Genomic DNA, 131,197 nt, shown 5'->3' on the forward strand with positions numbered 1-131,197 from the left:
ATTTATTTAGTGTTCATGCGAAGTAAATTAGTTATGATAACATGTAAACTAGTTTTGACTTTCAGCTATTCACTCACTGTAACCTTTGGATAGGCATAATGTCACTTTAATCAAATCGAGTCTATTATTTTTTAATTTTGTCGTTTTCGGCGTTCTATAGGAATTCCGCTTTTCTTTATATTACCAGGGATGTACGCAAATATTTATACAATTGTAAATGATTACGCTTATGGTTTTACTTTGTTAAGAAAATGAACATACAATAAAGAAACAACTTTTATGCTGAATAATTATATTTTGCTTTTTTAGATGCTAGCCCTCTTTCATTGCATTTAATTACCGCAACCTATGCGCGGCTAATGTAAGAAAGTATTTTGCCTAAAAGAAGCATTTTAACAACAACAACATCAACTGTAAGGGAAATGGCAAAACTAAAAAGACACATAATAATACTTAGTAAGCATGATGAACCTACGACATGGAAATTAAAGATTATTTTATCGTGACATTCCATGACGTTTTTAAATTCTATGCTAGTAGGCCAGTGATAGTAATAACGTGATGTAAAAAAGCTATGTGTTCAACGATAGGGAGAAAAATCTTTCCACTTTAATCATCTTATTTGTCAAAAATATATTTTTTTCTGTTAATGTTTACGAATGCTTCACACATACCCTGTCGTCATAGAAATAGTTTTTTATTACACTCGTTATATGGCTTGGCATTTTCTCAAAAGTCTACAGTTATAAAAAACTATATTTGATATGATGTTTCATTCAATTCAATTTAATTCAAGCTTATTAGAACTATTAGCCTATTTACAACAGTTTTACACAATAATACAAACAACATGTGAGTATCTTAAATCAGAAATATATGCTTCTGAATTTTCACTATCGTACAACACTAAAAGATGTGTAGAGAGGATTATTTTTAGGTTTCAATGATATACCCACTATCTTAAATTAGAAATGACATGCTTCAGAATACAGCACGATGCACCGTGCTTTTCATATTTCAGAATAAGTTTCATATTTCCACTCTTACTTTACCTAACATATGATTCCGATCTTCAATTACACTCTCCGTATATAAATAATTTTCAAAGCTATCCGAGAAGGTTGCTCGTTGCATCGTAACGTGTAACCTAGTAACAGAAATGATATAGTTATATACAGATTCATAATTATCTGTCGTTTATAAGTTATGACCGATGCTTGTCTCTAAAAAAGCTTGATGCTGATCTAGAAATGTAATTGCAATTGATACAAAACCTACGCAATATCAATGCTTTATTTTTTAATGGATCTTCTCCGGCATAATGTGGAATGTCAAGCCGACGTCCACATGATGCCTTAACGTACACACTATTTGTATAAGTGCCCACAAAGTCGGCACCGAAATCATCCAGGTTATATTAAATAAGCCATTTTAAATAAAACATGAGAAAAACACGCTTTAAAAAATTTCGTTATCTATTTAGTTCATATGTGTCAAAACTTGCTGATAATTTTTTTATCAGTCGAAAAGGAAATTATAGCAAACACTGTTGGTCTTAAGGATGAGTACGTATTGCTTTAATATATCTTCAAAATGTTTTTCAAAAAGAAAATGCATGTATTTTCAGACTTTAATGCAAATTATATTCAGAAAATAGTTTTCGTCTAATTGGATGAGACTAGCAAAATGTATCTCTCGAGCATGCTGCACCAGTTATGTAAAAATTTCTGGACAAAATGACGGAAGCATTAAAGATCCTGTATGTTTTGTGATTAATATTGTTACTGTGTGTATACCACACTTGCAAAAGTTATATATGTATATAATTATGCAAATAAAATAATTTTTAAACATCGAAGAATATGTAAAATGTGTACTGCAAATATTTTGTGTACATTATATTTAATCAATAAATTATATGCATTCATTTCTTATTGGAAAATTTGACTTAGAATTTATAGAAAATGAATTTCTAATTACCTCTCTTTATTTACACGAAATGTTAAATTCGGCAATATCTTTATAAATAATGCTTGTTGGAACTTACAATATTGACAAAACTTAATTTGAGCATCATATTTATGAAATAAAACCATGAAAAAAATGTGTTACAGGATCTTTAATCACAATAAATTTACATGAAAATCGGATTGATTGATTCTGTACATGAGGAATAATAAAAAAGTGCAATGTCCCTCATGCCTCTTAGCACCGGCTTCAGCGGTACTGAATTTTCATCACTTAAAAGTGTTGGAATCAATGATTCCAAAAGACAAGACAAAATTTACAACACTGAAGTGATGTTAACCTTGTTAAAATTGTGTAATTGATTTGGCCAGCTTTGTATTTGGTCCTTAGTCCGTCCAGACTTTGATATCAAATTACAACAAAAACACCACAAAGGCTGAATGCAAATTTGTTTGAGTAGTCAAAATACACGTACTCTTTCAAATTAAGAAGAGACAAATTCGTGAAACTTATCCAAAACATATTTTATATAATTTTGTTCATGATTATGGACGGGCTAGGATATTTTTAGGTGCTTTTGTAGAGTACTGAGATCTTAGCTCTGAGCATGGCAATTAAGGAGTACAAAAATTGAATAGAAATAGCAAGATGTGTTTACTATGTAAGTCTCATAAGTTTACTGATATACAGCATATGATATGGCCATTCTTTATAGATTTTGTATCTTGTGTAAATATCCACAATGTAGTGCAATATACCAAATATCTAAACTCTGGACTAGTTGCACATAATATGACTGAAATGTGTTTTTATAGGAAGTGAATATATGTATATAGAGGTCAACTAGGCAGTGTTACCTGTCATTTATCTTAGCTTTGGGCATTAAAGTACACATAATAAGACTTACGTGTCTTTTTCTATATATCTTTCTTAAGTCTATATAATCTAAGTGATCTCCAAGTAGGATCAAAATTGACAAATGCAATAGAAAAATGTATCTGAAAGATGAGGAATAAATTGTTATATTAATTGGTACACATATAAAACATCATAGTTCAGACCACTTTTTTCAAAAGGTGTAAAGTTGCTTTTGGGTTATAAATAACCTTTAGTGATCAAGTTAAACATCCTGTAACACATTTTTTTCATGGTTTTATTTCATGGTTGTAACCAACGCTGAAAAGCCTTTGTGATAAGTTTGATAGAGAGAAGACGTAAATTTTAAATATTTAAGATAGTTCTCTGTTTTCCATTTCTATTACATTGTTACTCGTCCTGTCAATTGTACATCTATTTGTTCAAAAGACCGGTATGTATTTATACTTTCCTATCGTTAGCTAAATCATTTACAGGATCTTTGTAGCCAAATATAGCCAAGTGTTCTTAAATCATTTACATTCATTAATTCGTAAAGAAATCAAACTTTAATTGAAAATTTCCAAATTTATTTCCAATTGATATTCAATCCTAATGCTACTACGTACGAGGGATGTTCCAGATAAAGAAATCATACATAAGAAAGTTGATTTCAGAAAACAAAATACAGATAATAATCACAGATTTTATTGAGTCTGTTCCTGGGAAGTAATTAAATGCAATGTGCAAGCCAAATAAGACCTAAGATTTATTAAGAAATGAAAGTGTTTTTTTTGTATATTTTGATGCAGCTGCACTAGAATGTTTCAGCTGTCAGGCTATAAACGATGTTAATATTTGCAACAATACACTGGAATGTAAGGATGGACAGGTGCGTACAGTAGAAACTGAAATCTTAGTGATCTTTTGAGCAAGAATAAGCAAGTCCCGTCTATAATCTGTATTTTAACCTTTCATTTTTCAAAGTACAGTTCTTTATTTGCCTTGTATTTCCTTTACGAGGAAACATAATGTGCTTGACTTGTTTCGCCACAAACATATCAGATCATGTTTATTTTAATGTTTTAAACCCCCTCCCAAAAAGCAAAAAACAAAAAAACAAACCCAAAACAACCATACTATGAACACAGATGGGCTTTGAAGAAAATTAAACACTTTTGTCACATATCTACTCAATGTCTTATGTTCTGAAAAGCTAACTAAGCTAACTAATGATCTAAACATCTAAACTTGATAACCCTTGCAAGTGCCACAGAACTAGGCTTCGTTATTGTTTTGTTTTTGTCATTTGCCAAAGTGACAATTTGTTGTCGTTTTACAAATGAATTCCTTTTCAGGCTTGCTTTCTAAATACTTCGTCGACAAATAAACATCACATGAACGTACTGGGTTGTATCGACAATCAGGTATAATATTATGATAAATCTTTCTTTATATAAAATCGTGGTTTTCGAGTAACAAATATTGATAATAAACACCCATCGTAAGTAAGCTTGTAAAGTTTTGACGTTCTTCGCCTCGTCGTGTCTTGTGTTCAGTTTTATCAGATTCACACACATTTGATGACCTTTTTTGATAAGAAAGTAATGAACCATATCCGATTTTATCTTGCTTGTGTTGCCTTTATACTAATCAGCATAATGTAGTTGTTATTATTAATTCTTCTTCAACATCCTTTTATACGTAACAGCAATGCACAGTCCATGGAGATATTCCAGCCACTATAGTAGGCAGGGATCTTTATACGAGACAAAGAACTGGCTGTCTTGAATGTTGTTCCAGTGATCATTGCAATAAAAATTTATGTGAACATCTGAAACGTACGTATTTTTCATTGAGTGACTTTTCTGATGTTATTCAGTCTATTAATGATGTAGTTTTGAATATTAAGTTCATTTAATTTTAAGTCAAGGTTTTAAAATTTTTCAATATTTTTTTTGTGCGTTTGGTTAACTCTAAATTACATTTTTGTTCTAACACATACAAGCATCTTGAAAATAACCGATATGTCAATTACAATTATTATCTCAGCCCCAATCAATTTCAGCTCAATTATGTATTGATGACGATTCCATTGACTGTGCAAGACTTAACTCCTTGTTCAACATATGCAATGATATCTCTCATGCTAAGAAATTATGCCCTCAGTTTTGTAATTTGTGCAACGTTGGTACGTAACCTATCTCTGACTATATAGTTACTTTTGATAAAATTTATAATTGAAGAAAACGTAACGATGATAACAAATACAAATTGCGTAAAACATATTTTCGAATGGTTTTTACAAGGGATAAAACACACAGCTTTATCTTAGCATGAAGTCAAACAAACTATGTTCTCCAACTTTGAAAAAAATAAATAATCTATTTTTAAAATCCCGAAATGTTTTAAAACTAGTTTAAGCCGATATTTAAAGTCTTACAGCAACTTATCAGCGATGCTTAACTATTTAAAATCTATTTATAATTTATTAATATATCTCGATTAAAGTTTGTTTATATTCAAATTCGAATTTGTGCTAATTCCGTATAGTTGACGGAACACCGTGGTCTGCATGGTCCTCGTGTGACGTTACATGCGAAAAAGGTTTACAGACAAGAACAAGGTCCTGCACAAATCCTGCACCACAATACGGTGGTTAGATGTGTCTAGGAAATATGACAGACAATAAAGTTTGTGAACTGTATCTTTGTCCCAGTATGTTATGAAGGATAAATAATAATTTCGTTTTTCAATCTACAAAATTTGCTTATCGTACATTTTGTCTTTTTGTTTCCAAATAAGATATGTTCAACAAAAATCAGTAAATAAAAATAGTAAAAAAAAATTAAACAAAGACAGAACGCACAAAACAGCAAAATTTGCAGGCTCGAATTGATTGAGCATTATCGTATATTAGTTGATAAAGTGCTGCGACGTTGTGTCCTCATTTTACTACAAGTTAATGACAATCACAATGAAAACAACAATAATGACGCCAAAGACGTCGACATATAAGAACGCGCCATGTACGTACAAATATGCGCAGCATAATGTAAATATACGACAAGCATGTTCAAAGACAGTAGGAGTTAATACAAGCTACCGGGAAAGTCCCTAAAACCACCCAAGTAGATTAAATTAAAAGATCATATTTCACGAGCTTGAAATTCCGTAAACATGTACATACAACAATATATTTATGCTGAACGATATATAAGGATCGAAAATACAACATCTTTGATTAAATGTACGGTTTACGCACATTTAAATGCTAAGTACTTGTAATTATCTTTAGCTCGTAACTTATAGTATTTTGTTCTCTTATTGATTATAGACTACAGATGATTTGCTTTGATGTGAGTAGGGGGTTATATTAACTGCACCATACTGTATAGATTGTGTTTGCTCCGATATTCCTATTACATAAGTATTTTAATCTTTAATGACATTAATTAAATAATCCTAATTCAGTACATGGTGGTTGGGGTCAGTGGCAGGAATGGGGATCGTGTTCTGTAACATGTGACATGGGAATGAAGAGTCGCAGCAGAGATTGTTCGAATCCTCCTCCTAGTCGATTTGGTGATCACTGTTTCGGGCACAATCAAGAGTCACAACTGTGTATGCCTAAAATCTGTTCAAGTACGTGAAATGGAAATAAGAACATAAATTAACAGAAAATATTATGTAATTTATTTTATTTCAGTGATCTTGACCTAGCGAAAATATACACTATCTTTAGAAATTAAATATACTTGTTTTTAAACATACTTATTTCACTAGTATCAACCCCATTTGCATATGATATGTACTTATCGTTTGCATAATATTTTACAGGCATGTGTTGTAATAAAATATGTTTAAACTAAACTCGTATCAAACACTGTACTAACTATTGATGTAAATTGAATATTCTTCAAAACATCAACTAGTTCAACCGTTTGCCTAATGGATTGCAATAAAAAAGTAGAGAAAACCTGTTCAAAGATTGCTAAAACACCCTTTTCAGATGGTGGCTGGAGTGCGTGGGAGACGTGGGGATCTTGTAGTGTAACTTGTGGAAGCGGGATAAAGTCAAGGTTCAGAGCATGTGCAAACCCCAAACCATCCCCATATGGACAGTATTGCGAAGGGGATAACAGTGAAATTGATATATGTTCACATATAACTTGTGGTAAATCAATCAAATGTTTTAATGATAAAACAGCGACAACAACAAAATCCAAAAAAATATTCATTGTAAAATATATTATTTAAATTCATAGCCCGTTTATCTGTTATTTTCAATGCATTTTAGATATTTGTTACATTTGAAGATTTAATGAATTACGAAAATTATATATACACTCTGCTACTGCAAAACTAAAAACGAACTTACTATAGCGATATAGTGGTAATTGCATAGGAATGAAACACATGCGAACTTATTTTCGACAAAATCAACAGAAAAGTATACATTTTTTTCATACACTAGACTGCAGCTAAATTTCACTTTCCATCTGTACCGTAAATTCACCGTTTGATGCAAACTTGCCTGATTTATTTAATTGAGACTTTTTTCAGATTTGAGCCATTGCCAACCAAATCCCTGTGTCCATGGATCGTGTATTGACCTTAGAAATGATTTCTTATCTACATGTGACCAAGGCTTTGAGGGAAGAAATTGCAATATTTGTAAGGACAAAACATGTTTTTGACTTTATATGACAATATATTACTACACTCGATAACAAAATTTTGCTAATTGACATTTACCAAATAATCGTAGTAACTTATTGCATTTTATAACATATCATTGCATGATCGTGCATATATTTTAACAATAATTTAGCAAAACAAAATGTTAGCGTTGTACTTTGTACTTTGAACACAATACAAAACCTCACCAAAAATTTTTAAATAAATAGAAAATGTTTCCCGCAAATGAATTAAAATTATGTTATGTTGATACTGCCTTACACTAATCCAACCAACATGCTTAAAAAGTACTCTTTTACCAATTTATATCTCACAATCATTTTTCAAACTTTCAGCGAATTCGATGTGTAAATCTAGCCCTTGTGTTCACGGAACATGTTTCGAGAACAAGGATGGTTTTGTGTGCTCTTGTACCGCTGGATTTAGGGGAAAATGCTGCAACACAAGTAAATATCTACCAAAATAGAACATTTATTATATATGACGAATGATACAACATGCGAATGTTTGATTCGCTACTACTTCAAACTGAAATTACTGATAAAATACGAGCTTACGAAAAATAAGTTAAACACAATTTGTAGAAGTATAGAAATATATGGATATCCATCTGAAATCAGTTTCTATTGCATACTTTTATTTACATTATCGGTTGCAAAAGAACCATGTCAAAACTATTATCAAACATGTGGAACACAGGCAAGTTCATTATGTCAAACCAAAATAAGACATATTTCTGGAAATCTTTTCGAATGTGCCTAATATAAGAATTAATCATTAAAGAGCTGAACATTCATCATACTAGTTGATATATACAATTAAGGTTTATAGTATATATATTCATATTCATAATTTGATATATGCTCCAAACATGAAACAGTGAATGTACTTTAAAAATATAACTTGTAATTTTACTTTTATCAAAGGTATCGACTTTTGCTCTTCAAATCCGTGTATTCGAGGAAATTGTGTAAACGGTGTAACAAATTACACTTGCAACTGTCCCCCGGGTGTTACAGGCAACATCTGTGAAACAGGTAACGATCTATGCAACCTGTCTAAAATGCGATAACCGCATTCATCATACTGAAATAAAGATAAGAAGAAAAAGAATAGAAAGGTGCGTAATTAAAGAAGAACACTGAGCTAGAAAAATCTTCTTTGTGAAGCCATTTGTATTCGCGTATGACCGCTGACATGACCTTAAAAGAACAACAATGTGAAGATTAACTAATATCCGTGGTAAAATGTTCCCGTTTTTTTTAAACAAAAACGGATGAGTACGGAATATATTTGTCAAATTGTTCTTTGTAGTTCTAAATTATTCTAATCTCATACTCTAAATCATAAGATTCACCTTAGAATATAAATGTTTGATTACAGTCATGAGGTTGATGCTCTTCATTTGTAAAAGTTTTTATGGAGAACTGTCCTTCGCATCTCGGCCTCGGCGTCCCGCATTCAGCTGATTTGTTCAATTTTTGTGCAGTAAAATATTTTTACTAAAACGTCCATTTTCTTTAGGGATTAACTTTAACCTGCAAATATATGTTCCTTACCGTCACCTATAGCATATGTGAGAGGGTTCACAACTCTTGTATCTTTTCAGAATAATCCCCGCCCTGAACAAGGTTTCTTTACTGCGTCCGGAATTAAGTCAGTCTAGCGTGTTGCCTTCTCTGAAAACTCTGGTACATACATTTTATATATACGATCCTTATGATTATAGTGCGTGCTTTCTTTCAGTTGTAGCATCTGATTGCTTTGACATTCAGAAAATGTCTCTTGGTCAAAGAAATGGTATATATGGAATCCGGTTGTGGAAATCTAAAATATATAAAGAAATATACTGCGATTTAGAGACTGCAGGCGGCGGATGGTCGGTGGGTTTACTTATATGTAGTTATCACATTGCAAAATTGAAGAAACTCAGTGAAACCAAATAATTATTTCAAGCAGTGTTGTTTTGTACTTTGACAATAATAATCAAGCAGTAATGATGATTCAAAGTTTATGTACGAGCACAACACCCTGTGCAAATATAGTCTAAAATTGGCTTGTGATATGATTCTTGTATGTAACTGGTTTAAGAGCTGGTCATTTAATCAAATCTTTGTCCAAATCTGAGCAAGGACATAGTTTCTCCTATACAAAAAGTCCAAATCTTACAAAATTTTACTTTGTTAAATTGATATTTACAGCAACTGCGTATATAATAGACATAAAATCCACTATTAGCCGATCAAAATCGGCGTTACAAACGTGCCTTATTATCAAGTTCAATATTATTCACATATCTACGCTAATAATACCATTGTCAGACTCTGAAAATGGAAAGGCTGTTTCTGTTCACAGGTGTTCCAAAGACGGTTTAATGGTTCAGTGGACTTCTACCGGAATCATGTCAATTACTCCGTTGGTTTTGGAGATTTTAACGGCGAATTTTGGCTAGGTATGAACTTGTATTAAAAATAATTAATTAATGAAATATTATCAATGATAATTTTAAGTCTAGAATTTCATTTTGCTTCAGTTGAAACATGTTGTGTTTTTCACCCTGTCATGATAAAAAGTACAAATGGCATAAAGGTACCACCAAGTCCTGTTTAACTGGCAGTTTCTCTATAGCTATAAACAATCGTTTTCAAAACAAAGTAAAAAAGAATTTAAATAAAAACTGTTCAAAAACGAAAATCAATGATTTCTTTTGTTCGTTACACCGACATAAAACATATGTTGTATATGGGTTTCATAAATAATGTCAGATTAAAAGATTGGTTTAACTTTAATAAAATTGGTTGAAACAATCATCAAAATTTATTTGAGAATTGGACAATTATATAAGATAATAATAAAAAGTGAAAAACAATATTACTGTACAGCTGTTTTTTGTTTGTTTTTTTTGTCAAGGGCTTCATTATATATTTGAATTATCATCACAAAACATTACGGAATTGCGAATTGATGTAGAAGCGGCAGATGGTACCAAAGCATTTGAAGTATACAGGAACTTTAGTTTAGACGAAGACGATTATAGGCTCCACATTGATAGAGGATATGGCACTGCAGGTGCAATGTTTACTTGTATACAATTTTGTATGATATTGATATAATTTTTAATATAATCATCGTAATATAATTTCCAATTTTAAAACAAGTCAATCCTCTGACAATAATGAAACGATTCCCTCGCTTATAACTCTGAATTGTACCTTTTAAGGAGATGTAAATGGTTTGTACTACAGTATTGGCCGGCGTTTCTCGACCTTTGATCACGATGTCGATGATTATGATCCAATCAACAACGCACAAATGTGTCACGGAGGATGGTGGTACTGGTATAGTGCCTGCACACAAGTTAATCTTAACGGCGATTATATTACACCAGGAACAGTCCATTCGAGTGATTCAGGGTATACAGGAATAATCTATTATTCTTTCGAAGGAGTGCAGTCACTGAAATCGTCGAGAATGATGATAAGGCGCGTGTAGGCGATGAAATGTTTCATGTTGCATTGTATTAAATAAAGTCTCAATTTACTTTTGGCTTAATTGTCTATCTTATACATGTTTATTATTCAATCGCCACCAATAAAAAGTTTTTGGTAATAAGTCTATATAAAATAAATTTGTCTGATAAGAATTTCGATTAACAGTGCAAAAAAATAAAACTTTCATAAAATGAAGCATTTTGATTTTTTTTTGTATGCTCACCGGCGTCGTCTATTATGGAATACTTTTTATTTTTGCCTATGGAAGGAGCTGTTATTATTAGCAGTTAATTTCATGTTGTGTTAATTAGTTTTATTTTGATTCGTAAAAATCAAGTAAACAAATGCGTTGTTATATTTGTATTTAATAACTTTATGTAAAAAGCATGTGCATTGTGATTTATTTTCACGAAATTGCAGGTTAAGTTTAACAGCTTGTCCCTTAGTTTTAATGACAATACTAAAACCCGGATTTCGAATACCGTTGTGGTCTAGATTGAGGCCGTATCAGTTCATTCATTCATTTATACATTTTCAAAATTTTCCTACAAGAAGAAAGTTCACCTGCAATTGAGTATAAGGATAGGTAATGGAACTGTTGTAAACGATAATCCTATTGATTTTATCCTTATTACATTAATCTGTTGCGCAGAATGGTTGTTTTTACAAAGTGTACCAGTATCCGGATGTTGAAAGCTATCCGATTTTCTGCAATTACTGCTGACACATGGCCATCTATTTTTTATGAATACTTTACCATTAATTTGCATGGCTTGATAAAACTGAACCTGCAGCATTTCATAATTTTGCTGTTTATGGTGTTCTTTTGGGTTTCAGGTTTTCTTTATTGTAAGGGGAAGTAACTCATGTTTACTAAATTATTTGTTCTTTTCTGTCTATCTTAGGTATTACTTATAATACTATGTTTGTTGTATATAATTCACCAGTTGTAAGGTCATCAAAAGCATGTTAATGTTAATGTTAGGATTTCATATTTATTTAATATAAACTGGGAATTATTAATGTTATGTGCATACATGTATATCTTAGACAGTAGTATATTGATATGTTGAGACTTATAATTTTTCTGCATTAAAAGAGATACAGTTATGTCATTATTATTAAAGGGATGAGACTTTCATTTAAAGTTATAAATGATAAAACATGTATTGATTGAAAATGTCCTTAAAACTTGGATCAAGCAATATAATTAATAAAGTCTCAAAAAAATCATATTCTGAATAGTTATTCTATTTTTTTTTCTAACATGTGCATAGTTTGAAAAGGACAGCTTCTGTCTTATCTATTTGTAATGAAGGGACACCGGTCTCAACCTCCAGGTCTCCTGAGTCAACCCGACAACAGACTGTACATAGAGTAGATTGTTACTTGCCCTTGAATAAATTTGTGCACTAAATTTATAGTTGGTGATTTGTGCCACATGAAAACCAACATAGTACAAAAAGTAACTGGGCGCCAGATGAAAACATGAAAATACAATCTACCACAAAGTGGTTTGTTTGTTGCATTTTCATGTTTTTGCCCGGTGCCCTTGATGCAAAATACAAATAAGCCTTCATAAAATTTCTTATGTTGGTCACAGGTTTGAGTTCTGGTCAAGCTCAAAGTTTTTCTCATCCTGTGACTGCATATAAGCATGAGTTCGATTTCCTATGCTCTGTAACATAAGAAATTCACGAACACAAATCGATATAGTGGGGAAATATGTTGTGGTTTAGAACTGTTTCATTATTAAAGAGAAAATGTGTTGCAGGCCGGATAGCTCAGTTGGTCTTCTGAAAGTCATGGGTTCGAGTCATGGTCAGGCAGTTTCAGTCAGGGTTTAGAAGTGGTTTTTCAATTGACACATGTTTGATTCATTTAACAGATTGCATTATTTGAAATGGACAAAGGCAGTATTGCATGATACTTTTAGATCTACAAAGGGCATTTGATACAGTTGAACACACTATACTGCACATGAAGAAGTTGTTTTTCTTCTTCTTCATGAAACTTCAAGCATAGATCTGCCATATATAATGACATTCTTACATGGTTTAAGTATTATCTCTGATAGTAGCTGGTTGATGTGGCTGGTACTCATTCTACTACTGCTCTGAGTACCTATGCTGTCCCCCTGATGTTCATTTTAGGTCCTCTTTTATGTCTAATATATGTCAATTACATGTCTTCAACCCTAAGCAGTAAGCTTTTATTATAATCCACAGGCACGAGTATCAGACCTTGGAAGAAAAAATATGGCCAGATTGATAAAAAACCTGTGTTCATCTTAAAACTGTCAACAACCAAAATAAAATGTAAATAATGACCCCCTTTAAAAATATACTTCAAGTTGATAGTATATTTTTAAAGGGGATCATTATTTACATTTTTTTTTTGGTTTTTATAAACACAGTTTTTTTTATCAATCTGGTCATCTGGTCATATTTTTTCTTCCCAGGTCCGATACTCGTGCCTGTGATTATATGCTGATGACTCAGGAATCCTTGTGTCTCATAAAATAAATCTGAAGAAATTCTTTCTTATAGCATGAGTCTTATAAGATTGCTTAATTGACTATAAATTGTCTTTGCATCTTGGCAAGACAGAGTCTATTCTTTTTTGGTTTAAGTTTCAACTAAAACTGGCCCTAGCCTCCAGGTCACATGTAATGGATCTGCTATAAAGTACACATCTTTTGTTAAGTATTTAGGTGCAAATCTGGATCAAATTCTTTTGGCGTCGCCCTTTGATGCTTTGCATCAATGATTTTCTTGTTATATAATGAAACTAATGTATTGCGGTTGTAACAGGTATTTTAACCAAACATAGGCGCGTTTGAGCGTTAATAAAATAGACTACCAAAGATTTAATTTGTTCCTATAAGTAAAGTATGTACAACTATTTAAATACCGAAAATAAATTTCCGCTATAAACATTGAAAAATGTCTATAACATTTCTGTCTTTTAATTTGTTTCTGTAAATGTTTCATTTGTTTGTGAATTTAAACCACGGTCATATCTCTCTTGGTAAATATCACTACTAGGATACGTTAGATATGGTTTATATCATCACTTAGATACGCTGTTATAGCTTATCTTAAGTTTACTGATAATTCTGTGATATCAATTAAACATAAGTAGATAGTGTACATGCGTGCACGTGTTATGTTATTCTGTGAGGGTAACAATCGTTTGCGTTTGGAGGTCAAAATGTTACTTTCCATAGTCATTGTATGTATGTATTATTAGGGAGTCAATAAGTTTTAAAATATAATGACAGGTTGTCAATATATTTATTATTCTATGACAGTCACTGTACTTCTTAAGACTTTATCAAAGTTCAACTTTAAATAACTGTTTTTATGTTGAAATACACGATTTCCGTAATTATATTGCCCAATACAAAACATGAAATATTGAATTATAACTAAATCAATAAAAATGTTGCAGTGATCTTTGAATATTCAATCCAATCGTTCCAGGTTATTTAAATTTTGAAATAAAAAGAAAAAAAAGAAATATGACTGCAAACAGACGAACAAAGAATACATCACAGGTAAATACAACTAGGATTGTGCCTACGTGCTCATTTGCTTAGAATCAAATATAAATGCATTACATTACTTGTGATCCTGAAAGAAAATAGAAATTGATTGAATTGAATGCAATTTCATCTTAATATGAAATGCGTGTCTTGTTTTGTTATTCATAATCGAGTGTCACAGTAAGACAAATGTATAAAAAACGACACGAAATGTAATTGAAATTATGTTTGCACGAGTAAGGCGAACTTGCAACATCTGACGCGAAATATTTGATTAGCCAATCCGAAACCTTGTTTTTATGAAATAAACATAAATGATTAACGAGTTAAAAAATACAAAAAAACACAAATATAGGATACAGCATAAAATTTATTTGTCGAAGCGTATCTGTTAACAAATTGACCTGACTAGTTACTTCCATAGTCATTTGATCTTTTTAAGTTTAATTCTAGAACAGGCGCTGATCCAGAATGGCTTTGTCATCATCATCACCGTCATCAACATCATCATTATCGTCATTATCATCATCATCATCATCATCATCATCATCATCATCATCATCATTATCGTCATTATTATCATCATCATCATTGTCATCATCATTGTCATCATCATTATCATATCATCATCATTGTCATATCATCATCATTCTCATATCATCATCATCGTCATAATTGTCATCTTTAACCCATTATCAAATTCATTATTATCATCAGTATTATTGTCATATCACTGTGTCCAACATATGAATTAACATTTTTATCATCATGATCATCATAATCATCGTTATTTTTATAATCATGGTATCATCATCTTCAAGATAACTAACATCGTCATTATCACCATCATCATCGTAATCATCAATTTATTTAAGTATATTGATTATCATCATCTTCCGTATTATGATGATCATCATTATGATCATCATTATATTGGATATTCACAATCATCCCTTTTAATTTAATTTCTATCAAAATTTACCATTTACAGACACTACAATTTCGCTTTATACAATTCAACCGTTTGCGTTGTTTACCCCTGATTCACACATGGACGATTCTCTTTACCTGCAATTTCAGAACAAGTATCTGCGATCTTTCTGTAGTTCGTTTCTCATATTCTCGATGGACAGTTCTGCTCTTAAAACCTTAAGCTGCTGGAACAAAAAGTGATTAACTTTTGCAACTGGTATAGAACCAGTTCAGGCAGGACAATGGAGGTTTACCTGGCTCTATACTGTTGGCTTATCAAGGATCAATCTTAATGCAATCAAAATTGACAATGGATAGTTGCAACATTTGAAAGTGGACAAATATCTGGAAAAATGTGATCCCTCGGAAGTATCAAAAGTCTATAAAATTCATCGGAGAAAAAGGTTAAAGTTATTTTTGTTAACGTGATGTCAAACATGATTTGAAATCACTGCAGTACAATTGAAAAAGTATTAATCTTTATGAAATTTGAGTTAACAAGACAATCATATGATATTACAGCTGTTGTATAAATTTATACTTCTTAAAATTGTTTACGGATCGTATTCGAATTTAGATTCCCTACGATCTATGCCACCATTTATTTCCTCGTGTATGTAATAGCCACTGTGAACCTAAAAATATCTTGTTATACCCTTCGGGAAATTTTCGAAGATGTTCAATTTAAAAAAGAAGTAGGGCTGTCTTTTTTTTTACTTTGGCTGTTTTCATATTTTATCCTAAACATTTGTCATTGTTAATCATTGTTAAATCGTGTTTTAATACCATACCAAAGAAGGAGAAAGCGATCGCTCATCTATATGTCCGCTAATTAAAATTTGTTGAAGACTGTAACAAAATACCAAACATAAAAGGCTTTGAGAAATAAAATGATAGCATTTCGGAGGCTTAGTTAGCCATTAAGAAAATCTCAGTATTCTCACGTATAGAACAACATGATCCCTTTATAACGTTCAGAATTGTATCTCTTTCTTATTTAAAGCATTTTTTTCACTGAAAATATTTGTTTTTCTGTCAAAGATTAATACAGTTGTCATCTTGAGGAACAGCTGTTTGCATGTTTCGTTTTTGAAATACTCGTATATCTAAAATCCCAGATGAATTTTATTTATTGTGAGCATTTGAAGCTACTGTGAATAGTTGGAGTATTTGAAGGATGGCTACTTTTACATACATTTACATCTTCACATTTGTCTTTCTTTTAAGGTCAGTATTTTTATGTATTCTCAGTTGATATAGGATAAGGCTGATAGATAGGGAATATTTAAGTTTATTTTTTCTATAAATTCATCAAGTGGTAGAAAAGTATGATATTTCATTCATGGCGGTAACTTGAATTTTCTGTTTATTATAAATTCATCAAGTGGTAGAAAGTATACTACTTCACTCGTGCCGGTTTCTTGAATTTTCTGTTTATTATATATATGTTTCTCTTTTTTGACATTAGAATTTGAAAGGCTTCCTCTTAAATTTTGTTAATTGGCTGAATTTAGAGGAAAGTAGCCTTGCAAGACATCAGTGAAAATACGGAAAATATGTTTTACCTCAATCAAAATATTTTTACAGTGAAAATACGGAAAAGGAAAACACGCATTTTATTTAATCAATTTTTCTCAATTTTCAATGAATATGTATTTATTGAAAGATATATATTATAACATTCTGTTTTGAAATGTTTTGCCAGATAGCATGTTTTACAGTGAAGCAGCTTAACTGTAATTCTTTGCGAAAGCTACTGCTTTATTTCACTTCTATTGAAATAAAAGTTTGAAATAATAAAATAATTATGGACAAGAGTAGCCAAATTGTATAAGAATGCTCAAGATAAGCTTGTCTGAGACTGTACGGGTACAAGTTAATTAAAAACGAGCAGTCACTTGCACAATGCAATAAAACTAAAAGAATGTAAATAATAATGATTTATAAAATTCCTAATCATACAAAAAGTGCATGTATTAAATAATTTCATCGTGTTATTTTCAATTATTGCACAATGTGCTCAGTGAGTGAAATATATTTAGAACGTTCAATGAAACATACAAATATCTTTTACGAATTCTGCGGAAAAGAAGCATTACAATGAAATGAAATTTATACATTTTCATAAATAATCTTTATTTTTTATGTTTCAGTATAAAAGGACAAACAAGACCCGATGGTATGTGTTAATTTTGTAATTAAACTCCTTAATCAAGTAAACCAACAGTTATTAAATAAATAAGGAACATTATATTCTCAGCCGTTCTGTTCCGGTACTAAATGTCGAAATTTAAACACTTTATATATGTAAACAATTATATGAATATTTTTACGTCCTTGTGAATTGGCTTATTAAAACAAAATGAGTACTATTTGAATTCAACCACGCTACGTCATCGGAAAGGTGGCATAGATTTTAAGAAAGAGATGGATATGTCCATTAGAAACATGAAGCATGATAAAGGCCCCGGTCAAAAAGATCGGTTCAGCTTAATAAAAAAGAAAAACTAAAAACACACAAACAGAAGAAGAAGAATAAAAACATATTCGACGTTTCTTATCAAATTCAACATAGTCTGTTTTGTTATAAAATTATATCATGAATTATTGCTCGTGAAAAGACATTAAATCGTGGTTTTGTGTTGTTTATTGATTGATAAAGAGAAAAACAGATGAAGATTTAAGCATGAGATTTTAGCATGACAATTAGTTTTTTTTCCAATATTTTAATTTTTGATACATTTTGATATCCTATATTGTCTCATTTCCCTTTCTATTTGAAATAAAATCAGCAGCATAAACACGTAAAAGACTTGACAGTTACCAGTCATTTAGGCTTTTTGTTACTCTCACTTATTTAAGTAATAATTAGGGGCTAATAAGAAACCATTAAACGACGAAAACAGCTGAAAGGGCATTGGAGCTGTTCTAGACGTTTAATCCTTTCTTCTTAGCATCTAATAAACTTTTGTCGTTGACCTACTTTCCAAAGGCACACGTAGTGTTTATCCAGATAGAAGTGAGGTTCAAAGGTTGAAAAGAATGGTCTAATAAATTTAAATTGATTGGTGACTGTCGATGCAAACTAGTCTCAGACGGTCAGAAGACTTTAAATTAAAGTTTCTAATTGGACGCAAAGATGAACATAGTCAAAGCTGCAAATAGTTTCGTTGAAAATAAAATATAACCGAAACATCCCAAAAATAGATATATCTTCACATCCGTTTCTTAAATTTGCTTTCAGATAGTAATTGTGCTAAAATAGTTCAACCATCTGAGGATAGTCCTAGCAGCTATAGTTCGGATGCGTCTAGCTCTAATAGCTCGAGTTCGGATGGGTCTAGCTCCAGTAACTCAAGTTCGGATGGGTCTAGCTCTAGTAGCTCAAGTTCGGATGGATCTAGCTCAAGTAGCTCAAGTTCAGATGGGTCATCCTCTAGTAACTCAAGTTCGGATGGGTCTAGCTCAAGTAGCTCAAGTTCGAATGGGTCTAGCTCTAGTAGCTCCAGTTCGAGCGACTCAAGTTCAAGTTCAGATTCAGGCGATGAAGATATGTCTACACAGACGGAACACGAAGAAAATGAAGGAACAGAAGCAGACGATAATGAAGGAACAGAAACAGGCGATAATGAAGGAACAGATGCAGGCAATAATGAAGCAACAGGAGCAGGATTTAACGGATAGGATAGACCGTCAAAAGAGCCATTTGTATCTGACTTTGTCGAACAAGCTACATAATTATTTATTAATTAAAAGAATGGTTTGATAATTAAAAATATTAAAATTTGCAAGGTCGAATTTGAGTTTTTATTTTTTTCTGGCTTTATGCATTTCTTTGTTGTACTTTCCATGTGACACGATATAATACGAGACCATCTACTTCTTATGTTGCGACAAGAGGGAATTCGATCACGCACAAGTGGTTATGGTCGTTGAATTTAAACTACTTCTTTCATGTGAAAAATATTTCTACCTACCTTACGAAACGTCGGTGGCGCGGCTCAGGTGCTCGTTTGCGCCTGAAATCTTGCACAAAGCGGCACCTCAATTCTTTGTCATCATTACCATCTTCGTCGTCATCATCCGCGTTATTGACATCTTCTTTGTCTTCACAATTTCAATAATCACTGCCATCATCATTATTGTCGTCATTATAATAATCATCAACATCACTTTTGTCATCATTTTTATCATCGTTATCATCATGAACAACATCGATGTCAGCATTTTCATCGTTATCGACGACGTCGTCATCATCGTTTTCATCATTGTCGTTTGTATCATTCTTGTGACATGCGTGTGCTTTTTCTAAGACAAGGCGCGTGCTTTAAACAACGTCATTTCCGCACGTCCTATGAATGATGCTCAATAAACTAATAACATTAACAATACATGTATAGAACGCATATTTATTTGTTCTTTATTAAAGGAACTTTAATCTGCCTTTATAACGCCGCTTTGCTATTTGTCTTTATTACCTGATCATGTACACAAATTTTCATTTTCATGATATACGACTGTCACGCTTTGTAAATTACATCAGCAATTTTATATATCTTAGTGCTTGAAATTATGTTATGTACCAACGTTATGCAGTATTTCAAATAAAAAGTAACACATTTACTTTCGTAAATCGACTTTGCCTTTGCCTAAAATATGCGCCAAAGGATCTTGTTAAACAGTCGATATTTACTACTAGTATCTGATTAAAAGTTTGGGACTTTTAAAGGGGTTTGTAAGAGGATTGGCCTGCGTACTTAATGCTTACGAACGTATGAAAACATGAAGATAAAGTCACGAATAGATTAGAAATGGTTTTTAAATTGAGTACTGACGAAGCGAAACATACATGACACGCAGCTATGAAATAAACATTAGAAATGAAGGACCAACGCAAATGAAAATTGCCTTTAAAGGTAAAAATGCCTCAGAAATCCATATTTGTTATTCTTTACAAATGTCAAACAACAACACATGTCAGACAAACATGTTTAATGAATAATGTATTGTTATGGTAGCAAAATGTAAACTAAGTAGTATTTTGACTTCCATACACAAGACTCATTTACTATGAATATATTTATTGCCAGCAGAGCAAACATGTTTAATGAATAATGTATTGTTATGGTAGCAAAATGTAAACTAAGTAGTATTTTGACTTCCATACAAAATACTCATTTACTATAAAAATACCCATTGCCAGCAGACAAAATAAATAAAAGATAGTTCACCTATTTGGCAAATGAGTATTTTTTGAAACTGTTATAAGATACCCAAAATAAAAAAAGGTTTTGTATTGAAGTAATTATATTATATTGAAAGAGTATACGTTCAATACTAAATTTATTGAATGCGTTGAATAAAAAAACATATCAAGTATTTTTGAAAATATCACAGTGAAATTATGAATGTGAAAATGGAATAACGTTAAACTGCATTAGAAGAAGCAAAAATACCATTGGCCACGAAATCATGGAAATTGTATATCAAAGATTTGGTCTGTTTTTTTTTTTTTGACGGATAAGCATACCCATTTGTTTAGGAAATAAATATCAATTTTGAGTGCATTGTTGTAAAGAAGCACTGTTTAAGTTCAAATACATATGAATATTATATATAATAACGAATCTCGATAGTTCGACAATGCAAGGGAAGATATTGCCAACTTTTGAATTTTTAAAATTTGATCACTTCATTTGGGAAGTGCATTTTGTTTTGCAACATGAATCGGAAAACGCAATTTATACACAATAAAAGCATCTCAAACAAATCTCTTTTTTTTACATGTTAGGCCAAATTACATTTCACTTGTCAACACCAGCTGTTGTCATTTTCGTTATACTTGCGATCTACGCACGTTGGACAAATTGTTTTGATTCGATTTTTTACACCATTTTTCCTTGATATTCACTGAATAACATGAAACACAATTTTTCCGAAATAATTATGTTTTAATGTTTTCAGTATTAAAAGGAATAACACGACATTACAGTATGTATAACTTAGAAAATGTCAAATTATATGTACAACTGTAATATTCTTCCTCTCCCCGACGAATATTAAAGATCAAAATATTGCAAAAACATTTACAATAAATTAAACTCTTTTGAGCAAGACATCTTGGCAAAAATCATAATTATTGTAACAAGGAGCCGATTAACATGAGCCAAGTCACAAGGATATCTGAAGAAGTATAAGTGACCGCGTGGACTGTTAAATGGCGTTTTTGTACGAACATAGAGTTTATACAGAGAGAAAACGTACAAGTTTTAGGAAATACACAATCATCTACCCTGTGGTTTGATTCCGTTGTGGGAGTATTCTTCTAACGGCATTACAGAACAACTGGTGCTGGCTCAAGAAACAATACAGCAATATCACGAGTGTAGTATACGGATTAAACTGATTACAATTTTGTAACAATACATCATGTTTTGATAAGATTTTTAAACCATTCTGGTTGTTCACAAGGAAAGGAATTTTCCTCGTAAGATAATGAACAATGACCAATATAACAACTGCTACATCGTATATATCGTTTTTTTGTCGCCTATTCTTGTTCGTTCATTATCATATATAAATCGATGTGAAAAGATGAATTCAACATTTTAAAAGGAGTGAAAAGCATTTATACAATCAAGCGCCTGTCCGGTTTATATCGGAAAACGGTTTTTATTGTGGTGCTCCAATAATTGTTTTAGTCTCACTCATATCGTTAAATATGTGATAAGAATATCTTGGAAAGGTCGACAATTCCGTTCTTAAAAATGATGGATTTTAAGAAAACAAAAAGGCAACTTATACACTGATACCACCTACGAAAGAATTACTGGAAAACTGCAAATACAATTTTTTCGAAAATCAGATGCGTTTACAAGGCGGCAATCTTGAATGTCACAACGAACATCATATTAACTAAAGAAAACATCCAAGCAGTGTGGTCATAAAGAAAAAAAAATATAATCGGATGAGGAGTCCAGCAGGACATGGCGTAAAAGTCACTTAGTCGCGACATCTGCACTGATCTAAGAAAATAAAAAACAAAGGAGGTCAAGGCCAGGTTTGATACAATCAGAAAGGACAGGAAACCAGTCTCATAAAAAGAACCTTCAAGACTGAATTGACCTTATAAATCAAGAATCCTTGAGATAATCAAATTGTTTCACCATGGTCCGTTAACGTTTGACAGCTGTTAATAAAGGGTGACAACAAATGTTAAATTTGAATCTAATAACAAGAGAGGTTCAAGTACGAGATCGGGCAGGTCGAGAAAACTCAAAATAAAGTTAGAAAATCGGAAGTTTTCAGAGCTAATTTTTTTTGTTTTAAATAAATCTGAAAAAATTTTTCCCGGAAAATTCAATTTTAAAAAACATTTTCCCTGACTACGAAACGGGTTTTTTGGGGAACATAAATTTTTTCCAGAATTTTGTGGTTCGGGATTTTGAAAAAAATTTTTTACAAAAAGATTTTTTATTTAATTTTTCTTTGTAAAAAGAATGTGCAGAAATTTTTAAATTGAAGTTTCGAAATTGCTGTTACATAAAATTTTGGCAAAATTATGGTGGGATTAAAAGGAAAAAATATGTTTTAAAAATGTTTTATCCAATGTTTTTTCCCAAAGAGGCTTCCCGCGTTTGACTTGAACCCGTTGTTCGACAGGTACGGGGTTTTTTGGGGAATGAAAACTTGTTTTCCCTAGCGAAAAGGGAACCCCCGGGGGAACTTTAAATGTAAAAATATTTTTTTTTTCAATTCCAGTTTTTTTTAAAAAAATTTAAAAATTTTTTAAAAAAGAAAAAAAATTAAGAAATTTTCATTAAAAAAAGAAAAAAACAAAAAAATTTTTATTTTTGCCCTTTGTTGGGCAAAAATTTAGGAAAACCCCTGTTTGATTAAATTTTGTTGGAAAAAAAGGGAACAGGAAAAAATTTTTTTTCAAAAATTTTGAATATTAAATTTACAATATCTTTCAAAAATGTACAAGGTTTGTGTAAACATGTCATTTTGTCCCTTTAGGGAAATTTAAAAAATTTCCCCCAATTCATTTTTAGCTTTAATTTTTTGGGGAGTACTTTCTTTTCCCCCAAAAATTTATGCATTTCCCAAAAATAGCAAAATTTTTCCCAAAAAAAGAAAAAAGACCCACAGCTTCAAAAATGTTTTTAGAATAATTCATTGGTTTTTGACCCTTTCCATAATTTATTTTTTTGTTGTTTCTAATGTGTTTTTAAGGGGGAAAGCGCGTAACAAAAAAATTTTCCTTTTTGGCCAAAACTCTTTTTCCGTAAGGGGGGTTAAAAATTTTTAATCTTTAAAAGGTCTTGCAGATGATTTAATGTTCTTGCAAAAGTCAAGCGCGGGATGTGTAAGTCTTTTGTTATGCTTATGAACAATTGTTAAATAAAATAAAATAAAATCAAAGAAACATAAAAGTTCGGATGTTAAAATTTTCCGCTACCGTTCCCAGTAATTTTTAAACTTTCTATGGGGCTATTTTTTGGGACACCTCTTGAAATCTAAAAACGTAAAGGGAGGGGATTTTTAAATTAAAGCCAAAAAAACGGAAAAATTTCCATAATGACAAAAAGGCTAATATACCGGAAGAATCAAGCCCCCTTTTAAGCCTGAGCCATCGAAGACCCAAATTTATACAGAAAAATTTTAAAAATAAAAATGACAAAATACCCAACACATTGATTTGAAAATCAGATTTAAAAATTTTAAAACCTTTTTAAATTTGATAAAAAACGTTTAAAACGTGCCGTGATTTAGCGAAAAAAAAAAACCCCCAATTTGGCAAAACAAAAAAATTTATAAGAACTCCGGGACATTTTGAAAAATCGGGTATAAATTTTTTTGTCGGGGCTTTATGTTGGCAATTTTTGCATTATAATTAGATACTTATGTATGGCAAGGATGAAGACTTGAAGTAAACAGGTCAATACTTTCGAATTGGCAAATAATTTGAAAAATTTTACCCAAAACTACAAGATTTTAAGCAAGAGGCGATGAAAAAATCGACTTTGAACTAGTTTTTTTGACATATAATAACAATATGTAAGGCAAGCTTAATCATCAAAGTTTATTTAAGCACCTAAAATCTCACTTTTTAACGATGAAAATTACCATTTTTGACGAGTGTTTTGCAGTTTATACAATAGTTTTCCGACAAACTCCGTGACAGTTATCACAAGAACACCTTGACAAGTTATCATAAGAACTCCATTCTCGTGTAACACTTCCTCCCCCGTGTATGATACAAAAGAGAAAAACACCCCGGCAATCTGATTTTTTTTTTTTTTAAAATTTCTCTTTCTTTAAACCATACCTTTTGGGACCATTTTGTTAATATTTGTATGAAAAAAATTTTTTTGGGGGTTTTCAAAAAATTTTTTACCTTGGGTTTTCAAGGGTTAAATTTTTTCCTAAATGAACCGAAACCCCTTTTTAAGGGTTTTAAAACCAAAAAAATTTAATTTATTTCCGGCCCCCAATCCCCGGGTTTTGGCACGGTCTTTTGAACACTTTTTTAAAAAATTTAAAAAAAAATTTAAGAATTATCAAAAAATGAATCAAGTCATCTTTATGAATAACAACATCATTTTTTCCTTCTTTAAATTTTTTTTTTTATAAATAATGAAAATAAAGTATATTTACTTATATAATTTATACCCGTCTATTAAGTATTTCATTACGTAATATCATGTTTAATTAGGTAAATCAAAATACCATATTCTTTGTTTAATGAGGTAATCAAACGTCATATCACGTGTATTAAGTAAGGCAAATTTTTCTTAATCCTGTTTTGTTGTCTTGTATCAAAAAAAAAAACGGCGTAAAAGTACATTTGTGCTACTACTTATATTTAAAAAGATAATAAAAGTTTTGAAAGCTTTCGGAAGTAACATAAGAAAAAATATTCCGCCACTTTCAGTGTACATGTTAGTAAGTAAAAACAGGTGTTGGCCAACTACCCAGTTATTGCGTAAAATGCCTTAGTTTGCCTTTACAACACATTGTGGGATACCCGATTACCATGTGACATTTCGAGGATACTGACCATGCGCTATATTGTCCGGTTTTCAGGTATAATTTTGTAATGAATTTTTCTATAAAAAAAAGACAAGGACATTGTTCTGTTTTTGTTACATTTGATTGTTTGAAGTTTGTTTTTTCCTTTGCATTTAATGACATTTATTTTTCTTTCCCGTTTATTGGGAATGTCTGTAGTGGTCAAAATTTTTTGTTTTTCGAGGTTAAAATTAAAATTTAAGACAACGAATTGATTTGCCCTTTCCATTTTTTTTGGGGGGCCCAAAATCGGAAATGTCTTTTTAAAATTGGAAAAGAAAATTTAAAAAATAAATAAAATAAATAAAAAAAATTAAATAAAATAAATTTAAATATATTAAAAAGATAAAAAGGAACATAAACAAGAATTGAAATCTAAATAAATAACATATAAATAAATAAATATCTGATATAATCATCTGGCTGTCTGAGTGACGAACGAACGAACGAACCGACCAACTAACTGAAAAAAACTAAGTTACTAAGCAGAAAAATAAATAAACAGGTGAAGACATAGGAAAATGAACGTATAAAGTAATTAATAGATACAATAGGTAGATAGCCAAGTAGCTCGGTAAGAAGGAAAGTAGATAGGTAGGTAGGAAGGTTTGTATGTAGGCAGGAATAAAGAGATAATAAATATTAAATTCGTTGCGTTCTAGCTATTTAAGCTTTCTATGATGTTGTTATCTAATTTGATCCTATTACAGCACTGCAACGAAAAAATGAACAAGTATAAACGCCTCTTTTTATCAATAGTCGGTTGTAAGGTATAAATTATCAAACTTATTTATTCTATGGCCAGTTTGAAATGACACACTCATTTAACCAACCAACATAAAGATATTGTATTTGAACAATTTGGAGATTAAAAAAAATATATCAAAAAGTAAGTACCAATGTTTCTAAATATTTCAATATAGATATACTATTTATACTAAAATAATATAATAATGATAGATTTTATATAACATTCTGCTACGTTCTCATTTATTGTTCATAAAATTGTCAGATGTCGCTTGAGAAACAACATTTAGAGGACTGTTTTGCTTGTTTGATTGTTTGTTTCTTTGTTTGTAGTTTGTAATAAATTATATTTTTTTCCTGAACGAGAGATGTATAATAAACTCAAAATAATCTATATTTTAGAGCGAAAGCTATTTTAAAAGTACGCTCGAAATAATCAATATTTCATAACGAGATTTTTATGCACTCGAAATAATCAATATTTCAGAACGTGAGATATTGAATGCACTCGAAATAATCAATATTTTTGAAAAAGGACAGTCTAATGCAATCCACGTTATGAATATTTAAGAAACAGTGACAGTATTTACGCTAATAATACAAATACTCAAAAGAAAGGACACACATGAAACCGTTGATATTTCAGAAAAAAGGATAGTTTGATTAATTAGAAATATTTGAATACATGTATTACAAATGAGATATGGTTGTATACACTCGGAATAATCAGAACAGACCAGATAACCTTATTACATTATGTATTTAATCACCGTTAAACTCGAAATAATCACTATTTCAGAAAAAGGAACACTCAAAAAGATGGCCCTAATACAGGTTGCATTACTGTTAATATCTGCAGTTTGTGGAGGTAAGCTTGTAGGTTTGTTTTACATAAATACATACTTTAATGACGTCACAATTGTATTTACTACTTATTAAAGTATTAACATTCAAATGATTAATAATATTTATTCTAGAGTAGTTTATGATCTGCTGTATATGCAATATCGGAGGATATATCGCACACTTACAAACAGCACTTATATTAACTTTTATATAATAATATCATGGTTTGTTGTAACGAATGATGTTATAAAAAGAATCTTTCATTATGGATCAAAATTTCAGGTCAAAGTTTAACATGCCTTCAATGTGACGGAGTTCCGCAGCCTAGATTTTGTAGAAGAGTTGTAGATTGCTACGACGGCGAGGTAGTGAGTTTAAAAATAGTCTTTTGTAAAAATAAAATAGTTTTGGTCATCTATCGGTTACAAAAAAATAAGCGACAGAAATGAAGTTCATAGTGGCAAATAATTACTTTCATTTTATCCAATATTTGAAGAGCTGAGCAAACAAATTTTATTTTTTATTATAAACAATTTAAATTACATGTGTAGAAGTTTATATCATATGAAAACCTCATTATATACACATTTATATAATAATTATGAAGTTTGCTATTGAGTGATATTTAAACAAGATAATTAATATTAAGATATCTTATGATATCTTAAGATAATATCGATTTATTAATTCAATTCCGAGTACATTTTTCTCATATACATATTACATATTTTCCGTTTTAAGCGCCCTAGTTGCTCTATGTAAGATGCCTATATATATATCAAATATTATTTTTAGGATTTTGCACGTCAGTGGAACTCCTTTAACACCATTAACACTATATAAGATGTTTTCTCAGCAAGATTGTTTTCTTAGTTGTCAATCTTAATTATTAAACTCCGATATATTCAATCAAATCTTTCCTTACATTCTTCCTTTTTTCTAAAAATTTTACCCTAAATTTACATTTTTGTTTTTTCTATAGTAAAAATTTAAAATAAAATTTTTTCTTTTAATTTTTTTTTGTTGTACATTCAAAAAAGGGTTAAAATCTAACGCAAATTTTTTTTATCTTTTTTCTTTTAAAAATTCTTTTACTTGGGGGGAATTGATTTTAATTATTTTTACTTTTTTCTTTTAAACCCCGTCTGAATTACATTGTTGTGGCCCAAAGTTTGTAAAAGTCATTTTTTGTACAATTTATTTAATAAAAAAGTTTCCCAAAATTGTTTTCATTTTTGTTATGCGGGCTTAAAAAGAAATTTTTTAATGAATTTTGGGGGAAAATTTTTTTAACCCCGGTTGCCATAAACAGAAGGTAAAGTGATCTTTTTGGGAAAATCTTTAAATAATTTTTTAAAATTGTTTTAATTTTCCCTTAAAAAACATAATAAAATTTAAGAGACCCCAATTTTTTAAAACATTTTAATTTTAAATTTTTATTTAAAATTTTTTAAAAAATTGTAGAGGGTTTTATTTTTTTTGTCAAAATCTTTTTTAAAATTTGTGGTTTTAAAAATTTTTTGAGGGTTTTTTATATTTTTTGATTACGAAGCTTTTCAAATCTTTCTCCCACATCCCTTCGGGCTGTGGGAGTTTCCCTTGTAAATGAAAAAAGGGCACACCAGGACGGGTGATTATTTTGTTCTTTTTTTTGGGGTGCCCAACTAACGGCCAAAAATGTGGGGTCTAAAAGATGGGGTTCTGCCTCCCGGAAAAATGCCCTTTAAAATATTTGTTTCCCTTTGTTCTCCTACGGGAATTTTGGTTTCCCCGGGGGGGAAGATCTCTATTTACCCAAAAAAGGGGTTTAAAAAAACCCCCTTTTTGGCTCTACAATTTAAACGTATTGAAGCCCTTTAAAAAAGTCTCCTGCGGCTGTCGACTTAGCTTGGGGGGATGTTTTTGCGGGGAAAATTTGGGAAAGCCTCGCCCCTAAAAAAAACGTAAAACACAAAAAACTGTAAAATCTTTTTTGGGAAAAGCCTAACCCAATTTTTTGAATTTGGTTTAGCAGTGTTTTATTAAAAAACACAAGAATTTAGTATTGTCTCTCAATTTAAAAAGGGAAAGACCTCTTTTTTTTTTTTTTTTGACAATTCTTTGCCCCAAAAGTGTTTTCTTTTTTACTTTAAAAGGAAATTGTTTTATTTTTTTACCCTTTGGGGGAACTTGGTTTAAATTTTTGGGCTAAGAAAACCTTGAAAAACGGAAAAATTTGGGTTTTTTAATTTTTAAAAATTAAAGAAATAAATTTAGGTTTTTGTTTAAAAGATTTTTTTAAAAAAATTTTTATTTTATTTAAAAAGAAACCAAATTTTGCCTTTTGTTTTAATTTCCCCAAAAATTTAAAAAAAAATATCCCCCTGCAAAATGATTTTTCCAATATTCATTATTTTTAAAATAATTCCAAAATTTTTTCCCCCCCTTAAATTTTTTTAAAAATTTAAGCCCCAGAAAAACCCCTTTTTTTGCTTTAAAATTCAAAAAAAAATGGTCAGGTTAAAAATAAAATTTAAAATTTTAAAAAAAAAAGAATTTAAAATTTAAAGTTTTGAGGGAAAATTTAAAAAAATTTGGGGTTTTAAAACCCCCCGGGGGAACCTTTCCCCCTTTTTCCCCAATGCCTTTTCCGTTGGAAATTGTTAAACCAACAAGCCATTTTTATAAACAAAAACTTTTGTTCTTTTTTTTTACCGACCCCGTTTAAAAATTCCTTTTTCAAGAAAGGTAAAAGGGGGAAAATTTCCCAATTTCCCCTTTTAATTTAAGAAATTTGACCAAAAAATTTTTATTGCTTACCTTTTTTAACAAAATTTTTTTTTTAATCGTGAGTTAAAAATTTTTAATTTAAAAAAAGGGCGAACCCAAAAAAAAATGACAAAAAATTTCATTACGAAAAAAAAAAGTTTTCCTTAAAAATGTTCATTGGGAAAAAAAAATAAAGGGGTATTTTTTTTAAAAATTTCTTAAAATTTTCCCAAGTGATTTTTTAAAAAATTTTTTAAATTTTACCTTTCTTTTCCCTAAAAAGAAACGAAAATAAAAAAGTAAAAATGGAAAAAAAACTTTTGGAAAGATTGTTTTTTTAATAAATTTATTGCCCAATTTTTTTTTTTTTGCTGTTAGGTACGAAAGGACCTCACTAGTATCTAGTTCATAATAAAAAATTGAAAAAGGCGAATAACGGCGAAATGATGTTGTAGTAACCGAAACAGATTTTGCAAAATAAAAGACATAGTTACGCGTAATTTAAAAGGTTAATTAACGCGAAAAAAGGCATAGAAACGAACAAAATATGGCGGAAAATTATTTTAATTTATTTTATTAATTGATCTGTTAGGCTTTCGTAAGAGATGATTCTTAATGGTTAAATAATTTTGGGAAACATTTTGTGGAAAAAAAAAAAAAAAAAAAAAAATTTGATGCTTCTAGTTGAACAATGCACAGAATGCTGTGGAACCAACCTATGTAATGCAGATGCATGTGGAGAACCAGGTACAGATATTTTTATTGTATATTTCTTTATAAGTTTATCCATGTTTTCGTTATTTTGTACATCTTTTCTTTACGTACCCGCGCATGTGTACATATTCAAAGGGTTGTTGCAGAAGTAAAGAGACAACCGTTGTAAATGTAGTAATAATACGTATATTCAAAAAGTAAAAACACATGACTTAAAGATCATATTTTATAACATTATACCAGTAATTTAGGTAGAAAAACATAGAACTTTGAATGATCAACATACAAAATTACATACATCACTGCACGAAACCTGGCGCACACAAAATGTCATAATTGACGTTGTCATGGCCTTCTCTACGCAATCCACATCAGAGCATTTGTTTAATGTGACAATCTTAAAGTCATTACCAAACGTAGACACGATTTTGTGTTTACGCTATCAGCCCATCCCCATTGCTAACCTAAAATAGAGAAAATAAGAATCCCTAAAGAAAGCCCACAGGGGAAAAAATGAAAATTTTGCGGGGCTTAGTTTTTAAACCCTTTGTTTTAAGTTTTTTTTTTTTCCTTGTAATTTTTTAACAATAGTAATATATATTTTTTAAAACGCAAATTTTTTGTTTGAAAGAAAAACCCAATGTAAAGATTTTTTAAAAAAAAATCAATATTGATGGTACGTTACTCGGTAATCCGGCGAATCAGTATCATCACCTGTCAGTCCATAAAGGAGACACACATGTGCTTGCTACCGGAGCGCGATGCCCTGACTTTTTTCGGCGGTGGTGTTAGTGGTGTTTTCCAAATGGACGAGCCGAGTTTTTTTGGTCCTATAATGCCAGAGCCAAGAGCCAAGTTTATCCCGGGTGACTATCCTGTATAGAAATGCATTCGCTTGCTTTTTCTTTTCGTTAATTACAAGTCGGGGTACCCATTTAGCGCTCACCTGGCTTATGTTCAGATATTTCAGTATCCCCAAAGCTGTAAACCTGTGGTCTATTGCAATTTATTCTGTAATCTGCTTGAATGACAATCACAGACTGGAAGTGACCTGTGCGTCTTCTATAAACTGAGGACCTTTTCCAAACTCTTTTTGCCATATAAACACAAATGAACAGTAGCATTTACATTTACCGGCCTCCTGAAACATGTCATAGGAATGTGTTGGTGTTTTCCAAAGCGCATTTCAGACCTAAATTACTGCCCATAGCTTGACTCCGTCGGTTGACGTCATGACTGTATCCTCTCCGTAGACAGTGACGTGTTAATAGCGCTGTTTCTCAGTTATTTATAATGTTATTGAGTCCATACGAATTGATAATGTCGTTGTTATGTCACACGTTATGCTAAAAATTTGCGCGAAATTACCTTTGTTAAAATTTTTTTTTAAAGGTTTAAAGGGGGGCAGTTTTTATTTTTTGGTTATATGTATTGCAGAGCCCCCTGTAAATTTGTTAAAATTGGGAAAAACGTTTTGCTTTTTTTTTTGAAGATAGTATACATTTCAAGAAAAAAATAAAAAAAACAAAAAAATAAAAAACCTTTATAAATTTGATTGTTCCATTAAAAAGGGCTTATTTGTTCAACAAATTTCTTAATAAACTTTGATTAAATTAGGAATATGAGGAAATGAGGAAATAGAATCACCAATTGAATAGAGAAGACTTAACCTGGCTTCTTGTTTATAATATTTACTGATTTTAAGGATATCCTTCGAATAGAGGACCAGTTTGTTACAACTGTCCATCTCATACCAGTACTATGCCATGTCATGACATCGACTTTTGTTTGGAGGAAGAGGTAAAATTTACCTTGTTTGGCATTTAACAACAATTTGCTTTCTTATAAAACTTTTCGAGAATTTTATTTCAGTTGATGTTGGTCCATATCAATAACTTGTGTAAACAATATCAGATCATATGCTCTACCGTTTTTTCAAAAAAGCTTTTGCAGTTCAAAAATACCCAAAAAGCATAAAAAGTGCAAACGCTTTTTTAAAAAATTTAAATCCGGCTAAGAATCGGACAAAAGATCGATTTTCTACTTTAATTCCTTTCCCGTTTTAATTGCTTAATGATATGGTTTGGTTTGTTATGATTTTTCTAGTTTTAAATATAAATTTACAGCTTTTACCTCAGTACAGTGTTGTGGACCGGATGTCAGCGGTGCTAGGGAGATGATATGCACCATCATTAAAGAACAGACTCAATAAAACAATTTCTGCTATTTTCAAAGTATTTCTTAACATTGGCCTCGAAGGTTCTAAATAAAAAAAAAAGCTGACTATGTAGTGTGTACATTAAATTCATATACATAGTATTGTTGCTTAAGTGCTTATTTTTATAATATCATTCTATTAAAAATATGTAATTTAAACTGTGGTAAGTCATTACTATAAAGATAGCACCAACGATTTATATTTAGACATGCAGCATAGTTGGAAGACAGCTGTTTTCAAGTGAAGTTCGTACAAGCAAATGCATATCCAAACATGTAAGTAAGCTAATAATTATCCTTTACAAATGTAAAAAAGTATTTTTGTAAAGAAAAAGGTTTTATGACAAAAATAAGGTTATATTTTTAGCCGTTTTTAAAATATTTTAAATATAGATTCAGAAAAAAAATGTCACGATTTTCCCAAAAACAACAACGATACAAAAGTAAACATCAATTGCCCCTGAAAGTAACGATAAAAAATGTACAACACCAAATTTCACAATGAAAAACAAAGTGGGTACAAATCGATCACCCAATTTTAAAAAAAACCCTTAAAAACTCAGTTTGATTGCCCAATGAAACAAAAAATTTTTAGACGGCTTTTATTAAAGAAAAATAACATATAATCTTTGCAACATCATTTTATTTCTTTCTTTGAAAACTACCTTTTTCATGTTTCATAGATTCTTCTAAAAAGTTTTATAGTTATAGTAAAGTTAGCACATTTGGTAAAGATTCAACTTATTTTATTAGTTTAACCGAGGTAATTAGAGCTATAACATCCCGGTGAACTTTGTTATCATATCGTTTTCCAGAACGGAATTAAACAAATTTTCTTAACAAATAACACCTGAATAATCTGTTTTTTGTTGACTACCTACGTAATATGTAAAGGAATATTCAAATTAAATTCCAAATGTTTTTATTTGAATGTGCTTTTTTCATTTCAAAATTAAAATTGTTTCTCAAAATTAGAATGTAAATTTCATCTTTAAAATGATGAACACATATTTGGTTTTGCTGTTGTTTGATACAAATGTTAATTTAAATTGTCAATAGTCACTTTAAAATTTAATAATTTTAAGTTTTACATGATTTTTTTTTAAAATTGCCATTGTTAAAATCTCACATATCATTTGAAAGATTCAATTATCAATTGAAAAAAGTGTATATCATTTGATAATTGAGCTCAATTTTAAATGAAGTATACATGTAATTCATCCTTCAAAAATGATATCTGAGTTCGTGTTTTTATATTTAACTTTATCATTTTATTACTTAATATCACAGGCCTGTAGAGATCAAACGGGCAGCCATGTTTCTATAATTGGAAAACGTGACGATGCCTTTGCGAAAAGAACTCAGCAGCACACGTGCGACCTTTGTTGTCATGACGACCTATGCAACCGGAACTGCTTAACAGCGTCAAACATTCCCGGTATGATATTGTGTCTTTGTAAATCCTTTACAGATCGAAACAATTTCCCTCTCTAAATGGTTATATGCTCAAACAGATGTATGCTTTTTAGCCACGAAAAACTATTGAACATGTTTTCTAAATAGAAAAGCAAAGACAAATAAAACGAAATATGTCATGATACACAAAAACACGTGCACACGAACACGAACACGCACGCACCAACACACGCACACACACACGCACGCACACGCACATACAATTAAAAAAAGACCAAGCAAAACAAACAAGCAGAAGAAGAACCAATAACAACACATAAAAAACAACAATAAAAAAGACAAGGAAAGAAACGCATGACCTATACTTCAGTTCATATTGTCATATTATCAAGATATCTTTGATGTTTTCATGTTTATTATGTTACAGATAAAGATGAATGCACCTCAAACCCCTGCGGCTTCGGTGGAACCTGCTTTGACGCAATTAATGGGTACAATTGCGTTTGTGCACCTGGATTTTCCGGACTGAATTGTGAAATAGGTATGTATCATACAATGTGATAATTTATAAGTTGGAAGAAAAATCTTTTTGGACCGGGGCTCTTTAAAGTGTTTGGCCATAATAAGCTATTTTTCGAAATTATGCCGTAATTTTTCTCTTATGATTTTCTTTTCAAAGCAACCTGCCGAAAACCAAACAATATCAAGATATAGCAAATAGTTTCAAACGCCCTTATAATTTTTAGAATAACAGCACATTTAATATTATTTTTAAACATGTTTCATTTAAGTAAATATTTTTTGCACTTTTAAAACTATTAAATAGAAAAAATGTTGGTATTGAATATATAATGTTTTTTATTCTTAATTTTTTTTTCATGTAATATCATTTCTTGATGATAAATAATATATGTTGCATATAAAGAAAAACAAGCAATTAATTGTTTTAAGATATAGTTGATTGTTTAATTGGCTTATGTGGAACATATGGTACCTGTATTAACGGCATTAATAACTACACATGGGCATGCGAAGCAGCGGGATTAGCCAAACAACTGACATCTTATACGAAATAATCAAATCTAATTAATGATACTATATTTTAAACATATATCAGTCTTTCTGTCCTTTTTTGAAGAGCGTCACTTTCATAGTTAAAAAACAAAGACAGTTAACAAAGAAATACGTTGGCCGAAAAAAATCACCTAAATATAACATTTTGGTTAGACAAAATTAACAAGAGCCATGTTAGCATGGCCATCCCCCGCCGAATGTGTTTGCTCATTGTAAGAATGTATATGTAGGTATTTTGGTAATGAAAACTGATGGCTGAAGTGATTACAGATTTGAAACCTATGTGAATACTGATGGCTGAAAATAACAAAGGGCAATAACTGAAAAATAATGCAGGGTAGGTTATTATTCTTGTGTGCTACACTCCTCCACAATGAGATCTATCCACCTATGAAGTTTCAAGTTGATACCTCTTACACTTTTTGAGATAAGCTCCGGACAAAAAGTATGAAAAGGGCAACAGCTCAAAAATGATAAAGGGTAGAGTTATCATTCTTGTGCACAACATACCTCGTCAATAAGATCTATCCACCTATGAAGTTTCATGTTGACATCTCAAAGACTTTTTGATTTTTTATGCTCCACTGAGGTGAAAACTTAAGTATGAAAAATAACAAAGGGCAATTACCCAAATATTAAACAGGGTAGATCTATCATTCTTGTGCACTGCACACCTCCTAAGTGAGATATATCCACCCATGAAGTTTCACCTTGATATCTCAAAGGCTTTTTTAGTTATGCTCTGGATAAAAATTAAGTTTGAAAAATAACAAAGGGCAATTACTAAACAAATATGCATGGTAGAGCTTTCATTCTTGTCTGCTGCACTCCTCCTCAATATGATCCATCCACCCATGAAGTTTCGTGTTGATATCTCAAAGGTTCTTTGAGTTATGCTCTGGACAAAAGGAAAATAACTAAAAAAATATGCAAGGTAGGTTATAATTTTTGTGCGCTGCACACTTAATATGATCAAACCACCTTTTAAGTTTCAAGTTGATACCTCTAACGCTTTTTAAGATAAGCTCCCGACGAAAAGTATGAAAAATAACAAAAGGCCATAACTCAAAAATTATAATGGGTAGAGTTATCATTCTTGTGCACAGCATTCCTCGTCAATAAGAAATATCTATCCACCTATGAAGTTTCATGTTAATATCTCAAAGACTTTTTGAGTTATGCTCCACTGAGGTGAAAACGTAAGTATGAAAAATAACAAAAGGCAATAACTCAAATATTATGAAGGATAGAGTTATTAATTTTATGCAATGCACACCTCCTGAGTGAGATATATCCACCCATGAAGTTTCATGATGATATCTCAAAGGCTTTTTGAGTTATGCTCTCGACAAAATTAGGTTTTAAAAAAAGCAAACGACAATAACTCATAAATTATGCATGGTAGAGTTATCATTCTTGTGCACTGCACTCCTCCTTAATATGGTCTATCCACCTATTAAGTTTCAAGTTGATAGCTCTTACGCTTTTTGAGATAAGCTCCGACCAAAAAGTATGAAAAATAACAAAAGGGCAATAACTCAAAAATAATAAAAGGTAGAGTTATCATTCTTGTGCACAGTATTTTTCGTCAATAAGATCTATCCACCAATGAAGTTTCATGTTGACATCTCAAAGACTTTTTGAGTTATGCTCCACTCAGGTGAAAAATTAAGTATGAAAAATAACAAAAGGCAATAACTTAAAAATATGCAAGATGGAGTTTTCATTCTTGTGCACTGCACTCCTCCTCAATATCATCTATCCACCTATGAAGTTTCAAGTTGATACCTTAAATACTTTTTGAGATATGCTCCGGACAAAAAATGTCAGACGGAAGGACGGACGGACGGAAGTTCTTACCAGAGCTATATTATGGGGTTTTCTTTTGTTATTTCTTTTGTTCTTTTTAACCCCAAAATGCAGAAAATAACCCCACAAGAGAAACGGAATGAATGACATATGAGAACAATAGACCAAACCCCATAATGTAGCTCTCGTATGTACGGACGGAAGGACGGAAGGACAAACGGACGGAGACTATTTCTCTATCCCCCGCCGCCTTTCGGCAGGATAATTAGACAGTTGAGAAAGTTATGACGTTTTTAGCTTCTAAAAATCTTTTTACACTCATGATGAATGAAATTGTGAAGTACATATCTTGCAGATAAAGCCATTTTAGATAACTGTACATGATGAGTAGGTGAAAACCGTAGATATATCGGAGCCCATTACATCTTTGTAGTGCACAATATAATTAACAATGATTTTGCGAGTTGTTATCGGCCAGAATTTTATTTCCCGAAAGTTTCTAAGTTCCTTTCAGCACGGTCTTGATTTTGTTCAGCATCATCGTCACTGCGCATAAGTATGTTAGCTAAATTTGAACAAGAGAAATCACATTGAGTCAAATTTGCGATTGAATGAAGCATTAAATGATTCTAAAATCACTTTTATAAACAGACATCGATGAATGCATATCAAACCCGTGTGGCTTGGGCGGAACCTGCTTTGACGCAATTAATGGGTACAATTGCGTTTGTGCACCTGGATTTACTGGAGTTAATTGTGAAACAGGTATGTATGATAGAAGAAAAAATAATGTTTCTGGCCGGGGGCTCGTAAGCGCTTGGCGACAGATAACCAATTTTCGAAATCATGCCGTTTTTTCTTTTTTTCTCTTTTCGTTATCAAGGCAACCCGCCGGAAACCTCACATTTTGAAAAGCAGCATACCCATTGTAATATTTTTTCAGGCCCCACAGGTATCCCCATTAATTCGCTTTGTAACCTGGCAAAGTAACGGGTATACCAGATCTGAAACCAATGTAGTGAAAGAAAAGAAAAACAACAACAACACAAAAAAAATCCATTGTAAATTGTTCCAATCTATATTTACAGCGCATATAATATTCTGTTTAACCATGCTTCATTCAAGTAAATATCATTTGCGCTCTTGAAACTACATGTAAAAAAATACTTGTTTATGTTGAATGAAAAATATTTTACGCTTTTTAACAAAAACCTATTGAATTGATGATAAGTAAGAAATATTGAATATTAAGTAAAAGCAATCGATTTTTTTGTTTAAAGATATAGATGATTGTTTATTTGGGTTATGTGGAACATATGGTACCTGTATTGACGGCATTAATAGCTACACTTGCGCTTGCGAAATGGGATTTACCGGAAACTACTGTGAAATAAGTAAGTGAAATTCATTTGGGACCTTACATCATATACGAAAGAATCAAATCTAATAAACGATACAATGTTTAAAACATATATCATTTTTATTTCCTTTTGTGTTTTGACACTTTCATTAGTAAAATCAAAGACAGTCAACAAAGAAATGAGTTAGCCGAAGTAACACCAATATATAATATTTGTGATAAGAAGAAATTAATAAGACGAAATTTAGAAAGTTGTGACGCATATAACCTCTTAATAATGCTTAACACCATTGAATTGCTCTCAAAAAGGCTTGTTTGTTTTTGCTTTTTTCTGTGCCAATAAAAACATATTTTTAAGTTGTATTTCGGCGATCGATCCGTCGGCGGTCGATCCGACTTACCGGCTTTCGTAGATAGCTTAACTGTTATTACCGACTACTTATTCTACATGGTATCTGAATAAACACAAGAGGATGATCATTAGACTCATTGTCAAAGATCTATTATCATGGAGACATTTCTCCTAGCGCAAGGATCGAACCATCGAACCGCGGATAATTAATGCGATGTTTTTCTAATTGAGCTAAGCGGGCTGGGAAACAAAAGAAAGAAACGGTGAACTACATATCTAGTAGACAAAGGTTTTTACTGTTGGCCATTATAGAAAATTGTACAGGATGAGTAGGTAAAAACCAGAGATACACATGAGCCCATTATATCAGTAGTACATTAGTAAATTAACAATGATTTAGATAGTTATTTACAGGCGGAACTTTATGTCCCGAATAATTCTTATATAGATTCAACATGCCCCGATTGTGTCCGCCTCATCATCACTGCGCGTATTAAAAATAGCTTAATTTGAACAGGAAAAGTCCCATGGATTCAATGTCGCCTATTGGGAAGACCGATTGCATGCCTCAAATAATGATTCTATACTCAATTTTATTAACAGACATCGATGAGTGCGCCCCAAACCCCTGTGGCTCCGGTGGAACTTGCTTTGACGCAATAAATGGGTACAATTGCGTTTGTGCACCTGGATATTCCGGAGTTAATTGTGAAATAGGTATATCTGATGCATTTATATACTTTATTTCATAAACAATTACATTATTGTACTTTTATCACAACCAAGATTTAGCTGCAAAACACATTACACCTTTTCCTCATGTTTTGCAATAAGATATCGAAAACTTATTAGTGACACTTAAGTCATATTACACTGTTTGAAAATGAGTTACATAATTTTATTTTCTGATCAATATATTAGACAAATAAAGCTATATAATGTATTCAACGAATTCATAAATAACGTCATAAATAAGAGTCCAGTCTGATCGGATACCAATAGAATGTGGTGTAAAATAAAAAGAATTTAGTTTCTTTGTTTGGAGTGAATATTCTTTGCGCTCTTGGAAATAATAATTTACACAACACTCTTGTTGAATTAAAACAAACAAGCAAACCTTCTCTATGTACTGCTAACAGATATTGATGATTGTTTAATTGGTTTATGTGGAACGCATGGTACATGTAATGACAAACTTAATGGTTATATGTGTATGTGTGCACCGGGATTTACCGGAAACAACTGCGAAACTAGTAAGTGAAATTGATACTGTTTATACAAATATGTGACTTCATTTTTTTAATTAAACCTTTTTTCATTGTGAGAATAATCTGTCGTAAAATAAGATAGGACGAATGTTTGATATAGGTCAAGGCATCACAACAAAGTGCTCACATATATAAGAAATGAAATCATTTTTAGCCAGCGCATATTTTTAAAAGTAGACCTGAGTAATTAATTACAAATCATTTGAACTATATAACTTGTACGTAACAACCAATACTACATTTTTCTAATCTAACATGGTAATAGTCAAGAATATCGATGAAAATAAACCAACATGTCGAGCCAACACGTAATGTTTCTCCTGTCATTAAATGAAGTCACATAATTATGAAAATATATACTGTGTAAGCATTCTCTTATTTATCACGCGTATATATTGTGTAATTACAATATACTTGACTACCTGGAATTTTATTTATATAAATAATGTTATAAGTAATAATTTTTTATTTGGTTACCATTAAATATAATTGTGTAGTTAATTATTTTTTTAAAATTTCTTTTGATGTATGTTTCTGCACAAACAAAATTCTCAGACGTCCTCACGTACTAGTTTGCTTGCATTCTTTTTTTTTAGAGCTGACTGCTACAGATTGTACTGACGTATTACACCAAAGTTTTAACCCATCAAACGGTGTTTACAATGTTACAACATGGAAAACTCACCGAACAATCCAGGTTTACTGTGACATGACAACAGCCGGTGGAGGTTGGACGGTATGAATTTTACTACACCGGTTGTAAATCCTAAACACTGGTTGGCTCCTGTCCGTTCAAGGCGGTGTCCCTCGGTGTCTCTCGGTGTCTCTTTCTTTATGTCAATCAAATCACGTGAATTTAATGATTTTGCTTATATCTTAAGATTGAAAAGGGTTATGGAAGAATGGTCAATTTAAAGTATAGATTATGTATTTCGTTCATGAAGAGTAGAAAGGTGTAAATTAAAAACCATGAAAAAAACTATTCCAAAACATTATTTTTATTTTCTGATATATCAATTTATAAAGCCTTATTAAGCTTACAAATTGATTTCATAACTTCATTTGTCATGCAAAATGACTTGTAAGCACTGTTTTTATGCTGTGAATAAACTGCGAAGTAATAAATTCGTCTGCAATGTCTGCGAAATAAGGGAATATTGTAAATTTTGTTAGAACACCTTAAAAAGGTTAAAATTGGCGTTCACGCCTGGGCATATTTAAACAAATGTCTTACATATGGATAACGTAAAATTTGTGAAAAAATGCATATTTTCAGGTTTTTCAAAATCGATTTGATGGCTCTGTCACCTTTACTAGGAGCTTCTCTGAATACGTCAATGGATTTGGAGACATTCATAAAGAATTCTGGCTAGGTAATATATACAATGTAAATATATTCATTGTTAAAGTATAAGACTTTAAAAGTTATAAAGCTATTGATTTTCTGATAAACGATAATTCTTGTATTTTCATAAATTTATATACAGTAATATAAAATTGCTTCCTTAATCTTATAGTCTATTCTTTACAGTTGATAAAAAAATTCTACTTAGATATACATCTACATGGCATTCGGGATGGTTACTTTATACATATGACTACCGTTCGTGAACAGAATAAAATGTTCCGAAGTTGCTTTTTAGAATTTTTACCATTTAGCAATGATGCATTATTGATATGTTGTTAAAGCTGAATGTATATCACCAACTTTGCTTAATCGTTTTGACTACTTAAAGACGGTACTTAAAACCTGTTCATAATCCTTGCCTCTATAAGATAACTTTTGTAGTTGGTATATATATTTCAGGAGAATTCACGCATTGTATCAAAAATTTTATAAATTTTTTCCGTGTTTTGCTTTTATTTGTTCTATTAAATGCAACAAAATTCATACGTGTAATTCAACAATACAGGTCTTTCCTTTGAACTCAAAATTCCATATAAAAATGTTAACTTGTTTCTTTGTCTTTTTTTATGTCATGGATTTATGACAAAATTTTGAAATAGCTACACTTCCCTACCAATGTTTTTAAAAAGATACTAATGTAATGTAAGTAAAATTTTAAATATTGATATGTAAATGACTTATAATGTTTGCTACTTCAAATTAAAAAATAAGCTCCCTATCACAATTGGACATGTTGTCAGTATTTCACATTGACATTAATTATCATGTTTTCTTATATACAACTTTAAAGCAGCCTTAAGCATTTCTAAAGGTTAAATGTTATTTTTAGATCAATTGTTTCATATAATTGTCAAATTAATAGAATTAAAGTGGAAGATGAAATTTACTTACGATAAAATACATAAACAATAAGGAAACTGCTCGATAGCTTTACCCTACCGGTTCACTTACACCTTATAAATAGCTCTCGTAACGAATATTTGAAGATACTTAACAGTGATATGATGCACTTTACAAGATAAACTAACTGAAATGCATAGCTCGAAACATAATTGTTTTGTCCAACAGAAAATAAAAGCTGAAGACCGCTTTTATTACGTAACTGGTAAATTTCCAAACTGAATTGTTTCTCATTATCAATAACCGACCGAATATTGCAAGGGTGGTAAATATTTCATTGTTTTTATCTTAAAGCAACATGCCTCCAGATGAGCAAAAACATTTCAATAAAATTAAACTTGAAAAAAACTGCACTAAGATTGAAGAAAAACAAGAAAGATTCAGGATTAAATAATAAGATTTAATAATTTTACACGTCATGAGTGATTAATGGTGAATGTTTCATTATGTATAACTATATTCTTACTGAGTTACTAACGCAGTTAGGGGAATTTCTGCTTATTTTTACCTTTTTTAAATAATTAACTGTTGTTGCAAGTGCCTTTGATGATGTGATATTTGCTCGTTTTTGGAAACCGTACAATATGATACTTTCAATTACATTTTCAAAATTGTCATGAAAGTAAGCATTAATCTGGAGACGTGCTGCTTTACCATTAGCCGCTATTTACTTAATTTTTATAAGGAGTTTGCTTAACATTCAAGAAGTGTTCACTATCCTCGTCGTATATGTGAAGTTTCCTTACTTCAAAACCCTCGTATTTTTATGCAGAGATCTCTGTTTTGTTAGAAGAAAAAATCCTTAAACTTCTATGTAATTTATGTAATTACAAATATATTTATGATCGTGTCTTTAAAATAATATGTTTTTAAGACAGTCGAACTTTTTATCACTTCGAAATTTTGCCATTTAAACGTTTTTTAAATAATAATTTATATCGATATGTTTTCTGGAGAAGAAAGCAGCCAAATAAGGAAATACATATTCCGGTTCAACCGACTTGCCTGTGTTATATGTCACACATAATGTAAAATGTTCTGGAACATGTTTTTTCCCCTTCAAGATAGGAGACCATTTCAACTTATTCAAATGTCAGGTAGATCCACGCGACCCACGACTCAATGCGTGCCATAACTCCAAAACCTAATTGAGTGCGAATACATGTTACGTATTTACAGAAGGAAATAACAATACTTTGCTGTTAAGATGGGCTGTATCATTGGATTGGCTTGATACAGATGTATTTTACTACAACTTTTACATAACTCTAGCGATACAACACATATAATAGCATATTCATGTATTATTCCCTTAATAATATTGGTACATTATATCAACATTACGTGCAAAATGTCATGTTAAAATGTATTCAGAATACTGAAATTCAAGTATGCTGGTCTGCCATGGTGTCCTCAGATTTAGACACGTGACAAAATAGCATCGTCATTATCTTTAACAGGACTAGAAAATCTTCATGAACTTGTTAGTCAAGGTAACTACGAACTTCGAATAGATGTAACAGCCGCGAATGGATCTAAAGGATATGAGACATTTCCAAACTTTACCATATCAGCCGGCTCAAACTACACGTTGCATATTTCACCAGGTCATGGATCAATAGGTTTGAATTCAATAATTTTGTTAATTGACAGTAACAGAGGAAAGATCATAACTGGTTTGTCATTGGTCTGTTTGTAATTATAGATATGTCTTATTAATTTTGTGACTGGATATACTCTTACTATTTTTCACCGGCTGTAACTTAGGTTATAAAATGATGTGCCCAAAATGCATTTATGTTTACTTAAAGATATACTATGCTCAAATTTGATATTAGAAAATATTTATTATTGTTACGCATTCTCTATGTAAATATAAAATAAACATGTTAAATAGATATTTTATGTTTAAATTTCTACACCATCATAATAATATATATAGCGTCATTAAAAATGGCAGTTTTTGCAAGAAAAGATCAACTTTACTTGATCTGTTATAGGGAACGCAGCTTTCTGTAAATAGTTTTTTATTCATTTGTCAAGGCATATTCAGTAAGAATTTGGTTTAAACATATTTTATTCGTCACATCAGAACATATTTACATACATGACATTTACATTCAGTACAAAAAGGATTAGACTGGAAGCAACTTAATGCTTATTGAAATCGTTTCCCCGTAAGAATGTCATAGATATTTTTTTATAAATTGATGTGATAAAACATTTTACTCAAGGATGAGCATAAAATATCTGTATGCTAAACTTAAAATACTTGTAGCCATTAATCCATCCATCCATCTGTAAATCCATCCGTCTTAATTGATTATATTTATTCCGAACACTCGTCTGTAAAATATTAAGCAAACTAGTTGTACCAAAATTTGGACAAATTCATTTCTAAAATTGCTTAAAGATTGTGCACATTAAGTTTGTCGTTTGTTTATTTTTAGTAAATTATCTGATTTACAGGAGACAATGCTCAGCAGGGTATGTCGTTTCACAATGGTATGCCGTTCAGTACATTCGATCATAAAAACACTTACCAATGTGCACAAACGTATAAGTCAGGATGGTGGTATAACAGGTGTATGTTTGTGCACTTAAATGGAGTTTATTTTTCACCAGGTACGATCGACGACAGAGCAATGTTTTACAACATGTTTACCCAAGGAAACAAATCATTACAAACATCACGTATGATGTTTAGAAAAGTGTGAAGTGTATGACATACGGTTACTTATACTTTAATTTGATAGCAAGCAACATGGAACAATAGTAAGTGAATGTGCAACTTGTTTATTGCAAATACTTATGCAAATGTTTTGAAATAAATAAGATAAAGACTGAGATGGATAAATAAATTTTGGTGAATGGTCCCTTGCCTCTAAAAAGTATTGGTTTTAAACATAAAACAAATTTATCCGTATTTTTACTTAAAGTTTGAATAGGATGTATGATTTTAACTATCTTAAGAAATGAATCCACAGACGGGATTGTAAACAACTTAATAATTGCAATACTTTACAGTGATTATACATGTACCGGTCAACAACAGGAGGTAACAACAACAATTATATAATGAAACAAAACTATTGTATATAAACTAAAGTAATAAAAAGAATAATTACGTTTAGAGCCGATGGGATCGGATTTAGCTTCATACATTTTAAAATTTGTGCAAAAAAAACCTCTTTCCTGTAGCTAGTCTGGGTAGGAATCATAATTTTCTAATTTGCATACCGGCCGGTGCATAGTGCTACACTAACTACACCGCCGCTGTTACTACAGCTAAGATTCTTTCTGATAGTAACAATTAATGTCCCCCATATGGTCAATAATTATACAAAAATAACAGCTCCATATGTTTCAACATCGTGTATTCATATATATTTATTTTCTAATTATTTATATACAATACCCTCTTAAATATGCACAGTGTTCTTTCTCTCACATGGTTTAAAAGTCATTCAATCCAACATAAAAATGTTTTTCCAATTATTAAGCTGGAGGAAACATGTACATTCCTTCAAACTAAATGAATATGTATTTATGGCGAATATCTTATCCTTCCATATTTTGAGGCTACCCTAGTACTACTTGACAAATCTTAGCTTCCTATATACCGGTATATGACTGATTTACTATGCTAGAATCATACACATAATTCTTCAAATATTTATGATGGTAATCGATGATTGAGTAACCTTCCTACATCAAATGCAGGCTTCTTGCCCAGAATTTATGAGGATATCTGTTGCCAGAGTAATCATACTTAAATCATACAGACTGATACTGAATCTTTGCGACCATTTATGTCTAAATTCTAACACAAAATTTGTAACAAATCAAAACATAAAAAGTTGCATTTGACACATTGACCAGTTATAAGTGATGGTTTCTTCTAACTTTTGGAAATTTCTCTCAGATCTACTCTTCGAATTTAATTGTCTCTGTGTCTTTAATTTGTGAGTAATGCTTTGCTTGTAGTAATTGTTGATTGCCAATCTGTCATTCAACTTCAATGATATTGTTTCAAGTGATCATGATGTTTGATCTTTTTGCTAGTCTTCTACCGGTTTAACCGAAGAGGGGCTTGAGGTTTACCCTCCGTCAGTATGTCAGTCCGTACAAACACATAGTGACTTAAGAGACTAGGAGAACAATAGATAAATTTACATTTGTGTGTCTTTTTATGGCTTGTACAACTAAAAATGACTAAAAAGATCAAAAGAAAAGTCACATAAGTACCATTTCGTAAGTATGTCCGTCCGTTCACAAAACTGGATCCCATGATAATTCAAAAAGTACTGAAATATATTTTTTTACGAAACTTGAATTATTGGTATATGACAATCTGGAGATTATGTACGTCTTTTAATTTGTTCCTATGTTGAATAATTTGGTTGCTTTGGCAACAAATATACTTTAAAAATAGCAAATATAACACAAGAGCTGGATCCCGTGAAAATGCAAAAAAACACTGAAAATATTTCCATGAAACTTAAAATGTGGGTAGATGGCAGTCTGAAAATTATGCACATCAGTTTTGTTATTCATCTTATGTTTAAAAATTTGGTTGCTATGGCAACAAACAAACTTAAAATATTGCAAATGAAATGTGGATAGATAAAAGTATTGGAATGATTTTTTTGCACGTCAAGATTCACAACTCTATCACCAAAAGTATTAGATTTATACACCTTAAACTTAGAATTGTCATGAAAAATGCTGTTTGTTTATATTTTCTTTATTTCTTAATGTATCTACTTTAAACTGTAAATATATGTTTTTTTATCATCACTTACATATTATTAGGCAAGATTCCTAATTCTAGCTCATATGTTATCAGAATTATCATAATTGAATTTCATGAAAAATGATGTTTGATTCCTAAAGCTTCTTGATTTCTTAAAGATCCTGTAACACAATTATTTCATGGTTTTATATTAGATACATGTATATGATGTTAAAATTAGGATTCATCAATATTGTAAGTTCCAAAAAAGCATTATTTATTAAGATTTTTCCAAATTTAACATTTCAGGCAAATAGAGGGAGGTAATTAGAAATTCATTTTCTATAAAGTCTAAGTAAATTTTATTAGTAAGAAATGAATACATATATTTTAATGATTACATATAAATATGTACAAATATTTTACGTATTTTTAGAAGTTTGAAATTGTTAAAAAGCAATAATATTTACATATATATACATATTCACAAGATTTCACTAAAGTGTGGTAACAACCTGAATTACAACATACAGAATCATTAATGCATCTACTTCAAACTCGTTATCACTCAAATAATGTTTGAGAAGATTGAAAACTCTAGCTTGACTTTTTCCAGAACTATGCCCCCTTGAATGTTTAGAGTGTTTCTTAAAATTATTATATTCATTCATAGCGTATAGGATTTACTTTAAACTTCAAACTATCACATCACAAGGTTTATGAATCTACCGTAAAGAATAATCTCCCACGTTAATTTTGAATCTCCCTTTTCATTCTATAACTTATTTCGTCAGGGATTTACTTCAAATTATTAACACCTACACCATATGTGATTAGATCTAGAAGTCTACCACCTCGTTTTCCACGATTATTATCATTTTGATCTTGGAACTTATTTGAAAATTGTTATGTATTTTGTATTTTCTCTTTTGTCACAATAAAAGTATATATTTGAAAACTGTATTATGTTTCAATTTTCTTCTTTGTGACTATTAATGGCATCTACCTTAGACTTAAGATAATTGTTCTTTGTCACCACTCACATAATATATGACGATGTTCATAAGTCTAGCATCTTTATTTTAAGAGTTATCTCCTATCTAGTATTAGTCGGACTGGTTGACCGTCCATAAAAACTGAGATTATTTTGAAAGAACTTGGATCTTTTCTAACAAATTAACTTAAAAATAGCGAAAAAATAAACATAAGTTATACATATTTATCCAAAGAAAATTGGACTTTTTGATAATCTGTTGTATAAACATAATTTCTTCATTAGGCATGGAAACTTAACACATTATTATGATACAGATGAACTAAGAACTCAAAATATTTAATGTTTTAGATTTTACATATATTTATAAAGTAAAATGTGCTCTAACAAAATATTATTATTTATCTTATAAAGATGCATGGATTCCTTTTTTTACAAATTTAACAACATATATTCAAATAATATTTAATCAGAACATCTAAATGATATATTTCCTTTTTTTCATTAATATTTGAAATAATTATGGAAAATGTTCCCATTGTAGACCAATCCCCTTTAAAAACATTTTCAAAATTTTTAAATCTGGAGGCATGCTGCTTTAACGAGTCCTTCGAATACTATTCATTCCGGCTACATATTTTCAGTATGCTGTAAAAAAGAAAAAAAGAAAAGAAAACATATTTTTTTGAAAGAATAAAATGGGCCATTGAAGATTTTCGCGAACATTTATATTTGCTAGGAATCTTAGTATAATTTTCATTTGACAAAACTGAATGAAAAAACTTTGCAAATATTCTGGAATGTTGATTTCGCGAAAAAATTGTCTCATGAAATTATCAGGATAAATTTACAACAGAGATATAATATCATGTTTATTACGTAGGTAATTTTCATAATTTGATAAGTAAGTAACCAAAAGTCATATCATGTAATTAAATTAAGAAAGTCCATATCATGTTAATTAGGTCATCAAATGTCATATCCTGTTCATTAGGTACATGTAATCAACTGCAACATCCTCTTTATTAATACAAAAAAATTCATAAAATTATGTTGATATTGAGTATTTAAGTTTTATATGAATAAATATCACAAAGATATCCTTTCTGGACAAAACAAACGAAACATAAAAACAAAAAACAGAAAACAAGGAAAGTTTCATTTTTATGACAATCGTTAACAACGAAGATGTCAATGTTTGTTATCCGAAAGTAAGACCATGTGTCAACAATGCGGACAAAATCATCCATTTCCCGGAATAAATTTTAACGGTTAGTATTACGACGATTGTTTATTTTTCGGCAGGCTGTCGTCACTATACAGATATTGACCCACGTCAATCTGAACTGTTTATGAATTTGTCTTGTTTTCGACTCAAGGCACCTTACCTCCAGATAAGCAAAAGTTTTGAAAATCGAACTTGAGAAAATATATTAAGATTTTATGAAAAGTAAAAACATTTAAGTAATAATTTATCTGCTATATGCGATTAATGACTGATTTGTATTTTTTTCACTATAATTTTACTGCATGACTAACGTGATACGGGCTATTTTCGCATAGTTTGACCTTTCTTTGGTGCTTTAAGTGGATTGTAAGTGCCGCTTGCATTGTGTAAATAACATTTTGTTCATTTTTCAACTTAGTTTCACTTTCATTTCTAAAATGTTCATGAACATTAACATAAGTCTGGAGGCATGCTGCTTTAAAGTTTCCATTATTGCATTCTACGTGACTTAAGGAGAAATTAGGAACAAATGCTTTGAATGTCAAAATCACGCGGTAGGTCCATCTTAAATGTGACTATTAAACCGGTGAGGGGACCGACCTGTTAGTTTATAAACAATCGAACGAACAATCTATAGACACATTTCTAGTCCGTGTTTGTAGAAGCCCAAATGGCCGCTATGTAATATAAGTACAAGGAAGTTGGAAGTTGTGTGTAACGTTTGATTAGAGTAGAGTGTTGGAATGTGAATCGGACAACCCGGGTTCAAATCCCGCACGTTGCTGGTCTCATTTATTGTGATTGATTATAAAATCTTTTCTAAGGCTATTCGCCATGCTTTATACCTGCTCTGATACGTTCAGAGAGTTATCAGTTCCTTGCAAAAGTGAACGCTAAAGAAGTGTTTAAAGATATCAATTTTTTTTAAGTTTCGGAAGAAAAAACAATGAACCAACACTTCGATGCTCCTCGTAGCAGGATTTCGTATCCTATTAGTTAAACGAGTAAAACATATGTTAGCGAACTAGACAGTTATTGCATAAATGCTAACATAATGAGATATTTAGAATACGGACGCTTTTTATTGCCAGATTCAGGTATGTTTTTATCAATATTTTCACTGTTTACCATGCGAGTTTGCTTGTAACGTAATTGTTCAAGCTACCCGTGGTTTATCAAAAGCTCCTATTTTTTTTCAGATAACCGCAAAAATATCCTGTCCAAACTATACATTGTAGTTTCAAATGTAAGTTACATAGTATATTATATAAAATGACTAACCCTTGACCATTTCATATACATAGATTTTACAAACAAAAGTTAGAACAAGTAATTTTCTTAATAACATATTGATACATCTGGACCAGTTCTGATATCTTAATGATGTATAACAACGAGGTCGAATAAATAACTTTTTTTCTTATTCGGGAAACGGGTATTTATTTAAAGGAATAAGAATGGATGGATTGATGTCTGTCTAATATAAATATTCATCATTTAAAAAGAGGAACCATGACAGTTTCCCTATTGACATCAACCCTATAAAAGAGAAATTCGTGTTTAAAGACACTATTTTTTACTTGAGAAATAAGTTCAATGGGCGCCGCCATTTTGGCGTTCTGTCATTCTCGCGAGACAGACGAGACCGAGATTGTGACGTGTAATACCCACTTCCGGTATAGTTGTACACGCTGGTACAACTGAAATATATCTTGATGAAGAACTTATTAATTTAATTGCGTACATTATATATTATTTATGAAAACATCATATGGAACTGAATTGCTTTAATTAATTAATTGAAGACGCCGCGACATTAATTATCATTTGCCCGATACTCAAGCTTGCTGATGATCCCACCACATGATTTAAGCAATGACTGCTTAATTTTCAAAGATAAACCATCAATTTACTTTGGGTACTATGAGAAACTTCTTCAAATTGACGATATATCCTTTTATTTTGTACTTAATTTTCGCTAGACAAGCTGTCCAAATAGGGTACATCGCCGGTCATATATCTTTTTTTTCAAGTAAAATATCAACTAAATCCAATATGCTGAGGGCGCGATTTTCCGCCATTGACGCTAAAAAATGAGAAAGGCGCAGGAAAATCGGCAGCCAGACTTATATCGTATGAAAACAAAACTGTCCGTAAAGTTATTTAGGCACCCAGTCAAAACTGTACCAACAGCAACAGGTTGCCCATTCCCCTATAATTACGCATATTCTCGGGTTTATCCAGTTTCCCAAAGCTTTTTCCACGTTATCTACTTACCAAATTCCTTTCCCCGACAGATACGCATTTCTTCTACCGTAAATTTAATCCAAAAAAAACAAAAAATCATAAATCTACTTAATATTTAAAATGATTATTGGGAACTGAAAAAAATGTGTTGCTATTTTATGACGTGCTGTAATTTACTACAGTACAATTGACAGGTGTGGAACCGAATTCCCCCTAAGGTCATTCAGTTCACTGATGAAGCGTAAAAAAATAGATGTCTATTTCGTCATTAGAATATTTGACAAGGGTGATTAACCAATTAGGGCAACATTGTGCATGATCAATAGGTCTGTCGGCACAGAGGCATACAAGGAGCAATAAAAATCGTCAGTACACAGTGTGACAGGAGCATTTGGTGCAAATTAGGAACAATTAAAATGGACAATGCGCAGTATTAGACATAAGTAGTAAGAACCAGCAATTGTGTGAATAAATTATGCAAATTAGATTTTTGAGCAGCCAATAAAAATGATTTGCCTGCAGTTAATATTAGGCTACGATTACGATGCGCAGCATCATACGTTGACAGATATGTTAACAATTTACTTTTCAAAACAGTTGCTGATATTTTTGAAATGTGTACATCAATTATAACATATGTTCACACCTTTAAATTTGAAAGTCAGAATCAAACTGCAAAAAATTAATTATATGTACTATTAAGAACACGTTTTAGTAGAGTTTTATAATGGAAGTGGCTAGCGTACGGGCCCGTACGGCTAGCCAAAAGTTTTAGCCGTACGTGAGTCACGTACGACTAGCAAGGACACGCTGTATTGGCTAGCCGTACGGCACTTTTCAAAATTTTATGGAAGTCGAAAATGCATATGTTATTTTATGACTTTAAGCGAGGATTTTAACCAAGAAACAGCATTAATTGTCTTTGGATGTTAACTGTTAAGAGATTAATCGCCTTGATCGCTATATATATCGATCTTTGTCATCGCAAGATGTCGAGAAAAAAAAAATAGCCTTTGCTTGCATTTACACCAATTGAAATAGTTTACAAAATTTTGATAATAATCCTTTTTTGTTTCATTAAGTTAAATTTTCGACACCTTTTATATGAAAAAAAAACAACAAACACTGAAAATGATTGTTGTTAGGCTCTTGATAATTGCGACAATTACCGACGGTACTGTATAGAAGTTTGTCCATCAAGGAAAGTTTGCCTGTTCCGTGAAAGGCATTCTAAAATTCTATTGTCAGTCCCTGGATAAGTTTTAATCAAGGCTAATTAATTGATTGACTGTGCTTTTATGTTCGATATTTATCTACTGTTTTGAAAATTATATAATTATTTTTGCATTTCACCCTTTTTTTTCATTCAATGTTCTTTTTATTTATTTATTCCACTCCGATCATTTTTTATTCGATCCATGTGCTTAAAATTAACAAAAATGATTTAATAATTCATACAAATAAAACAACAAATGATAAGCATGAAAATCAACAATTTTATAACGTTTGACTTCCATATAATTTTGAAAAGTGCCGTACGGCTAGACAATACGTACTACGTACAGTGCGTCCTGGCTAGTCGTTCGTGACTCACGTACGGCTAGAACTTTTGGCTAGCCGTACGTTTCTTTATTTTTCTTTTTCTTTTTTTTTTGTTTTTGATATTGTTACGTATTTTGAACCATAAAAAATCTCCTCTACACCTCCTGTGAAAATTAAATTGTCTGGTCATTAATTAATATTTCCTTACGATTCAACTAGATTTATCATCAATCTAAAGATGTGGGGAAATGACATCACGCGCACCTGTTTTTATACGGCCAATACACAAACATGGTCGCGCTTACTGATTTGTAGAAATCGGTGATTTAGCGATTTAAATTTTGTTATCATTCGTTTAATATTATTATTTGGCGGCAGAAAATTTGCAGACTTATTATTTATAGTATTCTTTTTCTGAAATCAAGTTTTTATTCTAACCTTGTCTTTCCCTTTAAACTTATTTACATTTACATAAAAATACAATGACAATGTATCATTTCGATACATTTGATTGTTTGAAGAAGTTTTGAGGGCACTGGTTATGATACGGATATAGACGTGTCTCGTGACCGGTAAAATTTTGGGGGTTTCCCCGGTGGGAAAATTGGGAATTTTAAAAAAAAACTTTCTTTCCCTTTTTGGGGCCCACTGATCAGAAATAAATTAAAATTTTAAAATTTTAAAAAAGACGACAATTTAAAAAAAAAGTTTAAATAATAGGTTTTTAAAAATAATATAAAAAAAAAGTATTAGGTCAGTCAGTCAGTAAGTAAAAACTCAATAACTAAATAAAGACATTAATGACTAAATAAGTGAATAAATATTACTAACAAACTACCGACCGACCGACTAACTAACTATAAAAGCAATTACCATACCAGAGATAGTTTTTATTGCAAGGGAGGTAATATTCAATTAAACTAGATATTAGTTACTTACTAGATACCAATGTTTACGAGGTCACAATTGATCTTTTTTTTTATCTCACTCCATCATTGCAACGGAAAAATGTTTAAGTAAAATCCCCCGATTTTTTAAAACCGTCCGATGCTTGTTTTTTGAATTCCGCCTGACTTGCCTAACGTTTAACTTATTTATTTAATGATAAAGAGAAAAATAGCACGGAAATTGAACCAGTCTACAGAGTTATTTGAACGATAAAGGAACATTAAACACAAAAACGGTAAGTTCACATTACACAATTATTCATATACCGCACTTCTTTTATAATACACTTAAAATAATGAAATATGATGAACGTACAGATTAAGGTAAACTAACTTTTCACTTTGTCATTTTTTAAAAATTTATATTCTGCATTTTAATGTCAGTTATATACACTGTAAATAATTAATATTTCAGAAAAAATCAATTTCAACACTGAAAATATCATTTCAGATAAAGTGGGTGTTTCATATGCAGTATTCTAAAACAATCAATATAACATATGTATTTAAAGATAGTTCCCTATTCCTTATTCCTCTTTCGAATAAGGAATAAAGAATAAGTTCCTTATTCCTTTTTCGAATAAGGAATAAAGAACTAGTTCCTGATTCCTTATTCAAATCTTAATAAATAATGCACGGAAGGGCACCTGAGGTCTTCCTCCACCAGTTAAGCTGGAACGTCGCGATATGACCTATACTGTGTCGATGTGACGTAAAACCCAAAACAAACAAACAAATATAAATAAGGAACAGCAGGTAGAACTAGTATTTTTATAAAATAAAGTTATGGTTGATCAGAAAACTAGAACGTCAACAAAATCATAGAATAAAGCATCTGCATCGACATATTTTTAAACAATATTCAAGTCGAACAAGGAATAATGAACCCGTTCCTTATACCTCATTATGATAATTGTATAAAGCATCTGCATAAAAATATTTTGAAAATATGTTAAAGTCGAATGAGGAATCAGGAAACAGTTCCTTATTCCTTATTCGACTCCTGAAAGGAACATTAGAATTGCAAGGAGCAATAAATTGAATCATTGCATAAAGCATCCGCATAAAAATATTTTGTAAAAAAAATTTTACGTCCATACGACTCCGAATAAGGAACAAAAGAAAATGCGTCAAGAAAGACACCACTTGCAATTCAAAATATATTTATTCAGATGCTTTATGTTATGATTAAATTGGGTATAAGGAACGGGTTCATTAGTCCTTGTTCGAGTTGGATATTGTTTAAAAATATGTTATGCGGATGCTTTATGCTATGATTTTGATGATTGATTTTTGCAATTTTCAACAGACTTATGAAAGAAAGAACCGTTCTCATTTTCTGAACAACCATAATTTCATTTTATATAAATACTAATTCGGCTGTTCCTTATTTAGATTTGAATAAGGAATCAGCAAATAGTTCTTTATCCCTTATTCGAAAAAGGAATAAAGAATAGGGAACTAACTTAATAGAATAAGGAAAAGGGAACTAACTTCACATATATAACGGGCAGGGAGCATTTTATAAGCTTAGAATAACAAAAAAAAATCATTCAGATAAGTAAGTAGAGAACCACATTAAAAATAGGTCAGATTTGAACTTAAAGGTGGTAATTTTATGCACATGAAATAAATGATTAGTATATCAGGAAAGAATGGTAATTTTACACACACGAAATGATTAATAATATGTCGGAAAAAGTGGCAATTTTTTTGCACTTGAAATGATTTATATATCAGAAAAACGGCAATTTTATATGTAGTTACGAAATGACTTACCTATTAGAAAAAAGACCAGAAACGGATTAGGCTTGCAGTTTTAAGATATCGTTTGTCTCGTTACGAGGATGAACATGATTATATCTACCGGATCGTAACTCACGATGAAACATGGGTCCATCACTTTGATTAAGATTCCAAAAACAGAGCATGCATTGGAAGCACCCTGTGTCACCCCTTCCGAAGAAATCCAAGGTGCCATCAGCAGGAAAGATGATGGCTTCGATTTATTTGGTATAGTCAGGGGGGAATCATGATTTACTATCTTGAGCAAGGTCGTACAATAAACGGTACGTACTATGCAGACAAATTTAGACGTCTGCGTCAAGAAATCGCGCGTAAAAGAAGAGGCAAACTGACTCAAGGCGCTCTGCTCGACAAATAGCACTTGCCATGAATTTTATAAAACTAAATTCACAAGAAATGATTAATACATCAAATGGTACAGTTTTCTTTTTACACTCAAAATAATTCATATTTCAGACAAAGGGAGATTTTTGACTGAAAATGGTTCTCATCTACATTGGATTACTGTTAGTAGTGGCAGTCAGCGGGGGTAGGTATACTTAAAATTTTAACATTGATAGTGATGTGAAATTTGAAACTTATCCACTGCAAGAAGTGTTGTTTTAAGGATGGTATATCTTGCCAGACTTTACTTCAAAATCCGTACACCTTAGCTGTGAATGCATGCCCTTCCTAGGGCATTGTCAGCAAATTAAAATGGGCCGCGAGGCGCAATGGGTCGCGCACAAGCCAACTTTTATATACCATCCTAGCTGCGCAGACAAGAGGGTATATAAACTGTGTATTTTCTATATGAGATGAACTTGAGGAGTTTATTTAAGTTATTTGTTAAGTTTTTATTATTGCCTATTAGCTAACTATACAACCTTTGCTTGAATGAAGAATAAATGATGCATAAACTAAGGATTTATTCTTATCATAACAGCCTACAGAAATGATTCTGAATTGTGCTCGCGGATGCTCATGAGATTTTCTTATATTTTTCGCCATCTTGAATTTGCACTGGAAATCATTAAGAATTAATACAAAGTCTAAGTAATACACCAATGTGTATTAAAAATACAAATATACGTCGTATTTTGTTTTTGGTAAATGACGAAGATGCTAAAGATACTTGTAAAGAAATTCTTATTCTATACAGTCATGTACTTACATAATGATTCATCAAAGAGATAAACTACATTTGTTAGCAGTTTAAAATGATTGATGTAATTGACTGTAATTTTACAGACAATAATGTTTACTTATATAAATTCATATTTTAAAAATCATATGTTTTCTTACTAACAAATGTAAAAAAATCTGGAAACAAAGTGATCCCTCGGAAGCATTGATCACACCAAAATTACAAGAGAACTGCAGACTCGGTTTGATTGGGTCTGTACATGAGGGATAATGTAAAGTGTAACATCCCTCACGCCCCCTAGCACCGGCTGAGCGGTACTCAATTCTCAACACTTAATAGTCGAAGTTGTATAAAAATACTGTTTAATTATTATATTAAAATGTCATGCTTTTTCTTTCAGGTGAATGTTTAACATGTCTGCAATGTGACGGCGTTCTACAGCCTAGATTTTGTAGAAGAGTTGTAGATTGTTACGACGGAGAGGTAGTATAAGTCGGTATTTTATCATTCCCTGCGGTCTGGAGACCGCAGGGTATTGGTATGCGTTTAACTTTTGAGGCATGGAGGAGCACGTGACTTGTTTTCGGTACATGGAGGAGCACGTGATCTGTAAACCGTATATGATTGATTAATTGACCTTTTCGACAACCTAGCTAAATACCGTTTGCCGGTACATTACGGATTTACCTCTAGGGAATTAGTCCGAATTACACATAAGTAAGAACAAAAAGCTATTACGTGATATTTCTAATTTTCTATAATTATTTTACCGTTTAAGGTGGAAAAATTTGAATGATGTGTTTGAAAATTATCAATGATTCTATAATATCTATCTCAAATTTTACAAACAACTGAAAATCTACAAGATTAGAATGCACGTAGTGGCATCTGCCATAATAAATAGAGATATTTTCTGCGTAAACTTGTGTGTTTACTTATTTTTTTGCTCGGAATTATTCATAAAATGGTAGGCCTATTTGATAATTTTCTTAAAAAGAAATAATTGTTTTATGTTCGACCTTCTCAGATCTTCAATGGTCACCATGCAGTTTTCAAAGACCGTCTTCTATATTGATCGATTATTGTCAACTATATTCCTGATACAAACGTTTTTTTACCCCCCCCCCCCCCCCAAACAATGTTGAAAATAAATAATATCAATAAAAATGTTCCCCGCAGGAAACCATTTTACTTGTGTCTTAACATTGATTTATGTTGATAAAGTGCATGCCTGATACAATGTACATTAAGCTTTATCAGACACCCTCGGCTTTATCAGACAACTCATATTAAAATTAAATGCAGATAATGGAATATTTTTACCTGTTACTAGTTCGAAAAAATTAAACTGATGAACTTTGAATCAAAAATGTTTATTTTTATTATTAAAGTATCTTTTATATTTGATTTAATCACTTGGGTGTTATTCTTATAGATAATATCTTGGCATATTACTGGGCTTAGCATGAAATTAAGAAATTCTTGACCGGTTTTTGTTTGTATTTGAAATTCAAAGAACGAAACGTATTTTGAAATTGAAAACATGATAAACAGATACCAAACAAGTTTCAGTTATTGTAAAATTTATCAGGCTTGGTACAGAAATAAATAAAGAGATCGGCAGAGCCTCGCCCTCCCTTTTCGCTTAGCCTTGCCTGATGTATTTTGTTTTATATCAGACACTAGCATGATATTCTCTATATCACGTGACATTATGCCCATCAAATGGTGTATAGTTATTTAATAGGTCAAAACAAACTTGCGATTATATTTGTTTATTCTATGATTTACTTCACATTAACGATTATCAACTCGCGTGGCAACTCTGTAAATATCTTTTAGAATTTACCTATGACGTTCAATTTATGAAAAGAGAAGGGAAGTCTTTTTCATATTTTAGGCAGACTTGTATTTTATTTTAAAAATTTTACAAAATCAAGTGTTATTCCATTGTAATTATAACAGTCAATCTCTTGAAATTTTTATTCAAGTCCTCTGAAATTTACAATAAGAAAATAAGCATAATGTCACTTAAATACATTGGAATGCTACAAACGATAACGTCAGCACGACTCTTTATTATGTAACATTTTTATTTTCGTGCGACAATAACCCCCCCCCCAAAAAAAAAAAAAAGAAAAAAAAAGAAAAAAAGAAAATAAAAAAAATAAAAATATATAACCGGTTCAACGTCAGGGTCGTTTAATTGTTTTTCAAACACATTGGTTTATATAGTTTTCCTTCAAAGTATTGAAAAAAAACGTTTGTAATGATATCAATGCTTTACTGTCAATAACTTTCACTTAAATTACTTATGTTGATTATTTCCCTTTTAGTTATGCAGCGCTATGAGGGTTGTCAACGAATTTGGGGAGCAGGTATATAATCTCGGTTGCCATACACGAAAGGTATAATCTGATTTTATTGACCTGTAATGAATACAGTATAGCTCTCATTTAAATATTCGGTCCAACTTTTGCAGTGCATTTTAATTGAAATGACCGAGTGCTAAAAAATAAACACGGATATGAGACAACCTAAACATACTGTCTTGTCTTGTATTGTGCTTTATGACAATGAAATGACATGTATTGATTTTAATCCGGATGGATATTTAATAAAGATTCTTAAACCATGTTATTTAAAAACCGTATAGACTTTTCGAAATAATGCGGACCTACGCGGTCTTTATCTAAAAATATATGATCGTTTACAAGAAGCAATGATGGATTAAAATTAATGCATGTTCCTCATATAAAATTTTCGTGCATTGAATGTAAACCTCATTAAATGATTAATTTTCCATCACTCAGGTTTGTGGTAATATAACAACTTCTTCTAGCACGAAACAATGCGCAAATTGTTGTGAAACCAACCTTTGTAATTCCGAGGCTTGTGGGGAACCAGGTACTCATAATAGTGTTTATATTTTACATAACAGTGATCTCATACGAAAGTACATTGCGCATGCTCAGTGTACCATGAACGAATAGACCACTGAGCACGTTTTGTAAAGTAAATGAATTAAATTGTTTTGTTGCTACTAAAATTGAAGGGAAGCGAACTATAAGCATCAAATATAACGAACAAACAACAGCCCTCATCTTACTATAAAGTAATATGTATTACAAATGGGATTCCATTGTTACCAGTTATACTAGTTATACTAATTCACTTTAATTAACCAATGGCCAGCAGAGCAAAAGCAACAAAAGCAGTTTTTTTATGTGGTAAATGAATATTTTTTGATAGCATTTCTAAAGCATTATGGGCCTTTTAGAATTTTCTACCAAATTACAAATCAAGGGTCATTGAAAAGTAATCTAACACAGTTCATATGGTATTTTTGCAGTAAGAAACAAAGCTTGCAAATCTTACAATTAATGTCTTATATGTTGTATGGCTATATTTGTGCGACACTATAACATATCTTTAAAGAATCTACAATATCATCCTTATGAAAAATGTTTAACCTTTATTTTTTGTAAGAAACAAATAGTACTCTTCAATTCACATAAGCAAAATAATTGTTTCTACTCAAAATTGATGAAATATTTATAAAAATGTTACCCACCCCAATCATTTTTAACACGTGTTTGACAATTTGCCTTCTAAGAGAGTCCAGTCTAAGTTTCTCTATTTTTTTAATTGGTTAATCTTGTAGAATTTACGTTTAGTTTTGATTTCATTACACTTTACAAAAATATCAGGTACCATATTTGAAGTTAGAATTAGCATTATTTAACAAATTAATACATATATTAATTAAATAATTAAAATGTCACACTTTTTTGCCTTCCCAAAAGAGATATGAGAGATGCATAAATAATGGTCAAAGAAAAGAAGAAAAGGAAAAACAGTTGACCCTTTTGGTGTTTGAACCACGGCTTTAAATTTCCATGTAGTTGTCAGTAGTAAAGTAGACAGCCTGTTTTTACAGCAAAGGTAATGCATTAGGATGGTCATACCTTAAGAGAGACAAAAATATAATATGATTTAAACCAAGCTTATTCGAGTAATGTAATATCTATTATTTTAGGATATCCTTTGAACAGAGGACCAGTATGTTTCAATTGTCCATCTCATACCAGTACTGGGCTTTGTCATGATATCGATTTTTGTTTTGAGGATGAGGTAAAAATAAATACATTAATATGAGCAAATGGCTTTTTTAATCTAGTTTGCCATTTTCAACTACATTTGTGTATTTAACATACTTTGCTATTTTAAACAATACGGTAACATTTCTTTTGACCTGGTTTGCCATTTTCACTTATTTGGCTAAATGGCTTTTTATTAAGGTTGACATTATCAACTACATTTGTTGTATTTGACCAAGTTTGTTATTATTACCTGTTTAATTAAATGGCCATTGACCTAGTTTGCAATTTTCAACTACTTAGTTAAATAACCTTTCACTTAATTTGCCATTTTCAACTATTTAGTTAAATGACTTTTGACCTAGTTTGCTATTGTTAACTTTTGGTTTAATGGCTTTCGACCTAATTTGCCATTTTCATCTATTTGGTTAAATGGCCTTTGATCAAGTTTACCATTTTCAACTATTTGGTTAAATTTGACCTAGTTTGGCATTTAAAAAAAAATAGTAAAATGGCTTTTGACCTATTGTTGTGGAAGATTATTTTCCACCTGTGCTCAGTGAATACATTAGAAGTATTTCTCTTTCTCATATCTCCCATGAAAAGGGCCAAAAAAGTCTACCTTTTTACCTAATTGTACATGTTTCTGCTTTTCTCTCGGGATTAAAATAGATAAATCCTTATATTATATATTACTTTTGGCAGGTTTGGGCCTTGGTTCATATGACGTTCGTTAAATGTTTATTCATATCATTTTTTATATCAATTTGTTCTATTTTAAAAATACGTTTAAGCAATTAAATAAATATATGTTTTAAGCACCAATAGGAATTTTGTCATTTGTCAAGTGATGAACATAGCTTTCATACGATTTATTTTTTAGACATGTAACATTGTCGGAAGACAGTTATTTTCAAGTGAAGTTCTAACAAGCAAATGTGTATCGAAACATGTAAGTATTTCTTATTTAAAGTTACTTTAAATTTGTATTTGTGTGTATGTCGTAGGGTTCTTCTTGCCTTTTACAGGAGGAACTGTTTCGGCCTGTAATGGCACGGAAACAAATACAGCAAATTGAACGGCAGAATAAAAAAACGCAAAGTTCAACTACTTCGTAGCGCAAACAAAGGGAAATATTTAGGACATATACACATAATTGTGATATAACAAATTAAACCAGGGGATATGTTTAGGGGTTATATCACGATACAATACATACGACATAGGAACGAACAATACTTATTATATGTCGATATACTACCCTCGTATAGTATTGTACGAATTGTACCTGCAATAAAATTTTTGGACAGCCATGAACGGGCATATAAACACTCATCTATAAATGAAAGTGTGCACGTAATTACTTCTGTATACATGCACGTACTGTTTGTATACATGAGCAAAATATTGGCAAATTTGGTATCAAAATTTGCAGAAATGTATTAACCATGCAATGATGTAATTTGTATTGAAATTTACTCAATACCAGAAGTTTGGTGCGTTAAAGTCAACCTTCTTAACCACTAGGCAACGGACGCCCCGATATTAGGGCAAAAATACTTATTTATCTAATGCTTTATCATTTTATTTCTTAATACCACAGGCTTGTAGAGATCAAACGGGAAGCCATATCTCTATAATTGGAAAACGTGAAGTTTCAAATGTGAAAAGAACTAGGCAACAAACATGCGACCTTTGTTGTCATGACGACCTATGCAACCGGAACTGCTTAACAGCGTCAAACATTCCCGGTATGATATTTTGCCTTTGTAAATCTTTTTTAAGATCGAAAACATTTCTCTCTCTCTAAATGGTTATATGCTCAAACTGATGTATGCTCAAACTGATGTATGCTTTTTAGCAAACCAAAACTATTGAACATTTTTTTCTGAATTGAAAAACAACAGCAAAGAAAACAAAATAAGTCCTAAAACTCACACGCTTACGCACACACACGCGCACATACGTGCGAACACACACACACACACAAGTCCGCGCGCATATACACACTCAAAAAATAAACAAAGCAAAACAAACAAACAGAAAACACATAAAATCAACAATTAGTTCAATAAAAAAAGACAAAGAAAGAAAGAAACTCATGACCTATACTTCAGTTCATATAGTCATGTTAACAAGATATCTTTGATATTTTCATGTTAATTATTGTTACAGATAAAGATGAATGCACCTCAAACCCCTGCGGCTTCGGCGGAACTTGCTATGACACAATGAATGGGTACAACTGCATTTGTGCACCTGGATTTTCTGGAATTAATTGTGAAACAGGTATGTCTGATACAATATGATAATTAATCAGTTTGAAGAAAAAATAATGATTTGGACCGGGGCTCTTAAGCGCTATGCGATATATAATAAGTTTTTTTTCGAAATTATGCCGTTAATTCTCTTATCATGTTTTTTCAAAGCAATCTGTCGAAAACCTAACAATATCAAGATCTGCATACGAATTTCAAATAGTTCTAATCGCCTTTATACATTGTATTTATAGAATTGCAGCGCATTTAATATCATATTTTACCGTGTTTCAAATAAGTCAATATTATTTGCGCTTATGACACCATTTAAAAGAAAGAAAAAAAAAAACTGTTTGTATTGAATGGGTTATAGTTTTCATTTTTAAATTTTTTCAAGTAACATTATTTCTTGATGATAAATAAGATATATTGCATATTAAGTAAAAACAAGGAATTATTCATGTTTAAAGATATAGATGATTGCTTAATTGGATTATGTGGAACATATGGTACCTGTATTGACGGCATTAGTAACTACACATGTGCATGCGAAACGGGATATACCGGAAACAACTGTGAAATCAGTAAGTGAAATCCTTTTGAGGCCTTACATTATATATAAAAGAATCAAATCGAACAAATGATACTATGTTTAAAACATATATCATTTTTGTGTATGTTTTTTTTTACGATGCATCACTTTCATTAGTAAAAACAAAGACAGTCAACAAAGAAATGAGTTAGCCGAAATAACACCAATATATACAACTTTCCGCCCACGCCCCAAGCAGAATTCAACGTTTAATCATGGTGATGATTTAGAAACATCAGCAGATGTGTTCATACTTAAGGTTGTCATCATGCAACCTTCAATGTGGCACTTCCGTGTCATTGCACGAAAAGCGGCGTATCGTCCCCAAGTAAAAGAATGCGTGTGAAACAATGAGCGAAAGAAAATAAAATTTAAAAAGGCGACCAGAGGTTATGAAGCTTGCATATCATAGATAAGCTATCAAAATGTCACTTGTACTTACACAACTGCCTGCAACATTTACAATTTTGTCGCTTTGAGCGTTTTTGGATTGTGTGAAAACATCACAATAAAGTAATCAACCTGTTTTTAATTTAATTGAATAGCGTTATCGCATTCTTATACTCTACTTAATGCATAATGAGAAAAATGTTCATTAATTTTGTTTTGTATTTCACAAATATCTTTTGATGTATTTCTGCATCAAAAAGATTCTTAATCGATTTTTTTATCTGCTGTAGAGTTGCAGGCAGATTGTTCAGGCATAAAACATCACAATGTTAACGCAACAGACGGTGTTTACAGTGTTTTAACATGGAAAACTAACCGAACAATCCAGGTTTACTGTGACATGAGGACAGTCGGTGGAGGTTGGACGGTATGAATTCATCTAGACCGGTTTTAATCCTAAGCTCTGAGTTGCTCCTGCCCGTTCAAGACGGTGCCCTCGGTGTCTCTTTCTTTATGTCACTCAAACCATGTGAATAATGTGATTTGGCTTATATTTTCAGATTAATAAAAAGTAATGTTCTTAAAGGTTATCTAAGAATGAATAATTTAAAGTATAGATTATGTATTTAGTTCATGAACAGTAGAAAGGTGTGAATTAAAAACCATAAAATACCCTTTTCCAAAACATTATTTTAATTTTCTGATATATCAATTTATAAAGCCTTAAAATTTGAAGTTGATTTCATAAGTTCATTTTTTTTTCAAGCCACATGACTTGTAAGCATTGTGTTTATGCTGTGAATAAACTGCGAAGTAATAAATTCGTCTGCAATGTCTGCGAAATAAGGGAATATTGTAAATTTGGTTAGAACACCTTAAAACGGTTAAAATTGGCGTTTACGCCTGGGCATATTTAAACAAATGTCTTACATATGGCTAACATAAATTTGTGAAAAAGTACATATTTTCAGGTTTTTCAAAATCGATTTGATGGCTCTGTCAACTTTACCAGAAGCTTCTCAGAATACGTCAATGGATTTGGAGACATTCATACAGAATTCTGGCTAGGTAATATATACAATGTAAATATATTCATGTACCATGTAGCAGAGCCATTATTTTTGATCATTGTTAAAATATATTTATAAAGCTATTATTCTTCTGAAATATTTTTATAAATTTATATACAGTAAAATAATATTGCTTCCTTAATCCTATAGTCCATTCTTAACAGTTAACAAAGAAAAAGTACTGCTTCAATATACATCTACATGGGATTCGGGATGGTTATTTATTCATATTGCTACTGTTCGTGAACAGAATGAAATGTTCCGAAGTTGCTATTTAGAATTTTATTTTTTCAATGCAATGATGCATTATTGTTATGTTGTTACAGCTGAATGTATATTATCACCTTTGCTTAATCGTTTTGACTCCTTAAAGGCGGTACTTAAAAATTAAAACCTGTTCATAATCTTTGCCTCTATAAGAAATAACTTTTGTAGTTGGTATATATATATTTCAGGAGAATTCACGCATTGTATCAAAAAATTTTATAAATTTTTTCCGTGTTTGCTTTAATTTGTTTCTATTAAATGCGCAACAAAATTCATATACGTGTAATTCAACAATACAGGTCTTTCCTTTGAACTCAAAATTCCATATGAAAAATGTGAATTTGTTTCTTTGTCTTTTTTTTATGTCATGGATTTATGACAAAATTTTGAAATAGCTACACTTCCCTACCAATGTTTTTTAAAAAGATACTAATGTAATGTAAGTAAATTTTTTAAATATTGATATGTAAATGACTTATAAAATTACTTCAAATTAAAAAATAAGCTTCCTATCGCAATTGGACATGTTGTTCAGTATTCACATTGACATTAATAACTAATGTTTTCTTATATACAATTTTTAAAGCAGCCCTTTAAACATTTTTTAAAAGGGTTAAAAAGGGTTTTTTTTAGATAATTGTTTCATATAAATTTTTAAATTAATTTTGAATTAAAAAAGGGGAAAAATGAAATTTTCTTAGATAAAAATTTTCATAAAACATTTAAAGGAAAATGCTCGATACTTGACCCCACCGGGCGACTTTTCACCTTAAAATAGCCCCGGAACAAAAATTCGAAAAGGCTTTAAAAGTGGGTTTTAAGAACCTTTTTCCAAAAAAACTTAATGAAATGGAAAAATTTGAAAATAATTGGTTTTGGGCCAAACCCGAAAAAAAAACCCGAAGACCGTTTTTTTTTTCGTTAACTGGTAAATTTCCAAAAATGAATTTTTTTTCTTTTTTCAAAAACCCACCGAATATTTCAAGGGTGGGAAATATTTGATTGTTTTTATCTTAAAGCAGCATACCTCCAGATGAGCAAAAATATTTCAATAAAATTAAACTTGAAAAAACTGCACTAAGACTGAAGAAAAACAAGGAAGATTCAGGATTTAAGTAATAATTTTACACGTCATGAGTGATTAGTGGTGAATGTTTCATTATGTCACTATATTTGTACTGAGTAACTAAGGGCAATTTCTGCTTATTTTTACCTTTTATAATTAACGGTGGTTGCAAGTGCCTTTTATGATGTGAGAATTGCTTCCTTTTGGAAACCGTACACTATAAACAATTATCCGCTTTTTCTTAATCTTTTGATAAGGATTTTCCTTTACATTCAGGAAGTGTTCACTATCTTCATCATACATGTGAAGTTTCCTAACTTCCCAAACCTCGAATTGTTATGTAGAGATCTCTGTTTTGTTAGAAGAAAAAATCATTAAACTTCTATCTAATTACAAATATATTTATGATCGTGTCTTTTAAAAAATTAAGTTTTAAGAAAATTTGAAACTTTTATCTTTCGAAAGTTTTTCTTTAAAAGGATTTTAAAAAAAAATTTATATCGTAAGGGTTTTTTAAAAAGAAACAAAAAAGGAAATTAACCATATTCCCTTTTTAAGAAGCCTGTGTTAATTTTGTCACAAAATAAAGTAATTGTTCTAAAAATGTTTTTTCCCCCTTTAAAATGGGAGCCCATTTCAACTTATTCAAATGTCAGGTAGATTCGCGCGACCCACGACTCAATGCGTGCCATAACTCCAAAAGAATACATGTTACCATTTACAGAAGGAAAATAACAATATATTTTGCTATTTAGATGGGCTGTATCATTGGATTGGCTTGATACAGATGTATTTTATTACAACTTTTACAAACTCTAGCGATATAACCCATATAATAGCATATTCGTGTATTATTAGTTTTGTGACAAAATTATTAAGGGAATAATACACGACTGGATATCAACATTACGTGCAATTTGTCATGATAAAATGTATCTAGAATACTAAAATTAAACTAAAGGAATGTGAGTATGTTGTTCTTCCATGGTGGCCAGATATTAAGTCAAGGGACATAATAGCATCGTCATTATCTTTAACAGGACTAGAAAATCTTCATGAACTTGTAAGTCAAGGTAACTACGAACTTCGAATAGATGTAACAGCCGCGAATGGGTCTAAAGGATATGAGACATTCCCAAACTTTACCATATCAGCCGGCTCGAACTACACATTGCATATTTTGCCAGGTCATGGATCAATAGGTTTGAATTCAATTATTGTCTTAATCAAAATTACAGAGGAACGATCATAACTTCCTTTCTTTGGACTGTTTTGTATGGTGGCCGGTAGCGTCCATTTTAAACCGCGAGAATTTTTACCATCAGTTTATAAAATGTAGCGGGCAGCTTTTAAATCGGCGATATTTTATGTTAAAAGTGTATAAAATGTCAAGACTTATAGAAACTCTTATAGAAACTCTTATATACAGAGTGATTCTGTCACACTTCTGTCGAAAAAGAAATTGAATTTTACGAATGAATCCGCGACATTTTCTGTCTACATAAGACTAACCAACGCAGACATATGCCTACTTTATGAAGCCGATTGCGGCCATTATTATTCGCGATATGTTGTTTTGATGCATCACTTGAAAAAAAATCGCGTTTAAGCATTTAGCGTCGACTTTTTCGAGAGGAAATAAATGTCGCAAAAAGTCGCTGCTGAAAATTGCTATTACTTGCGTCGATATTTTATGGGAACAAGATGTCGCAGCCTACACCTTTTTACCATGACTTCTTGTAGAATGTCTACAACAATGGCAAATGGAAGAGTCAAACAATAAACGCCATCGGTCACTGGAGCCAACTGTTTTAAAATATCGAGGTTTATACGTTCCCCAAGACATTTTGTAAGATTTAGGCAGAAAATCTTTTGGGCGAGTAAGTTACCCGCAACATTTTCGAGGGTTTGAACTGCCAACAACAGGCAATCATAGTTTTGTACATTATAGATGTGTCATTACTCCGTTTATATGGTTAATCATATGACTGGGTACAATAAGCAGAGACTGATTTTCCCTTACTATTTTTCACCGGCTGTATCAAAGGTTATACAATGATGTGACTTATAAAATGATTATATGACTTAAACAATCCACCCATCTGTTAATCCGTCCGTCTAAATTGTTTATATTTATTCCCATCACTCGTCTATTAAATAATTCAAATTTTAAGGAAACTAGTTGTTTAAAAGTTGTACAAATTAATTTCTGATTGTACGTACAACTAATTAAAGATTGTGCACATTCAGCCTATTTTTGCAAATTTTAAGGTAAGTTATCTGATATTTACAGGAGACAATGGTACGCAAGGTATGTTGTTGCACAATGGTATGCCGTTCAGTACATTCGATCATGATCGTGATCATTACAACGGTAACTGTGCACAAGTGTATAAGTCAGGATGGTGGTATAACAAGTGTATGTTTGTGCACTTAAATGGGGTATATGATTTACCAGGTACGACCGACACGAGCGCAATGAGTTACTACATGTTTACCAACGGTGAATATATATCATTAAAAACATCACGTATGATGTTTAGAGAAGTGTGAAGTGTATGACATGCTGTTATATATACTTTAATTTGATAACAAGCAACATGGACCAATAATAAGTGAATGTGCAACTTGTTTATTTCAAATACAAATGTAAATGTTTTAAAATAAATAAGATAAAGACTGAGATGGATAAATAAATTTTGGTGAATGGTCCCTTGCCTCTAAAAAGTATTGGTTTTCAACATAAAACAAATTTACCCGTATTTTTACATCGAAGTTTGAATAGGATGTATGATTTTAACTATCTTAAGAAATGAATCCACAGTCGGGATTGTAAACAACTTAATATTTGAAATACTTAACAGTGATTATACATGTACTGGTCAACAGCAGAAGGAAACAACAACAAATAAATAATGAAACAAAAATATTGTATATAAACTAAAATAATAAAAAAGAATATATACCTTTAGAGCCGATGGGATCTGAGTTAGCTTCATACAAATTAGAATTGGTGCAAAAAATACTTTACTGTAGCTAGTCCTGGCAGGAATCATAATTTGCTAATTTGCATACTGGCCGGTGCATAGTGTTACACTAACTACACCGCCGCTGTTACTACAGCTAAGATTCTTTCTGATTGTTACAATAAATATATGTCATATGATAAACATAAACAAATAACAGCTCCTTATGTATCAACATTGTGTATTCATATTCGTTTACTTTCTTGTAACTTATATGATTGTAATATCTCCATAACTAGATAGAGAATATTCAAGTTTTTTTCCCATAAATACTGGATTTATTTTCATCGAATTGTATGAAAAATGATAATTTTCATACCGCAAGATGAAAATAAATCCTGTATTTATAGATAAAATCTTGAATTTTCTGTTTATTCTCTCTTTTGACATGACATTTTGAGAGGCGTTTCCTTAAATTTGTATACTGGCAGAACTTAGAAGAAAGTAGTCCGGCAATTCACCTGTGAAATACGGAAAATATGTTTCATTGTAGTGAAAAAGAAATTATAGGTTTATGAAGGGGCATATCACCTGTCAAGAATCTTTATAAGGAATTAATATCATAGTTATTTTCATAGATTTGAGAGAAATAAATACGTAATAACTTGACAGCAGTCGTGTTTATAATTATAAAGTACAGACGTTACGATTATTCAATGAAAAGGGACGTTACATGTACAAATGTGCAGTATTATAAACGTTTACGTATAATTAATTGTATATTTTCTTTTCAATAAACATTTACCTATTTACAATTCAACACTTAAAAAGAAGTTAAATTAATCATCTGAGCTTAGTTTTGTATTGATAACGAATTTTTCAGCTTGAGTCTTGGACGATGTACACGTTCCTTGTTTTACTTTAATATGTGTATGAAATAATTCGTAATATATCTCTTATTCATATAGAGAAGTTGACAGTTACTGCCTGCCGCTATATAGGGAATATAACTGAAAAACCTTTTAAACGCAATATCAAAACGAGTAATAAGATATTTATATTGCTTATATCATTTCTAGCATTGTTTAAAAAAATAAAATAAAAAATGAATGAGCTTAACCAACAGCTGCTTGCACACAAATTCGTGCTTTCTATATTTGAATAAATTAATTTGTTTTTATATCAACAGCATTAGTGGGTCTCTCTATTTTTAATAAGATCAAAAGTCACATGACATGTTAATATTTCTAAATATATTTCTTTTTAGAAAAATAAGCATGACATAAGTTTATATAGGAAAACAATGAAAATCGTATTAAAGCAGCTGAATAGTCTTTACAGTAGCAATAATCACATATTAAAGGAACTCAACTGAGGACACTTAAAACAGAAAGATATGCAAAGGATAGAGAAAAAAAATACCAAGAAATAAATTTAAATCGTATTTTGTGCCATTCTTAACCCAATTTAAGTGTAAAACGTTGCACAATAAGAGCAAATGTTCAGGAAAATCGCCAAAAATCACTATTTTGCCACGAGTTTTTCCATCAAAATTTATTTTAAAGTGCTGCAACTTCTCAAGGGATTGAGATAGAGTCAAAGGCTTTTCAGTGTTGGTTACACGGTACCATATGATCGACCTGGGGTCATTTTAGCCTCCCACAAGTTCAAAATTTTCTTGGCGACGAGAGGGACACCGCCCCCCCTTCAAACACTCCCCAAACAGAAGGGGCACATCCCCCTTCTGGTAACCCCCTGATTTTTCTTTTGGATGGAGGACGGCGCCGAAAAAGTGCTCACTTTTTTAAGCAACATTTCTCAAACGAAAACATGTGTTTGGGGCCCAAATATGACATTTTTTTCACTATTTCAGGCCTAAAGGGGGGGGGGGTCGAAAGTGCGTTGTTTCGCGTATATATGAGGTAAAGGGTTAACAAAAATGATGAAAAACTTTGGAATCACCCAAAATCTAGTTTTTCCATGTTAACATGTGGTCTTTCACCTAATTTTGGTAAAAAATTGTTGTTTTGTAACATTTATAATTTTTTTAGTTACTACTTTCCCTTATGAGCATATTGTGAAAAGTGGCCGTATTCATTGAAAAGCCTCCCGTTACAAGTTCCAACTGCTATGAAACTACTATGAAAAATGCTTCAATACTAATCAAACTTGGCAAAAATGTTGACTGGACCATTGCCTTTGTAACGACATGCTCAGTCTTAAATTTCCTGTTACCATGGCAACGAGGGGACATCTAAAAATTGCCAAAAATCACTATTTTGCCTCGATTTTTTCCATCAATATTTATTTTAAAGTGCTGCAACTTCTCAAGGGATTGAGATAGAGTCAAAGGCTTTTCAGCGTTGGTTACACGTTACCTTATGATCGACATGGGGTCATTTTTAGCCTCTCACACGTCCAAAATTTTCTTGGCGATGAGAGTGACTCAGTCCCCCTTCAAACCCCCCAAACAGAAGGAGCACGACCCCTTCAGACAACCCCCTGATGTATCTTTTGGATGGAGGGCGTCGCCTAAAAAGTGCTCACTTTATTGGCAACATTTCTCAAACGAAAACATGTATTTGGGGCCAAAATAGGACATTTTTTCACCATGTCAGGCCTTAAAAAGGGGGATGGGGTCGAAAGTACGTTGTTTCGCGTATATATGAGGTAAAGGGTTAAGCATAAATGTACAATAATGTGGCGATTTGTGAGATGTTTGACAATATGGCTTTTGTCACTGAGTCGAGAAAGTAGATACAAACAAAGGAAAAGAAAAAAGTTAATAGATATAAGAAAAATCAACGAAGAAAACGTTGAAGTAGTAAACCATGCAGGGTGAGAATAAAGAAATGAAGGGGTGAAGAAGAAAGAAAAAAGGAGAGCAAGAGGCCGATGAAGATGAATATTGAGGAGGAGAATAGGACAAAGAAAAAGGATGAGAAAATTGATTATAAAAGATGAAGATGAAATGAAGGAGAAGTATGAAAAAAAACACCTTAATTATACATAGTTATAAGGAGGATGATAAGCCGCACGGAGATTACATGACGACGAAGAAGAAAACGAAGTGGAAGAATTTATTACTGAGAGATGAGTGGGAGAATTAAAAATGCAAGATTAAATGACGATGATGAAGAAGTAGAATAGGAAGAATGAGAAGAAAAATAGGATAAGACATAGAAGATGAAATGACGAAGAAGAAGTAGAGGGAGAATTTAATCCTGAGCGATGACCGGGAGGTTTGGAAGATAAAATGACGATGATGAGGAGGCATAGAACAAGAAAGTGACAATGGAGAAGAAAAATGAGAAGAAAAAAAGAAAGAAAGCAATACAAAGCGCACTTCGCCATCAAAGCAGTCTTCGACATATCTGCACTGCCTTGGATGCGACACTCCTTCACATTGCACACACGTCAATGAATTATCTGTAACAATAAAACGGAACGGATTCAAAAGACAAACTCTAAAAAACTTAATGAAATACGGAAATAACTTTTGCTTTAGAAATGTTAACAAATATACAAATCTTTCAACTTTTTCTTCGCCAAATTCATGAATTAAAATAAGATATTTTACATATTAAGAGGAAATGTTTTTCAAAAATTATATCGAAGTAAAACATTTAGCATTTACATTTTGAAATTTAAATCATGAGAGAGTGTTGCTTTTAGTTTATACGAATTTATTTTAGTTCGATTGTGTTGGAAGCTTTAAGCTAACTACACACTTTCAAATCCGTTCCTGGAACCAACCAATACTAAGCAATAAGTTTATTGTCCAAGGAAACAAAGGCCTGAACGATTGTTGTAAAACTAATACTACACAATTGAGCGTGTTTCAACTGAAACAACTAACCAGAGCCTACAATTAGAAAAAGTACGGTTAGCCAGAACAACATTTCCTGAAATACATTTTAACGTGAGTATAATCACATTTGGTATTATGATACACTCCAAAAGCGTTTTTTTATTTCATTTTAATGGCGCATCTGCACAATTTAGGCCATATGGCACCGGAACGAGAAGGGTGAATTTAGGTAACTTCGGGTGTTACTAACTTAAAAGAACATCAGGGGTCAAAGCCTACTCACCTTCAGTAGCTAAGAGATTAATAGACTCCAGTAGTTCGAATCCTAATAGTCGCTCAACAAAGTTTAAACGGTGTATGCAGTTCCGATGCCTCAGCCTGTAAGGGCAACTCTCCGCTACAAGGGGCATCTTAAAGTCCATAAAATATCAAAAACTTATATATAGTGGTAAGGTTATGTATATTTTATTTTTCTCTTTACGTAACATAAATGTTTACTCGGAATTTTAATTGTTCAACAATGTTTATACTGACATTATATTAAAATGGCTGTATTCTTACTATAATTCAGAGATAAGGAATTTTGTGTGACTACGTTTACAATCATATCGTAAATGTGTAATAATGATTTGTATTTTTGGGTAATATGTTACACTGTGTATTTGCTAAAACTTACACATTTCAACTTTCAACATCGTCGGAATCCACAGTAGATTTTTTCACGTACATAAAAATTACCGATTACTGGGGCTGTTCATACCAATAACAACAGCAAATAGTCTTCGCTTTCAATTACAATGGAAGATAATGCATCATACAATATATTATTTTACTATGATTAACGATATCAAATTGGATTTATGATTGACAAGAACGTCAAAACAATTTCTTTTGGATAGAAGGGAAACAAATCCCAATATTGTGACAAATAATCATTGTTCCAGTTACTTCCCATTTCATATGTGACTAAGTCTTCAAAATTTTATCATTGTACAGTAACGACGTTGGTAGAACGTCATATAATGAGCATTACAATATGCGAAAACAAAAGATGATGAATTTACATAAAAGATAGTATCCAATATATAATGGCATAAACCACTCTCCTTTGAGCTGTCAGTGTCAATTTTGATAACATTTTATATTCTTCTTTGCATTCTAAAACATTTTCTTTAAACATTTCTGGAGACTTGGATGACTTTTATAAACTAATGCTATCTCTTAGGCTTTTAAAATTCCACTGCGGAATATTTTCTTCGACATTTTGTGATATATATATATTGGGTCTATTGAAAGGATTTGTAAATATTTTAATACTAGAAGACCTTATGATTTAATTTATTTTTGTTTATTTAAAAATGTGCCGCTCTACATTTGTCTTTTCTAGTGGGAATTTACCACTTCTTTGATACTCTAGCTGTATATTGAAGAAAAAACTTTTTTCGATAAGCTTTGGTAGGGTTCATCTGCTTCTTCATTAAGATTTTCTACTGTTCGTAATGTGCATTGTTTGGTATTTTTTGTTTGGATTTACGGCAAACACCAACACAATTTAGGTCAAATGGCCCCAAAACAGGAAAGATGATATTTTCTTAACTCGGTTTCACATTTTATTAATCACACCAGGGGTCAAAGCCGCCTCATCTGCCATCTGCTGGAGCTAAGAGATGCATAGACTCTAGGCAATCGAACCATTATGTCGCCTCTAAAAATGTTTGCTTTAAGAACATCATTACTTTTGGGGCCGGATATATTAAGTTCATGGCAATTATGATGTTTCCGAAATCGCCGATTGTTTGCTTTTTTACTGATAGCATATGAGAAAATATTTAAAAAAAACCAACCTTCAAACTAGTTGAGAACGTTATTTTGTTGAATCTATCAAAAAGTAGCACAAAAAGTATACTTCCCTGAGGTACCCCTTGTTCCTACTGGTGGCTTTAACCAAGTCTTACGGTGATATTGTTAATTTTCAGATCAAAATTTATTCTTCCCTGAGGCATACCTGTTTGTGACTCTCAGAAGAAGATAATCAAAGTCTCACTTTAATGTTTCTTTTGGATAGGAAGTCGGAAATAAAAAATGGAAGTATGCCATTTAATTATGCATCCTTTAGATCTTTGAGGATACAATGTTTCCAGATTGTATTATTAGATTTATCAAGATAATAAAAGAACAAAATGATACCAAGTGTTGTTTGTTTACAAAAGCTTTCAATGATGACATGATGATCGTTTGTACTACGTTGTTACTGAAAGATAGTTGATATTCTTAAATAATATAAATACCAAACCAGGCGGTAATTTACCATTCTTTACAAAAGCAGCTTATAAATGAAGCCTTTAATCTTTTTATTAGTTTGATTGCTTTTCTTGTTTTTACGCCAATTATAAACACATGCTTGATTTTATCTCAGTGGAATCAAACACAAAAAGCAAAACATTAAACGACTACTAGTCCTACTTGAATTATGAAAGTGTTTTAACTAGATATAAACACATGCAATGATTCTTAAAAAGGCAGGCATACTTGGCATATTTTTTACATTTATAGAACACCAATTGAACTTGTAAAATCATTTATTAAGTAATTTGGAATCACTCTCTTTAAAAATGACATTTGGTTTAGAACTCAAAACAGACTGACTAAACATGCCTCATTTGCTCTACATAACCGTTTTAAAGTATTTAAAAATATGGAACTACTAAATGCTTATTCCATAGTCGGCTCCATTTTGAATAATAATTCGGAGATATGGGGAAAGGACGATCCTAAAGATATTTGCTTCTCAAGTCTGACACAGATGTTGGTCGATATCATAACGGAAAACATCGGGCATTTTTGTTAAAGACATCTTGTCAAGTCTCGGCTTTTCATATATTTGGGAAAATCAGTTTGATATAGAGATATACCATATTATACGATTAAACAAAAAATAATTGACAAATAATTCTCCAAGATAACAAACATACTGCATATTAAAACATTCTTTTGAAGTGGAAAATATTAAGATTATGTCCAACTAAAAGTGAATACAGAACTGCTTTAACAAGATTTCGAACTTCTTCCCATAATTTAATTATAGAAACAGGTAGACATGAAAACACTCCTAGAAAAACGAATATGTAAATCATGCAATATGAGGCAAAAAGAGAGTGAATACCACTTTCTTCTTTTATATCCAAACTACTGAGATCTTTACACAATATATTTTAAACCATACTACGGCCATTGGCCGACATTAAATGAACTTGATAGTCTTTTGTCGTTAGACTCAAGAAGATTTTTTATGTGCTTAAGCTATTTTTTTGTATTTGGCATATCTCTTAATTTGTTATTTTTCTGTAAAATTATATTGTTGATAAATGCAGGTTTCCTTTGCTCCTATATTAACTTGTATTCTTCAGAAAACGGCTATTTTTCTCACTGTACATGTGTTTCATTGTAATCTGTCTATATGCAAATGAATGTTTTTTGCATTATGCTTATTAAAATTCGTATTAATAAGCAAGCTTAAGTGCATATTTTTCTAATCATAGTCTTGTTTTTTCATAATGCTACACAGACAATTTTACTTGTCATCCCGCGCCGAACATTATTAAGCCTGAAGTTTGATTGAACCTATTTATATACGGTACTGGAAACTGCAAGCCATTATCCGCACACTGCACTACCTTAAGCAGCATTCAACATTTAAACATGAAAATGGTAACATTTTTAATTTAGAATTTCTGTAGATGTGTTCATACCGTGGTAGTCATGAAAACTTCAATATGACACATTGTGACACATCGTGCAATTCAATGAAAGACGGCTTATGGACCCCAAGTAAAAGATTGCGTGCGCACAATCATCGAAATTAAATAAAATATAATTTTGAAGTGAATCAGATGTAGCTTGTATTTCACAGATATATAAAGTTAGTATGATTAAATATGATAGTAAGTATGTTACAAACGGATTGGCAAGCAAAATTAAGTTTATATGCTTTTAGTAATTGATAAGTTTTTTTTAAAAAAATGATTAGAATGTTGAATTCATAAGACAATTCGTAAGTTACTGCAACATTTTAATAACGTAAGTAAACGAGAATAAAATTGGTTGAACATGTCACTTTATAAACCACAAACAAACAACTGATTGACCAAATAACTTAACATTGACATTAACAGCAAAACAGAAAAATGCGTTCGAAACTTAATTATTCTACGAAGCCGATTGAGGGCTTTCTAGTTATCTTATATTGAGCCCTTCTGTTCGTTAACACCTCAATAAAACCAAACATGCATCATTTTCACAATTGCGACCAAGCCTACATCAACTCCCTTATTTTATCATTTCCCCTACTGACAAGACATACCTATTCACAACTTTAAACGTCAATACTTAACAGTATCTATTTTTGCGTGGCCATCCCTGTATTTTACGTATCGTTATTGCACATCCGATATGAAATACATTTTTAAATAAAACTGCCCAGATGAATATGAAGATATATAACTATCACAAAGATTACCGACAAATCTCTGGAGAGTGTGTACACATTAAAGACACATAAAAAAGCATAAAGATATATAGCGCAAAAAAAAACACGAATGAAAACCTTAAGAGAACGCCAGAATAAATGAGAACAAAGACCACAAAGGCAAAGAGACGTTCACAGAACGTGACCACCGACATTACCCAGCCATACCAGTAGGGTACTAAGAAGGCACTGAACAAAAATGTGTCACTTAAAAAAACCCGAACCAAACCCCAAACGGCAACATTCAAGACCTTTTGTAAGCCTTTCGGTTAATTTTCATTAATTAAATTTCATCTTTAATTACCTTGTAGGTTTTTTTAGTTTTAAATAATGTTCCGTCTGTAATTTCGCCCGTATGCCCCGTCCATTTTGGCGCCCTGCTTGGCTCCTTGCCGGTGGTCCTGTGGTGAGGGTTGCGTTCATTGAATGCATCCTTTCCTTGTTGTACTTGTTTTTTTGTATACTCAACATGTTAAAAGCTCAGTTTGACTTTATGTTGGGTTTGATTTTCATGGATAACTAACTAGAAATTTATAATTTTTCTGCAAGTGACCGACTACGATTTCTGAATTAGCAGTGATAATGGTCTGTCAGACTTGATGTCCGAAATCATTATTCTTACAATAACCACGCCTCGCCCGAGGATGGCAGCAATAACCACGCCTCGCCCGAGAATGGCAGCAATAACCACGCCTCGCCCGAGGATGGCAGCAATAACCACGCCTCGCCCGAGAATGGCAGCAATAACCACGCCTCGCCCGAGGATGGCAGCAATAACCACGCCTCGCCCGAGGATGGCAGCAATGACCCTTTCAATGAAATCTATTATGATTCAAGAACAAATGCATCATTTTACACATTAACATATGGAAAAAAACATTTATTGAATAAAAAGGAAGCAAAATGTGATAAATAACATAAAATATTGGCAATAAAATAATTTAAAAAAAGCAAAATGTGATAAATAATATGTAATATTGACAATATATATAATGTTGTTTTTTGGGGGGCTTTTTTGTTGTTTTTTTTTATAACAAAATATTTATTTCGGAAATAGGTTAACCCATCATTTTAAACTATCGCCCCTTAAGAGGGCTTAAAATGAATTAATCGGTAACGTATTCTGATTTAGGAAATAGATTGGAGAGAAATGGAATACTAAGGAACACCCAAAAGGGCAAACATTTATTATGTTGCAGGCTCGGTAAGATTGAGTCTGTTCATTGGCGGTAATGTAAAGTGCAAGTTACCGTAAACGTCCGCAGCATCGGCTTAACAATATAGGAAATTGGCGTGATAAGGCTTGTTCTGAGACGGTGCTATCAGGCGTGAACGGAGTGATGGTGAGATATCTAAGTTAGCTTTTATTTATAACGCCGTATTAATTTGGTACAAGAGTAACAAGCTTATAGTGACACCTTGAGCTTAAGCTTGGAAGGAGAGAGACATCAACCGTTCTCACATTTATTACTGCTGTTCATTTTCATGGTTAAAAAAGCCAGGTCTGAAATATTTTGATAACCCTACATTAAGCGACTTTTAGGATTCTTTGTACAATTGGTGTATGGATCTTTTCAGTTTTAGCAGTGAAAATTTTAGCACGGCCTTTTCTGTTTGTTGCTAGGTCAACTCCTCACAGATATTACCACATACAGGCCTGTAAACTAGGTCAAACAGTCACTATGGTTTATCCCAGTGTTGTAATTTGACAGTCAGTCAGCAAATTTGTATGCCTCTGTAAGCACTCCACAGATACATTACTTCTGATCAGTGCAATTCCACCAACGGCGTATGGTCCTTAGATCAGGGTGGCAATCTCACTTTACTTTTGACATAAGGATGGTATGGAGTTGAATGGCGGCACACGTAAACAAACCTTGGGTCTAATGTTTCAACAACTTACAGTTTTTTTAAAGTCGAAACTACAGCTTTGCACTGCCTCAATTCGTTTTGAAATAAGAGAACTACCTTGGTATCTGTTGTTTATTTGTACCGCCATTCAACTCCATTTCCATATATTGTCTTTATACCAGTGGTGCAAATAATATTTTTATGTTTTCTATTTTCACACTCTTCTTATCATCATTTTTGATGTCTTTAAACATTCAAGCCCTTTGAAATCTTTATACCAGAATCCCCCATACCCTTCGTTAATTTTGGATACATCACCAGGTTTGCAATATTCTCCGTTTAAATTCGCAAAATGGTTTGCTTTGCAATAGCCATGCCACCAACCGCTATGATTAACGACGCCACAGTTTGTTTTGTCATCATCATCATTATCACTATTATCACCTTCTTTGTCTATTTTCACGTCGTTTTGAACTTCAAGATCAAAGTCTCTGTCTTTTGTTGTAAATGGGTAGCCGTTATAAAGCATCATGCGAAAGTTTGAATTTCCTGAATAGAAAAACAAAAATACAGGGTTGAACGCTTGTTTCTGTTCATTGGTTCAAATCTATGGAGATCAAAAGTTTACCTCGTGCAGTTAAAAATAAAAATAAAAAAATAAATAAATTAATAATAAAACCAAAAACGCCAATGTTTTACAATTGCAATCATTGGGAAAGAACACTCATATGCTTTCATAGCTTTCTTGTCCAGTCTCAAATTGTAATATGTAAATATTATTCATCATACATATAAAAATATATCGAATAAATATGTTTAAATTAATTGCAGTTATTTGGTGCTAAGTCATCGAGCGAAAATACTGAATTCTCGTTATAGACATCACACTACACTGGCAATAATTGAGCTTTTCTCTGTCTGCAAGTTTGCGTCTGTGTCTGTTAGGGATTTCTTTGGGCAAAAGTTGGAGACAAAAGCTCACACGAGATGGCATAAATTACCCATGCACCATTGTATTTAGTTTCGCAAAGTAGGGATACCATCGGATGATTAGTAATATATGGGCCCTGCTTTGATTCTTGGATGAGGCGTTAATATTTCTTGACGTTGTGACAGTTGGCACTGAGTCAAATAATCATTTGCCTCATACTTCTTAGTTCACAAATCATTTGGTATTAGTAAAAGAGCACTTCCGGAGAAATTGATATCTACAAGTTATTTATCTAGGTTGATGGATCGATCGTCGAGATTTAACAAAAATCGTGTGCTAAAATCGATCGGCGTAAAATCTTAAATCTAACCAACTAACCTGACGATTTATAACCCATGGATATGTTCAGGTAGTACTCGGTGGTTGAAGAAAGTCTGAAGTCAGTGTAAGTCTCAAACCAGTAACTGTCATCTGCTCCAGTCAGGTCTATCCGTAACTCAGTTGTACCTTTTGATATTAATTCTTCTATATTCTGAAGTCCTAAGGAGGGAACATAAAAAGCGTATGAAATTTATAAAGATACAAAGTCATCATGAAAGGTCGGCATTTTTGTTCGCCCAAAACAATAAAAAAAAACACGGCAGGGTACACTGCTGGACACCCGATACACAAATTTGGCGGAAGCAGTTAAAATATGCAAATGGTATTTGAGTTGAGAAAACACACTCAAAAATGTGTTGTTTTATTTTACGAAATGAAGTATTGCAAAGAGGATTTGGTTTCAGATTTAACAATTATATCTCTCTCAAACATATTTAGGGACATAATGTTTAAATGCCATTCTTTCCTGATAATGGACTGAAATTAAATTAGTACAAGTTCAATCTGAATTGACAAATGAATATTATTTTGTATATTTGTAGAAAAATATACTGCTATGTAAATTTGATAAAACTGAAAATACAACTATAAATAAATCTGAGGGTGTTTACTAGTATTACCGGGTACCAAAGAGTATTTCAATGTACCATAAAGCAGTTTTCGAGAGTCTCGAGGTATATCGAATACATACTTCAAGGTTTACAGGGGGCGTACAAGTTAAACACAGCACGACAAAATTCCTAACATCATTATCACTTTTATTATCTTAAAGGAACTCCACTGAGGTTTAAAAGCCTAAACATATAACATTTGAATTTCTAACATAAATGAGCTGGGGCACTTTGACCAGAAATATATGCAAAGATAGTTAAGAAATACTCGTATTTTTATGCTTTTCTTAGCCCGATCTGAGTGACAGGCGTTTAAACGCTTTTCATTTTGAATTTAAATAAGCATTCTGGAAAAACGAAGTGCGCGAATGATCTTACATTTTGCACAAAGATTAGTGGTCTAAACCTACATCAAATGGTACATTTATCCGGATTTGTTTTCAGTCCCATCATGTCAAAAAAACTTCAGTGTAGTCCCTTTAACTTCAAGAAAATTACTAATAACTACCAAAATTAACAAGGTTTGATATTCATTATCGCTTGAAAGGCTGAAATATTTTAACCTCATTCATTTCTATTTTTTTTCTATAACACTGTATCGATTTCGTATTCATATCTCATTTACAAGGACAGCCATTTCGAACATTTTTCTCACGTATAAAAATATCAGTTAATGTCTAAATCAATTTCGTATATCAAGAAATTATCAATAACGTATTCAAACGGGAATGATTTGAAACTTTAACGTTTGAAGCCCTGATTATGGCACTCCAACATGCTGTGCCAGTAAGATGGGGCTGAGATTAACAACTAAATTGCGTTTTACATGATTTAATAACAATTAGAGCTTTATCAGTACCTAGCCAAAATTCTTCATATGCGTCACCAAAACCCATTTCATATTCTTTAAAGCTTCTGTAAAAGTCTACATCTCCGTTGTAACGTCTTTGAAACACCTGGAAAAATATGAAACTACAAAAGATATTTTTATAATAAGTTTTGAAACGCACAGATAAATAAAATAATTTTTATGTTTAGTTTTTAGATTAAGAAAAATACATGTATATACCTTTTTATTCAACATTTTCTCTGAAAAAATTTTACTAGTAAAGTATAAGAATTTCATTCTTATTTCTAAAAATGTTATATCATTTGAATAAATTCTTATTGTGTATTTAATTATATCTAGCTACTAATTATGATTTCGTTCTTTAAGGGACTCCACTGAGGTTTTCTTTGACATGGTGGGATTGAAAATATTTTTTTGAGATAATTTGATGAAGGTCCAGACAAATAACATGGTCCGTTATTCTGACAAACCTTACCGTCCAACCCCCGCCATCTGTTTCCATGTCACAATACACCTCTATATATATCTGTGACCTCCATAATTGTATTTGATATACGCCACTCTTTGTAACATTCCCTCTGTGTCTTAATTCATAGCAATCAGTAGCTGTAACTGATAACAAGAAGAAAAACTAAATGAGCAATAACTTGGTATGACTGTTTGCAACATCAAGAAAAATGTACAAAAATAAATAGATTAATTAATTAATTAATTAATGTATTAGAAACCAAACTAAACAAAGTCAAATGAATACATAAAAAAGGAGAACAACGTAATCCCCAAATAACTTAAAAACAACCGGTAAAATTGAAAATGTTGCAGGCCTGGTTTAATTGAGCATGGACAGTGATTTCATAAGCCTGTGCTACGGGATGTGGACGGTAATGTTTACTTGTCGGTACCGTTCATGATAAACAGGCATGATCAAAAGGAGCATGCAACATTTTAAGTTCTTTTTTCCATTTTGGATGCTCATTAGAGATTTATCTTTTTCTCTAGTTTAAAGATCCTGTATGTTGTTATTCATATTGTATATCACACTTAAGTGAAATCTTATATATAACTATGCTTCTAAAACAATTTTCAAAAATCGAAGAATATGTAAAATATGTACTTCAAATATTTGTCCACATTATATGTAATCATTAAAATATATGCATTCATTTCTTATTGAAAAAAAATGATAATAAGACTTTATAGAAAACGAGTTTCTTATTACCTCCGTTTATTTACATGAAATGTTAAATTCGGTAATATCTTAATAAATAATGCTTTTTTTTGAACTTACAATGTTGATAAATCTAAATTTGAGCATCATATTTATAATATAAAACCACAAAAATTGTGTTACAGGATCTTTAATGATAGCTATTAATAAAGCCATATACGACCTGTTGAATAAATTATAGACAAAATCATGTTTGCCAACGGTTTGCAATCGTTATAGACATATAAGCAATGGATGCTCGTCAAATAAATAGAGCAAAATCAGATAACATGTCAATTGTATAGGGAATTACAGACTTTTTTCATATCATCGTATGGTGAAGTATACCTACTTTTGTTTGTGCATGTTTTCCCAAAATAACCAGCTTCGCACGTGCACACAAAGTCGTCGCCAGCTTTCATACATTTGCCATTCGCGCAGGGATTTGATGAACAAGGATCTGAAACATATTTGTTTTCATTTCTTTAACATTCCAGGGAAACTATATTCTTTGACACTATGAACTTATCTTTTTCATTTTATGTTATTATAAACCGTCATAGGGATGTTTATTTGGCAAATTCCTAACTTTATTGTTTGAGGAAGTTTCAAATACAAACCATTAGCGGCCACTATTTAAACTTCCGTACAAACCATAAGCGGCCACTATTTAAACTTCCGTACAAACCATAAGCGGCGACTATTTAAACTTCCGTATTTGTTTGTTTGTTTCATTTTACGCCTTTTCCCAACAGTATTTCAGTCATATAGGCGGGTAGTTTCCTAACCATCGTTCCTGGAGTGTTACACCAGTACTAGACTACCTTCCTCCGCGCTAACCTACCAAAGCATCTCCCGAGGATCGAACCCATGCTAGAGAAGTACATGTAACTGGATTAGAAGTCATCGACTCTAACCCCTCGACCACGGAGGTTGTTTAAACTTTCGTATATTAGCAGAATAGTTTCCAGACATGAAAAATATGCTAGTTTGTTTGGCAACACTTGAATTCACAGAGGTGTGAATAAAGGATCCGGTGGCACTGGCCTTTACAAATTAGCCATAGAGGTAACTTGGAAGGTGAAAATAGAGTTCGCATTCATGGCTTTTTCTCGGCATCCACCGGTCGTTTTTGCATAACATTGAATATGCATTTATGTATGTGTGTATACAGTCACTATTGCAAATAAATACTTAATTTAAACCGTTCACCTGTCGTATTTTGTGTTTTTGAGTTGCCAAATGTTGAGATTTGAAAAGTTTATTCTATATTAAAGTGAAATGGTGATCAATGGAAGGCCTGTTATAACATATAAATGTCAGCATAATGTACCAGGCTTGACAACAAACTACAAACAAATTTATACGGACGTCGGTAAGATCCGTCATGACATCTATATAAAGCAGATATTTTTTTCCTAGAACGAAATTTTATTATCCGTCCTACAGATGTGTTTGGGTAGCGTCCGTGACCGAGTGGTTAAGGTCGTTGACTTCAAACCACTTGCCCTTCAACGCTGTGGATTCGAATCCCTACAGGGACTTTGGGTTCTTTCATGTGAGGAAGCTTTCCAGCTAGCTTACGGAAAGTTGGTGATTCAACTCAGATGCCAGTTCGTTCCTGAAATAATGCATGAAAAGGCACATAAGGTCTTCCTCCACGAGAGAGAGCTTGAACGTCGCCATATGACCTAAACTTTGTCGTTGTGACGTAAAACCCAATCCAACAAACAAATGTTTGAACTAAATAACTAAGAAGAACTATATCGACATTTTTGAAAAAAAAAACAATTATAAGAAAAGCCAAATGATAGATTTCTATTGTTTTTTTTTTTGTTTCGTTTTTGTTTTGTTTTCTTTAAGACAATATTTGAAACTCTGATTGGAAATGTGCACATTGTAGACCTACCAATCCACATTAAAAGATTTCAATATCGAATTCAACATGTTAATAATACATTTACAATAAGAAGAAAACATGTAAATGTGAAAGTTATAAACATTCAAAAGGTTCCAAGAGGTTCCCACTAGTGGTTCCCAGCAGGTTAAAAGTTGAACGATAACTGACCTAGTTTATAATATCTGACCTATTTTTTTAATAACTGACCTAATTTTTAATTTCTAACCTAGTTTTTGCAGTATACTGTTCACCTTCTTGTCAAGATCACGGAGTTGACTTTGTGTTTTCATCTGTATTCCTGAAATACAAGTAAAAGCATTCGGCGGGGTGTTCGAAAACATAATAGTGAAACATTAACGCTTATGTTCCTTTTTTTAAATTGACATATTTCGAATATTGTTTACCATGCATACAAAACACGGAAAATTCAGAGACTTAGACCTCCTTACTTCCCGTTCCCTCGGGCTATATTAAAAAGTTTTCTATGCCCATTGGCTCTGACAAATCCTTTCCAAATTTAATCCCAGGTTACAAACAAACTTTGCAATTACAGCTTAAGTAAATCGATAAAAATGCAAAGCGGTGGTACATCGTGAAGCTATAACGATAAAAGTTTGTTTAGTCGAGGGAAAAGAAACATTTGCTTGATGACATCTATAGAAGAAGACTCGAAAGGCGCTTTTGCTTATTTCTTTGCTTAACACCAATTTAAACGTAGCTTGGATTATATCTCGGTGGTAGATCCACCTAACCCGCTTTCCTGGATACCTAACTTGTAATTACAAACATCGCAACTACTAATCTTTCTTAATCACGTGGTTGTATAATGCCAATTTCTTTTAAACTTTAATGTTTAGTGCTAGACCCTTTATTTCACGCGGAAGCATACTGCTAGATTCTATTAATCACACGGTAGTATTAATGTCAGACTCTATTAATCAGGTGGTAGTATAATGGCAACTCTTTTAATCACGTGGTAGTAAAATGCCAGAGTCTACATATCACGTGGCAGTAATAAGCCATGTAACACCGCACTTTGGGGTCAAACGCACTTTGGGGTCCGACCCCAAAGTGCGTTACGTACTTTGGGGTCCGACCCCATAGTGCGTTACGCACTTTGGGGTCCAATTTCGACCCCAAAGGGCGTTAAACAGGTACATATACATTTTTTAACATTAGGCAAAAGACCGCACTTTGGGGTCATAGAGAATGAATGTTCAATATGTTTTAAATAATATATTGTAGTCAAAGCCAATGGTAAACAAAAAATCAGGGTATTAAATAGACGCAAAACATGTGCCCTGAATTATAGTAGAATCAATAGGGATTTAAATAGTCTTGATTAGTAAGTGAAGAACTTTCACCAACTAAATCACCAAATAAAGAATTTGTATCAATTATTAAGCTTAAAATATTTTTTTCTCAAATTTTCCATTTATTTTAAAAGAATACCTTGCATTAACTCCATTGTTTTTAGCTAAATGCATTATTTTCCCGTATTTTATTTACACATTTTATAGAAATATGATAGTCTTTGCATAGACAAAGGTACAAATTCTGTGTAATCTTAGTAAGACATTTCAGTTAAAAATATGGGTCTGATAATATGTTGAAAGTGCCGTTTATTTAGCTAAATGTGACATAAAAGAATCTTGACTAGGTGTAGATTCGGCTTTCAGTAGTAGTCCGTACAGGCAGTACTAAAAATATCAACTATTTAAGTAGTCGCACATTAAGAGTGGAGCTTCAGAATAACGTAAAATTCTCAGTGGGGGTATAGAGGGGATTGTGGGGTATCGATCCCCCAGAGGGTTAAAAATAACATTTTAAAGGCCCATTATGCTTTTTTTGTTTTTCTTAAAAGCTTTTTTATTTTGATGTTCTTCTATATTATCCAAAAAATACACATTGGCCAATGTTTGCGCTGTCCCGGGGCATAAGGCAGGAATGTTATTATCTGAGTATTCCCCGCAGGGCGAAGATTTTACCAGTGGTCGGCTTGGTTTAAAGTCAATGACCACCTCACCACCACCCCCCACCCCCACCCCCCGAATGGGTGGGGTTAAGTGGTGCGTATTCATGGAATAATAACTGATCACCAATCCAATTATAGTATATAATAATAAAAAAAACAATAATTATATGAGATACATATAATTTAAAAAATGGGCCGAAAAGGGTTGGCCGAAACCATCTTTGCCCTGCCGAAAACGAGAGGGCCGATTCCAAAAATGGTCCGAAATGTGTCCAAACCACTGTGCTAGTTTTATACTCAACTATGGGCTGTTATGAGATGTGAAGGCTGTTTTGATTGGCTAAAATATGTACGAAAAACAAAAATAAAATATGTGCGAAAAACTAAAATAAAATATGTATGCAAAACTAAAAAACAATATGTATACAAAACTGAAAAAAAATATGTATGCAAAACTAAAATGAAATATGAATGCAAAACTAAAAACAAAAAAAATGCAAATATCTCTATTATGCCAACGTATGAACACATTTTTTAGATATTTCAAGTGGTAAAATTAATGAAACTTTTATCACTTAAGCATCATAAAGTATTGACCGCCATCTTGAACTCCACCTCAAATATTTCAATGTCGCAGATCGAAAATAAGTCAGTACTCAGTATTTAAGCAGAACTCAGATGACACCTTTAGACCTCTTGAACCCAAAGTGCGTTGATATGTAGCATATTAACGCACTTTGGGGTCAATTTCTCGATTTTGACCCCAAAGTGCGTTGGACCCCAAAGTGCGATGCGAAGTTTAACGCACTTTGGGGTCGGACCCCAAAGTGCGTTTGACCCCAAAGTGCGGTGTTACAAACCCATTAAATACCGGATGAAACCCGGCAGCCCCATATGATGGACTAGTAATATTAATATCAAACGTGTGTAATACAAAAAAGGATACGTACTTGTTAACATCTTAATATTCTTACATTGAAAACAAACGCTGGCGTGGGATGAAAAAGTTTTAAACCGTACCCGTTTACTCTCGTATTTAAAATAAATATTTTAGTATATAGTTTGGTAAGGAAATACGAGCATTGACATAGTATATAAAGTCAAAGTTAACAATACAGTTTAAAATTCACGAAAATCTTTGTAACTAATAATTTAAACTGTTAAAAGTCATGTAACCAGATAAGAGTAAGATAAGCTTATATAAGTTTGTATTGAACCATATAACATGCAATCTATCAATTAATCAAGCATAATGGTTAAATAAGTTTGGACTCCTTTAAACTGGACTAAATGTCAGTGCCCTCAAAATTGGTATTGCACAGCTATATCAAATTTTATTAGCATAAAGGAGTCATCAGAAATATTTTATCTACTACGTGCGCACGCGATAGCTACCACGTGCACACGCGATAACTGCCACGTGCATACGCGATAGCTATTATGTACGCACGTAATGAATGACCAAAGTATGGGCGTGGGCACGTAGTAGCTATCGCGTGCGCACGTGATAGATAAAATATTTCTGATGTCCCCTCTATGCCACCGTATAAATCACATAAAATTCATAATTTACCTTTTTGCGCGTTGTCAATATTGTTAAGCATCGCAAATACGTTACAGCTATCTATATAGGTCTCCGAGCATTTCTTAGCCGTTGTACCAGTCTGTAGATTCGAACATTGGTTCACGCCAGTAGCACTCCCAATTAAACCAGCAGCCAGTAGAAAATGAGCAAAATTTAATAGATTCCGTTTTCTTTCCATGGCTATATTTCAACTATCAAATAATACAAACATTTACACGACGTTTTTAAATTTTTGATTAAAATTACGGCTGTTTTATTTGCCTTACGATTTTATATTTATATGAATATTCAACGCCTATATAACACAAACAGATTATGAATCATTGCACACAACATTAGGCTATTACGCTTTATACATAAAATGTATACATAAACAAAAACTTTCGTTTGATGTTGTTTATTACATCTATACATCATGTGATGTAAAAGCTACCTTTTTACGATTCTTGTGCATTCATTCATTCAATCACTTATTCATACATTTATACAGTCATTTCGTTCATTTGCCTGCACATATTTGTATGTTATATCTTAAACATGAAGTTTAAACCATCACCGCTTCGTTTTTTACTTTTCATATTATTAATACTTTACAGCCGAGTGCATTCAATTTAAGATATTTCGACATCTCATTTTACGTGTTTTATATATCTTATACAACCATCTATATGTTTAATAAAGTATTTTCAACTTCATTTAAGAGTAAATTAAATACTCCGCATTGAGCCATGACGATCGCGCACTAAAGCAAAACTGATTTAGTTAAAGGCTCATTATGCCCCAGAATCGAATAAATGTTTATTCTTTAGAAAAGGCAAAAGGGAATTTAGTTAAGTGTAAATAATGGGTTTAGAGCATGTAAGATGTATCATGGTACGTGAAGAAAGTAGGGCTAGATGTGAAATAATTTGTCATAAAAAATGCAAACAAAATAATCAATTACAAAAACTGTATACGTAGTTAATGCCAAAAAGTAATCGAAGTAAAAAAACTGGTTCAGGCCAATTAGTAACTTTGAAAACTATAGAAGTTCACAAAAAAATATAAAAAAAAATCGAAAAATAGAACTAAAAGCATTTCTCGGGCATAATGGGCCTTTAAGTAAAATAATTTACCAAGCTTAAACGTGTCATTTGTGTGGTTGACTTAATTCAAGATATAATTGAGATTTTGATTTCTTAAACAAATATAATCCTTTTATTTATATATAGAAATGTATAGCTGAGTGAAAAATGTTCATGGCAAGGCTAAAATTAAGGGTGCGTGCAATGTTTTTACTGCTAAATGAGGCTAAATATAGCTAGAATTAGTCATGCCCTTGTGAAAGCAAAGTCAGAAAAAAATCTTGGTGTTGGAAAAAAAAATAATATAAGTTAAAAAAAATAGAACATACAATACAATGCAATATAGGCGCTTGAACTTAATAATCGTAAGGTTGATGGACCTTTATAAAAATATAATTGAGCAGCGTCATGACAAAACCAACATAATGGGTTTGCGACCAGCACGGATCCAGACCAGCCTGCGCATCCGCGCAGTCTAATCAGGATCCATGCTGTTCGCTATCAGTTTCTCTACTTGTAATAGAGTTGGTAAGCGAACAGCATGGATCCTGATCAGACTGCGCGGATGCGCAGGCTGGTCTGGATCCATGCTGGTCGCAAACCCATTATGTTGGTTTTGTCGTGACGCGGCTCAATTAATGTCGTCATTTCTGAATGATGTATATTTATAGTGTTTAAGTATTGCTAAGTGAATTATATCCAAGGTTAGGGAAAATAGGTATAATTGCTTAAAGAGATTTATCTTTAAAATTATTGCTGAGTAAACATTATTTTTGGTAATGTATGTTTTGCTATTGGAGCTTTAACAAGTTTGAATATTGCTAAGTAAAAAATTATCTGTAGTATAGTTGGTACTGCAATATGAGCTTTAAGAGAACGTTAGGTCCTAGGTTTCTATTCCCAGACGGTGCAGGTCACTTTTAGAGTGATTGATCATGAACTCTTTTCTACGGTCATTCGCACTGTATTTCTGCTCTGGTAGACCGCCTCCGTGGTTGAGGTGTTAGAGTCGATGACTCTGGCGTAAGTTCGATCCCCGGAAAATGCTTTGGTAGTTTAGCGCGGAGGAAGGTAGTCTAGTACTGGTGTAACTCTCCAGGAACGATGGTTAGGAAACTACGCGCCCATATGACTGAATTTCTGTTGGAAAAAGGCGTAAAATCAATCAAACAAACACACAAACAAAATCTGCTCTGGTATGTATTGCTTGCGATAGTGAATGCAACTAGTGCTGGATAACTGCTTGATAACCTGCCGGGGAACGATGCGGTTGATGAAATGTGCTCTGGTAAATTCGATGTGGCTAATTGTCGTGATCCGGAGTGATTACTACTAACACCACCACTACCAACGTCCATGCAACATTCGCTTCTAAATAAATATGTAAACATATTTATTTCATACTGGCATTCTCGATGTATTCTTTAGTTATATAAATATTCAAACAATGATTTGCAGCAAATATATAGCTTTCAACACTTTTAGCCTTTGCTAATTAAGAAGGAAAGGTGATAAATATGGGAGAAAGGTGTTTATTTATTATTTCGTTTATTCTTTTTAATATTGAAAAAGGTGTTTAACTTTTAATATTCGATCAGCAAGCGTAAAAGCGATGTCTTTCATTAACAACTTAAAAAAAAGAGTAGGAAGTGTTGAATATTATTTTGTGTTTATTTTTTATCTAAAAAGGTGTTTAATAAAAAAAAGACTTAAAGGTCATTCCTCTACAAAGCGCACTTTGTGACACTACATACATTAAAACAGAAATAGATGCTGAAATGTTCTTATATATTTGAAAAATTAATGTCCGATACTGTTTAATATCATTCTCATTAAAATCATATTCTAACTTTCGCTCCGCTTCGCTAGCGAATAGTAACGGAGCGAAAAAGATGATCCGATTTAAATCTTAGAAAAGAATGAAATGCTATCGGTGTCAATGACTGATAAATGTAAATAATCCTTAAATACCGGCGTCAATTAATTTTCGCAATCCTTAATATAAACGCCCAATCAAAGCTTGTGGGAAAAAACTTAAAATCTACAACGTTTTGTAAAAGAAATTAAAGAAAGAGTTACCACGAATACTATATGGACTTGATAGTTAAAGGAACTCCACTGAGGTTCATAAGCCTAAAACCATAAAATTTTAATTTCTCACATAGATCAACTGGTGCACCTAAAATGGAAATATTTAGAAATATACCTTGAAATACACTGAAAATCGTATATTTGTGTTATTCTCAGTCCGATTTGAGGTCAATTTTAGGTCATTTTTGACAATTAAAACAATTATTCTGGAAAAACGAAGCGAGCTAATGATCTGAAATTTTGCACATAAGTTGTTGGTATAGACCTACATCAGATGGAGTAATAATCTAAAAAAAATATATATTTCCAGTCCCGTCATGTCAAAAACCTCAGTGGAGTCCCTTTAACATTTAAAGCCACAAAATGAAAACGAGACAATATTGAGTATCATATGAACTTGATAAAGAATTGGCATGGATTGTTTATTTGCCGAAAGAATAAGGCTAATGGAATACAAAATGCATTTGATACCGCCAAAGTTTTGAAATGAAAACAAGGTTAAATGGATAAGACGGGATCTGATAATAAATAAGAACATCACGTGGTGAAAATGCTGGATGTTCATTGGTTATAATATTTAAGATAAAAATAGATATTAAGAATTTAAATGTTGGTTGATTAAAATACCTTAAAATTGATGATCTTTCATTTTACATAATTATTAAGAAATGCTATAGAAACAACAATCACAAAACAATATTTTAACATTAACTAAGAACACAGTTGCGGCGTTCCATAAGTTTTTCATTGCAATATATTGGTTTTGTACGGATATTCAAGTTGCCCGGGGAAACAAGAATCCTTCCTTCCGCTTAATGCTTTGTGCGTTTGTAACTCTTTAGCCTTTGCTTGAGAACCAGTCCACTTCCGGTAGAAGATACAAGAAGAAATTGCGAACCCGACAAAACCGGAAGCGAGAAGAATCATAACAGCAATCAGAATGGCAGCATTTATACACAGATTTTCTTTTGATACTATTTCTGGAAAAAATAAATGTTTAATTTTAAAGCGGTATGGTAAACCTTTCAAATTTCTGGGAAAAAAAAAAAAAACCAAAAAACAAATAAAAAATTGCAACCAGTTTAAAGAATTGGCCTAAAAAATGCAAAAACCACGGTTGAGGTGCGTTTTTTTTTAGTCCCTGTTTACAATATCACATTTTTTTATTCAAATTTTAATTTTTTTTAAATGTTTGATTTTCCGGTCGTTTTTTAAAAAGGACCGGGCAATAGTTGGTAAAAAGTTTAAGTGTAAATGTGCGCATGCGTCGGACGGCGTAATGTTTTTCCATTTTAAAAAATTGAAAGTTTTCAAACAAAAAAACCCGTATTTTTAACTTTCAAGATGTTTTTTAAAAATTTTTTTTGAAAAAAGAACCCCCCTTCAATTTTTTTTTGGAAAAAAATTTCCCAAAATTTACAAAAAATAATTTTTTTTTCTTTTCTCTAAAAACGCTTAAATTAAAAAACTTAAAAAAAGTTTTTAGGCAAACTTACGAATTTTGTGTATTTTCACAAACCACTTTAGCCCCACGTTATGTCCCGAATTTTATCTTGCTTTTTTTCTCCATGATCTTTTTTTCAACAGGTAAGGTTTCCTTGGCTGAAAGAGTTACCTTTTTTCCAAATCCGTTTCTTTCTTTTCCCCTCGGATTTTCCCCCCGCCCAAATGTCTGAAAATATTTTTACTTTATAAAAATAAAATTATACACAATTAATTATATGATAATGTATTAGAATTAAAAGCACAAAAATCCCAAAAAAAATATAACCCTAATAAAATGGCCAAAAGGTGATATCGACCAAAAAATTCCCTTTACACGGACTAATTTATGCTATTTGGCCCTTAAAAAAAACCCAAATTTTTTCCCTTACATTTTTAAACCGACAACGTCGAAGCCAAGGTTTGTAAATTAAGGGGCGCGAATTTGAAAATTTGCAAAGGAGGACCAATTTTTTAAGCTTACGTTGTTTTTTTTTTTGACGGGCTGCCCCAGGCCCATAACTATGGAAAAGATTTACAGGGTGGAATTGAAACAACCGGGGAAATGGGAAATTTGTCATGAAAACCCCCCCCCAACCCAGGGGGAAAAAAAGGGAAAATGCTGAAATGCCATAGACGCATTTTAAAAGTTATCGTTGGGTAAATCTAAAAATTTAATTAAAATTTTTACAAATTTTTCCCCTTTTTTTTGGTATAAAAAAATTCATTAATATTTTCTCACCTTAACAAATGCCATAAAACGTTATTGTAAAATATGTTTATTTATCATAGATTTTTCATATATGATGTGTCAACCTCCTGCAAGCGTCCCCGCACTCGAGTATCCGTGAAAATTTATTTCAAACCTATCCCGCTAAGTTAGTAGCCCAAAATGTCGAATTCACTATTAGGACCCCCGGGTCTTAGTCCAAAAAAATTTGGGGAAAAAGTCTGTTCAGTTAACAGCTAAAAAAAGAAAAAAGGCAACTTCGTTAGAAAAGTTTTAACCCCTTTTAAACAACATCAAAAGTGCACACGAGCATTTTTCATGATTAGAATATACATTGGTGGAAAGAGAGGAAATTCAAGTTTTTTTCTACAAATACAGGATTTATTTTCATCGAGGGGTATGAACAAAAAATATTTCATGAGTGGCGGTAGCATACAAAAAGTTGAAGATAAATACTGTGTTTATAAAAAAACTGGATTTATTTTGTATAATACAAACATTTTTCTTTTAGATATTACCATTTGAAAGATTTCCCTTAAATTTTGTGTATTAGCTGAAGTAAGTACTAAGTAGAAAGTAGTCTGGCAGAACACCAGTGAAAATACGGGAAATATATTTCACTGCAGTGAAATATAAATTTTTTACAGAGAAATACAAAAAAAAATGAAGAAAAAAAAAACGCATTTTATTTCATCAATTTTTCTCACTCAATATTTCGATTGTAAATATATAATAAATAAAGATATAAATAAATCTGTAAAAACTTGTTTTTGCAAAAAAAAATATATGTTTTTCAGATAGGCTGAATACGTGAGGCGTAAAATCTCAATCGTAAAATGGCTGAGTTAAGGTTGGGTTACTGATAATAAGGGATATATATTCCCCATAAAGCACAGTTCTATCAACAAAAACAATAAGCCTTTCACACAGGAAATTGTTTTCCCCTACCATATTTTTCAATATATTAAAAACGTTGGTAACGTTTCACACGTCAAACATTAACACTTTAAAAGGACTGGTAGGGTATATTAACAACTTTGCGAAGTGACAGAGACAGACGACAATCCTTCAAAAAATCATTCAAAAAAAATTATTCAAATTGTTCATTGCATTCAGTTTTGAATTTACAATAGCCTCAAAAAGTGCTTTTATTTTTATTTCACAAATTTTAAAGCTTATTATTCATAGTTTCCTCAAAGTTACTAACTGGACAATAATATTAATCATCTTTTGCTTCTGTTGCATTTTGGCAATTTGCACAGTTATATAGTAATAAAACATCACGTAACGTAATATTATATAACGTAACGTAACATAACATAACAAACTGTAACATAACGTAACATAACATAACATAACGTAACGTATCATATAATAACATAACGTAACATAACATAACGAAACGTAACATAATATAACTGTAACATAACATAACGTAACATAACGTAACATACTATAACATAACGTAACATAACATAACGTAACGTATCATATAATAACATAACGTAACATAACATAACGAAACGTAACATAATATAACTGTAACATAACATAAGATAACAAACTGTAACATAACGTAACGTAACAAACTATAACATAACGTAACATAACATAATGAAACGTAACATAACATAACGTTACATCATAACATAATATTTTTGCTATAATGACTTACATGCATATATAATAGCACATTAGGGCACTTAATTTCGTTCTTATATATTCTTTTTCGTTTAAACGAAAATGTAATTATTTTAACATCCGTATAAATTTTTAAAATAACTATAACTGTACATTTTGCCCAAAACCAAAGGATGGCCTAGTATTATGAGCACACTTTTGAAAATGAAACCAAAGGATGAATATAACACTTACTAGTTTTCAATGATAACAAGACCTGAAGCAATGCAGTACCTCGCCTTAATGTCAAGGTCATCTGGGAAAAAAGAGAACATTGAGTGACATTTAGACTGCCAACAATTTTTGTCCACACCTCTGAAGCGTTTATAGTGCCTTTTCCTTTTATTCTTGTTAAGGTATTGTCTAGTATTATCATAATGCTAATTTTGACGTCATTCCTTTGTCGTCATTCCTTTGACGTCATTCCATTGATGTCATGCATTTGACGTCAGTGTATAATGTATGTATTAATGAATAATACTATAATATACTTAAATGAACGTTGACAACGTGAATAATTTATAGAGGATATTAAATAAGTATAGTAGATTCATCACTGAATTTATTTAACGAATTGAATAAAATTATATAATGCGAGCAAAATATTATTTTATTTAAGAAAATCAATAAATTCAGTAATGAACCTACACGAATATAATATTCTATTTACCACATACTAAAAAGTAAAAACTGTTTATATTGCAAAATAATTATTTTTTCATTGACGCCTATAGTTAAGCGCATCGTTACTATATGTTTGTATATAATATAACACAAATGACGCCACGTTAAAATATATGCACGGCCATGCAATACATTGTATCATTTAGTCGCAAAATCGAATGGGTATGTGATAAATATTATATCTTATTCCCTAAGTCAACGTTCTTAATAGTTATTTGAAGTAAAGGCTGAACTCTGCAATTAAAAATAATATGAGCCGCGTCACGACAAAACCAACATGATGGGTTTGCGACCAGCATGGATCCAGACAGATTTTGTCCGCGCAGTCTGATCAGGATCCATACTGTTCGCTATCAGTTTCTCTACTTGCAATAGAGTTGGTAAGCGAACAGCATGGATCCTGATCAGACTGCTGGTCGCAAACCCATTATATTGGTTTTGTCGTCACGCGGCTCAATTATTTCTTCTATCTTTGAAGCGACCTTCAGCTTCTCTATGTTAATTTTATATAAATCGTTTCATTAGATTATCAAATCAAAATAATTAAGGTGGAAAATGAAATTTGACGTAAACAATAAGGATCCCCTAGCCACATTTTATCTACAGGTCGGCTCTCTATATATAAATTAGAAAAGCGGACGATTCGTTTCCTGATCTCCTTTTTTCTTTTTTCTTTTTCTGAAAGCGTTATAGGCTCTCTCCTTTCACAAATCTTTCCCTTTTTTTATCAAGTTAGATTATATTTGTGAACGAAATACTGCTGGCGAATGTTTAGAACATCCTACATGATCTATTTATAATTTCACAACTTTTCCCTTCTTTTACCATTCTAGTGTAAATTTTGTTATCAAGTTGAATCCTCTATGCATTTACGTATCACTCAAAATCCTTCCTGATTTTTTTTTTTTAATTATTTCTCTTGAAGGGACTAAAATACACATGTAGATATATACCGTTTCGTGTAGAAGGTCTGCATCAAGCGCATACTCGACATTTCCAGAATAGTATTTTTTATTGCGCATATTGACCCTAAGATAAAATACGTCGCAATACATTAAACTCAAATCGGGTCAACATCGATTTTTTTCAATTTTATTCTGATCATAGTTCTGTATTACTTCTTATATTTTGCATACTGATCCATTATAAGTGCATTTTTATTTATGTTATTGCATTTCGTTCTTTTTTTTGTTCAGGGCCTTTACATAATAATGTCGATGATGATGATAGAGATATTTACGATAGTGGTAATGATGATGATAGTGGTGAAGCTGATGAATATGATGACAGTAATGCTGCTGCTAGTGTTGTGGCTGCTGCTGCTTCTTATGATGATGATAATGATAAAACAGAGAATGATGATGATGGTGATGATGATGTTGTTGATCAGAATAATGATGATGATGACGATTGTGATAATGACGATGATGATGATGATGATGATGATGATGATGATGATGATGATAGTGACGATTGTGATAATGACGATGAAGATAATGACGATAAAGATAATGACGATGATGATAATAATGCTGAAGAGAATGCTGATGACGATGATAATGATTATTTCATGTACATGTATATGTGTACACAATTTATAAGTTTGTGCGCATGCGCAAACGTCCTTACCAATATAGTCGTTATCTAATTGTAGCGCCATAATGAGAGTGTCGGACAACTTCACTTCTTTTCCGCTCACTTCCTCTTCTGCAACCACTTTGTAGAACGACATTTTCGCAGACGGTTGAACTGTAACATTGACGCTGCCGTCATCCGCTTTTTCCCTTTAAAGTATAAAAACATATTTATATCACGAATTTCGGAAAAGTACACGTCGTTAAGTTCCTGCCAAATTCTGAGAGTTTCGGCAATGTTTGTACAGTTTCGGAAAAAGTTCGTACAGTTTCGGCAACTTTCGCTACATTACGTCACTAATAACCGATACAAGAAAGCTATTAATTTACATAAGGTCTGAATTATAAAAACTAATTCAAATTTTTATGCTAACACGACCTCGCATGTTTCCCTATTGAACATAGAAGGACCAAAAATTGTTTGTATTTATGCAATTAAATCAACGTTGATACGGCTTTTCCATCAATTGCTCCCAGCTATTATTTATGAAAATCACGTGACTTCCTAAAATCATTTCGGGATATTTTTACTTCCGATCATTCTAAAAGCTGGAAAAAATGTTAATTTAAATATAAAATGAATAAGACAAAGACACAAAACGACCTCTTTGACAGAATATTTAATACATTTTAGGTAAAATAACACTAGGCTTTTTGCATGTATTTATTAAACCCACTGGAGTCCTCGCCACCATAACTACATATGCGCACTTCCGGCCGCATCATGATTCACTCAACACTACAACACATAACTTTATACTAATTTTTACTTTCGAAAAAAATGAGCGATTAATGTTTTATTTAATATCTAAATTGAATTCATCAGTCGTAGAACATAAACTTATTAGGCATCCAATTTCGGGAAAAGGACTCCATTTCGGGAGATGAATATCGTGAAGAGGGACGATTGCCAATGTTGAAAGAACTTGGAAACCATCCTGATGCTATCTATGTTGTGTAAATATACATGTATAATCAATAAAATATGATGAATCAAATCATGAAAAGGGAACCTACCGGAAGTTGACAATGACCCAGCGTCTATTTCCCGAAAATAGATTATCTATATTAAGACATGTGACGTATGTGATTGATGTGATAGAATCGAAATCATACATCCCCGGCAGTGACTTATCGCTTTATAAAATCACTGTTTGTCGTTTGGCTGCGCATTGATATAACACACGGCGGCGCCCTCGTGAAATATTTCATCGTATTCTAAATCCAAAGCAGTGGTTTAATTAAGCGATAAAATCACTCCATGGAATATGTCATTTCGTATATGTCATAATTATATAGGAAAGGTCAGAGATTCCTTCTTGGAAAAAAAAACAGTTCAACAAATAGTTCTAAAGTAAATATAGATATAAAGTATCTTATTATATTGGACTTAATTTGTATTTTTCTGTAGGCAACTCACGCATTATTGGCGTTCGAAACAATCAAATCGCTACGGTCGGCTACGCAGAATATTGGGATGACTTTATCCGCCCCTGTCTGGTATCCGCTTTTCTTTTGCACAACAATTCGGAACAACATTTCCTGTTGGGATCAAAATTCTATTTATAGAACAACGAAGAGTTGGTCGCACTTTCATCACCGTAAAATGACGAAAAAATTGATAATTTTAGCAATTAAGAAATTTAAAACAAAACAAGGCGAAAAGACAATGGAAAATTGATATTTCTAACAATTTAGAAATTTAAAAGACAAACCAGTGAAAAATACACACTGATTATAGAACAGAATTAAAATATAATTAACTGATTAACATCATTGATAAACGTATTAATGAAAATAATGTCAGTGATGATACGATGATGTTTGTGATGATGATGATGAATCAATGTTGATGATGTTGACTATGATAGTTGTAATGATATTGATGATTAAGGTTGTAATGATGATATTGATGATGTATGGTGATAATGTTTATAATAATGACGATGATGATGACGATGACGATGATGATGACGATGACGATGATGATGATGGTTATGATGATGATAACAATTGTGTTGATGATGTTGATGACGATGATGATGATATTTATTTTGGTGAAGATGTTGATGATGAATGATGATAATGGTGATGATGATGATGATTGTGGTGATGATGATGTTGATATTAATATTGATGATGATGATGACAACGTGGTGATAGTTTGAATGACGACTGATGTATGGTGGTGTTGGTGATGATGATATTAACTTTGGTGATGATGTTGATGACGTTTAATGATGATTATGGTTGTTGTGATGATGATGATGATGATGATGATGATGAATGATGATAATGGTGATGATGATGATGACAATGTGGTAATAATGTTAATGACAAATGATGTATGGTGGTGTTGGTGATGATTAATACGATTCTGCTAATGATGCTGACGATCAATGATGATGACGATAAAGGATCTTAATGATTATGAATTAGATGACGATTACTTTGGAAAAAAAATAAACAATTACAAAAAAACCAACAACAGTTACATTGACATAAGAGTTATTTTACAGTAATAATACGATTAAAGAGGTAAAGCTCTTCATGTTTCTTCAGGGAGTATTTTGTCTTTAAACAAACATGCATGTAATGATATGGATAACGTTTAAAATACCCATTCTATGTTGCAGTCGGCAAACTCAAACTGGTACAGGGCGACACCGGATATCGTTGTATGTTTACACCGGTCATCTTGACCTTGGATATAGATCAACCCGTCGTCCATGGCACCGTAAGTCGACACGACCAGCTTGGACTTGGTACAACTCTCAACATTGACTGAGGAATAAATCATATAAAAATACATTATCAAAATTTGAGCCGCGTCACGACAAAACCAACATATTGCGTTTGCGACCAGCATGGATCCAGACCAGCCTGCGCATCTGCGCAGTCTGATCAGGATCCATGCTGTTCGATCGCTATCAGTTTCTGTACTTGTTAAAGGGTTGGTAAGCGAACAGCATGGATCCTGATCAGACTGCGCGGATGAGCAGGCTGGTCTGGAAACCCATTATGCTGGTTTTATCGTGACGCGGCTCATATATATAAAATATCGACACGATAATTCAAAAATCATGCCGGCAACATTTTCAGCAGCCGATAATTTTCAAAGTTATAAACTATGTCTATTTTCACACCTACCTAAAGGATCGAATTGTCCGATCACCGTGGAAACGGAAAGAAACGTCAAAGCAAATATGGAAATCTGTAAGAAAAAAGTTTTTTTTTTTTTTGTATGTTACGTCTACAAAACATGCAGTATTGTCTACATTTTACGAATAGCCATTCTTTACATATTTTGTAAATCTTAATAAAGCAAAAAGTGCAAAATCATGTAAGTCGTTTTTACAAAGACTTAAAAGAGTGATGGGAAAAGAACGAAAAAAATCAAGTTATAAAATAGTGAAATTTAAAAATAGTACATACACATGGTCGCCGATTTAAAAATTATTCAAATGAGGAAAGAATACATGTACAAATTTGTATACCATGATTATTTGTTTCGCTAAGCCCTGTCCGAAAGATTTTCCACGAAATTAGCTCCGTTCCTGTATTTACAACATCTCCATCTTACCGTCAAGCCGAGTAAGTAAGATTTTTTTAACATACACACGTATTTTTAGTTAATTACGTTATCTGGTTTATGGTACAAAAAGACAAAAATTGTCACTTTGTCGTTCCATACCTATAAATAATTGATGAGGTTTTCATTCGAGTGTTTGTTGCAGTCCAGTACATATTTAATTATTGAAACCTTGATGCCAATTATTAGTGCTATTAATGCGTGGTTTTGATTGGCTAAGCGGCGTTCTACAATGGGTCCGTAAATTGTGTTATAGCCCCGCGAAATAAACCTTATAAAAGAAGTGGTTAAGTCAACGTTGCTATTGACCGTTTATGAAAAACAGTCAAATATTTTCATAGTAGGAGAATGGCTATGTCATACAGGCATTATAAGATTATACTTTTTTAACGTACACAACTAAATTGTGGGACGGCAGTTACTTTGGCGTTTGGCGGTGCTTCCCAGGTGCCTTTTCCAAGACTGATTTGTTAAACAAAGGGACATATGAAATCTTCTGGAGGTACGTTGACGGTGCTACTCAGGTGCATGACGTCACAGGAGTATTTGTGAAGCCACGTTTCCACTATGTTCCCAACAGCCACCGGTGGCCACGGCAACACCGTTTGTGTCCTTGCTGTATTTGTAAAAAATCTGGCCGGGCCTCCACAGACGATAACGGTCTTGACGTTTTCCTGCGCCGTGTCGTCGCGTTTTTTTTTCTACAGTGGCCTGATCAAAACGTTATCGTAGCATTATTACGTACGATATCAATAAGCAATTTCTTCCATCGTCAGCCAATTTGCATGGCATGGCTTTAATTTATACAAACTATGAAAAAAAGGTTCAGTCTTAATAATGGGAAAAACAGTTTTGCTGTTATAAATAAACAATTCACAACTGTAAGCAAACTGTTTTCAGACAAAGTGCAATAGTTTATGGCATCGGTAACCTGTTTTTGTATTAAATTAACTCAGTAGTATAAAGGTCACGACACAACTTTTACGGAATACCGTTAGGACTATCGAGGCTATACGTTAAAACACAGAGGGCGACAATGCGATAGTGCGACATGCGATGAGGACATTACGATAGTGGGATGGCGAAAACGCGATAGTATTATCGCATTATCGTATTGTCGCCGTCGCATTATCGCACTGTCGTCATCGCGTTATCGCACTGTCGTCATCGCATTATCGCACTGTCGTCATCGCATTATCAAATTGTCTCATTATCGCACTGTCGCCATCGCACTATCGCACTGTCGCCATCGCACAATCGCATTGTCGTCATCGCACTATCGCACTGTCGCCCTCTGGATTATAAAGTATAACCACGGTGGCTATAAAGGTATTCCGTACTTTTTAACAGAGAAAAAGAAGTCCCTAACAACAAAATCGGAAACACTGACTGCTACTGTAACATAAAAAAACGCAAAAAAACACCACCAACACAAGGAAGGGATCAATTGTCAGTGCCACTTAATCGGTTTGGGTTCGGACTTAGTCTTCTCCAGTCAGTTTACAAAACGCCGGTGGTTCTATTTAGGTACCTGTATAAGCTTAAAATAATGCACGGAAGGGCACCCGAGGCTTTGCTCGCAAATTAAGCTGGAAAGCCGGCATCTAAAGACATTTACTGCTTTGGTTTAACGCAAACCAAAGCAAATAAACATATTGTACTGTACACAATTTTACGTATACTCTTACGCCATTTCAAGACTTTTTTTTTTGGTTTTTAGTATTTTGTGAAAGCACAAATACGCTGATCGTAAAAGCAAACAAAACGACCAACAGAGAGTGCAGCGAATGCATCTCTGAACAAAATTCAGCAATATTGACAGGACAATCGACAAGGAGCCCAGTAGGGCACCGAAAGACAACAAAAGCTGAGCAATCCCTGTAGGATGTTCAAGTAGCAGTATTGGTTATATACGGATATACGAGGATATATTACGTCATGAGCAATATTCACGTATAGGGATTGCTTTTTTCCATATAGGGAAAAAAACAAAGAATACTTTCCACCTCAAAATGTCACCAGTTTTTTTTTCGTAGAATAAGAACGGAAGAAATAGATAAAAAATACATAAAACAAAATATTGTTGCTTTTTTATTCATCAAATTCAATATGTTATCAAATCAAAGTGGGAAACATGATTAAAACATAAACGTATATATACACGTAATATAATGTTAATAGCAAACAATTAAGGAAAAAAGCAACCAAACATTAAAAAAAACAACAGCAACTAAAATAAAAAGAAGTACAAAAAGAAATACCGGGAAAAACACGACTTTGCGTATACCATGTAAACAAATCCTACTGAAATAGGAAAACACAATCTTATAATAAAAATGACCAACGATTTTGCAGTTTCTCATGTGTCCGTAATTTATAAGGTCTTTATTTCGTATGACAACACCTTCTGCTCCACGTGTGAATAACCATCACACAAACCAGCTTTTGCATGCGAAGTTCTGAAAGTTCCGTAGCTATTTCTAAACCATGTAATTCCGGCGCATGATGGTCTTCTCGCAAAGTGCTCGATTAAATGTGGTTGTTTTTAATAACCAGAGGTGAAATGTCATTGAGACTCGACTCGACAAGATCCCGACAGCACCTGTTTTGCCGCTGTGTTTCTTTTCTTTATGATCAAGTATAGTCATAGTATTTTTAGAGCGTAATAAGTAGACGCATTCATTCAACTTCTGTTCAAAAGAACCTGCGGTCTTGTCTTTTTCCAATTTTCCAACGCTTCTACTGCGCGTTTCGTTCTTTTATGTTGATATTTCCGCTCATAATACTGTCGTCTGCTATCGTTTGAAACATTCCCCCGTTTTCGCGACGTTCTGATTGATTTTCCAATTCGATTCACAATTCCAACAAAGAATGACAATGCCTCGTCTTTGGTGTCTGCTGCGAAGTTAACAAACTCATCAAAGTTACGTTTAACGTGATCCATGTCTGCGTCTGCTATATAAATGTCAGAAATATTTATCTGATGAAAACAGCGAGGCTGATGAAAGCAGCTAGGAAGAATCTCCGTGTTTTCAAGATTCTTAGATCGCTCAATCATGGAAATGAAAGTCAGATGTTGTTGGGCCTGCTTTTATAGTGAAGATTATTCACACCTTTTTGCAGGAAACAGGTTTAGCAAAAGGGAATGATTTAACGCCGGATCTGTAAAAAGGCGTCTGAGATTTTAAATTAACACTTTCGTATTGTCTATTATCGACATTTAGTCATGAAAATACAGGAGTTCCAGTAATGTAAGTCAGTTAAGATGCTCTTACAGAAGTCAAACACAAACATGTAATTCGGATACATTTCAATGACAGTAGCAGACACATTGTAGATTGTAAAAAGCGCAAAAAATAATTTTTATAAATCTAAGTGGCTGCGTAGCGGAGAGGATGACAGGTCTTACCAGTAGTATGTATCGTTGGCCGCGTGGGTTCAAACCACCGTTACAATGCCACGTAAAGGGAAAGACCTTCTCATATCCAGAAAGAAACTTAATACTCATTGTTTAGTCTGGTTTGTTGCAGGAATGGGAGTTATGTCATTGTGTATTATTCATAATTAGTTTTGTTATTTCATGATGTATTATTAATAGTTTTGTTATTTCTTGGTTTATTATTCATATTTATGTTATTTCATGGTGTATTATTAATAGTTTTGTTATTTCTTGGTTTATTATTCATAGTTATGTTATTTCATGGTGCATTATTCATAGTTAGTTCAGTTATTTCATGGTGTTTTATTTATAGTTATGTTATTTCATGATTTATTCTTCATAGTTAGTTATGTTATTTCATGGTGTATTATTCATAGTTATGTTATTTTATGGTTTATTAATCATAGTTATGCTATTTCATTGTTTATTATTAAAGATTATGTTATTTCATGGTTTCAACACGCCGCACGACAACGCGCCATTTGGCGTGCCGTGCTAGAGACAGGACGACAAGATGACAGCGCGTCAACGCGCCTTTGGCGCCATCAATAAATTAAAACATACCGGGATGCCTTTATAGTACATGTAGTAATAACATCGTATACACAATCTTCTTAAGTCAGAATAAGTAGGACAAATTAAAACAAATTTGTATTCATCTTCTATGTTGTTTAGGCTGCAAAATGTACATTTTCTTTCCGATCTTACAATGTTTCTATGTCTGCCAGTCTCTATTTAAACGATGCGAAGATAATCTAAGTTTAGCAATTTCATTTCTCAATTTCGTGCAAGGCATCTTATTTATTTTGATAATTACTTGATTAATAATGTTTTTTTACTCATTCTTTAAACAAAGTCGTCAAAAGGTTCATTCGAGAATGTAAAACCTCGCTACTTTATCTATAAAAATATAGAATGACGACATAAGACTTAAGAGAGAAACAAATCTAGACTGTCAATAGATCGTACAGCAGGAAACCGTATATTTCAGCTGCACGAAGGTATCAGTTATTTAAAAGACGTAGGTATCACGTAAAAAGACACTTTTTAAAGAATAGCTTTACTGGGGGTTTAGTCATATAAACAAATAATAAATGTAAAAGTAAGCAAAGTAGTCTGGGAAACAAAAACTCTGTCTGCTATAATTTCAAACCGTTACAATTATATTTTTATATGTGGAATTAGAAGAAATGTTTGGGCTTCCACATTTAAGAATCTCAACTTATTTGAATTGAAAGTTTAAAAGAAATGCATGAAAGTTATGTTGATTATACAATCGCTGACGGCTTCATCCTTATTCTCCTTTCCTCCGTTCTATAAATAACCAAACAAACAAACGCCGGTATACAGAGAGAACCGGAAATGAGACATAAGCCTAGCGGAAGCGTTTGGTAGATGACGTAATTTCCGGGTCGTGATGTTGTCGTCTGGTAGGCGTCTGTTAACTTCATATATTTGCCTGATAAAACACACATCTGAAGTACTGAAGAGAAACCTAAAAATAGAATTTAAACCTTGCTATAAATAGAATACAATATTGCTAAAAATAGAATTTAATTTTATTTAAGAATAACCTGAAATGAAGATGCGGAATCATCGTCGAGCACATGACTTGTACTTCGTAAAGAAAATGGCTACGGGAAAACGAATGTACATCTTTTTTACGCTTCTTACGATAAAGTAAGACATTTCAGGGCCAAACAAGACGGACACCAGATGTGTCTGTAGGCATGCATGTGGTGGTGCTATCGGATCAGGGTAGTAATCTACGCCACTTTGAATTCATCAGAGCAGAGTTCAGCCACCGCATCGTTCCTGGGCAAGCTGTCAAGCAGTTTACCAGTACTACTTCCGTAGGGATGGAAAATGACAGAATTTTGACGAATCGTGATTATTTCTTTCATGTATGAAAATTGAAACTTACATGACCAGCCGATAGCACATGGAAGGACTCAGCAATGATGGTACAATTCGAAATTTGACTACCTTAGTATTAAAATTTAATAGAACTCGTAACTTACATGACCAACCGAGTGCACCGGAAGCAGAAATAATCAGGCACATGTATTTCTTGACCAATCCAATCGCTTGAAAAAATATGGCAGTTATCAGCATAATGAACTGTACCACGATGGCAATTTGTGTGAAAACGATCCATCCTGGAAATTAAAGTGAATAATTTAGATATATATTAATAATAATAATGATAATAATAATAATAATTATAATAATAATAATAATAATAATAATAATAATATAATGATGATGAAGATGATGATGACGATGATGATAATAATGATGACGATGATGATAATGATGATAATAATAATAATAATAATAATAATAATAATAATAATAATAATAATAATAATAATAATAAAATAATAATAATAATAATAATAATAATAATAATAATAATAATAATATTAATAATAATGATAATAATGATAATAATAATTATAATAATAATAATAATAGATATTATTTTGTTGTTGTTGTTGTTGTTGTTGTATTAATTATTAATAAATACTATCATATTTGTTATGATATTGAATATACGCCAACACTAAAGTTCGTATACGAATTCTAACATGCAAATGAAGACTATATCATCAGATCGGTTGTGCGCTACGTCACAATGTTATAGTAATTTTGTTGCTATCCGGAAAGTGCAAACACACGTTTACCGTCAATCGCAACTACTCGGCCCTTTCCGTCAGTCTTCGGATAAGGACCTCGAACACAAAAAGCATGAATATACATAACGTTATTATAGATAATAGCCGAGGCAGTTCCGAATGGTTTACCGTTTAAGCTGCACGTGCATTAGACAAGGCGTTCAGGAAAAAGTTATGATCTCATAAAAAAGTTAAATTTGTATGAAAATATCCTTAACAATGCGGAAATATACCGTTTAATTAGGAATGCTTCTTATAATGGCTATATTGATTTAATATTGATGTACGGATGATCTGAAGGCTACGGAAGAGCATTAGTGCCAGGTGTATGTTTTTTATTAACTCGAAATTTCGAGATAATTAACTCGAAATTTCGAGTTAGTAACTCGAAATTTCGACTTACTAACTCGAAATTTCGAGTTACTTAAATTATCTCGAAACTTCGACTTAGTAACTCGAAATTTCGACTTATTAACATTACAAGAATGGCCAAAGTTATTTTAGATGGCATAAGATATAGTAGGCAGTGCCTTTGAACGATGGAGATGGAGAAACGGGTGCCTGGACAAAAACTATTGAAATTTAACTTAAACTTAGTAATGGCATGTACACACCCGACATACAAAATACAAGGCTTCCTTTAATTTGTACGTTCAGGCGTTCTTCAGACGTTGTATTGTATCCCATCTGTTCGAACATATCTTTTCACTAATCATATTCTTCTCATCCCTGTAAAAAAAACCGATCCTATACTTTACGTGTGGGACATCTGAGGAAAGTATCGCGGCGTGGCCAAAATAGGGCGTGCTGAGGCCTTTGTCAAAATTGTTGGACTGACTATATTTCTTGTAAAATCGGATGCTTTTATATTGTTCCCAACATATATATTATAACAAGTATCACTTTTATCAACTTTTATCAACACAATATGAATCAAAGTATTAGTAAATAATGAATAATGTTACAAAAACATTATTAGTATAAAGAAACGTGACAGACTAACTGGCCTATACACGCCATTTAAAACTTATTTAACACATGATATTGCCAGTTTACAATAGGGTGGGTTTTGGACTTGTTGTTTCTCCATATGATGGTTGTATGTGTGCTTAAGAAAAAGAAACACCTTGTTAACACGGAAATGTGGAAAGTGTGATTTTTCATTCCCCCCCCCCCCCCCCACAAAAAAGCGAAGGATATGTTCAGTATGTGTAGACAATTTGACCCTATAAAATTGTTCTGTTAAATAAATGTTAAAGGTGCTCTGTCAATGTGCAACAACTACACACTAAAGAAAGTATCTTGAATTCAATCCTTGCTTTCACCGGCAACGAATAAAAGTGCAATGTAAGTCGAAATTTCGAGTTAGTAAGTCGAAATTTCGAGTTAGTAAGTCGAAATTTTGAGTTAGTAAGTCGAAATTTCGAGTTAGTAAGTCGAAATTTCGAGTTAGTAACTCGAAATTTCGAGATAAGTACCTCGAAATTTCGAGTTAGTAAGTCGAAATTTCGAGTTAGTAACTCGAAATTTCGAGTTAATAAAAAACATACACCTGGCACTAATGCTCTTCCGTAGAAGGCGGAGTATATCATGCAAAAAGAAATTGTACTTCCGATTTCGCCACAATGAGGTTGCAGATTTTTATGCTTATAATATTCAGTTTGGTTGTCTGTACACCAAAGTAAGATCTGGAGTCGATATGAAACCCAATTTATTAATGAATGTAGCTATTTCTGTTTTTATGAAATTTATTAAATGCAGCTTTAAGGGTATTTTTAGACGATGTTGCTATGTTAAGGCGTTATTCCGGGAATAAAAACTGAAGCAATCTAATACCTTAAGGCTCGAAGTAAAAAAGCTTTTTTCTATGCATATCTCGAATCTCAAGGTTTTCATAGTTCGACTTACATTCTGTGTCGTTTTCTGATCAGTTAATAACCTGTGAAAAAACTTAGATGAGGAAACTTCATTATATCTCGGACAACGATCCAATTGCTTTACTTGGATTCTTTCTTTTTCCTTCTAAATTATTCATTAAATATCCTGTACCACGTATTTTATGGTTTTATATCATAAATATGATGCTCAAATTAAGAGTTATCAATATTGTAAGTTCACAAAAGCATTATTTATAAAGATATCACCGAATTTAACATTTCATGTAAATAAAGGGAGGCAATTAGAAATTTATTTCCTATAAAGTTTAAGTCAAATTTTTCAATAAGAAAATAATGCATATATTTTATTGATACATATACATATAATGTGCACAAATATTTGCAGTACATATTTTACATATTCTTCGATATTTGAAAATTGATTTATAAGCATAATTATATACATTATATAAACTTAAGTGTGGTAACAACCTCAATTAAAATAAAAATAAAAATATTGAGTTACAGAATCTTTAATAATTGTACAAATTTTTAAAATATTACAAATTTAAATAATTGTAATAATTATGTTTCAAATTGTAATGTTGTTGGGTTGCAAATGTACGCTCGTGCGTGCACGAGTGCATGCGTACAGCCGTCCGGTTAGCTCAATAGGTAGTGCGTTGGATTGTGAATCGGGTGACCCGGATTCGATTCCCGGACGGCGCAGGTCACTTTCGTTGTGATTGATCATGAAATCCTTTCTACGGTCATTCACACTGTACCTCTACTCTGATCCGGAGTGAAACTACCAACACCAACACCAACACCACTAACCTCATCTACAACATACAGAATCTATAATAATTCCTGTAACTTACCATCAGCCGAACTTCCAGTCAGGGTACAAATGTCATCCGGGCATTTTACTGCAGTAAATAATCCATAGGTTGTTTCGTTATCTTCCACGTTCAGCCACCACGATTTTAGAAACAAGCCGAATGCACAAACTAACAATGCTGTGCACGAGCTTAAAAAAGCGGCAGCGCTTGAAAACCTTAGCCCTTCCATAATATCTTTAAAAAAAATATTTTGTTAAAAATTAACGACACCTTACAAGCTAGTATTGATGCTTATATATTGCAAACGGAAATTTATAATTGAAATTAAGGTACCTCAGCCATCGATACTTCGTTAAATCTCGGCCATCTTCGGAAATTGCCGTATCTAAATGATATAACGATATGGCAACAATATTTCTTCTTGGTCATTAAGACGTTTTTGATTTTTTTTTATAACTTACAAGGAAATTGGCGGAACATACCGGACTTTCACGAACTTATAGTGGCTGAAGCACCTTAACGGACATAAATTTCTACTTGGATATCCGGAATATAAAACTATATTTCAAACATTAAAGCTTTCCGCTCGAAGATAGAAGGAGAATTTATAAAGTGCACTGCACTGCACTGCACTGCACTGCACTGAATGAATGCATGAATGAATGAATGAGCGAAAGAACGAACGCACGAACGAATGAACGCACGGACGGACGAACGGACGAACGAATGAATGTAGCGGGTAGATAAATTAAATTTTTATAATTAATCAGTCAATTTATTAATAATGGGAAATTTGTAGTATTTCATATATTTCAATATCCTTATTGTTTTCAGGTTGAAACCAAGGCAATTGCTATGAACGAGATATCCCTCTTTAAATAGGAAGTAACAATTAAAATATTGTCAAGTAATATCCTGATGAAATAATTCTCCTTAAATATTCATTACTATACATTAATGTATGTTTATATGCAGTGATGTGTTAATGATAGGGGAAGTTTTTGTTTTTAATTTATATTATTTCTCCGTTAATTGGTGTTTTTAATTAAATAAAAAGATCATTTTTTAAAGTATTTTTCCTTTATATTCTGAAACCTAACCGAATCACTCCAGATGTTGTTGTATTGCTTTTTCAGTTGTAGTATATCTGTACAATATTGTTCGGTGCTGCATTTTTGCATGTATTGTTTTGTACTGTACTGTACGGTACGGTGTGGTACGGTACTGTTTGGTGCGGTAGGTACGGTATGGTAGGGGTATGGTACGGTACGGTACGGTACGGTAGGTATGGTATGGTATGGTATGGTATGACTGATTGGTGTGGTAGGTACGGTATGGTAGGGGTATCGTACGGTATGGTATGGTATGGTATGGTACGGTACGGTATAGCATGGGAAGGTGTTGTGCAGCCAAATCTTTTACGAAAAAATAAATGAGTAAATGTGCATGCTTTTTGCGTTTAAACACAAAAACTTATAAATGTAATCCTTTTCTAAAAAGGCCATATTTTCAAAACAATGTGTGAAATTCCAAATATGTTTAGTTACAAATATTATATGTTTTAATAACAGATGTCAAATTAATAATTATGTAATCGGAATATTAAATGTGTCTTTTCATCTTTGTCCAATCAATGGTGCTAAATGTTTTATTATATTTAGGTGATAATGTTAATTAACTGTACTTATTAAGTTGTTGAACCTTATGACGGATAAAATGTTCAGGTGATGATAGTTGTTATAAATTCTATGTTGCTATGTTACCTTATTTTGTATTTAAAATCTGATTGGTCATTTTGTTATTTAAGAAACAAAGTTGTTAAAATTCTATTGGTCAATGTAAAATGAATCGAATTTAGAAATATTGTAAAGATAGAAATATTTAAAAAGTTAGACTTTGGATTTCCAAGTCATTACACTGCATGTGGCTTTCCACCAGAAATAATCGTTACAGTTTTTAGTATCAAATTTTTTACGTCAGGATAACATGTGCATATTTGATGTATAATAAATGTGTGTGGTATTCCACTGAGAAAGTGACATTACAAGTACATTGTGTTTTATTACATCCGCGCAGTCTGATCAGGATCCATGCTGTTCGCTTACAAACCCTATAACAATAAGCATGGATCATGATCAGGCTGCGCGGATGCGCATGCTGGTTTGGATCCATGCTGGTCGCAAACTCATTATGTTGGTTTTGTCATGGCGCGGCTCATTTTTGTTTTTTAATTTGGTCATTATGTTGTAATTTAAGAGCGAAATACGACATGGCACAGATTAGCCGCCATTATTTAGAGATCAGTACGTGCCAAAGTATTACTTTGGCTGAATCACAACACGAAACATGGATCTTCCCTGTTTTTGTTTTTTCCTCACAATCATTTTATTTTAGAAAGTGTGACGTTGGTCGATTTACGTTCTTTTGATGTTGAATAAATAATCCGTACTGCCCCCGTGGTATAGTGTGCCTATATACATGTATATTCTAATTGTATAGATGGTAATACATTACGGTTATCTTTTTATTTTTATTTAAATATGAGTTGTTTATAATTACATTGTATTGTTCAAATTCATAGAAACAAAAAAAATTGCTAAAGCATTTTTTTCTTCAATCGTTATTGAATAAGGCAGAAGTTTTTAGGCAGATATATCAATAATTAACTATGTTCATGCTTATCGAAAATAGAGTAAACCAACACATTATTTAGGGGCCAGTTACACAGACGGTCGGTCCCCAATCGGTCATTTAATTTTAAATTTACTCGCTGTTATGATCGGTTGTCATGCGTGATTTTATTTCTGGTTTTCTGTGTAAACGGCCATCGGTGACAGAAAGCAAACTCAAACGGGGTTGGATAAAATGCTGAAATACTATCGGTTTTTATCGTTTGTAAATCGGAGCTAAATCGGGCGTAACGCTGATTAATCGGTGTTTGATAGCTTTAAACACTTTTCGTCAGATATGGCCGGTGATTCATATTTGGTTATACCGGCGATACCGGTGATTAAGAGCTTGCATATCTCGTGATATAGGTTGCTGTCGGTTATTTGTAAAATATTTCCACCGATCGAGAATTTTAAACATGTTTAAAAATCACAATTGGTAATTTTTCACCGATAAAACTTATCTATCCCCAATAGCAGTTGATAGGTGGAAAACAGGTGACCAATAGGTGGTATCGGTGTTAAATACGTTGTCATCGGTTCACTCCATAATTTGGCTAAAAAAGCTACAGATCAATCACCGATGGCTCTGTGTAACTGGGATGTAATGTTCGTATGTAAATATAAGCGAAAATTGTGTTTGCCGACACAATATGCGCATGTGTAGAGTAAAAAATATAGCGCACCGATACAATATTCGAAAATGCATGGCGAAACAAGAGTGTGCTGACGTCATAAGGGTTTTAATAATTAATGCGTCGATAAATTTGTCCATAATTATGCAGGAAGAAAATCGTGTTAGCCGACATAAAATGGCAATTTTCAAGGCGGAATCTCAGATATTTCTTGACCTAGGTTCCTTGACCTAGTATTATTTTAAAGGTAATCAATGAGAACAGAAGCACCAAATAGATAAGGGCTATAAGTCAATACCTTTCATAATAACTGCAATGTATACTTCTTTACATTAAAATGTGTGCACTCTTTTCAACAAAAACTTTCAACAAATTATTTGAGTCGCCGATACTCACGCATAAATAATATTTATGAATACGAGCAAGGTGACGTTGTAATATGGTTTGTGCAGATGATGACACGAGTGATGATGATGATGGTGTTGAAATGATAACGTTGTTAATGATGGTGGTGGTGATGGTGATGATGATGATGATGATTATAACTGTTGTGCATGATTGTGATGATGATAATGATGATTGTGATGATGATAATGATGATTGTGAATGATAATGACGATGATGATGATGAAGGTGATTACGACGGTAGTGATTTTAATTATTATAATAATTATCTGATTCATTATTTTGATGATGATGATGATTATAACTGTTTTGTGGATGACTGTGGTGATGATGATGATGTTGATAGTTTTGATGTAGATTATGCTAAAGATTATTAGATTATGATGAAGATTATTACTTTGGCTGAATCACAAAAAAACATGGAATCAAAACAATTACATTTTGTATTTTATTTTAGGACGTGTGACGTTGGAATGTATATAGGCACACTATACCATGAGCAGTACGTACTACTTTAGGGTATTTTTCATTCAACATCAAAACAACCTATAAACCGACCAACGTCACACTTCCTAAAATATGAGGAAAAAACAAAAACAAGGAAGATTCCGTGTTGTGATGATGACGATGACAATGACGATGCTGACACCGGTGCACCGGAATTGAACGACAATGAAAAATGGAAAATGGGCCGCTGGGCCGCCAACTTCACGCCGCCAGGCCGCCAGGCCGCTGGGCCGCCAACTTCACACTTCAAATGAAAAACTATATGATAATCTCTGCAGGAGCGAGAATTTTTACGGGATATTTGCTGGCTTACAAGTGTTTTTTTTCCGGTTCCTGTTGATTGACTAGATTCTAGTTTCGTAACCAAGTTCGTAAACTGATTCACTTTATGTGATAATTATAAGTGAAAGGTTGCATTGATTTAAATTAACGAATATGGTGGTCAATGACAAATTTCTTTGTCATTCCAAAAGTGATAATCATATTGTGCTAACATAACATTTAATAAGTGGCAAGTTTAATTAACAAATATTTCGTTCGTAGCGAAGCACTGTCTTACCTTTCAGTCAAGGAAAATAACAACGTTTGTACTCAATGACTTTTTAATTTAAATAAATATATTATAATAATGTTAAAAAAACGTACTACGTACGTAGATAACATAATTACCAAATATCGTCTGCATTTGCATTCATTGGCATTTAAAACATAGATTGCTGAATTCCTTTTTTGCTGCAAACATCAACACAAACCCCCATTCATTTTTATCTATTACAAAATAAAATAAATAGATAAATGAAATAAAATAACATAAAATAAAATAAATAAATAAATAAAAAAATAAATAAATAAATAAATAAATAAAAAAAGATAAATAAAATAATAAATAAATAGATGGATAAATAAATAAATAAATAAATAAATAGATAAATGAATAAATAAAATAAAACCAATAAATAAATTTAAAAAAAATACAAAATTTGTGTCCTGTTGCTTAAACAAGTAATTAAACACACACTGGTGGTGGTGTAGGTAGTTTTTTCACTCGGATCACGACAATAAGCCACATTGAATTCAGCAGAGCACAGTTCAACCACCGCATCGTTCCTGGGCAAGCTGTCAAGCATTTAACCAGTACTAGTTGCCTTTACTTTCGCAAGGAACTGAAACTTCTGTACATGCCAGAGCAGATGCACAGTGCGAATGACCGTAGAAAGAATTCCATGATCAATCACAACGAAAGTGACCTGCGCCGTTCGGGAATCGAACCCGGGTCGCCCGATTCATGGTCCAACACTCTACCTATTAATCTAACCGGACGGCTGTACGCATGCCTTCGTGCACGCACGAGCGTACCATTGCAACCCGTTAAATAAACAACATTTCAATTTGAAACATATTACAATTATTTACAGTCCGCCTTCGGATCGGGAGGTCGAAGGTTCGAGCCCCACGGGGAACTTTAATTGAAGGATGAATGTTTCTCGTGGGACGCGTTCCGAAATGGCCGCTTCGTGAGCCGCGAGGTACTGTAGTTAAAATGAATGGTTACCGATTTCTATCCGCCTGGCGCCTGGCATAGTGATATGAATTGGGAGGTTCATGGTATGCAAGCAAAAGGTGTCTCATAAGTCAAAATGGCTGGCCCTTTCAGTAGGGGTGACACTATAATAAACAAGACCTTTACCTTTACCTTTTATGCACATGTACTAGTATAATATAATTTTAATAATTTAGCCAATATTGTAAATAACTGATAAATTGTCCTTTGTTTTTTTTTGTATCTTGTGACCTTCCGCATTACGCTTGTTTTTAATTTCATTAACTATATTTCAAATGTTCCTAAATGAGGACATTCAGTAAATGGTCTATAAAGTGACCCAATAACTGAGGCCATCTTTTGGAACGTGAGTCGAAATCTTAACATGGCGAAATTCAATATTAGATTTCTTTTCGGATTAATTCTATTCGGTAATATGATTTATAGATGTTTTTCATGATATACAAGCATCGTGTTATTCATACTTAAAGGCACATTATACATCAGAAATGCTATCAAGTTTATTTGTTAACTATTTATCTTTTTATTTTTGGTGTCTGATTACAGTTTCTGAAACCAAACTTGTTTGTCATATGCATAAACCTCTAGTATAAAAACATTATTAAATAAATGTTTGAAATTTTTAAAGAATCAAAGATTATCAATTTTTTAGGCATAATGTGCCTTTTATTAAGATAAATTTCTCTAATTTCTAATCAAAGTACTGTAGTACTGGCTGGCTCGTTATCTTCACCCATATAATGAATTATAGAATTATAGAATTAAAGATTATGATTTATTGAGGCACATTGTGCCTTTACTTAAGATAAATTTCTCTAACTTCTAATTAACCCATTACTTCATGAGCATTTTGTGAAAAATGGCTGTTTTCATTGAAAAGTCTCCCTTTACAAGTTCACATCGCTATAAAACTGTAAAAAATGCTTCAATACTAATCAAACTTGGCACAACTGTTGACTGGACCATTGCCTTTGTAACAATATGCTCAGGCTTAAATTTCCTGTTACCATGGCAACGAGATGACATCTCAAAATTGCCAAAAATCACTTTTTTGTGTTGTTTTTTTCCATCAAAGTTGATTTCAAACTGCTGCAACTTCTCAATGGATTGAGATAAAGTCAAATACTTTTCAGCGTTGGTTACACGTTACCTTATGATTGATCTAGGGTCATTTCTAGCCTCTCACAAGTCCAAAATTTTCCTGGCGATGAGGGGGACTGCTGCCCCACATTCAAATCCCCTAAACAGAAGGGGGCACACCCCCTTCTGGCAAACCCCTGATGTATCTTTTGGTTTGGGGCCGCGCCAAAAAGTGATCACTTTTTTCACAACATTTCTCAAACGAAAACATGCGTTTGGAGCCCAAACAGGACATTTTTTCACTATTTGAGGCCTTAAGTGGGGGGGGGGGTCGAAAGTCGAAAGTGCGTTGTTTCGCGTATATATGAGTATGAGGTAAGGGTTAAAGTACTGTAGTACTAGCTGGCTTGTTATCTTGACTCACATAATATTATAACGTAATGTAAGTATGTTTTTCCTTTTGTTTTCTTTTGCACTAATTTAGATTGGCGAAAGTGGTGGTCATGACAAAGTCATGACATTAATATTGACATAACATTTAATAACATTTAATAAGTAGCAAGTATGATTAACAAATATCTCGCTCGTAGCGAAGCACTGTCTTACCTTTCGGTCAAGGAAAATAACAACGTTTGTACTCAATGACCTTTTAATTTAAATAAATATATTATAATTATGTTACGTACTTAGATAACAAAATTACCAAATATCGTCTGCATTTGCATTCATTGGCATTGGTGAATTGATGAACATCAACACAAACCCCCAAAATAAATAAATGAATAAAAAATTAAATAGATAAATAAATAAATAAATAAATAATGAATAAATTAATGAAAAATAAATAAATAAATAAATAAATAAATAATAAATTAATAAATAAAAAATAATATATTAATAAATAAATAAATAATAAATAAATATAAAAAAATGAATAGATAAATAAATAAATAAAATAATAAATGAATGAATGAATAAAAATAATAAATAGATAAATGAATAAATAAAATAAAATAAAATCAACAAATAAATTAAAGTTACAGGGAAAATTGTTACTACAAAATTTGTGTCCTGTCGCTAATAGAAGTAATGAAACAAACACACGCACGCACTGGTGGTGGTGATGGTAGCTTTTCATCCCGGATCACGACAATAAGCCACATTGAATTCACCAGAGCACAGTTCAACCACCGCATCGTTCCTTGGCAAACTGTCAAGCAGTTTACCAGTAATAGTTGCCTTTATTTTATTTTCGCAAGGAACTGAAACTTGCCGGAGCAGATGTACAGTGCGAATGACCGTAGAAAGAATTTCATGATCAATCACAAAGAAAGTGAACTGCGCCGTTCGGGAATCGAACCCGGGTCGCCCGATTCATGGTCCAACGCTCTACCTTTTGAGCTAACAGAACTGTACGCATGCACTCGTGCAAGCACGAGCGTACATTTGTAAACCCGTAAAATCTTGAACAACATTTCAATTTGAAACATATTACAATTATTTAAATTTGTAATATTTTCAAAATTTGTACTATTATTAAAAATTCTGTAACTCAATATTTTTATTGTTTTATATCATAAATCTGATGCTCAAATGAAGATTTATCAATATTGTAAGATTGAAAGTAAAGATATTACCGAATTTACATTTCATGTAAATCAAGGGAGGTAATTGGATATCTCTTTTCGATAAAGTCTACGCCTCAACGTATAAATCAGATAGCCTCGTGTATCGTAGAAAGCAGGAATGTAGCGTAAATAAACTCGTTACAATTCGTTACAATTCGTTACAACTCAACATTCTATTTACAGCTTTCGGAATAACATACCATAATAACCCACTGTGTACTACAAAATGATAAATAAAAATACCCATAAGAGCGCGATTTATTGGCGGAAAAGGTTAATTAATTTGAAAAATGTTTGCATTGCGAAATTCTCCAGTTCGCTATTCATTTTACATATCGCGACTAATTAATAATCAAGCACCCTTATACCAATCGGAATGATCGGCTTTTATTATGAACAACTATAAAAGGCCCGAGAAGTTGCTGTCGCCCTTTCTCATTCCATAAAAGGCGCCGCGCTTCGGCGCGGACGCTTATAAAGAACTTCGTTTATAGGGATTGTGACGTTACATATCTGCAGTATTATTAAATGCAAAATACTGTACTTGTCAACAGTATTTTATAAATGATAATGTGTTTATAAAGCACATGAGTTGCAGAGATAGCTGGCTGAACTCTACATGTAAATTATCATTCGATAAATTATAGTAATTATCCAATCATTACACGGAAAATGACGAAAAAAATCTACAATTAACGTTGTTAGTGGGCTGGTATTGCAACAAATAAAGTACATAATTATGTAATAAAAACTAATTTTATTTTTCGTCAGCAAAACTTTGGTAATGTTCGGCATTTTCCGAATCATTTCGGCGAAGTTCGGCACATTTCGGTCTTTGGTATAAAAGACAAACATATTTACGTTTTTTTGTTGTTGTTTTGTTTTGGGTTTTACGTCACATCGACGCAGTATAGGTCATATCGCGACGTTCCAGCTTTACTGGTGGAGGACCTCAGGTGCCCTTCCGTGCATTATTTCAGGCACGAACGGGCACCTGAGTAGAACCACCGACGTTCCGTAAGCTAGCTGGATAACTTCCTCACGTGAAAGAATCCAAAGTCCCTGTCGGGATTCGAACCCACAGCTGTGAGAGGCAAGTGATTTGAAGTAGAAATATTTACGTATACACATGTACTAGTACAAAATGATTTAATAATTTAGCCAATATTGTAAATATCTGTTAAATTGTCCTTGTCTTTTTATCTTGTGACCTTTCTCATACCGCTTGCTTTTAATTTCATTAACTATATTTCAAATGTTTTTAAATGAGGACATTCAGTGAATGGTGACCCGATAACTGAGGTCATCTATTAGAACCATACATGGCGAATTTTATGATTGTTCTTTCATTTAGATTTCTTTTCGGATTAATTCTATTCGGTAATATGATTTATTAATATTATTTCCTGGCATTCAAGTATTGCGTTATTATAACTAAAAGGCCTATGAAACATCAGAAATGCTATCAAGTTTTTTTGAGTGTCTATTTTTTATTTTTTTGGTATCTGATTGTATTTTCTGAACCATATGCATACACCTTTTTTTGCTATTTTTGTTCACTTGGCAACTGGTATGATTATAGTGAATTAGTATTTTATATAGAAGTCAAAATACTACTATGTTAACATTTTTGCGACCTTTGCGACATTTTACTTATCGTTTAGCTCTACTTTGTTCACTTTTTAGATAGCTTAAATGCTCTTAATCCATTATAAAAACATTATTAAACAAATGTTTGAATTTTTTTAAAGAATTAAAGATTATCAATTTTTGAGGCTTAATGTGCCTTTTATAAAGATAAATTTCTCTAATTTCTAATTAAAGTACTGTAGTACTCGCTTGCTCGTTATCTTCACTCATACAATGACTTATAACGTAATGTAAGTATCTTTTTTGTTAAAAAATGCTTTCTGTTTATCACTATAAAAATAAATAATAAAGTTAAATAAAAATCCGTACTGGTTTAAGCAAATTTAAGATAATTTGAGAAAAAAATCTGTTATTTTTTTCTGCATAAAAATTATGTACGATTATTTAAATGACCTTTACCAAAAAGTTCTGGAAATAAACCAGTTTTAAGACGTCAACTGCTCAAATTTACCAAAAGACGATTTCATTTTGCCAACAAAAGTAAATAAGCACGTTTCGTACAATGTGCAATAGGTTTTAAGACATTAATAGGATTTCAGTTTCAGATTTTATTAAACCAAGGCATGTAATATGCAACTGGTTATAGCAAACAAAAGAACAGAAAAAAAAACAGTAAAAAATCAACTAATATCACAATAAAAGAATACAATTATGACTAACTAAATAAACAAAAATAGGAGATCATATTGTTTATTTCAATACTACATGTAACAAATGGGAGAGGGAACGGAGAATGAGAAGTATAAATTATTTAAATTTTAACATAATGTTTTTGTTTGTTTTTTTATTCAAAATAAAGATAGTAGATTAAGTACATTTGTTTTTACAAACAATATATTCAAAATAATTTCCAAAAAGGATACGTATTATCAAAATCGGTCGCAAATGTCAACAAATACGCTACAATTTATCGCCAGTTTAACAAAAGTATTCAACTTGCAGATAAAATATTTAGCATCACAAAATTGTTAAGTTTAAAAAAATCGAATAAGTTATGATGGAAAAATAAGTTGAAACATTAACTCGGGTGAACTGGACGTGCACCTTTTTACTTTAGTTTTCGATGTTCTAAGGGGCTATTTCCGGTGAACGCGGTACAACAGTGATTATTCCGTAAATATTTGAAATACTGGGACAAACAATAATAGAAATGTATCATTTAGATATTCTTATATTAAAATATTGCTTGGAAAAAAAAATGTTGATGAAGTTGTAAGTTATTTAGTAAGAAGAATTTTATGATCATCTATCTATATGAACATCGGGAAACAAACTGGTCAGTTGACACTCGGGTATGTAAAAAAACAACCACTCCAACATTGATTGAAAATAAGTAAACGAAAACAGTTTTAAATACCTTTTCTGATTAAGAACGATCACTTAGGATTGTTTGCCAGGAACAAGAATACCTTTGAGGACGATGTTCCAAAGAACGACAACACAAGTCCGATAATGTTAAAAAACGGCAACTCTTGATAGAAAGTGGTGAAAAGAAAAAGGAGACAAAAGCAGGTACTCATGGGTGAATAATGACTTTTTTAGGTAGGTAAAATCGGTAAAACAACTCTAAATAAGAAGGAATGAAGAAGAACAACTTTAGGTTAGTAGTAATAAAGATCGACAACCCTTCATAGTAAGTGGTAAGGATCGACAACTCCTGTAATTAAGTTCTGAAGACCGACAACTCTAGACATTTAGTCATAAAGAACGATAATATATGATACAATGAAGTAAATGCTGTTAAAACGAATATATGAGGTTAAATGTGGTAAGTGATAAAGAACGACAACATGAAGGACAATGTGGCAAGTAATAAAGAACGACAACATGAAGGACAATGTAGTAAGTGATAAAGAACGGCAGCATGATGGACAATGTAGTAAGTGATAAAGAACGACAACATGAAGGTCAATGTAGTAAGTGATAAAGAACGGCAACATGATTGTCAATGTAGTAAGTGATAAAAAACGGCAACATGAAGGACAATGTAGTTAGTGATAAAGAACGGCAACATGAAAAACAATGTAGTAAGTGATAAAAAACGGCAACATGAAGGACAATGTAGTAAGTGATAAAGAACGGCAACATGAAGGACAATGTAGTAAGTGATAAAGAACGGCAACATAAAAGTCAATGTAGTAAGTGATAAAAGACGACAACATGAAGGTCAATGTAGTTGGTTATAAAGAACGGCAACATGAGGTACAATGTAGTAAGTGTTAAAGAACGGCAATATGAGGTACAATGTAGTAAGTGATAAAGAACGGCAACATGAGGGACAATGTAGTAAGGGATAAAAAACGGCAACATGAGGGACAATATAGTAAGGGATAAAAAACGGCAACATGAGGGACAATGCAGTAAGTGATAAAGAACGGCAACATGAGGGACAATGTAGTAAGGGATAAAAAACGGCAACATGAGGGACAATATAGTAAGGGATAAAAAACGGCAACATGAGGGACAATGTAGTAAGTGATAAAGAATGACAGTGATGAAAAAGGAAAGTAATGGATAAGAAACGAAAATCTCAAGCAGTTAATGTTGAGACACGACAGTCTTTGCAGGTTTTGAAAATCATAACTCAATGTATTTTATTTTTTATTCCACAGGGACAGCACAAAGCGAATGGTGTTCATCAGTTCACGACTGTCATGCCACAAACTGTCGCCATGTACAGCATTTAGGTTTGGTATTGCAGTGTGAAAATCACCTATGTATATGTGGTAAATATTCTGAATACATTTTATCAATTTTATAAATTTACAGCATTGTAAATAACAAGATTATCTATCAAGCATGAATAAGACAAAATCTCCGCCGTAAGCAGTTACATGAAATGTCGTTTGGAAAAAAACATCCTATCTGCGCTGCCTTTACACAAACTTCCGTTTCCGTCTTCCGATGAGCATGCGCACTAATAATATTATAATTCCTTTTGTAATTAATTAATGTACTTTGTGAGAAACTTATAATCATGTTCAGACAAGTAATAGATATACCATTGCTGCGTTGACGATTTCTGGGTTTGCGTAAATTATACCATAATCACGTGACCTTTCTTATGCCTTAACCTCACGAGACGAAGTCGAGTGAGGTTGCATAAGAAAGGTCACGTGATTATGGTATAATTTACGCAAACCCAGAAATCGCCAACGCACCAATGGTGTATCTGTTTTAACCAATAGCTCCGCCCAGAAACACTTACTCCTTCGATCTTCAAAACTGAAAATTATACCATAGTCTGGGTATGGTATAATTTACGGTTATTGGAAATTATACTTGGAAGAATTTTACATAAGAAGCGCTGAAGAGCTATAGGTTAATATTAATTATCCTCCAGTATACATTCTTGTGCGTGTATTTTAACACAGAAGAAATACATTATAGACTTTCATATACCTGTAATTAGAACTCGTAACTTCGTCTCGTGAGGTTAAGGCATAAGAAAGGTCACGTGATTATGGTATAATATACGCAACCCCAGAAATCGTCAACGCACCAATGGTGTATCTGTTTTAACCTATAGCTCCGCCCAGAAACACTTACTCCTTCGATCTTCAAAATGGATACCATTGTCTGGGTATGGTATAATTTACGGTTATTGGAAATTATACTTGGAAGAATTTTACATAAGAAGCGCTGAAGAGTTATAGGTTAACTTAGCATACATGTCCAATAAACGTGATGGAGCGTAAAAAGTGAATGTCGCAAAATTATTATATCTGTGATATTTATTCTTAATTATAATTATCAAGGTATGCCTACCTTGACTTTAATTACAAGACGGCAGTTTGGTTGTTTTACCGTTGAACATTTAATTTTGGGGTAGATTTTAGTTTTAAAATTCTCGGCTGGTTACTGGGCATGATCTGTTGCACTCCGTATATAGCAAACTTTGTATAAATATTATTCCGTACATAGGTAATTCCATTTATCACTTTCTTTCTTATAAAGCTCACAGACACTTGGGGTTTGGAGCTCAAAACGCCTTTAAAATCCAAATAAAATGCATATTTGTCAATCCCAGGACATGTACTGATCATATATATCAAAAAATCTTAATATATGCCGTTTTGAAAAAAAATCATATTTCAACAACTATAATAATACACAAGATAAAAATGTTCGCCGGAAAAAATCCGCACCCCTACCGTCATAATCACCATGTATTTTATTCCATTTCCAATATTTTCACATAATCCTTTGGTCCATCGACACAGAAGATATAATTCTTCACGATGATGGTCAATTTTAAACTTCAACGGTAATATAAACAACGCAACAGCCGAAATAAACATCAATATTATCGCCGTTTTTTTCCAACGACAAAATCTTTCGATAAATTCAATGGACCAGACGGCTATGAACGAAGCTATCCGATTATGTGGTTCCCAAACTTAAAAGCGCTGCGCATTTTGCACACGGCAAAGCTGGGGCCACATAATCGGATAGCTTCGTTCATAGCCGTCTGGTCCATTGAATTTATCGAAAGATTTTGTCGTTGGAAAAAAACGGCGATAATATTGATGTTTATTTCGGCTGTTGCGTTGTTTATATTACCGTTGAAGTTTAAAATTGACCATCATCGTGAAGAATTATATCTTCTGTGTCGATGGACCAAAGGATTATGTGAAAATATTGGAAATGGAATAAAATACATGGTGATTATGACGGTAGGGGTGCGGATTTTTTCCGGCGAACATTTTTATCTTGTGTATTATTATAGATGTTGAAATATGAAATTTTTTCAAAACGGTATATATTAAGTTTTTTTGATATATATGATCAGTACATGTGCTGGGATTGACAAATATGCATTTTATTTGGATTTTAAAGGCGTTTTGAGCTCCAAACCCCAAATGTCTGTGATAAAGCTAACTCCGAATACATATATCGATGATTCCGTACATACGTATATATCTTGCATATAAGACAGGATTATCTACCGTTGACACCGGTGTTTTATAAAACTCTATCTAAACACCCCCATGTAAGACAAGTCGCGCGCTTTAAATGACGACATTGCCGCGCGCATTTTATAAATGAATTGCGTTCTTAGGATGACATCACTAAATCGTTATGTTTCATACGCTACTATAAGAAAAAAGTGCCTAATGAGAATATCCGTTTTCGTATTTTGTTTTCTTTATGTAAAAGACATTGTCGGCAATGTAATGTTAATATCCAGATTTATCTTAGCTTAAGGTCTTCAGCGTACCCGTTTATATACTATGACATGACGTGAACGCTGAAGATAACCCCGTAGGGAAAGTCCACCAATAATCGTGCCAGGAAATCTGACACGCTCGTATTTATTCATCGAACATGCCATGAAGTAAAGTAAAGCATACCTTGATAAAACTATATATAATCTGTTTATAAGCCAAGGATGGACAAATAAAAATCTTATTAAGAACATAAACTACCTAATAGTTTCCGGCAGGTAAAAATTTCGGCACTTGGCCGCCATATTGCCAAAATGTTTGACCACGTGATTACGAGATTGACCTTTATGAACCCATGTGCCTCCAATATTTTTATACATTACTTTTTTTAAAGATATTGAAAAAGGTGATTTACTGACTTTTATATTCAATAAAATCATATTTAAGTACTGAAAAATTAAAGAAAATAAATAAAAACATTATCTTGAATAGAAATATTGAAATCATGTCAACAAAATGTTCTAAATATAGTACACGACTCTATTCAAATCTGTTCCCGCGAATGACGTCATACGAGGTCTCGCGTGGCACCTGAATGTCATGGCCGACTGTAGTCGGCGTAAATTGATGTTTTACAATTAAATCGGCAATTTTAATGACGGTATTAATATGTTGATACCTTATTTGGTATAGAATGATACTAAAATGATTGTTTTATCGTAAAATGCACAAGAATTGATTCGGTCAAGTGTATTTGTAAGTGAAAAACAAGAATAAATCAACTAATGTTATTCTGGTTAGGTTTCGTAACGGGTCTAATCCAAAACTTTAATGCCGCATCAGATGAAAAACAAAAATGTTAAAGAGCGGCTTATAAAGTTTTGGAAGCCAGAACTAGATTTATCTCTTTTGCAGAACCTGCCATCGCAACAACTGCAGCAACGTCAGCTTGCAAGTTTAACCACTGCTATCATGGCGGGAGTTGTCATGAAGCCAGTAATCACGATGGCTACACGTGCTCGTGTCTGTCCGGGTTCACAGGATCAAAGTGCCAATGTAAATATTCTATATTAATATTTTTTCTTAATTCGCCTTTAAATTGTAATAATTTGGACAAATACATTACGTCATAAATAAGAATGATATTATGGTGCACCTTAACTAAATTGCACCATAACAAAACATATTATACCAGCATTAACACTGATTTAAATTAAACAAAATTTTATCTCTGCTATATAATCTCATCACGTGATAAAAAAAAACCTCACTTTACTCGGCCTCATGTCACTTTACCTCCCATACCTTTCAACACCAACATTTCTTTCTTTGCTTGTTTGTCTGTTTCTTTCTTGCTTCTTTCTTTCTTTCTTTCTTTCTTTCTTTCTTTCTTAGTTTGGTCTGGAAAGTCCCTGTTGCGTTATCTTTTTTTCGGATAGAGAAATCGGTTTCATGCAATTGTTGTGGCACTTGACGATGCTTTGCAGTAAACAATTTAACGTCATGCATATTAAAAATGTGCAACACCTTTAAGCGCGATTCTATGCATTACAGTATGTTTTGAATACCTGCCTGTTCTGCTTTTTATGTAAGAGATAAAAGTTCTAACTTCTATGTTGATAACTTTCAGATAACCATCACTGTGACAATAACCCGTGCAAGAACAACGGAGTATGTCACTTGCGAAACAATGATCCATACTACATTTGCACGTGTCCTACAAACTACACTGGGCCAACGTGCGAAAGTATGATGTTTCTCTCAATAAATTTTAATATTGAATATTAATTATTTTTACTTACATTAAACCTTTTATTATCACATAGATTATCACGAAACTTATAACGCTTTATCCTGTGGGTTCGAACCTTTTCGTGTTATGAGGCCATCCAATGCAACTACCTAACGGAACGTCGAGGATTCTGCTCAGTTGCCGGCTTGAGCTCAAACCCTTTACCCTTAGACTGTAGGCAGCGACAGAGTTTAGCCATGCGAGCAATTCAGCCTAAGACCAGCTGACACATGCTTGCCGTGTGATCATAGTCTGCAATTTTCGGGAATCATCCAGTATATACATGTATGTCAAAACTTTTCCAAAAATGATCAATGGTATTGTCGATATTGAAAAGAATGGGAAGGTCCGATCTTAATAATTAATGTGGTAAGTTCTAATGAATGCACTGAAAAGCAACCTAGTGTATTTTTCTCAGCCTGAATAGGTCGAAAGCTGCACCCGACGAATAATATTAATAATTTAACGGTTACAATGTGCAATTGAATTGTTTTACTTAAACCTGAAAAGAAATGAACCTTCTATTTACCTTTAACATGTTAGAGTTAAAATTATTTAATCAAAATATTTCAGTTGTTTTGAAAGTAAAATGTTAAATTTATCTATCTATTTCCGTAATTAACATTCTTTACTATTTGTTTAAGTTTTTCTTTCTATTTCATGTTTTACAGAAACAACGGCATGCATCAGTAGCCCGTGCGTGAACGGCGGGGCTTGTCACGTGTCCACACGGCATCCTTATTATTATTGCAGATGTGCGACGGGCTTTGAAGGGGACCACTGTCAAAGTAAATATGTCAAATATATATGTTTAACGTGTTGCAACAGGGAGATAAATAACACACAAGCAAGCACGCACACACACATACCCTAACCTACCCCTACCCCTACCATTTGACAACAAAACATATTAACATAAAAACATTACATAACATAATATAATATATAATAATTTTGGGCTCGAATCTCGCTATGAACTTCATGAACTTTAAATTTAGAGTCTTTCGTATGAGAAAGCTATCCGGCAAGCTCATACAACGTCGGTAGTTTTATCTCGGTGCCTGATTATAAATGGACGGTGAGGCACCAGAAGTATTTTTCCTCCAATTTAGCTGGAAAATCGCCATTATTTATCATAAACAATAAAGGATACTACGTCACCGCGCACGTGCAAAATGGTTCCATTCAGACTGTTATATTTATTTTTTTGTTTGTTTGTTTTGTTTTTTTGTCGACTCGAAGATAAGAAATGGTTGGAATATCAAAAAACAATATTTCAAATCACCAAGTCACCAAAGATTGGCTTTATTCCTTGAAATAATTTTAGAAAACTTTTAAACTGTAGCTTTCTGTTTAAAGCCTGAAAACTAGATACAAAAGAATAATAAGATTGATGTTTAAAACAATAATATAAAAATACTGTAAATGTAAAGAAATCATCAAACAAAGTGCATAAATCTCTTCATAGAATAATAATATCTGTCATATTTTGCGGTACGGATCGGAATATCCGTCCCGAGGTGATCCGCCCATTGGGCGGTAACGAGGCTTGCCGAGTTACCGCCCATGGGCGGGTGACCGAGGGACGGATATTCTGATCCGAACCGCAAACATATGTCAGATATTTTTTCTTGCATATTCTACCATATTCCATTATATTTTAAATTCTTTATCTTTATTTTCAATGAAAATTTATATCATTACAACCGTAACTACTTTCATTCAACAGCGTATGAATTACAAAATCATTCATAACGGTAAAATGACGTCATCTTTATCGTGCCATTGTACAGCACGCGACTCATCTGGAACCCCCCATGCCAGATGAAATTTCCGGCATGGGTAAAACTAACGGAAACGCCAGTCTGATATGCAAGAAACACTTTTCTTGCATATCAGACTGGCGTTTCCGTTAGTATTAGCCATGCCGGAAATTTCATCTGGCATAGGTGGTGCCACATGAGTCGCGTGCTGTACAATGTCACGCTTAGGATGACATAATTTTACCGTTATGAATGAAGTTGTAATTTCATACCCTGTTGTACGAAAATAGTTTCGGTTGTAATGATATAAATTTTCATTGAAAATAAAGACAAATAATTTAAAGTATAATCGAATATGGTAGAATATGCAAGAAAAAATATCTGACATATGTTTGCGGTTCGGATCGGAATATCCGTCCCTCGGTCACTCGCCCATGGGCGGTAACTCGGCAAGCCTCGTTACCGCCCAATGGGCGGGTCACCTCGGGACGGATATTCCGATCCGAACCGCAAAATATGACAGATATTATTAATCATCTCCTGTTAAAATTTCTCCCATTTTCTGCAATAAATTTCCAAATTTTTCTATCAAGGATTAACATGCTGAACTTGTAAACCGTAAAAACACACAGTCGCTTACGGGATTATCTACCAAGTATTAAACGTAGAAAACGTGTAACAGTATCCTGGAATCGGGCTTTCCTGTTACTCTATACTGTAACCGGAAGGCGCGATACTATAACACGGCATACGGTGAAATTAAAAAATATATTGATGTAATACAAGGCCGCACCAAAAGTCTGTTGGGGTTTTTACCCTGACCATGTCTTTATAAAATTTGTTTATCTGTTTTTATGGTGGCTGATTTGGAACGCTTTTGTCCGTCGTGTTGTCGCTAGCGACATGACGACAAAGCGCCAAACGGCGCACTGTTGGACTTTCGTCTTGTCGTCCTGACGCTAACAATGCACGCCAAACGGCGTAATGTCGTTCGGCGTGTTGTCGCGATGTCACATTGTCTCTAGGCTCAAATCGAAGGATTGACTTTTGTGCCAAGCGACAGGACGACATCGCGATAACGCGCTGCACGACAACGCTGCACGCTACGCTAGTGACAA

At 32.4% G+C, this 131,197-nt stretch overlaps 9 protein-coding genes and 2 long non-coding RNA genes across 14 annotated transcripts; 8 read left to right on the forward strand and 3 right to left on the reverse strand.

Moving 5' to 3' along the window:
- Window positions 1–3,146: 3,146 nt before the first annotated feature.
- On the forward strand, window positions 3,147–4,689 carry LOC132730754 (uncharacterized). Its single transcript, XR_009625793.1, has 4 exons — window positions 3,147–3,277; window positions 3,636–3,715; window positions 4,182–4,250; window positions 4,535–4,689. It is a non-coding gene; the product is annotated as an uncharacterized LOC132730754 (long non-coding RNA).
- A 769-nt stretch (window positions 4,690–5,458) lies between these two features.
- On the forward strand, window positions 5,459–7,523 carry LOC132730761 (ectin-like). The gene is made up of 4 exons (XM_060716751.1): window positions 5,459–5,541; window positions 6,298–6,468; window positions 6,836–7,000; window positions 7,390–7,523. The coding sequence occupies exons 1-4, from the start codon at window positions 5,487–5,489 to the stop codon at window positions 7,521–7,523; spliced, it is 525 nt and encodes a 174-aa protein (XP_060572734.1). The 5' UTR covers window positions 5,459–5,486.
- A 1,750-nt stretch (window positions 7,524–9,273) lies between these two features.
- LOC132730753 (angiopoietin-2-like) lies at window positions 9,274–11,094 on the forward strand. The gene is made up of 4 exons (XM_060716741.1): window positions 9,274–9,407; window positions 9,880–9,976; window positions 10,435–10,593; window positions 10,745–11,094. Exons 1-4 carry the CDS (start codon window positions 9,303–9,305, stop codon window positions 11,014–11,016), a joined length of 633 nt encoding a protein of 210 aa, XP_060572724.1. The 5' UTR covers window positions 9,274–9,302; the 3' UTR covers window positions 11,017–11,094.
- Window positions 11,095–16,607: 5,513 nt separating this feature from the next.
- On the forward strand, window positions 16,608–19,332 carry LOC132730757 (uncharacterized protein DDB_G0271670-like). Of its 2 annotated transcripts, XM_060716744.1 has the most exons (4): window positions 16,608–16,761; window positions 17,688–17,713; window positions 18,779–18,921; window positions 19,042–19,332. In XM_060716744.1, exons 1-4 carry the CDS (start codon window positions 16,712–16,714, stop codon window positions 19,216–19,218), a joined length of 396 nt encoding a protein of 131 aa, XP_060572727.1. In that variant the 5' UTR covers window positions 16,608–16,711; the 3' UTR covers window positions 19,219–19,332. The 2 variants fall into 2 exon arrangements, with proteins under 2 accessions (XP_060572727.1, XP_060572726.1); XM_060716743.1 differs by having other exon boundaries at window positions 16,620–16,761; window positions 18,779–19,332.
- Window positions 19,333–26,412: 7,080 nt separating this feature from the next.
- On the forward strand, window positions 26,413–28,082 carry LOC132730756 (uncharacterized). The gene is made up of 3 exons (XR_009625794.1): window positions 26,413–26,497; window positions 27,155–27,223; window positions 27,484–28,082. It is a non-coding gene; the product is annotated as an uncharacterized LOC132730756 (long non-coding RNA).
- A 2,560-nt stretch (window positions 28,083–30,642) lies between these two features.
- Window positions 30,643–45,576, forward strand: LOC132730760 (fibropellin-1-like). The gene is made up of 13 exons (XM_060716750.1): window positions 30,643–30,696; window positions 32,369–32,463; window positions 33,088–33,156; window positions 34,171–34,318; window positions 34,724–34,837; window positions 37,831–37,944; window positions 38,460–38,573; window positions 39,495–39,608; window positions 40,031–40,144; window positions 40,756–40,895; window positions 41,436–41,532; window positions 43,928–44,089; window positions 44,937–45,576. The coding sequence occupies exons 2-13, from the start codon at window positions 32,425–32,427 to the stop codon at window positions 45,182–45,184; spliced, it is 1,473 nt and encodes a 490-aa protein (XP_060572733.1). The 5' UTR covers window positions 30,643–30,696; window positions 32,369–32,424; the 3' UTR covers window positions 45,185–45,576.
- Window positions 45,577–54,289: 8,713 nt separating this feature from the next.
- Window positions 54,290–70,818, forward strand: LOC132730759 (ryncolin-2-like). 3 transcript variants are annotated; one of them, XM_060716747.1, is made up of 14 exons: window positions 54,290–54,396; window positions 56,423–56,495; window positions 57,493–57,575; window positions 59,429–59,500; window positions 59,906–59,999; window positions 61,132–61,226; window positions 62,076–62,144; window positions 62,796–62,943; window positions 63,368–63,481; window positions 63,921–64,034; window positions 64,723–64,859; window positions 65,404–65,500; window positions 67,876–68,037; window positions 69,129–70,817. In XM_060716747.1, exons 2-14 carry the CDS (start codon window positions 56,447–56,449, stop codon window positions 69,386–69,388), a joined length of 1,494 nt encoding a protein of 497 aa, XP_060572730.1. In that variant the 5' UTR covers window positions 54,290–54,396; window positions 56,423–56,446; the 3' UTR covers window positions 69,389–70,817. The 3 variants fall into 3 exon arrangements, with proteins under 3 accessions (XP_060572730.1, XP_060572732.1, XP_060572731.1); XM_060716748.1 differs by lacking the exon at window positions 54,290–54,396 and adding an exon at window positions 54,417–54,484 and having other exon boundaries at window positions 69,129–70,818; XM_060716749.1 differs by lacking the exon at window positions 63,921–64,034 and having other exon boundaries at window positions 54,294–54,396; window positions 69,129–70,816.
- Window positions 70,819–79,148: 8,330 nt separating this feature from the next.
- On the reverse strand, window positions 79,149–89,888 carry LOC132730758 (microfibril-associated glycoprotein 4-like). The gene is made up of 7 exons (XM_060716746.1): window positions 89,417–89,888; window positions 86,095–86,166; window positions 84,321–84,428; window positions 83,237–83,373; window positions 82,771–82,867; window positions 81,298–81,459; window positions 79,149–80,537 (listed from the first exon to the last, which is right to left on the reverse strand). Exons 1-7 carry the CDS (start codon window positions 89,604–89,606, stop codon window positions 80,203–80,205), a joined length of 1,101 nt encoding a protein of 366 aa, XP_060572729.1. The 5' UTR covers window positions 89,607–89,888; the 3' UTR covers window positions 79,149–80,202.
- A 6,726-nt stretch (window positions 89,889–96,614) lies between these two features.
- Window positions 96,615–103,009, reverse strand: LOC132730762 (uncharacterized). Its single transcript, XM_060716752.1, has 6 exons — window positions 102,291–103,009; window positions 101,944–102,007; window positions 101,414–101,577; window positions 100,214–100,335; window positions 98,789–98,943; window positions 96,615–96,731 (listed from the first exon to the last, which is right to left on the reverse strand). The coding sequence occupies exons 1-6, from the start codon at window positions 102,291–102,293 to the stop codon at window positions 96,670–96,672; spliced, it is 570 nt and encodes a 189-aa protein (XP_060572735.1). The 5' UTR covers window positions 102,294–103,009; the 3' UTR covers window positions 96,615–96,669.
- Window positions 103,010–104,463: 1,454 nt separating this feature from the next.
- On the reverse strand, window positions 104,464–111,537 carry LOC132730755 (uncharacterized). The gene is made up of 3 exons (XM_060716742.1): window positions 111,261–111,537; window positions 107,846–107,983; window positions 104,464–107,319 (listed from the first exon to the last, which is right to left on the reverse strand). Exons 1-3 carry the CDS (start codon window positions 111,448–111,450, stop codon window positions 107,093–107,095), a joined length of 555 nt encoding a protein of 184 aa, XP_060572725.1. The 5' UTR covers window positions 111,451–111,537; the 3' UTR covers window positions 104,464–107,092.
- A 5,748-nt stretch (window positions 111,538–117,285) lies between these two features.
- LOC132730763 (fibropellin-3-like) lies at window positions 117,286–129,104 on the forward strand (the record flags this gene model as incomplete). Its single annotated transcript, XM_060716754.1, is given in 5 exon segments — window positions 117,286–117,408; window positions 123,969–124,082; window positions 127,440–127,580; window positions 128,155–128,271; window positions 128,988–129,104. Coding segments are annotated over 5 exon segments (535 nt in total), but the record flags the coding sequence as incomplete, so codon positions are not given.
- Window positions 129,105–131,197: the final 2,093 nt, after the last annotated feature.

Source organism: Ruditapes philippinarum, unplaced genomic scaffold, assembly GCF_026571515.1.
Source record: "Ruditapes philippinarum isolate M1 unplaced genomic scaffold, ASM2657151v2 ctg8846_1_1_1_1, whole genome shotgun sequence".
In the NCBI taxonomy this organism is placed as follows: Eukaryota; Metazoa; Mollusca; class Bivalvia; order Venerida; family Veneridae; genus Ruditapes; species Ruditapes philippinarum.

What these genes read in the sequence shown, in the direction of transcription:
- LOC132730759 (XM_060716747.1), top strand. Translation starts at nt 56,447, where the DNA reads ATGGTTCTCATCTACATTGGATTACTGTTAGTAGTGGCAGTCAGCGGG. An exon ending in AGTAGTGGCAGTCAGCGGGG is followed by an intron (nt 56,496 to 57,492) that starts GTAGGTATACTT and finishes TTTTTCTTTCAG; the next exon opens with GTGAATGTTTAACATGTCTG. An exon ending in TAGATTGTTACGACGGAGAG is followed by an intron (nt 57,576 to 59,428) that starts GTAGTATAAGTC and finishes TTTCCCTTTTAG; the next exon opens with TTATGCAGCGCTATGAGGGT.
- LOC132730762 (XM_060716752.1), bottom strand. An exon ending in CGGACAATTCGATCCTTTAG is followed by an intron (nt 101,578 to 101,943) that starts GTAGGTGTGAAA and finishes TTTATTCCTCAG; the next exon opens with TCAATGTTGAGAGTTGTACC. An exon ending in ATTAGATAACGACTATATTG is followed by an intron (nt 96,732 to 98,788) that starts GTAAGGACGTTT and finishes CTTTTTTCCCAG; the next exon opens with ATGACCTTGACATTAAGGCG.
- LOC132730753 (XM_060716741.1), top strand. Translation starts at nt 9,303, where the DNA reads ATGTCTCTTGGTCAAAGAAATGGTATATATGGAATCCGGTTGTGGAAA. An exon ending in CTGCAGGCGGCGGATGGTCG is followed by an intron (nt 9,408 to 9,879) that starts GTGGGTTTACTT and finishes TTCTGTTCACAG; the next exon opens with GTGTTCCAAAGACGGTTTAA. An exon ending in TAGAGGATATGGCACTGCAG is followed by an intron (nt 10,594 to 10,744) that starts GTGCAATGTTTA and finishes GTACCTTTTAAG; the next exon opens with GAGATGTAAATGGTTTGTAC.
- LOC132730757 (XM_060716743.1), top strand. Translation starts at nt 16,712, where the DNA reads ATGGCTACTTTTACATACATTTACATCTTCACATTTGTCTTTCTTTTA. An exon ending in ACATTTGTCTTTCTTTTAAG is followed by an intron (nt 16,762 to 17,687) that starts GTCAGTATTTTT and finishes TTTATGTTTCAG; the next exon opens with TATAAAAGGACAAACAAGAC. An exon ending in AGGACAAACAAGACCCGATG is followed by an intron (nt 17,714 to 18,778) that starts GTATGTGTTAAT and finishes ATTTGCTTTCAG; the next exon opens with ATAGTAATTGTGCTAAAATA.
- LOC132730761 (XM_060716751.1), top strand. Translation starts at nt 5,487, where the DNA reads ATGTGTCTAGGAAATATGACAGACAATAAAGTTTGTGAACTGTATCTT. An exon ending in TGAACTGTATCTTTGTCCCA is followed by an intron (nt 5,542 to 6,297) that starts GTATGTTATGAA and finishes ATCCTAATTCAG; the next exon opens with TACATGGTGGTTGGGGTCAG. An exon ending in TATGCCTAAAATCTGTTCAA is followed by an intron (nt 6,469 to 6,835) that starts GTACGTGAAATG and finishes CACCCTTTTCAG; the next exon opens with ATGGTGGCTGGAGTGCGTGG.
- LOC132730755 (XM_060716742.1), bottom strand. Translation starts at nt 111,450, where the DNA reads ATGGAAGGGCTAAGGTTTTCAAGCGCTGCCGCTTTTTTAAGCTCGTGC. An exon ending in GACTGGAAGTTCGGCTGATG is followed by an intron (nt 107,984 to 111,260) that starts GTAAGTTACAGG and finishes TTTAATTTCCAG; the next exon opens with GATGGATCGTTTTCACACAA. An exon ending in CGGTGCACTCGGTTGGTCAT is followed by an intron (nt 107,320 to 107,845) that starts GTAAGTTACGAG and finishes TTCTATTTTTAG; the next exon opens with GTTTCTCTTCAGTACTTCAG.
- LOC132730758 (XM_060716746.1), bottom strand. Translation starts at nt 89,606, where the DNA reads ATGGAAAGAAAACGGAATCTATTAAATTTTGCTCATTTTCTACTGGCT. An exon ending in TATTGACAACGCGCAAAAAG is followed by an intron (nt 86,167 to 89,416) that starts GTAAATTATGAA and finishes CTTGTATTTCAG; the next exon opens with GAATACAGATGAAAACACAA. An exon ending in CAGTATACTGCAAAAACTAG is followed by an intron (nt 84,429 to 86,094) that starts GTTAGAAATTAA and finishes AATATGTTTCAG; the next exon opens with ATCCTTGTTCATCAAATCCC.
- LOC132730760 (XM_060716750.1), top strand. Translation starts at nt 32,425, where the DNA reads ATGCCATGTCATGACATCGACTTTTGTTTGGAGGAAGAG. An exon ending in GCAAATGCATATCCAAACAT is followed by an intron (nt 33,157 to 34,170) that starts GTAAGTAAGCTA and finishes TTAATATCACAG; the next exon opens with GCCTGTAGAGATCAAACGGG. An exon ending in CAGCCGGTGGAGGTTGGACG is followed by an intron (nt 40,896 to 41,435) that starts GTATGAATTTTA and finishes GCATATTTTCAG; the next exon opens with GTTTTTCAAAATCGATTTGA.